Source organism: Spermophilus citellus (genome assembly GCF_964194105.1).
Source record: "Spermophilus citellus genome assembly, chromosome: X".
Taxonomy (NCBI): Eukaryota; Metazoa; Chordata; class Mammalia; order Rodentia; family Sciuridae; genus Spermophilus; species Spermophilus citellus.
In genome coordinates, this window is record NC_138190.1 from 18,152,948 (window position 1) to 18,297,126 (window position 144,179).

The following is a 144,179-nucleotide window of genomic DNA, read 5'->3' on the forward strand; positions in this document are numbered from 1 at the left end:
GTACAAGTTTGGTCTCTCTCAGTCCCAAGTGGACCCTTGTTTGGGGGTGATTTGAGGGGCCCTACATATACAAATCCCCATCGTATCTAAATAATATCAAAGAACTTCAAAATTAACACTAACAAATGGCCCCCTTTGGTGCTATATGTTCCATGGTAGCAGTGCAGGTACTCTACAGAAGCTTTTGTACAAAGATGTATGCAGAACAATACACTTGGGACTTAAAACCCAGGGGGAAAGATTTTATCAGCAATGCTTCTGCCTAAAGTCTTTTTGGCCCTTTGGCTGCGAGGGGCACCAGAACACTAGGTCCTCCTGGAAGAAGACATTAGAACTAATGGTAAAGGGGTCCTTCTTACCCTACCAACAGTTGTAAGTTGTTGACTTCTCAAATGAAGAGTTCTTTCAGGCCTGAGATTGGTGTTTCAATGCTATTTGAACAGACTACTTTTTTGAGACAACTTTCATCAGTATTTTCTTCTATAGGTTTGAACCCAGTATCTTTACCCTCTCCAAAAGTGAATTTCAGATATTTCACTTTTCCAGAATTGTTTTTCTAATCTTAGAGACATGAGCTTATTATAATAATCCAGTCACTGTGAAAGGACAAAATGTAACCTTTTGCTACCATCTAGTGGAACTACTAAACTTTACACGGAAACACTTTTTGCCCTAACAATCATCCTACTGTTTCAGCCATCACCAGAAAATCCCCCTAATGAAAACATAAAGAGATGTCCCTGATGTCCATCTTGACAAGAGCCCTATCCTTTTTTTTTTAAGAGAGAGTGAGAGAGGAGAGAGAGAGAGAGAGAGAGAGAGAGAGAATTTTTTTTAATATTTATTTTTTAGTTCTCGGCGGACACAACATCTTTGTTGGTATGTGGTGCTGAGGATCGAACCCGTGCCGCACGCATGCCAGGCGAGCGCGCTACCGCTTGAGCCACATCCCCAGCCCGAGCCCTATCCTTTTTTATGTCTTATGATGGACACCACCTACAGATGCTCTGAACTGAGTTTACAATAGCCACAAGTAACATAAAGTTTATGTGTCCATAAGAATAATTGCAATATTTAAAGTTATTAGTAGATGACAGAAAGAACAGAAGGAGCTAAAAGAAATTCAGAACTTCAATGTGATGACCTTTCAGACTTCTCTATTCTGAAGACATGAGGTCAGCCAATGGAGAGAAAGTAGCTCCAATAATTCTCTAATCCATTCAGAATCTGGCTAGAATTCTAAGCTGCTATGTGAGGAAGAGAAAGCTAGTTATTGATCAACATTCATACTCTCCTTCTTTGACATAATTGGAAAATTACCTGAACAAATGGCCAAGCCCCATGATATAGACCTTAGCATCCTGCCCTTGACCCTCCTCCTAAGAACTAAACATGGTGGTAAGCAATCCAAGAAACAAGCTAGCTGCCCAATATCAGCCCTAGCATTCCCACCCAGAATTTTATATGAGAAATTCTTTATTACATAGGACACTGGCATAATGAAAGAGGTTAAAAGAGGATATATGGATGGAGACATCATCTTCACGCTGGCAAAGGCAGGACCTAAGATGAGAAGAAGTTTTAAGACAGATCTTTGGAAAATACCAGAACTTAGAGAATACGAGGAATAAGACTAGTCATAGAGGGAAAAATAAAAATAACTGGATGCACAACAAAGGAACCTAAAAGTCATGGTGACAGAAGAACCATCAATCCTATTGGAAAGAAGGTGTCCTGGGAAAGGACATGTGGACCTGTACAACTTTGGAATGTCAGTATAACCAACTCCCTTTGGCTGTTTTTTTTTTTTTTGTTTTTTGTTTTTTTTTTTTTTTTACAATCCTCCCACTGTCTTATACCCACATTGTGCCCAGATCATCCTTATGGCTTATTAATTCCTTCCTCATATACCTTGTACCATTCTAGAATATTTCCCACCCTCAGGCATGTGGCCACACCAGGAAAAGTGTATTAATTATCATTTCACATTCACCATAATCATCACTATGATCCATACTTTCCCACAGCCAACAAACATGACTAAGTAGAATAAGAATTAATCAGGTTAGAGTCCACCACATGCCACTTTGTAATATGAAAATTCAGTGTTCCAGGGCTGAGGTTGTGGCTCAGCAGTAGAGCACTCACCTAGCATGTGTGAGGTCCTGGGTTTGATCCTCAGCACCACATAAAAATAAATAAATAAAATAAAGGTATTGTGTCCAAGTACAACTAAACAATAAATATTAAAAAAAAGAAAATTCATTGTCCAAAGGTGAGCATGGGGAGAAAAATGTAGGAGAAGAATTATATAGTATGGGTCTGTTACAGCTAGTCTGAACCTCCATTTCTGACTCTAAACTCATAATGAAATGCTGGATTTAAATGGGAGTAGACTTCTGGATAAATGCCATATTTAGAACTCAAATAACATTCTTATGTGTCTACACCACTGATACTTGAGCACTAGTTTGCTCTTTTTTATTTCAGTTTCTTTAAGACTCTATGCCACCCTTCAAAGGCATCTTCTAACTGTGGAGATATGGAGCATGAACAGTTCAGCAAACATCTCAGGTAACTTCTCCAATTCTGGATACACTTTGCACTAAGGGTGCCCCCATTATCTGATTCAATGTGATCAGTGAATCCAAATATACTACACAGTACAACTAAGAGTCCATAGAATTCAACCATCATAAGATAGTTTTGGCAGTGCCATAGTCAGAAAACAAATCTACTTTCCATCAATACCCCTGAGAGGATGACATGGTACCATCCACCTTCTATGCACAGGAGCAAGCAATATACTTCTAGCTATGCTATTTATATCCTCTATACTTGACTGTGCAGATGGCATATTGGACACAATTGTCAGGCTTCCTTAGACCCACATCCTAGAATCACTAGATAGTATTTGGGGACTAAGTCCCAAATTATAGATAGATACCATACCTTGTTGTATATAGTCTATCCAAATGGCCATAGTCTTAACCTGGGAAATGCAGGTATAATAAGCCTATTGATTCTACCCTTTTTCAGCACTTATAAAGTCTTTATCCATGTACATCCATACAGGACACAAACAAGAGTCGTTGATCTCATGTAACTGAATGATAATGTTTGCCCATAACACAATAAAGAAGTCATGTTTGCCACCACAGAGACTGACACTAGTCATTCAGTCATTTCGTTGCCAGGCACAAATCCACATTGTCAGCCTGTAGGTGCCTGCCCAGCAGTCAGTCAACATGTAACAAGGTGCATTAGGGGCTGTTTTCCATGGAAAACAATACATCTCAGAATCCACCTCAAATTCCTTCTTCCATGCACAGGAGCAAGCAGTGTCTTCTGGGATCCTTCAGCTTCCACTGCCCTTCACTTAGCTGATATTCAAGAAAATTATGCAGGTATCCTCAAAAACCTGGGCATGCTGAAGTCAAAAGAAGGTAGAAGTGCTGACACAGTCCCTGTATCCAAGACATCCTCGTCTAGAGTGGTACAGGACACTTTATCCTGTACCTCTGATATTGCATGGTTTATATTTTCAATTAAAACTGGATAACTCTAGAGCAATATACAGTTGTTAGACAAAGAGCAGTGTGAACAACACAGATCTTGGCATGGGTTCCAGTTCTCTCCATCTTCCTCCTATTACCAGCTAGGTAGTTTTAGCCAGACTGTCACTGAATGTGGGTCAGTCCTTGGGCAACTGTGTGATTTCCACACCTCCTTCTCCAGCAAAACTGCAAGGATCCCTAGCTGGAGATGCAAACCTCTATAATCTTGTACTTTTGCTCAAACATGTGTATATGATATACACGTGTCTTACTATGTTGTATTGTCTGACCTCTATCTCATGCTCCTCCTGCCTTAGCCTGCAGCTGGAGGAGGAACCTAAAAGTCATGGCAATAGAAGGACCATCAATCCTATTGAAAAGAAGGTGGCCTGGGAAAGGACATGTACCACAATGCCTGGTTTAAACCTACACTTCAATGTCACTTCCTTCCTGCTCCTTGTCAGAATGGTCCTCAATGCACAATTAACCAACTATGATCAGAAGGGATTATTTTATCTATGGACATGACCACTAATCAAAATAAGCAAACTCCACATCCCAGTGACACAGAAAGGAGGGAAAAAACAAATGAATGCTTTTCTTGGATGTATGGGTTTCTCTTCTTTGAAACACCTACACAAGTCAAAAGAGATCTCAAGGACAAAGGCCAAAAATATCTTCTTGTCAGCAAAGACTTTAGCAACATGGTCTGTGACTGTACATCAATATTTTAGATGCTACAGTGTTTTCTATTCAGCATCTCTATTCTGGGGACTGGGGAACAGCAAAATGCCCTGTGTTTCAAAAAAAAAGGCCATAGAGTGGAAAGGAAAGTGCTTCATGACAACCTTTCAAGGGAGAGTTGGACATGATCTTTGAGGAAATATTTCACAGACCTCACATCCTCTCTTGTTCCAGAATGTGATGTAGACCTTTTGCCATGCTCAGATGAGCTGTGCTATAAGATTGCCCCTATATGGTCTATATGGATATGTGCAAGGTCACCAAGACAAAATGTGTATGCAATGCTGTACACATGGATAATATCAGGACTTTCTCCACTGGGGACACCCATAAGTCAAAAGATCTTCCATTGTAGAGGAATCTGGTGCTGCCCATCAGCCACCATGTATTTCTCTGCAAAACTCTTACTTGTATGACTGGAGACTCACAATGGATTTGGGGATGAGGGATGAGATGCAAGACTAACAGCTTCAGTAAGTTTCAATCATGGCCCAAAGTTAGAAGAATATAAAGACTAATACATGAAAAGGATCAGAGACTAGACCTACCCCCATCGGAATATACAAAAGGAAGCTGACCAGGGAATGAACTGCCATTCTGCCTCCTACAGAAGGAGATTTTGTTTTCTCCATGTGGATCCTGAGAAAATGAGTTAATATCACAAAGCAATAAAACAGTGTGGTACTGGTATTAAAATAGACATAAAGACCAATGAACTAAAATAAAGATCCTAGAAATAAACCTACACATATGTGGTCAACTAATCTTCAACAAATGTGTCAAGAATACACAATGGGGCAAGGATAGTCTCTTCAATAAGCAATGTTGGGAAAACTGAATATATATACACACACACACAAAGAATGAAATAGACCCTTATCTTATATAATACACAAAAACTGACATAAAATAAATGTAAGACTCAAAAGCATAAAACTGCTAGAAGAAAAACATAGGGGAGAAACTATTTGACATTGGTTTTAGAAGTGATTTTTAGGATATAATGCCAAAAGCACAGGCAACAAAAGCAATAAAAAAGTGACACTGTGTCACACTAAAAAACATCCTGAAATAAAAAAGTGACTCCGTGTTAAACTAAGAAAACAAAGAAAACATTCAACAAAATGAAAGTGTAACCTTCAGAATGGGAGAAAATATTTGAAAACCATGTCTTATAAGGGGTAATATCCAAAGTATATAAGGAACTACTACAACTTAACAGAAAAAAAAAAAAAAAAACTCTTGTGGCTCAGCGGTACAGCGTTTACCTAGCATATGAGAGGCCCTGGGTTTGATCCTCAGCACCCATATTAAATATTAAATAAATAAATAAAATAAAGGCATTGTGTCCAACTACAACTAAAAAATTTTAATAAAAACTCTTGAATTAAAAAAATAAGAAAAGGACCTAAACAAGCATTTAAAAAAAAAGATATATGAAAGATATACGAAAAGGTGACAGCATCTCTAATCACCATGGAAATGCAAATTAATATCATAAAATCACAGTGAGATATCACTTCACACATATTATAATAGCTGTTAACAAAGTATCAAAAGTTAACAAATGTTGTCAATGATATGGAAAAAAATATTTTCCCCATTCTGAAGGTTACACTTTCATTTTGTACACTGTTGGTGAGAATGTAAACTGGTACAGCTATTATGGAAAATAGTATGGAAGTTCCTCAAAAAATCAAAAATAGGACTACCATCTAATTCAGCAATCCCACTTCTGGGTATATAACCAAAGAAATTTATAAAACAAAATAACAAAACAAAAAACATAAAAAAACAAAAATTAAAAAAAATAAAAAAACAAAGAAATTGAAATCAGTATCACACAAAGAGAGCTACATTCTCATGTCCACTGAAGCATTATTCATAATAGCCAAAATACAAAAATAAAATCTAAGTGTTCATTAATGGAAAAATAGATAAAGAAAATGTAATGCATATTACAATGGAAGATTCAGCCTTAAAAAAGAAATAAATCCTACCGTTTGCAATAACATGAATAACATTATGCTAAGTGAAAGAAGACAGATACAGAAAGACAAATACTGCATGATCTCACTTCTATGTGGAATCTAAAAAAAAAAATGAACTCACAGAAACAGAATAGAAGGATGGCTACCACAGGTTGCAGGCAGGGAGAAGAAGGTGATGTTGGTCAGAAGGTACAACTTTTCAGTCAGTCGAAATGAATAATTTCTGGAGATCTATTGTATAGCATGGTGACAAAAGGTAACAATATTGTACCATATACTTATTATTTGCTAAGAAGATAGATTTTAAATCTTCTCAATACATACACATAGGTAACTTTAAAGGTAGTGGTTATGTTATTTGGATCTATCATGATTAAAACATCAAGTTGTACCCCTTAAATATTAAAACATCAAGTTGTACCCCTTAAATATATTCAATTTTATATGTCAATGGTAACTCAACGAAGCTACTTTTAAAAGTTTGTCTTATATCCCATGGAATCAGCAAAAAACAGGGATTAACAAATGAATGGGGGCTAGAATGCCCATGCTAGAAAATATAATAAGAGAATGACTTGAGAGTGAACTGTACCTCTACCACATGCACAAGAAAGAACTGTTTTCCAATGTCCAAATGTGGAGTTATGAAGTTGAGTAACTGGATTAAAAGCACCCAAGAGGAACCCCTGCAAAGAAAAGAAGCATGACAAAGAGATGAGTCACAAAATGCTAGTGTGAAATAAATGGGAAGTCCTACACATGCTCTCTCAGGAAAAGAGATTTTTCAGAGGCTTTATCATGGGTTGAACTGTGTTCTCTGAAAATTTATATGTCCCAACACCCAATGTCCCAGAATGTTACCTTATTTGGAGATAGGAACTTCACGGAGATAATCAAGTTCAAATGAGGACATTAGAGTGGCCCTGTTCCAATATGACTAGTGTCCTTATAAGAGGAAATTTGGATACAAATACAAAGAAAGAATGCCATTTTAATGGGAAGATAGCCATCTATAAGCCAGAGAGGAACATGGAACAGATTCTTCTCTCACAGCCCTCAGAAGGAACCAACCAACTCTGCCAGTGCATTGATCTTTGACTTCTAGCCACCAAAACCATGAAAAAAAATTCTGTTGTTTAAACTACTGGGTTTGTGAAACTTTATTACAACAACCTTATAAGAGAAATATAGGCTTTGAAGGTCAAGAAATAAATATCAAATACTGCCATAATTTAAAATTAGGTACTAGGATAGCTTGCAAAGAAATGGAAACAATGATATGCTGGCATTATCATTTATGTGTGATAAATGAAAAGTGGAACTCTTTAAACAGAGATGTGTGGTTACTAGGGTGGAATTAATCAGAAGATATTGGTCAAAGGGGACAAACTTTCAGTTATAAGATGAATAAATGATGAATAAGTTATGGGGAGCTAAAGTACAGCATGGTGTCTAAAGTTAATAATAATGTATTATATGTTTGAAATTGCCAACAGAGTAGATTTTTTTTATTTTTATGTTTTAGTTGTAGATGGACACAATGCATTTATTTTGTTTACTTATTTTGATGTGGTGCTGAGGATCAAACTCAGTGCTTCACATATGCTAGGCAAGCACTCTACCACTTAGCTACAACCCCAGCCTCACAGGGTAAATCTTAAGTGTTCTTACTACAAAAAAAGTACTATGTGAGGTAATAGAGATGTGAATTAGCTTGTGTAATAATTTCACAATGTATACCAAATCATTACATTTTATGCCTTAAATATTTACATTTTTTACTCATCGATCATAATTCAATGATGATCAAATTTTTCAAAGAAATGGTTCTCTGACTTAGGTTAGGACCCTAATATAACAAAGAAGCTGTGATATTTAATATCAGAAGCTATGCTAAAGTTTCACATTTATCATTTCATTTCAATTTCATACATAATAAGGTTATGAAATATCTCTCATGGATATTTGAAAAAATGAGCCTCAGAGAGAATAAATACCCATCCCAATGACACAGGCATGATAAATGGCAGGCATCTACTGTAAGGAAGAATAATTTTTTCAGTATTTGTATTGAAATTATTTGGATTGTATTATTCTGGGTTTTTTTTTCTTTTTTAATATTTTTTAGTTGTAGTTGAACACACAATACCTTTATTTTATTTATTTATTTTTATTTGGTGCTGAGGATCAAACCCAGTGCCTTGCACATGCTAGGCGAGCACTCTACCACTGAGCCACAACCCCATCCCCTTTTCTTGTTTTCTTTATTTATTTATTTATTTATTTTTAGTTATACATAACATCAGGGCTTATTTTGACAAAATTATAAAGGGTTGGATTTCTACCTGCTTGAAAGTGACCACAGTACACTTCGTTGACAGTAACCAAATCACTATGGGAACTCCTAAGATTTCTTCCCATACCTGGGAAGAACAGATTCCTAAGCTAATTATTATACATAAAGAGAAGAAAGTTACTTTATCTTTATTCCTGTGAAAGCAGTTCAACAATAACACAATTACAAGCATGGTGAACAAATTTCCATTTGAATACACTACAAAAAAACTGGACAGCAAAGAGGTTATGAAGACTGCAAGACAGAAACCATGTTTGTATAACTATGTCAAAATATACCCTACTGTCATATATAACTAAAAAGAACAAATAAAAAACAAAGACATTTCACAAGAAATTAAAGATATTTCTGCTCCTACCCTTTTCACTATCAACTGTTTTATTTTATCCTATAGAACCAAATACATTCTTTTTCCAACTGCAGCCTCTTAAATTAAGAAGTTAAAAATTCCATCAAGTAAATTTTTCAAAAGCACTTGCGGTTAACTTTTGTGCATGGCGAGAGAAAGGGATTCAGTTTCATTTTGTTGCATATGGATTTCCAGTTTTCCCAGCACCATTTGTTGAAGATGCTATCCTTCCTCCATTGCATGCTTTTAGCCCCTTTATCAAATATAAGAAAGTTGTAATTTTGTGGATTGTTTTCTGTGTCCTCTATTCTGTACCATTGGTCCACCTGCCTGTTTTGGTACCAGTACCACGCTGTTTTTGTTACTATTGCTTTGTAGTACAGTTTGAACTCTGGTATCGCTATACCTCCAGATTCACACTTCCTGCTAGGAATTGCTTTTGCTATTCTGGGTCTTTTGTTTTTCCATATGAATTTCATGATTGCTTTATCTATTTCTACAAGATGGATCAAGGAGCTAGATATCAAATCAGAGACTCTGCGTCTGATAGAAGAAAAAGTTGGCTATGATCTACATATAGTGGGGTCAGGCTCCAAATTCCTTAATAGGACGCCCATAGCCCAAGAGTTAATAACAAGAATAAACAAATGGGACTTACTTAAACTAAAAAGTTTTTTCTCAGCAAGAGAAACAATAAAAGAGGTAAATAGAGAGCCTACATCATGGGAACAAATTTTTACCCCTCACACCTCAGATAGAGCCCTAATATCCAGAATGTACAAAGAACTCAAAAAATTAAACAATAAGATAACAAACAACCCAATCAACAAATGGGCCAAGGACCTGAACAGACACTTCTCAGAGGAGGACATACAATCAATCAACAAGTACATGAAAAAATGCTCACCATCTCTAGCAATCAGAGAAATGCAAATCAAAGCCACCCTAAGATACCATCTCACTCCAGTAAGATTGGCAGCCATTATGAAGTCAAACAATAAGTGTTGGCGGGGATGTGGGGGAAAGGGTACACTTGTACACTGCTGGTGGGACTGCAAAATGGTGAGGCCAATTTGGAAAGCAGTATGGAGATTCCTGGGTAAGCTGGGAATGGATCCACCATTTGGCCCAGCTATCGCCCTTCTCGGACTATTCCCTGAGGACCTTAAAAGAGCGCACTATAGGGATATAGCCACATCAATGATTATAGCGGCACAATTCACAATAGCTAGACTGTGGAACCAACCTAGATGCCCTTCAATAGATGAATGGATAAAAAAAATGTGGCATCTATACACAATGGAGTATTATGCAGCACTAAGAAATGACAAAATCATAGAATTTTCAGGGAAATGGATAGCATTAGAGCAGATTATGCTAAGTGAAGCTAGCCAAGCCCTAAAAAACAAATGCCAAATGTCTTCTTTGATATAAAGAGAGCAACTAAGAACAGAACAGAAAGGAAGAACATGAGGAAAAGACTAATAGTAAACAAAGACGAATGGGGGGAGAGAAAGGGAGAGAGAAGGGAAAGCATATGGAAATGGTAGGAGACCTTCAATGATACACAAAATTATATGAGGTTATGAGGGGCAAGGGGGAGGGGGGGAAAAAGGGGAGAGAATTGAACAACAGCAGAGGAGGTAGAAAGGGAAGATGGGAGGGGAGGGGAGGGGAGGGGGGATAGTAGGGGATAGGAAAGGTAGCAGAATACAACAGTCACTAATATGCCATTATGTAATATTGTGAGTATGTAACAGTTGTGATTCTGCAATCTGTATCTGGGGGTAAAAATGGGAGTTCAAAACCCAGTTGAGTCTAATGTATGAAAGACGATATATCATGAGCTCTGTAATGTTTTGAACAGTCAATAAAAAAAAGAGAATGAAAAAAAAGAAAAATGCATAATAGTGCAAATGTACTTAATGCCACTGATCTGAACATTTAAAAAATGGTTAAAGTGGCAAATTACCTATATCTATATCTATTATCTATATCTATATCCATATCCTTGATAAAAGGAATAAGTCCCAATACATGACACAATTTAGGCAAACATCGAAAGCATTATGCTTAAGTAAAAGAAACCAGACACAAAAGACCACATATTGTATGACTCTATATGAAATGTCCAGGTAAAGCAATTAGAAAGAGAGAGATAGGAGTTTAGTTGTTGTCAGGAGATGAGGGAAGGAGAATTGGGATTGAGTAATAAGCAAGTAGATTTTTCTTGGCAGGGGCGGGGGGCAAAAGATATGTTCTACAATCAGATTCTAGTGATGTACAAAGAACACTGTGATTATACTAATAACCACTTAATTATATACTCTAAAGAGGAAAAACCTGTTTTGTTAATTTTATCTCAATAAAAATTTGGACAAAAAGTTTTCCTCCAGAAAGAGTGACCTAAGCATAAGTTATGACCTAGTCTCAGAAGTCAAAAAACATTACTTCTGCCATATTCATTAGAAGTGAATCTCTAAATCTGGCCTGCATTCAAAGTTAGGCTTTTACATTTATCCTATCATTTCAGTTTCACAACATGGGGAGAAAGTATTAATGCCTTCCCTCTGCGGATGAAGAAACAGAGGCTCAGGGAGGTTAAATACATTTCACAAGGCCAACAAGTGATAGAACTCAGATTTGAACCTAGAAATGCTGACCTCACAACCTATGCTCATAACTGCCATCAGTGGTGATTCTTAACCAGATATGCCCATTTGTGAAACCAAAGATGCTTGAGGGCCCCCCAAGTATCTGTTAAATTACATTGCTGGGGCTATAAGTCCCAGCATTTGACTATTTTTAAACGCCTCAGGTGTGTCTGAGGTATACCCTGGGTTTACAGCCACCCCTGTGTCTAAAGGGTTTGTATTATTATTATTCTGGGTAACTGACTCCAGCTAGATGGTAAGTGCCTTGAAGGCAAGGCCCCTACCTCAAGCTTCCTATAGATGTTCCTGTGACAACACAATGCCTGCACAAATTTTATTGGATGAAAGGGTTCAGAGCAACTGCCACTCAGAATGTTGGCTTCCAAGGGGTTCCAATGGGACATGGAGTAGGTACCAGGGAGCTGGCCAACCTGGTCACTCTCCCCAGTGGGCAGAGGATTCACTGGGGCCCACTTGGTGGGTAATTCCTGCTACCAATTGGGGCATCTCAGCTGAGCCCAGGGCAAAGAGGTATAGGGAGATAACGTTCTCCCCAAGTGTTCCAAGGAATTCCCAGGTGCAAACTCAGGGCCTAGAATTCACTAAGGCTTGTGACTGTCCAACAGTCACCATGGATCACCGAGGCCGACCACGGAGCATAGGCCTGAACCGAATTGCTGGGACCCAGGTCCGAGCCCCCCGGGCACCACTTCCCTTGTATGTGGAACAGGAGGCCAGGGAAGGAGAAGAATGGGAATGTGAGCTACCTCGTCAGAGGGCTCCTATCTGTGCACCCCCAGAAAGCGAAGAACTGCCAGAAAATGTTATGAGTAAGTACATCCTCTCCCTCCCTCAGCACCAGGGGCCCTGCCTTCATCTTTTTCATCCTTTGCTGGCAGGAAACAGGGCCATGAAGCAGAAAGCAGAGCATATCAGGGGCAGGAACTGGGCAAGGGATGAATTTGGAAAGGGCAGATTTTCCATCTACCTCAAAGGACTGTCAATATATTTGAAAGCAAGTTGAAACTAATACAGACTGTTTGGAATATTAGAAGTTATTTGCAAAATAAGTGCTTACAATATCAAATGCTTACTCTGTACCAGTCCTTTGGGAAACAATGACCAAATCAATGTTGACTTTGGCCTCAAGGAGCTCATACTTTAATAGAAGACAAACTCTTTTGTGGGTTTCAGAAAGATGACAAGAACTCCCAGAAAGACAAATGGAGCCCTAAAGACATAAATGTTGCTGCTGGCTCCCCTCCTTATGGTATATGCTGTTTCTTTTCCCCCTGTCCTCACCTTCCATCCCAGCCAACTGTTGGCTGATGGATTAAATGCTAGAAAATGTAACCAAGGAGTCCTGGGAACTTTTCTGGAACTTTTCAAGTTTTACTTTTGTTTTGCTGCTGGACACTGAACCTACTTCTTGGTGGGAATGCTCTCTACCACTGAGCTACACCCCCCCCCAGCCTAAGTTTTAATGTTAAAAAAAAAATACACACCTGAGACAGCTTATGTCAGAAAACTGCCTGTTTGCCCTGTAGTTTCTTTGCTTCCAGAAGAGAAGAAATGGTCTAGAGATATTGCTTTTCAGGTTAGCCCTTTTTTCCCTCCAAATTTTCCCTGGATTGAAAAGGGCTATGACTAGAGAGGACAATCATGGCACTGCTTAGTCAGATCACTGCAAAGTAAAGAAGAAGAAATATCTATTAGAGGAATACAATGCAAGCCATTCAAGATCCATGATGCATGGAGTGGAACGGTGTTGCAATGGGGAGGCTTTGTGAAAGAATGAGAGGGTCTAACACAGTACTGAGGGCCTGACACTGGAGGTGGATCACCTTAAAGGTGGGAAGCCAGTCACCGGCCAAGTCTGGTAGGAAGAGAAAGGTGTAGAAGAGTAAATGTTGACTAACAGTGCGGATAGTGGGAGGCCAGTCACAACAATGACTCACCAGCAAATTTTTGTGGAAAAGAGGGGCCTAGAAAGTGCTGAGGGTGGGAGAATGGGAGAGCGAGATGGTGGGAGAGCGAGATGGTGGGAGAGCGAGATGGTGGGAGAGCTGTCACAAGGTGACGCAACAAATCTGCAGAGCCTATGCCTGCCCCCAAAGCACAGACGCAAACATTAGGTGGAGGGTGGAGTTTGCAGCGGGGAATCGTTGGTGGGTGAGGAGGGTGGGAGAGAGGCCAAGGGTGGGTAATGGGGTAATTGTCAGAAGCTGTGCTGGGAAAAGGGCTGTTCTGGGAAATTTTCCAGTCTTGATTTTAAAAAGAAAGGCATTTTTGAGACAAGATTAAGTCATCAAAAACTGCCTGTCCTTATCTGCTGAAGGAAAGTAAATGGTTAGATTTATCTCCTTCAAGTTTTCCCAGGATTTAAAAGAGCTGCAGGGGAGAGTTATGACACTGTTCACACAAATCACTTCAAGGAAAACAAGAAAATGTCTATTAGATCTCAAAACTTTTTTTTCCTATCTGAAACATTGTACTCTTTCACCTGTATGCCCTTACATCCTTCACCCACCCAAGTCTCTGGTAACCAGCATGATAAACACAAACAATGATAATGTGTACTTCAAAGCAGCAGAGTATGCGGGGCTCAGTGGTGCATTCCTATAATCCCAGCGGCTCGGGAGGCTGACAGGAGGATCGCGAGTTCTAAGCCAGCCTCAACAATTTAGCGAGGCCCTAAACAACTCAGGGAGACCTTGTCTCTAAAATATTAAAAAGGGCTGGGGATGTGGCTCAGTACTTAAGCACCCTTGTATTCCATCCCCAGTACCTCGGAGGGGGGGGACAGTAAATTTTAAATGTTTCACCACAAAAATAAAAGGTAAATGAGGGGATGAATATGTGTATAGTGTATTTGTTTAATTCAGTCATTCCAAATTATACCCAATTTCAATTTGTCAATTGAAATTATAAGTGACTTTTTAAAAAGTCCATTAGAAATATAAAATGCAAGCCGTTTACAGGCATGTAGCTTCGTTTCAACCTTTGAATGGACAGTGTGCAGCGGTGAGGACCTGTAGAACAGATGGGCATGGAAGTGTGTCTAAAATAGCTAACAGCTGGACCCTGGTAAGGCGAGTCAACCGCTGCCTAGAAGCAGCCTTAGCATAATTGACAACGCTCTCCCGGGCCCGCCCCAAAGCGCGTGCACAAAGGCTGGGGGGCGAGAGGCGGGGTCAGCGCCCACGTGGCGGGGGGGCGGAGTGGGGTGGAGTGGGGCGGAGCAAGTCTCGCGAGGCCGCGCCCTAACTCGCGCGGGTGCTGTGCACGCGGTTGTAACTGCCAGCGGCGGGAGAAGTGGCACTCGAGCTGAGAGACGTGATTTTTCGCTCGCTTGGTTATGGAGGTGCCGCCGCCGCGGCTTGTAGCCGCGAGGTCTCCGGCTCCTGGATGGAGCCGAAAGCTGCTTCTGCTGCCGGTGGTGCTGTTCCTGCTGCCGATCGGGGCTCTGAGGGTCTTGGAGACGGAGAGGCCCTGGACCCGCGAAAAAGAGTGCCACTTCTACGCTGATGGACAAGTGTATCCCGGGGAGGCGTCCCGGGTATCAGTCGCAGACCACTCCCTGCACCTAACCAAAGCCAAGAGTAGGTGGTGCTTTCGAGGGTAGAAGTGGGGATGGGGAGAGCCCAAAGACACGTGTACCCTGCCTACAGATGCTACCCCGTGGTTGGGGGGGCGGTCTAAAGTTGGGCGGCACTCCCTGGACAGTGTCGGGGCCCTGGATCCTGGATCTGCCTGTTCCTCTCCTTGGGCAGGAAGTTGGAGGGGTGTGCCAGTTGTGGAGAAAGGGATTTTTTCCACCGATGAGATTTTGGAAGAGATAGTGGTTACCCCAAAAGCCGCAGATGAGGGAAAGAGGGTGGCCCAAAGGGGGACTTGAGGATATTGTGCAAACTAAAACACTTCCTCAAACATCGTAAAGTGCCTGCAGCATGTCCAGTCTCTTTTCAAGTACTGTTTCAGGGGAAAAGTACATTGATAGGCTGAATAATGATTCACAGAAAGTTTAGTCAAACAGAAAAGTGGCTAAACAAAGTGTTCAGAAGGTCAAATATTTCATTTTTCTTCCTTTTATCTTTTGCTGTTGTATCTTACAAGGAAGATTATTAAAAATCATCTTCCCGGAAAGCCACGTAGTCAGTTCATGGGTATTGTTCGTGTTTCTCAGAAAAGAACTGTTATAGTTTGTACTTTGGAGGGAGAAGGAGGGAAAAGAAGGTTGGAAGTAACACATTTGAGTTCACTATAAATCTCGAGGCAAATTTGTGTCCTGCCAATTTGGCTTTTGATTATTTGCATTTCTGTCCTGTGTACAAAGCTAATGGACACTTTCAGAAAGGACACGTCAGACTAAGTAGATAACTCAGAAAGTTGGGGCCTGCTGCATCTGGACATTAAGATTAGCCAAAAAGAAGTATCCTGGGGATACTGATATCTTTTACTTGCTTTTCAAGTAACCTCCTTTTCCTACGGATCATTTGACATTCTGTAGGTGTGTATTTGGTTTTTGTGGTTGCTACAGTATGTTCTTTGGCAGCATTTAGTGAAAAAAAGTAATGCTTTGCAGTTGTGAATCCCAGAGATTAATGGGATGTTTTTAGGACTTAGGACGGAGTGGGAGTAATTGATAAATGAGAAAAACTGTTTTGCCTTCTTAAACATTTGTACTTCTTTCATACTGAAAGTTAAATACTTTGGGATTTTTGTTTCTAGAAAGCCAGTCTTGCACTTTTAAAATCATATTTTCAAGTCCCATTGGTGTCACTTGCCTGGGAAGACATTTTGAAATATGTCAGGCAATTAAGTGTTTACTTACAGTACATATGTTGTCCATAGAAAACAAATCCAAATCCACTCTAAAGCCGCTTATGGAAGCAAAAAAAAAAAAAAAAAAAAATTAGTAGTAATAGCTTTCCCTTTGCCAGCAAACATTTTCAAATTATATGTATTTTTATATTTCTGGGTCCTGTGTAAAATTATCTAGAATTAGAGATAAAGGACTTTTATTCATAAAAAGGGATATATTATGGATATTTTTTTAAAGAGAGAGAGAGAGAGAATTTTTTAATATTTATTATTTTTTAGTTCTCAGCGGACATAACATCTTTGTTGGTATGTGGTGCTGAGGATCGAACCCGGGCTGCACGCATGCCAGACGGGCGCGCTACTGCTTGAGCCACATCCCCAGCCCCTATTATGGATATTTTTAAGGTCATATTTTAATATTACTTTTAGTAACAAAAACTTCATAACTTAACTGTTTCCTTTCATGAATGGGGGGAAATAGGGGGTACAACACAACATGATCCAAATTTGTTTTTAAAAATACTGGAAGGTAAGACATCAAAATGTTAACAATAGTGGTTGATAGGGTTATGGAGAGAGGGGAATTTAAATATTTTTTGGTTTTGGTACCAGGGATTAAACCCAGGGGCACATAACAACTGAGCCATATCCCCAGCCCTTTTTATTTTTTTTATTTTGAGATGGGATCTCACTAGGTTATTTAAAACCTTGCTAAATTGCTGAGGCTGACTTTGAATTCATCGTCCTCCTGCCTTAGCCTCTCGAGTTTCTGGGATTACATGAATGCATCACCATGCCTGGTTATATATTCTTTATACTTCTCTGCATTTAACTAAAATACTTGTAAATTATATAATTTATATTCAGGATATGTTAATTGTTTTTAATAGATGCAAAGAGTTATTCTGGAAATTCCATTTGTAGATTTTAGTAAAAAAGCAAAATTTCCAAAATCAATTTTCAGACAAAAAAACATTTTCCCAATATGGTTTCCCAATATTCTAAAATCTTTAAGGAGTGTCACTGTGGTACATCATTAAAATTATCATAACCTCTCACTTGAGTGGTAATTTAAGTAATGTATATAAGCAAATATAGTTCTAGCTAATTCTCCCTTCTGGCCTTTACCTAATCAGATCAGGATTATTAAATAAGGTAGGCTGCTGGCTCAAGGTAAATAATTGAATGTTATATGTTAACTTCACAGAGACATTAATCTTCAGTTTGTCTCATTTCAGAGTAACCATAAATGCTCAGTGTTATACAAAAGTCTAAGTCTTATTTCTAGAAATTTTAGTCAAACTTGGAAAAATCAAATATTGACTTCATTTTATGTGATGGTTCTCAAAGTATGAGTGCTATCCATATGAAGGTACATTATTATCAAAGGGTGTTGGCTAGAGTTACAGTATGCTGTTACAAGAGAGTAGCACTAACCAGTTTCCATCAGGCCACTTGAAACCTGTTCAAGGAGGTCTTTTTTTCCAAAGTCCTCTAGGAAAATTATCCCATTGTCTGGGGTTGTCCACTTCTGGCCTGATATATTTGCATATTTCTCCTCCTTGAGTGTAGCCCTGCCTGCAGCAGATCCTCCCTGTGTGTCTGAGAAGCTGGACAAACTAAATTAGTACATCTGAAAGACTGCCATTAGAGGAAAGAAAATCTAATGATTTGAATTTAGGAAGTTGATAACGTTGTGGAGGGAAGTTATGGTGAAATATCCAGTAAGATATAGTGCAGGGATGAAATGTAGAAAAAAATGGTTTATTTTCATTAACCCCCCAACTAAAATTTAGCATTTCCTCCCATTATGGATGTCAGCAACAAACCACATTACCATCAGCAGTACTTGCTTGTAACCGCTGTCAATGTAATCAGATATTTTCATGCTATGTTATGGTTATTACAGGAATCCTAAAACATTTACATTTATTATTTTATCATTAGGTAGTCATTAGATCTCTTTCAGATCTTGCAGCTTAAGATAAAATAGCACATGTATTACTATATCACCAATTTTTAAATATTTTGATAGTTGCATTTCACTGTAATTGGTTTTCTTTACAATTCTATGTATTTTACATAGTCAGTAACTCTAAGTTGTAAGAAGTCTGTAAGCTTCACCAGACTGTCAATGAAGTCCAAAGGTTTAGAAGCTCTAATTTTTAAGGATTTTTCTAAAGACATCCATTTGCCATTCTGTCAGCTTTCTGTTTTATAAAATACCGTGTTTTTTTCTTTCTTTCTTTCTTAGTTTCCAAGCCAGCACCTTATTGGGAAGGAACAGCAGTGATAAATGGAGAATTTAAGGAGCTCAAATTAACATATTATCGTGGAAAATACTTGGTATTTTTCTTCTACCCACTTGATTTGTAAGTAATAACTTGTAAATAGTAACTAGTAAAAATAGTCAACCATTCATCATTCAAGAACATCAACTAAGAATTTTTTTAGCTGTTGGTTCTTTTAAAAATAAGCCAATTGAGGAATTTATTCAAAAAGATAACATCTACATTTCAGTCATAATCCATTTTCCTAAATAATTTTCTTTAAAGAGAGAGTGAGAGAGGAGAGAGAGAGAGAGAATTTTTAATATTTATTTATTTATTTATTTATTTTAGTTCTCGGCAGACACAACATCTTTGTTGGTATGTGGTGCTGAGGATCGAACCCGGGCCACACGCATGCCAGGCGAGCGCGCTACCGCTTGAGCCACATCCCCAGCCCCCTAAATAAATTTTTACTCACATATACCTATATAGTATTTTACAATGGAATAGAGAAAAGCTGCAATATATTCATTAAGCTACACATATTATGGCAAGAACGTGGACTGATAATATTTTAGAAGGCAGTTAGTAACAAGATTCATGCCATAATTCTGCTTAATGGTTTTACCATTTTTATTCGTTGCTGTATCTGTTCCTTTCCTGTGATTTGAACACTTGCCTGAAAATATTAATATAATAGCTATTAATATGTTATGGTTCTTATAGGATTTTTTTTCTTTAACTCTATGGTAATGTTTGTGAATGATCAGAAAATTGACTTCAAGTAAATACTCTTGTAGTTCTATCCTCATCAAGACCTTTAATTTGAAAACTACTAATCTTGAGTATTTTTCAAATCCCATGAAAGTCAAAAGAAACCAGAGAGTTATCCTAACCTCGATCATTTTTTTAATCTGAATTTATTTTTTGGTTACAAAAAGTAAAATACTCCTCTATCTTTGCCATTGTGCCTTTTTCCATTAGGACTAATGTGAATTATGTAAATGAAAATTAAACTTGGGTTGGGGGTGTAGCTTAGTGGTAGAGCACTTACCTCATAAGCACAGAGCCCCAGCACCACAAAAAAATAACTTTCAGAAAGAGTACACTTAAACTCATTTCTACAGATTTTTTTCTAGCCAAAGTCCAGCAAATTTTTCTTTAAATTTTAAATACTAAATATTTTAGCCTTTTGATAATCCCAGTGCTCAACTTTACCACTGTAGCTCACAAGCAACTATAAACAAAACATAAATGCAGAACTGTTGCTCTGCTGCATTAAGAAAAGCTGGATTTGGCCTGTGGACCAGTTTCCCAACCCCTACAGAAAGCCAAATAGGAAGAATTCTCATAAAAGTTAGTACATTATGACTAAAATGAGTTATCTTTCTAATCAATTTGTACAACTAGCTAAAAAGAATAAGGTAATTTTCCACAGAGACCAGAATTAGAAATATTAATTGTTGAGAGCCACAGCCAAAGGGGCCCCAGCAAACTTCCAGCTGCCAGCAAACTTCCAGCTGCCTGCTGATGATTGGCTCACAGCAGCCCCAGCAACATCTAGCTGATTGGCTCCTCTGCGGTGATGTTCATTGGGCTGTTTCCCTGCCCTTCAGACTGCCAGCTGATGATTGGCTCATAGCGGCCCCAGCAACATCTAGCTGATTGGCTCCTCTGCGGTGATGTTCATTGGGCTGTTTCCCTGCCCTTCAGACTGCCAGCTGATGATTGGCTCACAGCGGCCCCAGCGACATCTAGCTGATTGGCTCCTCCACGGAGCTGCTCATTGGGGGACTTCTTTGGCTCCGCCCACACAACCCAGCCAATCAGCCTCAAGAGCAGGAGGATTGTGGGAGGTGGTGAGGTTTGTGTGGGGGTGAGAGGCTTGTAGGAAACCGGTGGTGGCAGTTGGGCTCTGAGGGTTTTTTCCTGAGGAGCTGTTTTGTTTGGCGTTTGTAGTTCTAAAAATAAAGTTAGTTTCTTTTGACAAGTGGCTCCTGAATTGTGCCCAGCCAGACTGCAGCAATTAATAAATATAAAAAATGATAGACCTTCTAAATTTAAGTTGTTATAAAGCCAGAAAGCTAATATACATGTTAAATGTATAAAATATTAACCCTGAATTTTGAGATTAGTCTTATGTATGCTTTGTTTCCCTAGTGTTATTTAAAACTCCATAATAAATAAAGCATACCTCATTACAGCATAATATTCACAATGGTCTTCTGGGGTAAGGAGCTAAGATAGCTTCTTCCTGTTGTTTCTGTGTAATGCCAGTCTGGACCTAGTCAGAAAAGGAAGCTTTCTGGGGCATTTGCCATAGTCTATATGGCAGGAGGAAAGTCACATGTAACCCTTCAGTCTGTACCAGGGTGTTTTTTGTTTTTTTTGTTTTTTGTTTTTGTTTTTTTGTTTTTCTGTCTTCGCTAAGAACTAAGGAAAATGTGTTTCTAGGTAGTATTTCTTGGGATGATAGGAAGGAAGGCGAAGAGGGGTTACCTTTTAGATAATATTAAAAATACATAATACTGCCCAGGTTTCCAGGGACATAATCCTAGATTAGAACTAACTTCTTTCACATGGAAGCACTATGCCTAAACAACTGAAACATTTTAAAATCCCATACTGGGTTCAGTTAGGAACTTGTCCTGAGTCTGTGTTTTCCAAACTTTTGGCCATGACACACAGCAATATATTTTTCATTACCATCCAATACATACATATATAGAGTAACACTCAGTGTATATACACCAGCATAGCCATGCTTGTTGTTAAAACATTGAAAGACTTCCATACTAAATGGTAAATAGCCACTTGCCCAACCTCCTTCCCAAGTTGACCCTTCCACCTGATCTCATTCAGAAAATTTCAAAGCTAAAGCCAGCTCCAAGTTAAGGTTGTTAAATATTTTGAATGTCACTGCTGAACACAGACATATTTATGCATTTATATAAACATGTATATGTTTTCTAACTTACCCTTACTGTGAATGATGTATTCCCATATTTACTGATTTATTTCACTTTTTTTAATGTTTATTGGAACTCACTAAATTAGATTAAGGAGTCCCTACCACAGTTGGAAAAATACTACCTTAGGTAATATTCTCTAATCGTGCACTTCTCACCCATGACAGAATTAAGGTGTAAAATCCCTGGCTGTGCAGGACTGGGAGACAAGGTGGAAGAAGACCTGTCTCAAAGGGATCGGGGAAACTGGAGAACATTGCCTCATCTACAGAATACAGTAGATGCATCTGACTCATAGTTTGGTTTAGGAATGTAAAAAAACAATAATGAAATGATGTAAAATTTGTATAGATACCTTGGAAGCTATAATAAATACAAATTATTATTAAATAAAAAGTAATGAAATGGGGGTGCTGCTATAAGTGAGAATGGAATATTGATTGATCACTGAGCCATTGAGTTATAAGAAGAAAGTTTGAGATGTAATTATGAACCCTGTGATATATATTTATTAAATATTTGATGAAATGGAAAATCTTTTGGACTATTTCATCTTGAGAAGACCCATGTATGAAATTGTTCTTAAAGTGCATTTTTATTTAGTAAAGGTGTTTGTAGAAATTGTCATGTGAAAATTCAGGTATATGGTTATTTTGAGAATACTAAATTATATTTTTTTAACTTTCAGCACATTTGTGTGTCCAACTGAAATCATCGCCTTTGGTGATAGAATTGATGAATTTAGAGCTATAAATACTGAAGTGGTGGCATGTTCTGTTGATTCACAGTTTACCCATTTGGCCTGGTGAGTATTTTGCACTTATATTTGTAGGAAGAGAGAATGGATTTAAATCAAGGGCAGATAACTACTAACATGATATCATGCCATTTATCAGATATGGATAAATACTTATTAGGTATTATAGATATATGATAAATATTTATCAGATATTTTTCAGGAATAGATTTATCTGCATAATACAATGAGTTACTAGTTCCATGAAGTTCTTCTAAAAATGCTTAAGAATTGTATAGGACACTTCAAAATTGGAGAGAAGTTAAATGTAATAGTTATGATTTCCACAGCAAAAACTACTAGATTGTATAATTGCTTTGTCTTGATCAATTGGGTAACCTTAATCTAGAGAAATAAAATCTTTAAAATATGCCACTTTTCTGTTAACAGTCCTCTGTTATGGTAGGTCAAACTCCCAATAGCTTTTTATAATTTTTAAGAAGCAATAATTTGGGACTGTGGCTCAGTGTGAGGCACTGGGTTCAATCCTCAGCACTTCATAAAAATAAAATAAAGGTATGCGTCCACCTACAACTAAAAAATATATTTAAAAAAAGAAGCAATAATTTTTAAAAATTTTAAAAAATAATTTTTAAAATGCATTAATCATGAAAGGATGTTCTACCTAACTAACTGCAAAAAACTGCAAATTAAAATAACAAATGATGACATTTCTTTCGGTCTGACTGGCCAGTATTTAACAGATTGAAAAAAATTCATGCATTGTTGACAAAGGTGTGCAGAAATAGCACTCACACAGTCAATTCATTTCTAGAGAGCAGTCTGGCAACATGTCTCCAATTTGAAACATGATGTGGGTTTTTAAGGTCCACAATTTTGGGCTCAGAATTTTGTGTATAATAAAAATCATTCAGAATTTTTTTTAAGTTTTAAAACTTAAAGTTACAAATTCAAACAGAAGTTTTTCTCCACTTACAATTTTATTTATATACACGCATATTTATCACATATATGTGTATGAGTATATATGTATAACAAATTTTAATTGGTTGGAGAGCTACAATAACTCCCCTTGAGTTATTTTAAAATGCAGATACATATTTAATATATTTTCTCAAGTATCTGCTTTCAGACAAACTTCAAATAAGTAATGCTAATATGACAAATTCTTTTAAATATTATATAGAGCTTAATACTCAAATATATACTGATTATTTCTTTTTTTTAAATAGTGCTGGGGATTGATCCCAAGGTCTTGAACATGCTAGGCAAGCGCTCTACCACTGAGCCATATCCCCAGCCTGATTATTTTGTAATATCTACAGGCTTATTTGTTTCAACAGTTTAATGATTCTAAATCTTCTAGGATTAAAAGTCATGTCCACAATGAAAAAGTTATGTCATTCTATGTGTCTTCCTATTGGGACACCAGCACAGAAGTCCTGTGATTTCAGGTTACAGAATATTTAAATCTGGGTATTGATGTATCTGATATTATGACTAACTTCCTTGATTCTAAGGAATCAGTTCTATGGTTATGCTTATGACAGTGCATATCCTTTGGTCTATCTGTTCTACTTATCAGACAAGTGTACAGAAATGATAGACTACAAGGACGTTTCCAGCAATGTTTATTAAAAAAAATCCAGTCTAATGTCAATAGAGATGTATAAAATACAGCATGACCATACATTAAAAATGTGTTTTATATGTCTATATTTAGTGCTTAAAGGATATGAATATATTGAGGAAAAAGGCAAGAAAACAAAGTATATTAGCCTGTTTTAGAGAATATATGTATGTGTGCACATGCATATACAGAGAAAGAATGTTCACTGTTTTAGTTATGTCATTTGCTTAGCTCTAAGAGGTAAATGTTCTGTTTGTTGCAGGATTAATACCCCTCGAAAGCAAGGAGGACTTGGATCAATAAGATTTCCACTTCTTTCAGACTTGAACCATCAGATAGCAAAGGACTATGGTGTATATCTGGAGGACTCTGGCCACACTCTTAGGTAGCTTATATTAAGAAAAATCCAAGTACATTTATAATCCTCTGGAAATTGATGTTTTTTACAAGTTAGAAGATATAAACTTTGATCAAGTAATATTATTTTGTTCTATTTGTAGAAATGTTGTAGATACCCTTAACTATTATAGTGCATATGCTGGTAGAGATGGCAGTTTATTTAGAGATATTTGACCAACCCTTATTATTAATAAAAAAGACAGATTCATAGAGTTCCATGATCTTAACCAAAGTTATATAATTAGTTAATTGCAGAGCCCAGGCTTGAATCCATGTCCCCCAACTCCTTATCCATTTCTCTTTTCCTTTTTTACAAACTGACTCTAGTAATTTGTTTTCTAAGTACAACTATAGTTAATTAGCAAATCTGTGTCTTTAGAATGGGAAAAACTAAGGCAGTATCTTACCCAGTAGCTCTCAGTGGGTTACTTGAGCTAACAAATGCTAATAGAATTCTACAAAAAACATCAATTTTGGCCTAAAGAACAGATGTAGTTTTGTTGTAATTAACTTTCTTATTTGCTTTGTAGTGTCAATTGTTTTTTAATGTTTTATGTGGAAAGGTATTTTAAATCCTGGTTTTTTTTATTTTATTTTTTGTAGTTGTAGATAGAATGCCTTTATTTTTTTAAATATTTTGTAGTTGTAGATGGACACGATATATTTATTTATTTTTATGTGGTGCTGAGGATTGAACCCATTGCCTCACACATTCAAGGCAGACACTCTACCATTGAGCTACAATCCCAGCCCCAGAATGCCTTTGTTTTATTTATTTATTTTTATGTGATGCTAAGGATCAAACCCAGTGCCTCACACATGCAAGGCAAGTGCTCTGCCACTGAGCTACAGCCTCAGCCCTTAAGTCCTGTTTTTATAACAGCTTTAAAAAGTATACAATCAAGTAGGTTTTAGTATATTCAGAGTTGTGCAACCAACACCACAATTTTAGAACATTTTCTTTTTTTTTAAGAACATTTTCATTACTCTGAAAAGAAGCCCTATACCCATTAGCAGTCCCTCCCTATTTCCTCCAACCTCCTTCCCTGAGCCCTAGGCAAGCACTAATCTACTTTGTCTTTTACTTCTTATTCTGAATACTTCATATAAATGGAATCCTACAATATATGCCCTTTGACTACCCTCTTTCACTTGGCATACTGTTTTCAATGTTCATAGTATGTATTGCTACAGGTGGTTTCTCTCATTTTTGTACTTGCCAAATCCTTAATGTTTTCTGCTTTCATAAAATCTATTATTAAGTTGACTCCCAAAGAGTAACTATGCTGCTAAAGACTGAGAGTTTTAACATTTAGGATTATTTGAACATTGATCAAGTAAAATGATCTAATACTGTATTAGCTATTTTATTTGTATCATTTCTTTTTTATTATTTATTTCTAACTATTACATTTCAAAGTCAAAAGCAAATTTTTTAAAAACATTTTTTTAGTTGTAGTTGGACACAATAACTTTATTTTACTTATTTATTTTTATGTGGTGCTGAGGATTGAACCCAGGGTCTCACACATGCTAGGCAAGCACTCCACCACTGAGCCACAACCCCAGCCCTCAAAAGCAAATTTTTAAAACCATCATTTAACAGTGACAATCCCAAATTATATAGTAGATGAGGGAAAGTGTGTAGGGGTGAGCGAGAGTGTGTACCAGTAGAGTAGTGAATAGGTAGTGTATTTTGGGGTCTGTATAGCATCCTTCTATGTGGATGGTACAGGGATTCACATTAACTAATACTTAACTGAAAAGAAATGGTGTTACCCGTATCACTCTTCTCTTTCATAGAGGCCTCTTTATTATTGATGACAAAGGAATCCTGAGACAGATTACTCTGAATGACCTTCCTGTGGGTAGATCAGTGGATGAGACACTACGTTTGGTTCAAGCATTCCAGTATACTGACAAACATGGAGAAGGTACCCTTATTTTCTAAACTTTTGATTCTTTTAATGTAAGATAGCAACATAGTTAGTTTGGTTTCTTATCCTAAAAGTTATTTGGGTGGTTCCAAAGTATTCTGAGTGTTTTCAATTTATTAGGTTCTTTTAGCAAAACAAATTATTTACTGCTTTTAACAAAATATCACTAGTATATTTTGCTTAATTATACAGATGCAAAAATATTCATTATTTGGCTAGGCACAGTGACACACACCTGAAATCCCAGTGGTTTAGGAGGCTGAGGCAGGAGGATCACAAGTTCAAAGCCAACCTCAGCAACTTAGTGACACCTGTTTCAAAATTAAAAGGACTGAGGAATATATGTATATACACATGTATTTATGTATTTTTTAATAAACTCAGAAAAGGTTTCTGCTACTGCAATTTTTCAAATTATGTTTCTATAACCTTAAAATGTGTCAAGTGTCAACATGGCAATATTTTGTAATATAGGTCTTCTTTATATTATTGGATTTAGGGGTTTTTTGTTTGGTTGGTTTTTGTTTGTGTTTGTATTTGTATTTCAGTACTGGAGATTAAAACCAGGGGTTCTCTACCATTGAGCTACATACTCAACCTTTTGTTTTCTTGTTTTTTGAGGCAGGGTCTGGCTGAGTTGCTGAGGCTAACCTCCAAATTGCAGTCCTCCTTCCTCAGCCTCCCAAAGTAGCTGAGATTATAGTTGTGCACCACCACATGTGACTGGATTTAACATTTTTTGGATACTGGGCATTTAACCCAGGCATTTTACCACTAAACCATATATCCCCACCCCTTTTTATTTTTTATTTCAAGGCAAGGTCTCACTAAGTTGCTGAGGGCCTCGCTAAATTGCTGAGGCTAGTCCGAATTTGCATTCCTCCCATCTCAGCCTCCCAAGTAGCTGGGATTACATGCATGTACCACACACTGGCTGGGTTTATCTATAATATACTCCTCAGAATTATTTAGTATCATACTGGTAAGCTATCAGTTCATTCTTTTACTCCAAGTTTCACCAGTAGCAAAATGGAAGGGAAGCACTGTGCCAATGAGCTGCATCCCCAGCTCCCCAGCTCTTTTTCTTATTGCCCGGGCTGTCCTCAGATGTTTGATCCTCATGCCTAAGTCTCCCAAGAAGCTGGAATTACATGTGTGCACCACCATACCCAGCAGTCAGGGTGCATTCTAAAGTCTCTTGACATAGATTACAAAGGCAGACAAATTTAGTGGAAATTTATGAAGAGTCAGAGAAATTTTTGCTATGCCCAGGCTTTTCAGTTGATCAGATTTGCAAACTTTTCAACTTTATTAGATACCTTCAGTTTAGTTTCTTACATTACAAATGTAACTAAATTGATAATCTCCATGATTAAAATTCCTTAGTGTGTTCAGGCAAGCTAACAGAAGTCAAGTGTTTGGTGGTCTAGAAATGTTATTTATATATTCTGTAATTTCAGTTTCATATGAAAACAAATTCAGGAGTTGCTTTTAAAAACACTAAATTCTATTTTTAAACTGTCTTTTGCCCATTTTTGTTCCTTTTAGTCTGCCCTGCTGGCTGGAAACCTGGTAGTGAAACAGTAAGTCATGTTGATTTTTCTGTTAAAGGCATGGCTGGAGCCAAAAAATTGCCTTGTAGTAGAACTGTTTTGGCTTCATAAATGAAGCAAGCTAAGCACAAATCACAAAGTACAAACATTCTCTGGACTATAGGAAGAGTAATTGAAACTAAAGAAAGCAGAATATGGGGTTTAATACTGTGAATTTTAAAGCTAAGTATCCAAGAAATACACTATTCCAGGGGGAAAAACAGAGACTTAGTAGAATAAATTTAGAGGGTGTGTATGAAATTCTTCCTATATTATGAGCCGAGAAACAGTTACAGGCAAGACCTTTCTGTGTATAATAAAAAGCCTTTGAGAAAATCTGATCTAATAAACAGTGAAACTAATGATTATCTCCATGTCATTTGAAGAAGAAAAAGATTGAAACCAGTACATTCTTTCATCAGGGAGACTACATAATTTGTAGATACGTATTCAAAATACATTTAGAAACTTGCTTGAAACTTTGCTTAAGTAACAGCCAAAAATCTTTGAATTTTTATCTTCTAAAAATCAAGTGTTTTATACAAACTGTAGTTAGGAAATTTAAAAATACTAGCACATTGGAGGAAGAAATCATTATTTTAGAATAGGAAAATATAAATTTCTAAGACTTAATTCCTTGGCAATCCAAAAAGAAAGGTACCATTATCCATAAACATTCAGAAGGAGTAATTTACTCTTTAATCTCAGGTGTGCCCTTTTCTGTTCCTTGAACATGCTAAGCTAATTCCTGCCTCAGGGCCTTTGCCCTTGCTGTTCCTTCTTTATTGCTTTCTGTATTACTGGCTCCCTCTCTTCACTCACATTTCAGTTCAAATATCATCTTGAAATTCTTTCCTTACCACTGTCTCCACCCCATGTTTTTAAGCATTTGCCACAATCTAAAATTAGACTATAACTCCAAGGGTTCACTAATAAGTACTATCTAGTTATAGTAATAGTTTGAATAGTTATCATATAGCAGGTGTTCAGTATATGTGTGTTGAAAGAATGACCAAACCCATAAATATATACAATTATTATTTGTCAATTAAGAATAAAAACAAAGTATGTGATAATACATGTGTATTTTTCGGAAGGAATAATTCATAGTTTGATTCTCAAAGGGGCTTGTGACCTCTAATAGTTATCAAGTGGATAGTTAGTGTGTTTTCTGAAATGTATAATACTCATCCTGTAATGCCTTTCATAGTTAATTTGTACTTCTTGGCAGTTCTCACTGATCTCTCAGGAGTTGGATACTTAGCACATGCCTGTGCTTGGTAGTGATATCATTTATCATTCACAGTTGGTTTTGATATAACTTCAGAGGGAAATGTCCCCTACCTTGAATACTTATCCAACAAATGCTTTGTAAGCTAGTTTTTAAGACAGCAGTTTCTGATTCATATTTCTATCTGTAAGCTTCCATAATCTATAAATATAAACTAACTTGTGACTTAATTTATAAAGAACCTAGTACTCAATGTACCTTTAGTGCATAACTTCAAATCCCCTTTAAGATCCATCAGATCTATGTAGAGATGACTCAGTTGGTATTGTAATATTAACTTTGATCTCAAAGGCAAAACTGTTTTGCAAATCTATTAGAAACTGATTTAAAATCTGTTAATTAGGGCTGGGGATGTGGCTCAAGCGGTAGTGCGCTCGCCTGGCATGCGTGCGGCCCGGGTTCGATCCTCAGCACCACATACCAACAAAGATGTTGTGTCCGCCGAGAACTAAAAAATAAATAAATAAATATTTAAAAATTCTCTCTCTCTCTCTCTCTCTCCCCCCTCTCTCTCTTCTCTCTCACTCTCTCTTTTAAAAAAAATAAATAAATAAAATCTGTTAATTATAGTGATTACCATAGGTTATTTTTATATGCAAAGGTAGATGTACTTTAACCAACAAGTAACATAGTTAATGTGAGGTCAAATTATATTGGAAAAAATTAAGTATATAAGTTCTTATGGCTATCATGCTTTTGGAAGGAGCATTTTTCTTTCAGAGTACTCATTCACTAAAATAGTTATTGAAGGTAATGATTGATATTGTTTTGAATCTTTGTTTTTGTTTTTTTACTTTGTAGCTTGAGATTAAAAAGTTGCATTGTGGAGCTCCCAAAAATTCTCTTGATAAACCCATAATGAACACACTACCCCCTTTTCAAGTTATCGTAGCATATCATCATTTAATCAGCAAACAGTTTTAAAAATACATTAACATCTGTAGCCATGCTCTCAATGTGTTTGATTTAACTAGATCAAACCTGAAGATGCCATGAAAGCCTGGTGGCCAAGAGAAGAGCTGTAAGTAAATTTTGGGGTGCTTGAGTACAGATGTTAATTTATTTTAAAAAATAAATGTTTTACTTTTTGGGATAGCTGAGAGGTTAGTAGGTAGGACATATCTAGTTTTTCTTAAGAGTATATATGATACAATTTGGTATATTTTTTATCTTCAATCAAGAGATAGGAAACTAATGCCAGACTATGACTTTTAAAAGGAATAATTTGCTTTTTTTGTTTTGTCTTAACAGATAATCCCAGATCCAGCTGGAAAACTGAAGTATTTTGATAAACTAAATTGAAAAATACTTCATCAAGTTTTAATGCTTGAAAGTTCTCAATAAAGGTCACTGTTTTATTATCATTGTGTTATAGTAGTAATTTCTTGGAGAATATAAAAGTCCTAAGCAGTTATTTTCTATCTTTCCAAAGTAAGAATTGTGAGGATCTACAGTTGTGGCTCAGTGGTAGAGTACTTGCCTGGCATCTGTGAGGCCCTAGGTTCAATCCTCAGCACCACATATAAATAAATAAATTAAAGATCCAAAGTAAGAATTGTGAGATTGAATCAAATAGTAACAGCAATAATAACTAATATTTATGAAATATATTCCACATGCTGGGTATGATGTTAAGCAGGTTAGATGCATTTTCATTTAATCCCCACAATTCTTTGAGTAGTTGTACAGATGAGGGAACTGAAACTCAGATAAATTACCCAAAGTCACATAGCTGGCTATCAAAAACAGACATCAAACTCAGACAGGCTGATTCTAGTTTCTGAACTCTTAGTACCCCACTTTGGCTCACTTGTCCATACCTTTAAGGACAGCAGTAAAGAACAGGTTTCAAGTATGGTAACCTTCCCTAGCAATCTGATAGGGATGGCTGATGCCACAGCTCTCTGCACTGTAATAACATAAACCCCTCTGGCCCCATTTTTCCTAAAGTCACATTTTTAGCTTGTATCAAATTTATAAGCAGGTTATGTTTATATTTAGTTCAAAAAATGAAAGCTGAATCTCTAAATATATATAGCTAGCTCTGAACAAATAGCCACATACAAAGCAGAACTCCAGTGCTACTTCATCACCCTGTTTACCACCCTGATATGGAAGCTACTTTATTGTAATTATTTATAGATGTACTCTGTAGTTTTCCTGGGAGAATTAATCTCATCCTGTCTTCATGCTAATCCCCTCTCCCTGGGGAAAGCCATTACTAGAAGTGACCACTCATGGTGGTAAAGAAGCAAAAGTAAGAGGAAGGGGCCTGAGATAAGATTTAATCTTCAGGAAAACACTCCCAGTGACTTACTTAACTAGGTCCCACTCCTACTACTACCACCTCCCAATAGTGCCAGTAGCTGGAGAGCAACCTTCAGGAAACATTCCAGATCCAAACCATAACAGGCATCTAGAGGATAAGGGCTAGGAATTCTAAACATCCTACAATGCAAAGGACAGTCTCACAATAAGCCATATGGCCCAAGATATCAATAGTGATGAGTGAGAAACCCTGCTCTGGAGACAGTTGTCAACTAGCTGAAGAAAGTAGGAAACGTATCTGTTGCCTGTGCAGCTGCTCAAAATTATGCCATGACAAATACAGGAGCTTATTCCAAAATAATAAACAACCTGAAGTTTCTGTAGAACACATTGTCTTTTCACTGTACTAGTTATATAACATCTATACTTCCTTGCTTCTCCCTCAAATTCCTAGTCTTCTATTGAATGAAATATGCAGAGGGATACACTACTAGTGTTTCAAGCTTTCCAGAGATAATGGTGTACTGCTCTTTTAGGGATTTCTTAGTCTCCAAAATCTCACACAAGGGATCATTACTCATCCTGTCTCCCAACCATCATCACCATCACCCATCACCATCATCTCTGTCCAAGAGCACATCTAACACTATATTTTAAACCACCCATCTATCAACAGACTCCAGGTTGTATATTTTTGTTCTTGAACACATTAACTGGTATTTTATTAATGAAACTTTTGTGTCCTACCCCCCATCTGATACCTGAAAGGCATCCTAACATTATTTTGTTACCTGTAACCTTTGAAAATACTATGTCTAAAATATCTTTTTTTTTGCAGTGTTAGAGATCAAACCCATGGCCTCTCACATGCTAGGCAATTGTTTACTAAACTATACCCCCAACCCTCTGAAATATCTTTGAATACAGCCTTTTGATATATAAAATGTAATGAAATATATGTTTCAGGTAAATAGCTCTATAAATGTGTGTCTGTCAAGGGAAATATATATATATATATATATATATATAGAGAGAGAGAGAGAGAGAGAGAGAGAGAGAGAGAGAGAGATGTATGTACATTTGTAAATTTATACACACGTATATATACACTCAGACATTTATATAAACTCATATAAACTCATTATATTTTTACCTAGCTTTTGAAAAGGAAAGAAAATGTTTATCACAGTTACTATGCATTTAGTTTTAGATAGCAAAAACTACTTTTACCAATATAATGTATATTTTGGCATAATATAAGAACTGAAAACGTATATTTAAAAGATCCACCTTCCTGAAACGTAGGCTTAGAATTTTTTAAATTCTTTTTAGTTGTAGATGAACACAATATCTTTATTTTATTTAGTTTTATGTAGTGCTGAGGATCAAACCCAGTGCCTCACATGTGCGAGGCAAGCACTCTTTAACACTGAGCTACAACCCCAGCCTGGCTTAAAAATTTTTAAATCAAATTCAAGTGTCAATTCAGACACCAAAATTCACCTGAATCATGCAACTGTTCATACCAAAACTATCACCCGCACATATACAAGGTACTTTGCTAGGCAATAGAGATTTTTAAAATGATACAAACCCTTCCCTCAAGAATCCCACAGGCTCCTAAATGAAAGCAGCACATAAAAAAATAATTGAAGCCAGATGTGGTGGTACAGGCCTGTAATCCCAACAACTCAGGATGCTGGGGCAGGAGGATCTTGAGTTCAAAGCCAGCCTCAGCAACTTAGCGAGGCCCTTAGCAACTTAGGGAGACCCTGTCTCAAAATTTAAAAACAAAATTAAAAAGGGCTGGGGATGTGGCTCAATGGTCAAGTGCACCTAGGTTCAATCATCAGTACCCAAAAACAAACAAAAAAGGAATTGTAATACAGTGTAATAAGTACTAAATACACCAACACCTGTGGAGACTGCAAGATAAGCATGAGTGAGTACAAAGAAATACAGGGATGAGGGAAGGTGTCAGGTGCCCTATTTCTCTGAAGGCCATATTTTTGCTTTCCAAGGTTTCAGTTACCCAAGTTTCAGTTACTCTCAGTCAACCAGTCCAAAACCATTAAATAGAAAAACAATTCATAAGTTTAAAGTTTAGCACCATTTTGAGTAGTGACATGAAATCTTGTGCTTCCCACTCCATCCCACTCAGGATGTAAATCATCCCTTTGCCCAACATCCATATGTATAACTTAGTAGCCAATATGAGTTATCAGATTGACTATTGAGGTATCAGTATGTCAGTGCTTATATTTAAATAACCCTTATGAAGTAGCCTAACACTACATCACAATGCCTACCTCATTTACTTCCTTCATCTCATCACATAGGCATTGTAACGTGTCACATCACCACAGGACAAAGAAGGGTGAGTACATTATAAGATATTTTGAGAGACTATATTTACATAACTTTTATTACACTATATTGTTATAATTGCTGTACATTATTATTAATATCTTTTTAAAATATTTTAGTTGTAGATGTACACAATCCCTTTATTTTATTTATTTTTATGTGATGCTGAGGATTGAACACAGTGCCTCATGCACACTAGGCAAGCACTCTACCACTGAGACACAACCCCAGCCCTTGTTGTTAATATCTTACTGTGCCTAAATGATAAACTTTATCATAGGTGTGTACATATAAAAAAAACAGTATATGTAGTTTTCAGTACCACTGGCAGTTTCAGGCATCCACTGGAGGTCTTAGAATATATCCCCCTCAGATAAGGAGGGACTACAGTGCTTGTGACACAGCCTCAAGAGGCAAAGCACCAACATGGCACAGTGACACACACCTATAATCCCAGCTACTTGAGAGGCAGAGGCACGTAGATAGCCAGTTTGAGATCACTTAGTGAGACCTGTCTCAAAAAAAAAAAAAAGTAAACTAAAAGAAGTTCAACATCCTAGCCATCAGGGAAATGAAAATCAAAATTACACCAAGACTTCATCTCATTCTTGTTATAAAGTCAAAAATCTGGAAAGCAGTATGGAGATTCCTTAGAAAATCTGGAATGGCAGGGAGGAAGAGTAGGAAGAAAAGAGTAACATTAAACAGAGACATGAGATGGGAGGGAAAGGGAGAGAAAAGGGAAATTGCATGGAAATGAAGGGAGACCCTCATTGCTATAAAAATTACATATAAGAGGTTGTGAGGGGAATGGGAAAATAAACAAGGAGAGAAATGAATTACAGTAGATGAGGTAGAGAGAGAAGATGGGAGGGGAGGGAAGGGGGGATAGTAGGGGATAGGAAAGGTAGCAGAATACAACAATTACTAATAGGGCATTATGTAAAACTGTGGATGTGTAACCGACGTGATTCTGCAATCTGCATTTGGGGTAAAATTGGGGGTTCATAACCCACTTCAATCTAATGTATGAAATATGGTATGTCAAGAGCTTTGTAATGTTGTGAACAACCAATAAAAAAAATAATAATAAAAAAGATAAACAAAAAAAAAGAAAATCTGGAATGGAACCACCATTTGACCCAGCTATCCCACTCCTCAGTTTATACCCAAAGGACTTAAAATAAGCATACTACAGTGATGCAGCCACATCAATGTTTATAGCAGCACAATTCACAATAGCTAAATTGTGGAAGCAACCTAGATGGCCTTCAATAGATGAATGGATAAAGAAACTCTGTTATACATACACAATAGAATATTACACAGCATTAAAAGAGAACAAAATCACGGCATGTGCAGGTAAATGGATGGAGTTAGAGAATATCATGCTAAGTGAAGTAAGCCAATCATAAAAAACAAAGGCCGAATATTTTCTCTGATAAGTGGATGCTGATCCATAATGATCCATAATGGGGGGGGGAGCATGGGAGGAATGGAGGAACTTTAGATAGGGCAAAGAGGAGAAAGGGGAATGGAGGGGGCATGGGGGTAGGAAAGATGGTGGAAAGAGATGGACATCTTTATCCTAGATACTCGTATGAAGACACAAATGGTGTGACTCTACTTTGTGTACAACCAGAGAAATGAAAAATTGTGCTCCATATATGTACTATGAATTGAAATGCATTCTGCTTGTCATGTATAACAAATAAGAACAAATAAATTAAAAGGATGCAGGGGAAAAAAACTTTCATACACTGTTGGTGGGAATGTAAATTAATACAACCACTGTGGAAATCAGTATGGTGGTTCCTTAAAAGACAAGGAATGGGTTAAACTGCTTTTTGGTAGAATTAAGAATTAAGATCAGCATACTACAGAAATACATGCACACAATATCTATTGCAGCACAATTCACATCAGCCAAGGTATGGAATCAATCTAGGTATCCTTCAACAGATGAATGAATAAAGAAAATACACACACAACAGAATTTTATTCAGCCGTAAAGAATGAAACTTGTCATTTGCTGAAAAATGTATGGAACTTGAGAACATCATGCTAACTAAAATAATCCAGACTCAGAAAGTCAAGGATTGTAAGTTTTCTTTCATGTGCGGAAGCTAGAGAAGGAAAAAAAAGGGAGATCATGAAAATAAGAAGGGATACCAATGGGGTAGAGGAAGGGGATCTGGGGGAAGGAGAACAAGGGGTACTGGGGATTGAAACTGGTCAAATTATGTCATGTGCATATACAAATATGTCATGATGAAATCCACTATTATATATAATAATTATGCAACTATAAAAAAGGTATAGGGATGTAGCTCAGTGGTAGAGCACCACTGGGCTCAATCTCCAGTATTGAGAGAGGGAGAAGGAAGGAAGGAGGCATGCAAGAAAAAGAGAGAACCGGCTCGTCTTCCTCTTCTGCAATTATCCACTACAAAATGTCACATACTTTGAAGTTGATTGTCTAGGCTTAGGGTTACAGTGTGTGACCAAGGCTAAACAGAAGTTAAGAATCAACTTTGTAGGGCTGGGGTTGTAACTCAGTGACAGAGCACTTGCCTTGCACATATGAAGCACTGGGTTCAATCCTCAGCACCACATAAAAATAAATAAATAAAATAAAGGTATTGTATCAATCTACAACTAAAAATATTTTTTAAAAAGAATATACTCTGTGGTCTTGATTTCATTAACTTCAAGCTCTGGCCATTTGTACCATTCAGTGAGGACATTAGAAATGGGATTTGCAAGTTTTCTATTAAAGGAATTACATTGCACTGTAACCGCAAGGCCACAAGATGGCACCCAGTACAAGGAAATCAATAATTTGCAAAGTCCTGCAGCTTCTTCAGCCTAAACTAAAACAATTCTCAAATGCTTTTCTTTATAACTCTAATGAAAGGGAGGAAGAAAGGGTAGGAGGGAAAGAAGAAAATGGAAGAGAAGAGGAAAGAAAGAACTTAGAAATTCAGGACAGTTTAAAACTACAAAATTAAGTAGGAATCAATATACTCATTCCATCCTACCTTGAAGTGTGAATTTTTCATCATATTTCCATTACGGTTTTGTTCATTTGTTTTTGCTATATTCCTTCCATACTTTACAGAAAGTCAAACTTCTTGACCATGACACTGTTAAAAGTACACTTTACATCTTGTATCATGCACGTACACAACTCTTAACTATCATTAAGCACTATACATTTTTAATGTTCACAGCCCACTAAATTTTGATCTGTTAATTTCAAACCCATCACTTGAAAATATATAGAGGGAGAGCCTTCAATTTACATTATATTACATTTATATTAAACATGTAAAATCAGCAATGCCTGGCATGTCAATATCTTGGCATGAGTTATTTTTATTCTATTTCCATTATGCTTTTTTTTTAGAGAGAGTGAGAGAGAGGAGAGAGAGAGAGAGAGAGAGAGAGAGAGAGAGAGAGAGAGAGAGAGAGAGAGAATTTTTTAATATTTATTTTTTAGTTCTCGGCGGACACAACATCTTTGTTGGTATGTGGTGCTGAGGATCGAACCCGGGCCGCACGCATGCCAGGCGAGCGCGCTACCGCTTGAGCCACATCCCCAGCCCTCCATTATGCTTTTAGCCATACTATTCCCTCTGTCAACAGTTTACAATTTTGTTGGGCACAGTGGCAAATGCCTGTGATCACAGCAACTCAGGAAACTTAGGCAAGAGGATTATAAATTCAAGGTCAACCTCAACAATTTAGTGAGGCCCTAAGAAATTTAGAGACCCTGTCTGCAAATAAAAAATAAAATAAAAAGGACTGGGGAAGTAGCTTAATGGTAAAATGTTCCTAGGTTCAAAACCCACTAATATAAAAAAGGTACACAATTTCTGTAACATAAAAAAGAAACAAAATATACCCATCCTTTCTTTGGTTACTATAATCTTTTCTCTCAGTGTATTAATTCCTCAATGCCTCTAGTATACTAAGTGGTTTTCAGTAGGACTTGTTTTGTTCTAAGGATCTAACTTTTTAGCATCCAATTTTAAATGGGATTTATTAGATGATATGTAATATATTCATAAAAAATATTTCACCAACCAAACAACTGAATCAAGTGAAAAAAGTACATAGGCATAAAATCAGAGAACCCTGAAATAATAAAGGTGCCCTCCTTTATAGAGATGAAATAAGACCTGAAGAGATTAGTCTTCCACCCCACTCCCCAAACTAGTTAGTTGCAGAGACAGGTAAGACCTCACAGATTTAGACATTCAGGCCAGAACTACTACTCAAATATCACACTACCTGCCCAGAAACCAACATGCTGGACCAAAGGACCCCCAAACGTACCTCATATTGATCCCCTTAGATCAAATAATTTCAACATAATAGTTTCATCTAGAAGCAATGTGACTAGTCAAAGACCTTTAAACCCATTTTTGAACTTAGCAAATCCCTACCTGTAATTTCTTTCTTGTCACCTATTTTACAGTAAATTCATTAATGCCAAGGAAGAGGAAAGAAAATATTCACAAGTTAACTTAGACAATCTCTAGAGCCTATCACAGCTGTAGCAAAAGTTTTATTCTAAAAGAAGATTAAAACAGGGGCTAGGTTTGTGGCTCGGTGGTAGAGTGCTCACCTAGCATGTGTGAGGCACTGGGTTCAATCCTCAGCAACACATAAAAATAAAATAAAGGTACTGTGTCCATCTACAACAAAAAATATTTTTTTAAAGATTAAAACAAAAGTCAAAAATATGTCAGCCATCTTTCTCTCATATGGTTGAGACCCAACTGAATTATGATAGAGATATAGATGGTATTAAATAACCCTTTATCATAAAAGCTGAAAAATATATAAGAAATGTGGCAAAGGACCAAGATTCTACACCTATTCTGGGCCTATCCCACTTTTTATAAAGTTATAGGGTGGGATTTGGGAAGTTACTTTCCCTTTCTTGGCCTCAGTTTCCTTATTGGCAAAATATGGGTAATGATATTGACCTCAAAGAGTTACTATAAGGATTAAACAAGAGAATACACTCTAATGTCATTAATACATTTCCTGACACATAGTAAGAATCAAATATGTGTTAGCCATATATGAACATTGTTATTTTATGGTGATTATATCTTATAACTTTTTTTTTGCCAAGTTCCTGCAATACTTCATTAACATATGAGTTGCCACAATGCTCTATAAACTAAATTTAAAAACTTGAATTCTGGGGCTGGGGTTGTAGCTCAGCGGTAGAGCACTTGCCTAGCACATGCGAGGCCCTGGGTTCAATCCCCAGTGCCACATAAAAATAAATAAATAAATAAATAAATAAATAAATAAAGGTATTGTGTACACCTAAAAAATAAATATTAAAAAAAACTTGAATTTCTTACAGATGTTTTCATGCTAAAACACAAAGTATTATTAAATTTTAGTCTGAAGACCTTTCAAAGAAACAAATCAGTAACACAAACTTGTATTCTCTTTATCAAAATGGAGGCAAATAAATTTTAAACTAACATTTACCATCCTCCTAATGTAGTTCCATTCTTCTCATCTGTGAATTGGGTTATAATGCTAAAATATAATTATTCAGAATGTTATAAAGTTAAATGCATTGTTATAAGTTAACATTTTATAAAACATCAGCAATGACAGCAAGCAGTTATATTCCTATTTAAAAGCAACCACTGCTAACCCTTAAAAATTAGAAAGGTCAGTCAGATCTAAAGAGGCATCCTAAATTTGGTTTTAAGAAATAGAACACTGGGGATTCCAACATGGCGGCGGGCGCGGAGAGATCAAGTCTCTGACCTCTTCAGCTGTGCAGGCATAGGGAGTCGTAAACAACCTAAATCTGTTTGCTCAGGATCACTAGGCAATGCTGAGCTGACGTGGATCTGGGGCGAACAGTCTGGGCCTCTCAGAACACACATTGAGCCCGGATCGGCTGAATTCAAAATCCCGTTGGCCTGCTTCCCGCAGACAAACAGCTGTGACTCAGCACTAATCCATCCGGCTGAAACAACTGATCAGCCCTTCTGATCCTAGGGAGGTAAATGCCAAACGAGCCTTCATACGTAGTGGCCACAGGTTTGAAACGGGGCTTGGGAGAGACAGTAAGGACCCACCCGTTGCATTGGTCACCCGGCAAAGGGAAACGAACTGTCGCCATTTGCAAGAGATACCACCATGGCAGAGAACTGACGTCATCAGACTGCGGCGGAGGAGATAACTTCATTGAAACCTGCGGCTACAGCATCAAATAAATTTATAGGAGTAAACAGTAACTCAGCAGTCAAACAGAACAAGAAGTAACATGAGCAGCTTCAAAAAGCAAGGAAGAAAAGGAGTACAAACAATGCAGGAGAGCCTAAATATTCAGGAGGACCTAGAGTCATCAGAAAAATGGTCATATAAAGAACTCAAGGAACACCTTAGACAGATGGAATGGAACCTTAAAGAGGATACAAAACAGCAAATTCAAGCAGCGAAAGAACACATTGAGAATGAATTACATAAACAGATAAAAGAAGAAGTTAAGCATCTTTATCAGGAGATAGAGATTATAAAAAATAATCAAACAATAATTCTAGAAATGAAGGAAACGATAAACCAAATTAAAAACTCAATTGAGAGTATCAATAAAAAAATAAAATAAAAAAGAAATAGAACACTGGGGCTGGGGTTGTAGCTCACAGTGATAGAGCACTTGCCTAGTATGTGTGAGGTGCTAGGGTCAATTCTTAGCATTGCATATAAATAAGTAAATAAAATAAAATAAAGGTCAGTTAACAAAAAATATCTTAAAAAGAAACATAACACTAGTGAGAATATAAATTAGTACAGTCATTCTGGGAAAGAGTATGGAGGGTCATCAAAAAAAAAAAACAGAAATAGAATGTCCATATGATCCAGCAATTCCACTATTAAGGTATATATCCAAAGGAATGCAATAAGTACATCAAAGAGACATCTGCACATGCACGTTTACTATAACATTATTTACAATAGCAATGTTATTTAGCCATAAAAAGAATGAAATTCTGTCATTTGAATATGTATGCAAATGGAGGGCATTGTGTTAAGCAAAATAAGTTAGTTATAGACAAATACCACAGTTCTTACATGTGGAAATTAAATAGTTGATATTGGCTGGGAATGTAGCTCAATAGTTAAGTGCCCCTGGATTTGATCCCCAGCACCCAAAAAATAAAAATGTTGTTATCATTAAAGAGACAATAGAATAGGGGTTACCAGAGTCAAAGAAGGGAGGGAAGATAGAGAAAGGATGGTTAATGTATACAAGAGTGCAATTGGGTAGGAAGAATAATTTTTAATGTTCTATAGCACAGCAGGACAACTGTTGATGACAGCAATTTTAATCACATATTTCAAAATAACTAGTAGAGGGTTGGCAGTGAAGTTTGGTGGAGAAGTATTTGGCTACCATGCATGAAGGTCTGGGTTCCATCCCAGCACTACAGAAAGAAGAGGAGGAAGAAGAAAGGAAAAGAGAAGGAGAGAAGGGGAGAAACAAGTTAGAGAGAATTAGTAGCAGAAAAAGATAAAATTTTATAGTGGTACATTTGGCAATTGCCTTCATCTGATCATTACATAGTGTGTGTGTGTGTGTGTGTGTGTGTGTGTGTGTGTGTGTGTGTATGTATATACATACGCTAAAATGCCACATTATACCCATAAATATGTACTATATTTATACGTACCATAAAATAAGATAATCTATTTATTAAAACACACTAATATGGGCTGGGGTTGTAGCTCAGTGGTAGAGCACTTTCCTTGCATGTGTGTGGCCCTGGGTTCAATCCTCAGCACCAGATAAAAATAAATAATAAAAATAAAGATATTGGGGGCTGGGGATGTGGCTCAAGCAGTAGCGCACTCGCCTGGCATGCGTGCGGCCAGGGTTCAACCCTCAGCACCACATACAAACAAAGATGTTGTGTCCGCCGAAAACTAAAAAAATAAATAAATATTTTCATAAAAAAGATATTGTCCATCTACAACTAAAAATATTTTAAATAAGAAACACTAATATTTGTTTCTTCAGAAAAAAAGTGTATAATTTATTCCTTTTTAAACATTTTTTAGATGTTGATGGACCTTTATTTTATTTACTTATTTATATGTGGTGCTGAGACTCAAACCCAGTGCCTCACACATGCTAGGCAAGTGCTCTACCACTGAGCCACAACCCCAGCCCCAATTTACTCTTTGGACAACATACAAGATTGCCTTTTCATGCTACAAAATACAATATAGAGTATGATCCCAGCTTTGTAAAAGTTATAAAAGTCCCTAGTGTGATCAGTTCGTTCGTAAGTATTAAAATATAGGTCTGTGGTCAAACAGATTTCATAATAAGGTGATGTTTTAAAATGAAGGTCTCCTATCTCCCCTGTCTCCACTCTCTCCCACTCTCCTCCTAACTCCATTCCCTTCTCCCCCTCCCCTACCCCACCTTTTTGTGGTAATGGGATTGGACCCAGAAATGGTCTCCCACTGAGCTACATCTCTAGCTCTTTTTAAAATCAATTTGTCTTTATTGCTGCTGCTGCTATTGTTTTATATCACCATTTGTCCTAGCTGGTGACCTATGCTGTGTTCACAAATCTGACTATTCCAATAACTTAAGAAAACGGTGAAGAATGCACACAAACACACAGAAGTGCCTTTTTAAATTCTGGGTCAGCTCTCCAACCTTAGGGGTCCATGGAAAAAGAGAGAGCCACTGGAATTCTTTATTCTTATATAGAGGACACAAAGGGGAGGTTCCATAGAACATTCTATCCCAAAAAGGGCAAAGGGGGAGGATTACAAAGGGACAGGTGAGTATAACTCAACCCCACCAGGTAACGCCTACTCCTGGAGCCATGCCTCATTATCTGAGCCAAAGTAAAGCCCATGTTATTGTGGGGCACAATAATTGTTCAGTATCTCTTGCTCAGGACTTAAGGGAATGTATTTCCAAAGCAGCTCCTGACACATTCTCCCTTTCTTAATATAAAAAAAGCAACTGGGGAATTATATCTTCCTGTCACTGGATTCTTGGTCCGAGGTTGTAATGACCTACTATTGAGACACAAAAGGAATTAGTAGAAAACATATTATTCCAATAACATATCATATAGAATGTTTTAACATATTTTTAGGATTAAAGTCATTTAATTAACTTTGAAAAATCCAGGTTATTATTATTACTCTGCTAAAAACTCATCAGAAGATTCTTAATATGTTCCCAATTTTATTGGGAAGCATTGTGTTTGGCCATAGTAACAGACATATTTAATTTGCATGGCATTTAAGCCTTTCCTCAAACCATAAAGCAGAGGGCTTATTTGCATTATTCATTATAGTGGCTTCTAAAGCATTTAACTTAGTCTCAATCCTTCCATCAGCACTTATCTGACTATGAAGGATCTTGGAAGTAATTTAAGTCAAATTATTAAGAAAATTCACATGTTGTAAGCTTTAAGACATAGCCATAAAGGCTGTAATTGTAGAAACAATGAATAATATTTAAAGTAGTCACTTCAAAGATCATGAGATCAAGAGCTTGCATGGGTCTGGTTAATGGCATGCACCTGTTTCAAATCCTGAACGTTAATTTCAGCATGCTAGCCGGCAATAGGACAAAGGAACATTGATGAAGGATCAGTGTCTTTTCCTTTATTATAACTAGAGATAAAGTTAGGAAAATTGCATTTTTATAGGTTACAGGATATTTAATCATTCTTTCTCTCAATTCTCACATATAAGGAGTCTTTTAGGTCTGTCAGTAATGTAAAAATTCTGGAGGCAGAAGTCAAACATCAAACATCCTTTTGGATGCCATCTTGCAGAGCACTAAAGTTTCTAGGAGTTATGGCATCCTCATGTAATTCTAGGAGACCAGCCTAAAATATATCCACTATTTCTAGACACCTTATGTTATACTGGCAAGACATTTGCACAATCTATCCACTTAGGAAAGGTGCCAATTTCTACTGGAGAATGATTAGAGCAATAATACATTGGTGGATATTTTCTGTAAATAACTGGCATTTATAGGAAAAATCTATTTCAACAATCTTTCTATTTTGACAATTGTCCAGATATACAGTCTTAATTTCTAAGAACCAGCATGATTGACTGGTTTAGGTTTCTCATATGCTATCTTTTTCTCAAAAGATACTCCCAGACAGCCTGTTTACCATAGGATCAACATGTAGGTATAACTGACCATTACAGTCAGTACAATTAATCCAGTTTCATGGGTGGATTTTCCAGTCCACACTGCAAGGCACATTAAAGGTGGACCTGAGAGGTGTCTCAAGAGTCTCTTCATAATTTTTACTTATCTGATAAGCTCATGAAACTTATAATAATATAATAATATTTAAAGTATTCACTGTTTACATGGCTATAAATTCTGCAGCTAGAAATTTAACTTCCTGTGCCAAGTTTTTCAGTAATTTTCATGATGACAGGTTTAAACTCTCCTTTTACATTCAGCAACAGTAAGACTCTCAATATTACAATTTAAGAAAAAAATTTTAAGTATTTTGTAAGATCTAGTGTGTGCTATGAGGTACTGTTTCCCCCCTTTTAAATATACTTATTAAAATTGAATAAAAGGCTGGCATAAGCCATAATATCATTAGTTTAAGTTATAGACAATAGTACAAATATTTAAATAATAAGAAAAAATTTAACATCTTTAATTGGTCTTGAATCTTGACAAAGGTTATTTAAAAGGACTATGGCAAATAGAAACTTCATTTTTACTAATGTATGACTTAATTTTTTACTTTAATGGAATTACTAAAAATGAAGAATATAATAAAAATTTATATTTTGAAATTAGCTCTAGATTAACTTCAAATGACTATCTTAATTTGTAATGAGGCTAGAGACAGAGTGGTGGTCTTTACTAGGGGCATGAGAAAAATATAGACATCTATCCAAAATAGGAAGTACACATGTTAAATAAGCCTAGAGAAGTTATTTTTTAACCAATAAAAAATGAATTAAAAAATAATAGCCTTTTATTTACCAATCTATGAAAAACTGTCATTATTGTTATCAAACCCAATGTTGACCTAAGTATGAGGAGTTAGTATCTCAAATATTAACGGGTAAAAACAAGTCAACAGTATTGTTTAAGACAGTGATCTAATTTAGAATTTTATATGATATTGAGCTAGCAATAACATTTTAGGGATATTTTGTCAAAACAATCTTTGTGTATAAAGAAATAGTTGTATGAGCATACTTAATAACTTTATTTAATGTAGTAAAAATAACTAATAATTATATATAATTTTTGGCTTTACCAATTTTAAAAATACTAATGTATGGAGGGCATTACCTCATATTATTAAAGTTGAGAAAAGATCTAGGTGCCTCATTAGCACAGTAGGTAGCGCGTCAGTCTCATAATCTGAGAAAAGATCTATCATGTTAAATTTCTTATTGAAATAAGCTATGAGCTGTTGAGCTGATTTATTTATGGCTCTGTGTGTCTAATATTTTAGGGTAAGTATTTTTAGGGTTATTTTCCTCAGTGAAAAAATATTGACAGGGGCTCGAAGTATTGCCCTGTTTTAATTTTTAGAGGCCTTCAAAGTCTGTTTTTTTTTTAAAGAGAGAGTGAGAGAGGAGAGAGAGAGAGAGAGAATTTTTAATATTTATTTTTAGTTCTCGGCGGACACAACATCTTTGTTGGTATGTGGTGCTGAGGATCGAACCCGGGCCGCACACATGCCAGGCGAGCGCGCTACTGCTTGAGCCACATCCCCAGCCCCTCAAAGTCTGTTTTTAACTTAGAAGAGGAGTAAAATTTTTACCCAGGAAATGTATTTCTCCTGGGGCCAAGACTAGCATTTTACTTCTTTTTCTGTCTCTATGTTTTTCTATCTCCCATTTGATCTTCATTTAAACTGTGGTGTAATATCCAAACTTGGCTAAGACTATGTTAACTTCTGTAAATCCCTTGGAATGTCTAGGCTAACTGGATGATACATTCATCTTTTGAAAATGGGTGGTCCCCTATAAGTTTAAGGTGTTGTATTGTATCTTTAAGTATCTCTATGAAAATAATAGGATTTTTCTAAAGTCTTACTAAAATTATTTTTGGCATTCTGTTTATCTGTTGGATATTAATCAATTTGGGGGAGTTATCTGTGCTCCAGACAATTAGGTTTGTTCCTATTCTGTGTTATTGGGACATGGTTAAGATAAATTTCCTTTAAAACTGTTTTTAAGATAGCCCTCTATTTTAAAGTTTACCTGAGTAACAGCATAATATCTCTCTAGATAAGGTTAGACATCTGGCATAATTTTGAAATATTACAATACATGAATTTGGATCTCTCGAAAATCTCCCTGAATTTGTTCTGGTCTATATTAAGTTTGAGAGGTCTCCTTTGATCTTTCTTTCTAGTAGATAATTTTAAGGTCTTCTCTGTTAATAGTAATTGGGGCTAGATGTGAACATGAGATACTTTTTATTGATCATTGTAATTTTCCACTATATACACTAGCTGATCCATTTTGATGTTACATGCAAATGGACAATTTAAAAAGAACCCTCAACCTCTTCCTGAAAGAAGGTCTCAAAAATCTCTCTATCTCAGAATATTATCCTTTAAATAGGTGTCTGTAATTGCCTTTTAGAAAATATGATTTAGGTTTCTTCCCAAGTGTAGGGAGTATATACAAGTCTTACAATATTTCATGGATTATAGTTCCAGTCAGAGAATTTATATAATGCAAATGAATTACCCACAAAGTTTGTAAATTTTATTGCTCAAAACTAACGTATGACTTTAATTTGGAGAGCTTGAGTTGTAATAAAATGTTCTCCCAAATCCCAAATATTCAACAAACGGAAGAAATATGCAAGAAGCAGCAGTAATCATTACTGATGTCTTTGAATCAATCAAATTTAGTCTCCAAGGAGAAGTGTCAAAATTGGAATTTAAGTAAGCATTTTAAAATATTTATGTTTTGATAAATGATGTATGAATTTGATTCATTAAAAACTGGTCCTTGTTCAAACAGCAATAATTATTAGGTATAAGCTTAATATTTTAATAAGCTCTGTCATGTCAGAACGTGGACAGAAAGCTTACATCAGCATAATAAAATCAGGGAAATAGCCTGAAATATCCTAGAACTGATCACTCCAAATATTTATAGTCAGTCCAGTTATACATAAATCTATTTTTCAATTGTTTGAACTTTTTATGTCATCTGTCTAGATAAATATATAAAGATTTCCCTATTTACAAAAATCCTTTCATCATTATAATTTAGAATATAAAGACCTTTTCTTTTACCCAAAGATGATTTCTTTCTTCTCCTTAGGACCTCCAATGTATATTTCCTCTCTGAAGAAGTATCTTCTTTTCCTTTTTTAGAATTATTTCTTTGATTATACTTTGGAACAATTTCTGTAAATCTGAGAATCTAAACAAATTATTGTACCTTGATAAGAAGAAATATCTCAATGAAAATGTAGTTAAAACCTTTAGACATTTGTTGACAGAATCATATCTGTTTATCATCTTATAAAAGTTTGTACAATAATTTGAGAATTAGAGATTACTTGATGGTTGTATTATCTCTTGAAAGAAAATTTTTATAGTAAAATACATTTATCTTAAATATTTTTATATTTTTTTTATTTTTTACCTATATGTTGACACATATCTTTATTTTATTTTTTATGTGGTGCTGAAAATTGAACCCAGGGCCTTGCACGTGTTAGTTGAGCGCTCTACTTCTGAGCCACAATCCCAGCCCCTATCTTAAATATTTTTAACTATAAAAATCAGAGCACCAGATAAATACATGTATAAAGGTATAAATTACATGCTTCCTGTTGCGGGAAGGCAGTTAGAAGCAAATAGATATATATTAATTAAACAAATAGACACATGTGTTAATTTTTCTATAAATTAAGGACTATAGATTATCCAACTACCTGGAAAAATATGCATTAAGAATAAAGGTATAGCTTATAATTATGTAAAGCTTATGAAACCATATGTTTCTTAAAATATTTGGATCCATTGCAATGTACTTTACATCTGAGTTTGCCCCGCAGGGGCAGGGCTTGTTGCCCAAGGCAGGGTCCCGCCAGCCCCGGGAGCTTCCCCAGTGGGTTTGACTCAGTTCAATTTGACTGCCTTCCCCTGCCTGCAGTCCCTCTGCGACTGCATCACATGGGCTTTCGCCATTCCCCTGGCGTCACAGAGGTTTGAGTAATGGCCCTGTGATCCCCTGGCTGATGGGCCAGCTGGCGTAAGTTGGGATGGGGAAGCCAGGTTGCCACTGGGCGCTGGGTCCCTCCCGCTGGGATGGGGCCTGTGCCCGTGAAAAAGGGCCTGAATGGCAGGCCCTGAAAATAAGCCTCCAGAGACACTCTGTGCCCGCAGGTCACCATCCAGTACCCCGTTGCTCCCCCCACTCTGCTACTTCCGGGACCATGAGGACTCAGGAAGCCGCAGCTGCGCTTCAGTCCCTTTGGGCGGGCGCCATGGGGGGGTTAGCGTCCCCAAGAGTTTTAACCTCCCCTGGAGTCACTGTATTGCCCAACCTGAGTAGGACCCCATGGATGGGACCCTGCCTTATCTATGTGACCTGTCCTCAGAGGTTAGCCCGCTTGCAGAGCAGTTGTGCTTCCGTCTTTTGCACTCTCCCTTCGCAGCATGTGGGCACCCCAAAATTCCCCCAACTCAACAGCGGGCTAAGTGGCAGATGCAGGTGCTAGCGGGCAGGCGTTTGGCACCCAGGCCAGGTTATCTAAAGGTTAAAAGTATTGCCAGTGGCAGGTTGGAGCCCTGCATCTGTGTGACAGCAGATGAGTTATAGCTCACTCGATTTTAAATTTTGGTAGGGATGCAGTGAGAGGCTCAGCAGATTTATTTGCCCAATTCAAGTTGTCTGAATAATTCTAGAAAGTAAGAATCAAATAAAAATTTGAAAAATACTTTACTTTTTTAGAAGCAGAAAACTTCTGGAATTTTACATCCCACAAATAAAACAATCTCTCCTCTCTTCCTTCATTCTCTAAACATTAATTTACAGCACATAAATTCAAAAATTCTTATCTAAAACATTTCAAAACACAAAAACCCACATTAGTTTCACAATAAGTCATAAAAAATCATGCTTATGAGAGAGGGCTACACTTTAGCCATATACATTTTATCAGCTACCTTAAAACATCCCAGCGGCGACTCCATTTATCGCCATCTTTCCTAGCTGTCGACCTATGCTGAGTTCACAAATCTGACTATTCCATTAACTTAAGAAAAAACACCAACACACAGAAGTGCCTTTTCAAAATCTGAGACCGCTTTCCAACCTTAGGGGCCCATATAAAAAGAGGGAAAGCCACTGGAATTCTTTATTCTTATATAGGGGACACACAAGGGCAGGTTCCATGGTACATTCTATCCCAAAAAGGGCAAAGGGGGAGGATTACAAAGGGACAGGTGAGTGTAACTCAACTGCATCAAGTAATGTCTACTCCTGGAGCCATGCCTCATTATCCAAGCAGAGATAAATTTGCAGGGTGCAATAATTGTTCTCTTGCTTAAGGGCATGTATTTCCAGAGCAGCTCCAGACAGTTTTGTTTAGTTGTGTGTGTGTGTTTTGGTTTTTTGGTACTGGGGATTGAACCACAGGTGCTTTGCCACTGAGCTACATCCCAGTCCTTTTTTTTTTTTTTTTTTTGGTGTGTGTGTGTGTGTGTGTGTGTGTGTGTGTGTGTGTGTAGCTGAGGATTGAACCCAGAGCCTTGTACATGGAAGGTAAGGACTCTACCAACTGAGCTATATCCCCAGCCCCCATCCTAGTCCTTTTTATTATTTTGAGAGTAGGTTTTGCTAAGTTGCTGAGGATCTTTTAAGATGCTGAGGTTGGCCTCAAACTTGTGATCCTCCTGCTTTCAGCCCCCCAACTTGCTGGGATTATAGGAGTGCACCACTATTCCAGACTTGATTTACTTTGAGCTAGTCTCACTAAAATTGCCCAGGCTGGGCTGGAACTTGTCATCCTCCTGCCTCAGCCTTATGAGTAACTGGGATTAAAGATATGTGCCACAGGTCAGCTGAAGCAGGTTTTCTTATGGCCCTATTTTCAATCTTTTGTAAACTGATACGCATTATAAAATACTCATGAAGTATTAAAGTCATGCAGTATTTCCTAATGTTACCTGACAATAAAGCTTTTGTAAAAGAATATCTGTCTAACACCAGTGAGGAATTCACTGAAGAAAGACCAACAAAGCTTGAAATGACTTGGCCCTTCACTGTGTAACCCAAGATACTACCACTTTTTCAAAGTTTTTTCCACCAGCAATTTCTCAGTCGTCCAATCAATGCCATTTTCCCCTACCCACCTTTGTCAATTTCAGCGATACCATTGATCATTCCCTCCATGAAAAGCAGAGCAATGATGTGGTTAAGACCTGAAAATCTTTGGCTGCTTCTAGTCCTCTCCAGCTGCCATTGAATATATCCAACCAGTCTGCTAGAGAGCATCACCCATTCAATACACCCCAGCTGAGGAGCCAGATGGTCCAGTCCCAGATGAGCTCCCAGCTGAACATAGTTGACTACCAAGGACTACCACATAAAGCAGAATAATCTCCTAGGTAAGCCCAGCCATCCCACAAAATCAAATATGGCTTTTGAGTTTACTGGCTTGCAGTACTAGGCATTGAATCCTGGGGCAAAAACACCACTATCTACATCCTCAGTATTTTTTATAATCATTTATTTGTTGTGGGGGGGGGTACTGGGAATTGACCCCTGGGACATTTTGCCACTGATATCCCCAGCCCTTTTTAATTTTTTTCAGGGCCTTGTGCATGCTAGGCAAGTGCTCTGCCACTGAGCTAGATCCCCAACCTCCCTTTTTTTTTTAAAGAGAGAGAGAGAATTTTAATATATATATGTATATTTTTTTTTAGTTCTCCGCGGACACAACATCTTTGTTTGTATGTGGTGTTGAGGATCGAACCTGGGCCGCACGCACGCCAGGCGAGCGGGCTACCACTTGAGCCACATCCCCAGCCCCCAACCTCCCTTTTTTTCCTAAGAGAGAGAGAGAGAGAGAGAGAGAGAGAATTTTTAATATTTATTTTTAGTTCTCGGCGGACACAACATCTTTGTTTGTATGTGGTGTTGAGGATCGAACCTGGGCCGCAGGCATGCCAGGCGAGCGGGCTACCACTTGAGCCACATCCCCAGTCCCCCAACCTCCCTTTTTTTTCTGAGAGAGAGAGAGAGAGAGAGAGAGAGAGAGAGAGAGACAGACAGACAGACAGACAGAATTTTTAATATTTATTTTTAGTTCTCGGCGGACACATCTTTGTTGGTATGTGGTGTTGAGGATCGAACCTGGGCCGCACGCACGCCAGGCGAGCGGGCTACCACTTGAGCCACATCCCCAGCCCCCAACCTCCCTTTTTTTCCTAAGAGAGAGAGAAAGAGAGAGAGAGAGAGAGAGAGAGAGAGAGAGAGACAGACAGACAGACAGACAGACAGAGAGAATTTTTAATATTTATTTTTAGTTCTCGGCGGACACAACATCTTTGTTGGTATGTGGTGTTGAGGATCGAACCTGGGCCGCACGCATGCCAGGCGAGCGCGCTACCGCTTGAGCCTCATCCCCAGCCCCCAACCTCCCTTTTTTTCCTAAGAGAGAGAGAAAGAGAGAGAGAGAGAGAGAGAGAGAGAGACAGACAGACAGACAGACAGACAGAGAGAATTTTTAATATTTATTTTTAGTTCTTGGCAGACACAACATCTTTGTTGGTATGTGGTGTTGAGGATCGAACCTGGGCCGCACGCACGCCAGGCGAGCGCGCTACCGCTTGAGCCTCATCCCCAGCCCCCAACCTCCCTTTTTTTTCTAAGAGAGAGAGAGACAGACAGACAGACAGACAGAGAGAATTTTTAATATTTATTTTTTAGTTCTTGACGGACACAACATCTTTGTTGGTATGTGGTGCTGAGGATCGAACCAGGGCCGCACGCATGCCAGGCGAGCGCGCTACCGCTTGAGCCACATCCCCAGTCCCCCAACCTCCCTTTTTTTTCTGAGAGAGAGAGAGAGAGAGAGAGAGAGAGAGAGAGACAGACAGACAGACAGAGAGAATTTTTAATATTTATTTTTAGTTCTCGGGGGACACAACATCTTTGTTGGTATGTGGTGCTGAGGATCCAACAGGGCCGCACGCACGCCAGGCGAGCGCGCTACCGCTTGAGCCTCATCCCCAGCCCCCAACCTCCCTTTTTAACTTTTTATTTTGAGACAGGTTCTCATCAAGTTGCTGAAAGACCTTGAACTTGCAATTCTCCTGTCACCGCCTAAGATGCTGGAAAAACGTGTGTGCCACAGCATGCAAATATCTTTAGATACATAAACAACATACCAGCTGTGGTGACACGCATCTATAATTCAAGCCCAGCTTTGGCAACTTGGCAAAACCCTATCTAAAAAAAAAAAAGGGCTCAAGGGCTGGGAATGTAGCCCAATGGTACCCCTGTGTCGAATCCTCAATGCTGCAAAGTAAACAACAGTAGCAACCTACTATCCTCAAAGACCATACATTGAAGAAATATGTCAGCCCAAACTAGGAATTATTATTATTAGGTAATAAATTATTATTATTAGGTAATAAATTATTATTATTTGGTAATAAATGCCTGAAGAGAAATTGTGATTTCTGCACATCAATACAGAACAATTTCCAACCCTCAACAGGTGGAACCATGCTAGACACCAAGCGGTACACTCACTGGTTTGTAAGTTCTCAAATGTGGCTGACACAAAGGAAGCCGGCATGCTGAGGATTGACAGACCGGGGCGGGGCTCGGTGGGATGGGGCACAAAAAACTCCAGCACACCCAACAATAGGTGTCAAACGGAAGTTCCGGAAGTTCCGGCTTCTCAGCGGAAACAGCGTTTTTTCTGAGCCGCCGCCTTGTGGCGAAGCAATTATTTGACGAGAGCTTCTCGGTCTTCGGCTACTGATAAGAAGACCTTGTCAACAGATTGAAATGGCACTATCCAAACACACCATTCCTTCATTGTCCGAATACCAGTGCCAGATATGTCTGGAAATTCTAATAGAACCTGTGACTCTGCCTTGTAACCACACGCTGTGTAAGTCATGCTTCCTGTCGACCATGGAAAAGGCGAATTTATGCTGTCCTTTCTGTCGCCTCTGGGTATCTTCATGGACTCGGTACCATACTCGAAGAAATTCTCTTGTCAATATGGAACTGTGGGAGATGATTCAAAAACACTACCCAAAGGAATGTCAGCTCAGAATTTCTGGGCAAGAATCAGAGAAAGAAGTTGAAGACTACCAAACAGTTCGCGTGTTAAGTACTCCCGGGGAACTGAGAAAAGAATATGAAGAGGAAATGAGCAAGATGGAGGCAGAGCGCTGGGCCCGGGAAGAAGAGCAATGCAAAGCTAGTGAAGAATACATACAGAAATTGTTGGCAGAGGAGGAGGAGCTAGAAAAAAAGATAAGACGGAGGCAAAGTGACCTGGACTTGGAAAAGGAGGAACAGGCAAGAAACCTAAGTGCCAACAGTTCCTCTGACGGAAGTATCTTGGCTTCTCCTCTGAATTCTGCAGAATCTGAACCAGTTGCAACAAAGTCACAAAAGAAAAGAAAGAACAAACAAAAACATATTGAAGACAGGTATTTGTCACCTCTGCATCAATTTGAGCCAGCATCACAGTCTGAGGTTGTAGGAGAAGTCAGAAAAAACTACGTATCCAAGAACATGGACAGTGATGGTAAAAGCCCAATGCAGCAAGAAATTGAAGAAAACATGCCAACAGTTTCTTCACGAATAGGCCTTGAAATTAAAAAACAAGGTGCAAAGTCTTCCATGGAGACACCTGTGCCACAGTTGTATGTCTCTGGTATGGAAAAGCACCTTGAAGGTAAAGCCCAAACCAGCCCAAGCTGTTGTCATAAAGAGTTGTTTGTCATGCTTGAAAGACTTAAACCTGGAGCTCACCACTCTATACAAGCTGCAGTCAAGCCTTATGGCAAAGCTCAGAGTAAGAGCACTACACCGAAAACTGGAAACAACACCTTTGAGAAACAAAAAGGGTCTCACCTACTGATCAGCAAAAATATTGCCAAAAGAAAAAATGAGGAATCTTCATCTGAAGCAGTCAACAATCCACGCTGTTCTGCAAAAAGAGAACTGTTCCAGAAATCTCCCTCGGATCAAGAGGAATCAGAAGTAAGCTTCACCCAAAAAATGATGACTTTGGAGCACCAACTTTTTGAGAGACATAAACAAGAAGAAGAGGATAGGTTGTTGGCGATACAACTTCAGAAGTCTGTGGATAAACAAGAAATGTATCCAAATCGGCAAAAAGGATCCCCAGATGGGTATCCTTTCCGAGCTGCATCCTCATCTGCATCCAACTTGGTAAGAGAAGGGAAGTCCAAAAAAAAAAGTCCAGAAGATAAAACTGACATAAGGTATTCAACAGATTAAAATGAGCACCCTTCTTTTAAGATCCAGGTGAAGTGGATCAAAAAAAGATACGACAATGACAAATTCTACTAGTGGTAATTATAATCTATCTAAAAGTGCTCATTTCTTACAGAAAAATGTTTTTCAAAAGTGTGAGAAATATACAAAGTAATACATGGGTAAAGGGAGTATTTTCTGATGTACTGAAGCTGTATTATGAAGCTGTCTGTTCTGTCAGAATCCTTAAAAATTTATGGTTTAAAGCTTTATAAAATTGTCATCTGTTCTGTAAGCAAACGCAGTCTTTAAAGGACCGTGTGATTACAGAGAATGTACAAATATGTTTCTGTAAAAGGGAGTAATAAGGATCCATATCATTTCTGTTATTAATAGCTGTTTTAGGTGTAACTTAGTGGCAAGGTGCTTGTCCAGTATCTGTGAGGTCTTAGGTTCAATCCAGGGCAAAAACATAGCAACAGAGTAAATGCCAGAGCTATGTTGCTGTCTTTTAAAAAAGCCACTCTGGGGCTGGAGAGATGGCTCAGTTGGCCCTGGGTTCAAGCCCCAGCAAAACACACACACACACACACACACACACACACACCTATTCTATTGTATTGCTAACAGCTGTGATTAACTAAGTTTGATTCTTATGGATATAAAAATATCTTTCACTTTTGTTCTCTATTCCCAATTCATTCACTAATTGTTACTTGTTAAAAAAAAAAATTTTTAAAGAGCTTGTGAGTGTAATAGTGCTGGAGCACTTGCCTAGCTCTTATGAGGTGCCCTGGGTTTCTTCCCCAGCACAACCACCAATACGAACAAACAAAAAATAACACAATATAAAAATGAAAATTTACTGTGAGAGCATTATATCACAGTATTTTTTATGTTGTGAAACTTGAAACACAACTATGTGTTTATTTCCTTATAGTATTATTTATGTTGATATTGGACTTTTGTTTATAGACAGAAATAGAAAGCAAGATACTTGCATTTTTCCCTGTCTTATCCTGAAAATTAAATCAGAAGGCAGTGTTTTTGTTTTGTGAAGTTTAACTTGGAGACTTTTTGATCTTTTGTTTAATTAATTTTAATTTATAGCAAACAGCTTTAACAGCATTTCTGCTGTTGTCCAAGCATACATCCTTTTGATGTAGAAATATGATAAAGTGTCCTCAAAGTAGATCTAGCTTACATTTGTGTTTTTATGTTATTAAAGTTTTTTCTTTGACTTGGGTAAATGAAATTGACAGATCTACATTTTTTGGTGCATAATTATATGTACTGTAGGTTTTATTATATGAGTTATATTTGATAGATTGGATGAATATGTGAAGAATTCTGTATTAATTTAAATTTTAGTTTTGCTTTTTCTCAGGAAAAAAATGCATTGTATTGGTTGTGGTGATGTGATATAATCAGAAAGTAGGCAAGTTTGTCTAAAACTAAAGTCTGCTCATCAATTTTTTTCTAAGAGCTATTTTACTATATGTTTTAGAATAGACATTGTTGGAACTCCTCAAATTAAAAGGGTTATAAATCTTAGAATAGCCCATTGTGTTATGTATTTTTTATTTAACTAGGATATGTACTAGGATATGTACATTAACTCTTCATTTGTCCAAAAGAAGCCTTCCTGACTGAAGTTGATTCTAAGATAAACTTTAATTTCCCAATTAGTATGTATGACTTTTTTTTAAATAATGAAATTTTGTTTTGATTATTAGAAGGTACTGCTATGTTTTCTTATTTTGTTGGAAGGGCATGAAAATGTTTTCTCATAGTTATGCAAATGTTGTGAATCTGAAAATTAAAAGAATTATTAAAAATTAAAAACTTCTTATGTGTTCCTTGAGAGTGAAAAAACACTAATAATCCAGAACCAATTGTTATATCCTTTATAATTTGCTGCATCTCATTACTTAAAGTCCTGTATTAAAAATTAAAACCCATAGTTCTTACTCCTGTATTGGTAGATGGTAACAATTTTGGGTTAAGATTCTGACCTCCAGAATGGCTTGAACAAATTAATTAAAAAGACAATAAGCAATTTCATTTCAATCTCAGGAGAATTCAAAGAAAGGAAATTAACAAATGTCATTTTTCACCTCTCAAAACAGCAAAGATGAATAAAAAAACAGCAAAGGTGTTTTTACAAGGAAAGACAAAATAGCAAAGTTCAGAAAAATTGCTGATAGGTGAGTTTGTGTAACTGTTCTAGAGGCTTATGTAAAATACATATAGAGCCAGACGTAGTGGTACTTGCTTGTATTCCCAGCCATTAGGGAGGCTGAGGCAAGAGAATCACAAGTTATAAGCCAGCCTTAGCAACTTAGAGAGTCCCTAAGTAATTTAGTGAGACCCTGTCTCAAAATAAAAAATAAAAAGGGCTGATGTGGTTTAGTGGTTCAGTGCCCCTGTATTCAATCCCAGTACCACAGAAAAAGCAAATAAGTAAATAAAAATAAAATACATATTCAAAGCCTTCATACTATTGTATACATATTATTTAACCTAAATAGTTCACTTCTTTACACTTTGCCTAAGGAAATAATTTAGGAGTCAAATGTTTTAGATATTTAGGATAGTTCCTGCAACACTGTTTATAATAGCAAAAAAAAAAAAGGTTCTAGAAAAAGCTTCATTGCACAGCAACAAATGGCTAATTATATAATGCATAATATATACAATAGTATGTATTAGATCTCTTAACTGAGCTCCACTTAACATACCCACAAAAGTTCCCAGGGCCCCCATTAGCCACCTAGACTCACCAGTTCCCACCATATTATAGGTAGTTATGAAAAATATACTGAAGGACCAGGTATATCTTTGGATGATACTACAATGTGCAGAAACAGGCTACTATAGTATAGCATTGGCTTGATCCCATTGAGTTAAATTGCATGCCTCTGAGAGAAAGCTGTTTGTTCCCAGGACTTTTTATGCCAGAGGTGAATGATATTGTGATTTTAATACAATTACATAAATTAATATAAAAAATTTTAAAACACTCTAGCTAATTCCAAGTCAGAGGCACATTTGTGACCTGGAACCCATACCAAAGGAGACTATTTTCATCTCGGGAACAGCATTTTCAAAGATTTCTTTTTCCTTCTATATAGTGTTTTGTTGTTGTTGTTTTGATTTGTTTTTTTTTTTTTGGTCTCTTCCAAATTTGATCATGTTTTCCTCCCTTCGGGTAATAAACTGTCTTGTCTTGGCTGCAGATTAATAGGAATGCTGGCTGGGGTTGTAACTCAACGTAGAGCACATGCAAGGCCCTGGTTTTGATCCCTAGCACACACACACAAAAAGTTTGGAATGCCTTCCTTTCCATTCCTAGGTGATATTGTGATATTGGGTTTGAGCAAGTTACTTAACCTATATGTGCTTCAGTTTTCTGAGTGTACTAATCCTACAAAAGTTACAGAACCTGCCTCACAATGCTGATTGGATGAAATAAATAAGCTAATACATGTCAAGTACCGAGGGTGGTGCCTGCTCATTCAGCTATTATTTTAAAATCAGATGTATCCTGCCCAACCCCTAGCACAGTGTGCTGAATAACTGTCTAATGAATGAAAGAATGAACAGATGCCCCTGTGTTTCTTCATCTATGCCATCTCTAAATACCTCCTGATGGAATTTTAAAACTAAATCTTCCCACAAGTCTTTGCAGATGCCATATCCTTTGTTGGATCCTTTCACTCTAATTTTTCATACACCCTCTGCTAAAAAAAGCTGAGAAGTAAAGGGAAGCAAATACAGTCATGTAAGGTTGATGGGGTTTTAGATGACACAGGGGAATTGGTCAGGTTTAGAGAATGTCATCCAATTACCCTGGCAGGAAACTATATATTGATTGCTGCAGTATGAGTAAGAAAAGAATGTGTCCAACTGTATATAAAGGCATTCTGCCCTAATTCCTTTAGTAGATAGGGATGGAGGGCCAACATGTAGGTTCACAATTAATACAGTTTTTAAAGTATTTATTGTTTAATAACTTTATTGTCTCAGCCTCACCCAGCTGCTCTTGTTCTGCTTTTCTGAATATCCTAAAAGCTGAATACATTCTCCTTGTATATGAAGGATAAGAAGCAATACTAAAACCAAATACACTTGATTGGCTTTCATTAGGCACTATGTCACTGCAGGTGGAGTGCTGGTTTGCAACAAGTGAGGTTTTCCTAGGGCTCCACACGGTAGTCTTTTCTCAAGCTCACAGGGATACTCATGGAGCTGAAATGCCGCTGCCCATCTAAATACAACATGGACTCTGAAACACAAGAAAGATAACCCTGGAGAAATTTGAAACATACTATAAAAGCATACAAACAAGACACTATTTGGGAACACTCAGGCAGCAGTAAGCATGCAAAACCAGCAATAGGGATGCACTACTGGGATGGACGTGTGCAGCATTCCTAAGAAAACAGGTCATAACTCCCGTCCCTTTCCTTTGGCAGGACTAGGCTTTCACTACCAGTGGTTGCTTGTCCGCAGATAACAAACAGGTGGGAAGAGCAGCAACAGCCACCTGAGGACTATGGAGGCGTCTTTGGCCTTCATGGCTATAGAACCTCAAAAGCAAAATTTCTTAAGGACATGCTCTTGGACTGACAAGCATTGTTGCACTTCCTATTACAATTTAAAAGAAGGCTGGGGATGTAGCTCAGCAGTAGAGCTCTTGCCTAGCATGTGTGAGGCCCTGGGTTCAATCCCAAGAATTGAATTTTTTTTTTCTTTAAAATTTCTTCCTTTCATTAGGGAAAAGCAATAATCACTGCTTACCTCCATATGTTTTAGGGTAAACCAAGGGCACTTCTTTTTCTGACATGAATGTAAAATGAAAGACATTGGTGGTCATATGCTCTTTATTCTGAAGAGAGGCCACTTCACTGTGTACTCTGACTTGAATGTAATTGTTCTGAGTAAAGCATACCTAACAGATTAGAAATGCTATAGTTAGTCAACTGCATTAAGAAGGGGAAGAAAGGCAATCATAAAAGAAACAATGGCTTCAGAATATAGAAACCTCTCTTAAGCCCAACTGACATTAAAAAAGCTTTTCACCTCTAACCTACCTGTGAAGAAAGAAAGAGCAATGAGCCAATTTCAACAGGCTTTTGAAACATGATATCATCCACTGCTACCACAAATGATCGGGAACCACTATTGGAGAAAAGTAGAATTTGGGTGAATTACAAAATTCAGATGATCTTGAATTTTCCCAACTAACAGAAGCAAAACAAAAATGAACAAAGAGGAGCTACAGTTCTGGCTCAGTGATACAGCACTTGCCTAGCATGTATGAGGCACTGGGTTCATTTCTCAGCACCGTATATAAATAAATGAATAAAATAAAGGTCTGTCAACATCTAAAAAATATTTTTAAAAAACGAACATAGAATAAATGTAGGGAAGGGGAAATCATCACACCAGTGATGAATGGTAAGAGATGCCAATTCAACCACATAGAGCCAAAATCACTATCTTTACCCTTTTATATTTTCTCAGGTCTTTAATGCACTAATTTATTAATTCAGGGCAACAGCCTTCTTAAAATGAAGGTCATGGGCTGGGGTTGTGGCTCAGTGGTAGAGCACTTATCTAGCATGTGTGAGGCACTGGGTTTGATCCTCAGCACCACATAAAAATAAATAAAGGTATTGTGTCCCTTTACAACTAAAAAATATTTTTAAAAAATGAAGGTCACACTCAGCTGGTATCAGTGTGGTATTCATTTGAAAACAACAAAATAGATTCTACTGCCATGTATAACTAAAAAGAACAAATTTAAAAAGTTTTAATGTTAAAAGAAACATATTTCTGGGCTGGAAATGTAGCTTAATGGTTGAGTGCTTGCCTAACACGTGCAAATCCTTGGGTTCAATGCCTAGCACCATAAATAAGTAAATGAAAAGATATAATATATTCCTAAATATATCCAGACTGGTTCAAAATGTTTCTTTTCAGTGGGATGGTGTTATGGTTTGGATCTGAAATGTTACCCTGCTATGAAATGTTACCTGCTATGGTTTAGATATGAGTTGTCCCCCAAAATCTCATGAGAGAAAAAGCAATAATGTTCAGAGGTGAAATGATTAGATCTTGAGAATTGTAACCTAATCAATGGATTTATCCACTGATATGGATTAGCTGGGTGGTAACTGTAGACAGGTAGCTGAATGGGCTATCAGGAAATAACTATAGGCAGGGGAGGTGTGGCTGGAGGAGGTAGGTCACAGGGGCATGCCTTTAGGGTTTATATTTTATCCCTGGTGAGCAAAGTTTTCTCTCACTGCTTCCTGCTTGCTATGTCCTAAAGTGCTTTCCTTTCTCATACCCTTCTGCCATATAATGTTCTGCCTCACCTCGAACCCAGAGCTATGAAGTCAGCCAACCATGGAATAAATTTCTGAAAATGAGCTAAAATAAACTGTTCCTCCTGTAAGTTGTTCTTTTTGTTGGCGGGTGGTGGTACCAGAGACTGAACTCAGGGCATTCAACCACTGAGCCATGTCCCCAGCCCTATTTTGTATTTTATTTAGAGACAGGGTCTCATTGAGTTGTTTAGTGCCTCACTTTTGCTGAGGCTGTCTTTGAACTCACGAACCTCCTGTCTCAGCCTCCCAAGTTGCTGGGATCACAGGCATGCACCACTGCATGTTGTTCTTGTCAGGTATTTTGGTCACAGTGACACAAAGCTGACTAACAAAAGTAGTATAAATTGCTTCTCAGAATTAAGACCATTTATACACAATGGAATATTACTCAGCACTAAAAAAGAACAAAATCATGGCATTTGCAGGTAAATGGATGGCATTGGAGAAGATAATGCTAAGTGAAGTTGGACAATCCAAAAAAAAAAAAAACAAATGCTGGATGTTTTCTCTGATACAAGGGGCGTGACTCATAGTGGGGTAGGGAGGAAAAGCATGGGAAGATTACATTAATTCTAGATAGGGAAGAGGGGTGGAGGGGAAAGGGAGGAGGAAGGGGATTAGCAAGGATGGTGGAATGTGATGGACATCATTATACAAAATACATGTATGAAGATTTGAATTTGGGGCCAACATACTTATATACAAACAGAGATATGAAAAATTGTGGCATAAGGGTTATTAAGAATTGCAATGCAAAAAAGAGTACATGTATAATGGCATACGTTGGCATGAACATACTTTATATACAGAGGTATGAAAAATTGTGCTCTATATGTGTAATAAGGATTGTAATGCATTCCACTGTTGTCGTGTATTTAAAAAATAAATAAAAATAAATAAATATTTTAAAAAATTAAGACTATTTAAATTTAACTCACCCCAAGTTGCAAGCAGTAGCCCATGCAAGTTCATATGCCTTCCTCATAAGGAAACCACCAAAGATACGATTGAAAATGTTCCGTTCCTATAGGACATAAGTAAAGATTGATAAAAGAAGTTTATGTTCACCTTCATATACAGAACAAAGGAATTAACTACACCACAAAATATAGTCAGTTTAAAAGGTCCATCAAATCTCAGACAAATATCATGACTGCAAAGCTAACCTATTCAGAAGATTTCTCACAAATTTTTAAATACCTGAGGGTGGCAAACTTCCAAGCTCTTCAGTTTTGTACTCTCCATCCACACTGCATTAGGAGGCAAAACTCGACTCTGAAAACTTATAGTCCTATACAAACAGAGATTGATTAAACCCTGTTAACAATATGTTTTCACTGTTGAGAAGGAAAACATTCACAAATAACTCCCAATATACTCAAGGAGGTTTGGCTCTGGAAAAGGCCAAAGCTTAAGTGCTTTCTTGGATTCTCGTCATCCTAACTTACTTTGGATCCAGTGTGCTAAGAAACATCTCATGTATGGTATTCCTCTCCTCGGCACTGGGAGCCATTTTGAGTAATGAAGTAGAACTGAAAGCAATTCTTTTCCCCTTATTCACTAGAACATAGGAGAATAAGGAGCTATGATTAGGAGGGTCACACTAAGGCACGTGGGGTCCTGACCTGGGTGCCTTGGGGCCTACAAAGGCAGTATTTTGAGGTTTCAAGATGCATTCTACTGTCATGTATAACTAATTAGAACAAATTAAAAAATAAAAATTAAAAAAAAATTCTACCAGAATACTTATATCCAAGAGAAGGCTACAGAGGCCACATAAAATTTCTAGTGAGGGGCTCAAGATGTAGTTCAATGGCAGAGTGTTTGCATTGCATGCACAATGCCATGGTTCAGTCCCCAACATGTCTCCTCCCCAAATTTCTTCAGTGAGTCTTTGCTTTCAGATGGAAATTATACCAGTTATCAGTTCAATGAGAGAAAACTTGTTATTATCCTGGTCTAGAGCCCTGACCAGCATTAAAAATGAGAAAACAAATGGCTTCACTTAACTTCATCTGGTCAAAAAAATTGCTCAAATCATGGAGTCCAAAGAACAAAAAAAAAAAAGGTATTTTCAATAAAAATTCTTGGTATGAGTAACACATTTGATTGGTATGAGGAGTCCAAAAATGATCTTAAATAATTTCTTCTGCAGTATAATTAATGTACTTCTTAAACTTATTTTATTATAAACAAGTTTATGTACATTCTCCTTGTCTAAAGAGCTCTTCTTCCTCCACATTTCCAGGGATGAGTGGATTTACAAATGCTGGCCTAAAGAGAAGAAAAGAAAAGAATCCAATTTAAGATGCGCCTTTATCTACTAAAAATTGAAGGTGAACAATTACTAGTTTTAAAGACTTCTGCCATTCATTTTGAATATTGCTTACACAAGAATATTGGAAAAATTAAGGAAGACTTCTGATTACATACTCATCAGTACAATGGAAAGTTCACATAAAATGAATACTGATGCTTTTGAAAAAGTGTAATTCTGATCACAAGAAAAAAGTCAAATACAGATGGTATAACATTCTATAAGACAATTAATTTAGACTCTTCAAAAATGTCAGTGTCTTAGAAAACAGAAAATTGGTAGGGGCACTCTTCTAAAGAACCATAACCAACTACAGCACAAAATCCTTGATCAGATCTTGAATGGGGGGGGGAGCTATAAAGATATTTTAGGGACAACTGGTGAAATGTGAATGAGAATCATATTAAGTTTCTTGGCTATAACAAAGGCATTGAGGTTGTGTAGCAGAATTTTTTTGTTTCTGTTAGATACATGCTTAACTACTAATGGGTGAAGCAGTCTCAAACTTACTTTCAAATAATTAAGGAAAAATGTGTGTATATGTGTATTTATAGAGAGCAAGGAAGTAAGGCAAATGAGGTACAATGTTAACTGGTGAATTCAGGTGACAAGCACAATGGGGGTTCATTGCATTATTCTCCCTACTTTTCTGTAAGCATCAAATCTTTCAAAATAAAAAAGGGAAAAGAGCCCTGTTCTGTAGTAGAATCCAAAGGTTTTATGAAACAATAGTGGAAATAAAAGAATTGAAATAGCAGCTTTGAAAACTGTAATGCATCAGTTGGAAGAGAAATTTGGACCAATGCCCAGGCTGTTTGAAAAGGAGTCAGGCCTGGGGCTGGGGATGTGGCTCAAGTGGTAGCACTACTCGCCTAGTATGCGTGAGGTACTGGGTTCAATTCTCAGCACCACATAAAAATAAAATAGTACCACATAAAAATAGTGTCCAGCTATAACTAAAAAAATAAATATTAAAAAAAAAGAAAAGGAGTCAGGCCAGCCACTGTCCACAGTAGGTCAGCTAAGGGATAGAGGGAGGGATAGGTGTAGATGGGAGCTATCCTTAGCTATATTTCATTAGTATATATTGGTATATATTCTTGGTATATTCCATTCTTGACTTGGTTTTCCAAGCAAGCTTGCTATACAGTAGGAAAGAGTTCTCATTTCTTGCTGCTTAATCAAGTTTCTAGTACAAATGAGATCTCTCATAGGCTGCTGGATTCTGTCCTGCACAAAGAGAAATCTAATAACATTCCCTCTCAGCCCACAATTAGACAGTTTTTTCTGTTTGGATTCCTTGGATAAAACTGTTGTTGGGAGCCAAAAATTCAATTTAAGATAAAAAAGATAAGTAAATGTCTGTACAGTTAAATTTGACTTGAAAATGATTGAATCTGCTCATGAGATTTTGTAGGGACTTTTTGCTGTTGTTGTTTGATGTATATATCCTAGCTCTGTATCCTGAAAAGCCCTAGAAACAGTGACAAAATCATAGCAATATACAGTTCCAGTGCCCAGATTTTGATCTCTGAATATTAGCTCCTTCTAAAAAGTACTTCAGGATTCCTTGGAAAAATGGCTGACTCCAGGCCTGGGCAGGAAGTGTAAAATTTGCCCAAGACTTCTTGTCACACCAGAGAGCAAGAAGGTATCAAAGACTTAGTGGAAAAAGGTTGAAAGAACATGGGAGCCCCTACTGACAAAAGATAGCACACAGTGAGTGTTATGGATTAGATATGATGTCCCCCAAATCTCACCTGTGAGACAATGCAAGAAGGTTTGGAGGAGAATGCTTGGGTTATAGCCTTAGCCTAATATCTGAAGTGGTAGGGTGTGGCTGGAAGAGGTAGGAATTAGGGTGTGGCTTTGGTGTATATGTTTGTATCTGGAGAGTGGAGTCTCTTTCTGCTTCTTGATCACCATGATATGAGCTACTTCCCTCTGCCACACACTCCACCATGATGTTCAGTCTCATCTCGAGCCCCTCATGAAATGGAGCCAACCTTCTATGAACTATGACCTCTGAAACTGTGAGCCCTCAAATAAAATTTTCCTCCCCTATAGTTGTTCAGTCAGATCCTTTAGTCACAGCAGTGAAAAAGCTGACTAAAACACTTGAGCATCAAGAACAAGGATTTTTTAAAAACATCCCAAAACATCCCAAAGAACAGGAAACAAAAGCAAAAATAAACAAATAGGAGTATACCAAACTAAAAAGTTTCTGCACAGCAAAGGAAATTATCAACAGTATGTACATAACATAAAGAATGGGAGAGGGCTGGGGTTGTGGCTCAGTGGTAGAGTGCTCGCCTAGCATGCACGAGGCACTGGGTTCGATCCTCAGCACCACATAAATGTAAGATAAAGATATTGTGTCCACCTAAAAATAAACTTTAAAAAAATAAATATATTACAAAAAAGAATGGGAGAAAATACTTGCAAACTGTACATCTGACAAGAACTGTACATCTGACAAGTGGTTGATATTCACAAAATACAAGGAACTCAAACAATTAAAAGAAATAAGTAATCCAACTAAAAATACACAAAAATTCTGAATAAACACTTCTCAAAAGAAGAGATACAAATGGCTAACAAATATATGAAAAAACACTTAATATCATTAGTCACCAGAAAAATGCAAATCAAAACTATGGTCATCCCAATTAGAATGGCTATTATCAAAAAGTAGGGCTATGGGTGTGGTTCAGTGGTAGAGTGCTTCCCTAGTATGTGTGAGACCCTAGGTTCAATTCCCAGCATTGCAAAACAAAAAATGCTGGTGATGATATGGAGGAGAGTGAATGAACTCTTCTTGGCAATTTTAATTAGAATAGCCATTATGCAGAACATAATACATAACATATTTTTAGAAATAGATTTATCAAGCTGGACACAGTGATGCATGCCTGCAATACCAGGTATTTGGGAGGCTGAGGCAGGAGAATCACAGGTTTGAGGCCAACTTGGGCAACTTAGCAAGACACTGTCTCAAAAAAGGGGAAATTAGGTATGTAGCTCAGTGACAGAGCTTCCCTAGGTTCAATCTACAGTACAAAAAAAAGGGGGTGGGGTGAAGAAAGAAGGAAAGAAGAAAGGGAAAGAAGGAATCTACTATATCTCTCTCCCACTTCTGTGTATATATTCAAAAAGGAAATAAAATCAGCATACAAAGGAGATATCTGAATACCCATGTTTATTATAGCACTATTCACAATAGCTAAAATACAGAATCAGACAAGATACACAGAAAATGATCAATGGATAAAGAATATGTCATATTATTCAGTATATGGAGTATTATTCAGCCACATAGTCATTTGTAGTGAAATGGGTGAAAGCTAAACGAGGTTACCTGAAAGTAGATTAGTGATTACTAGAGATTGTTGGCAAAAGGATGGTTAGATTTGATCAGTGCATGTTGTATGCATATATGAAAATATCACACTGAACCCCATTAAGATGTATAATCAATACATGAATACATGTTAATAAATAAAATATCCCCATTTTTATAAAGATGCCTACACTGAAGTATTTGGAGGTGAAATGTCATTATGTCTGAGATTTGCTTTAAAACATTATAAATTTTCTTTAAAGAAAAAAATAAATGGAGTAAATTTGGCAAAAAATGTTACAATTACAGCTGCTAAGTCCAGATGATGAATGTATGGAAGTTCATTATAGTTTATTTCCAGTTTTATGTATCTTTCAAATTGTTCAAAATAAAGAATTATGGAGGGCTGGGGATGTGGCTCAAGTGGTAGCGTGCTCGCCTGGCATGTGTGCGGCCCGGGTTCGAACCTCAGCACCACATACCAACAAAGATGTTGTGTCCACCGTGAACTAAAAAATAAATATTAAAAAAATTCTCTCTCTCTCTCTCCCCCTATCTCTCTCTCTCTTTAAAAAAAAAAGAATTATGGAAAAATAGCAGTTACCCTTTATTTTCAGCATCACGAGCCACCATTACGAATGTTGCATCCAAAACAGGACAAAATTCATTACCATGCAACTAAAAAACAAAGGAAAAAATGCAGATGTAAAAAAATGCATTAATTAGGAAAACCTGCCACAACTCTGAAAGCATACATGTTTTGACAAAGTTTGAAAGTAAATAAAAGAGGAAAAAATGCACTCATTAACCACCATCTGCTAAGGGGCTATCCAAGGAGCCAATGGTCTAGCAGAGGAGAAAGATAGTTCAAAGCCTAAACAGTACACTGTGAGAGAAGTTCTGGGATGGGCTTTGGGGTTGTGTAGGACTAGGATTCAATGGCAAAGGTCATGGAGGGACCTTTTGCATCATCAGCACTAAACTTGACTGCAACACACAGAATCTGGGCTTCTTTCTGGGCTTCCCCTTCCTCCTGATGGCATCTATCCACGTGGACCTGTGACCACATTCACAGACACTAGCATTGTCAGGGAATGTAGTGTGCCAATTGCCAGCATGGTGATGCTTCCTTAGCCAAGCACAGAACCTCTCAAGAAGGGGTAAACAGCCAGGTGTGGTGGTGAAGACTTATAATCCCAGTGGCTTGGGAGGCTGGGATCACAAATTCAAAAGCCAGCCTTAGCAATTTAGCGAGGCCCTAAGCAACTTGGCGAGACCCTATTTCTAAATACAAATACAAAAAAGGGCTGGGTATGTGGCTCAGTGGTTAAGCACCCCTGGGTTCAATCCCTGGTACCAGAAAAAAAAAAAAAAAGGCGGGGAGGGAAATAGCAGTGATGATTCTGTAGATTAAATCTTTACAATGTACAGGCCTTTGAGTTTTTCAGGTGTTTCTTTATCCCCTAGAAGTTTGTATTTCCGGGAAAGTCCTATAATAAAGTAGTGACAGAAGCTATTTATAACCTGAGGGTATATTTACTTTCTTCCTCAACAGATGATAGAGGACTCATCACTACTGCCAGTTCAAGTTCTTACCACCTTCCCCTCAACTGTGGAAACAGTCTCACTGATCTCATTATGCCTCTGCCCTGTTCAAACCTTCCAATTATTTCTCCTTTTCTTCCAGCACTAATGCTAATCCTGTTAGCACAACATAAAAAGCCCAGGGCAACACAGCCTGGGATTCCTCTCTACTTGTTCACTAACACTGCCCTTATACCTGTACCTTTTACCCCAGTCACAGCTCACAAGTGAGAGGTGCTGGGATGCAGATGGCTGTGGATCATCTCCAAGTCATGCCTGCCTTTACCTAATGCCTTCTTCATATCATAAGTCTAATGCTTCAAAACACTCTGTTCCTCCCTGCCCCACGCCTATTTCCCAGGCTGAGTTCATAAAGTCCTCCCTTGATGGGACTTCTCAATGTAAGAGAAGTAGATGCCATCTCTATGGGAGGCATTCTGAAATGTGTAGAGGCATTCTGAAATGTGTAGAGGCATTCTGAGGGGGAATCTACAGGGATGGTAATCAGGGAGATAAAAACTTCACAATGCAGGGGATAGGCCCTCAGCACAAACAACTTTCCTGTTCAAAATGCTAATGGTGTTTCTGCTAAGAAATATTGTATAATAATATATCATATTCATTTATTTGTGTGGCTATCTCCCTACTGTATAGCAAACTCCTCATAGACAAAGACTATTTTTCTTCACATATGCATCTGTAGCACTCAGAACTAAAACTGCCAGAGAGCAAAAACCTAATCAATGTTTGCCAATCAATGATTGAAGCATGTCAATAATGGGCACTACTAGAATGTAAACTCCAAGGGAAAGGAACTTTGTTTATTTTGCTCACTGCTGTACGCTCAGCACAGAACATGTGCTCAATAAGTAAATGCTAAATGAAAGTTGAATGAGTGGATATCAGGAAGTAGGCTGGGAGATTCAAACCCAAGTCCTGCTGTTGAGGAACATATAGTCTAGAGGAAGAGAAATGACATGTTTGAGTACAGCTCTGTAGAACAGAGAGTACCAGATGTTAGGAAAGAGGGTCAGAAAGCAGGTCCTGAGGAAGAGTCCTAGTGAAGGAACAAATGCTCTAAGCTGGGAGGATCAGGGAAAGGGTTGAACATGAAGTGACCCAGCAGCACAAAGGGAATGTGAATACACAGAGGTGCCAGAGCACAAGGAATTTCAGGCAAAGGAAAAAACATAAGCAATGAGACTCACTATTTACATTATAGTTCATTATAGTGAACTTATTAATGCCAAGCACTGGGAATGCAAAGATGTGTAACTCCCTATTCTTAGGCTGCTTAGTGTCCACCATGAGAACTAAGAAGGTAAATAAATGGTGAGTCAGAGGGAATATACTTGGAAAGGCAGGTTGAGGCTAGTTTAGGAAGCATCTTGGGACCTACCTAGTCAAAGGAGTTTAGATTTTAATCCACATATAACAGTCATTGAAGTTTTTTATTAGTTTTTTTTAGTTATGCATGACAACAGAATCCATTTTGAGAAGGGGAGTGATGTGATTCAGGATCAGCGTTGGAAGATTTATCTAATAAAAATAGGTAAAATTCACGGACTGGGGATGTAGCTCAGTGGTAGAGCACTTGCTTAGCGTGTGTCAGGCACTGGGTTTGATCCTCAGCACAACATACGAATAAATAAATAAAATAAAGGTATTGTGTCTGTCTACAACTAAAAATATTTTTAAATGGATAAAATTCAGAAAGAGGACAGACTAGAAGGAGTCACTCGCACAAGAGGCCATAAGGATTTAATTCAAACACAGGCGCCAAGAAGATAGGAAAGAAAGGATTCTGGTGACTGTCTGTAGGAGACGAATTGGCAAGACTTGGCAAAAGACTGCATAGGCAAGGGAAAAATTAAAGCCACAGCAAATGTTTGGAGCTTGGGGAAGTAGGAGGCTGGCAAAGGGGAGACTGGAGGAGGATCAGGATCTGATGATGCCTTTAGTCTGAAAGGCACTGAACTTGAGGTAGCAATAGCACATCAAGGTGGAGAGACAGAATGGACACTCAGAAAGGTGGTTGTGAAGGTCAAGCCTAGAATAAAGATTTGGGAATACCTCAATAATACTACTAATAAATTAACATTACTGCCAACAGTGGTTACTGTGTGACAGGCATAGCATTAAGCACTTCGTATAAATGGGGGGTTTTCCTTCATTTCACCCATACTACAACATATAACATGGTATTGTGACTACACTTGAGAAAATAGAGGCTTAGAGAAGATAAGTTGTTAACCCCAAAATAAGCAGCAGAGTTGGGATTATATCTCAGGTCTATCCAACCAGAGGCAAAATGCTTATCACCCCTGCCACCTCTCAGGAATAAAAAAGATCACTCAAGTAATGAATTATTAGTCAAATGGCCAATGATAAATGCAAGTTTAAAACAAAGGCCTTTACTTGTCTAGCTCTGATTTTCATTGATGTGCTCTAAACAATTCCTGTATATCTTTTTCCAAACTATTTGTCCAAGAGTGAAATTGTCAAGATTCCCTAGAAGGTAGGTCTTATGCCAAGATTGTGCTGTCCATGACAGGGAACAGGCTAGCAATTAAAAGTGTGGACAAATTATAGACACATCCCTAGCAATTTTATTATGTTTTGTCTCAAAAATAGTATTACTAAAAGAAAGGACAATTTTTTAATAAAAACAGTATTACTAGGACTGAGGATATATAACTCAGTGGTAGAACACTTGCCTAGCAAGTATGACATCCTGGGTTCAATCCCCAGTACTCATACACACACATAATATTACTGTTAATTACATCATGGAAGTTTAAGGATTCCATATCAAATAAAAAAATTACTTACCTATTTTGACAAATAACTACTAAATAGCAAGTTTCAGCTTTTCCTGAAAGCTGAAGTTTTTAACCACTAAAACATGAAATTCTTCATAATTTCATAGCAGAAAAAATGCATCTGGATAATACATCTATTGAATATCCTGGCATAACTGAATAAGTCACTCTTAAATTTTTCACAATGAAATCTTGGACATACTCTGAATTCTTTGATTTCTGTGCTATTATTCTCTTTGAGATACTTTTTTTCTTGTCAATTTTCTTCATTTGTTTATAAAAGCTATTCTGGGGGCTGAGGTTGTGGCTCAGCAGTAAAGCACTTGCGTAGCACATGCAAGGCCCTGGGTTCGATCCTCAGCACCACATAAAAATGAATAAATAAAATAAAGGTATTGTGTCCAACTACAACTAAAAAATAAATATTAAGAAAAAGCTCTTCTGAGTTTTGCTCATCAGAGAATCTCTCACTGCTATCCAAATGACTATTAAGGGTTGAATTGTGTCCCTGAAAAAGGTATGTGGAAGTCCTAAATCCCATATCCATGAATGTGATTTTATTTGAAAATAGGATCATTGCAGACACAATCAGTTAAGATGAGGTCTGGAATAGGGTGGTCCCTTAATCCAATGATCGATGTCCTAACAAGAAAAAAAAAAAGACACAGAGACACAGACATGAGAACTAAGCCATGTGATGATGGAGGCATCATCATGAATAAAGTACTACAGCTGCAAGCCAAGAATCACCAAGGATTGCAAGCAAAGCACAAGAAAAAAAGAATAGACAAGGAAGGATACTCTCCCGCAAGTTTCAGAGGGGACATGGCCCTGCTGACATCTTGATTTTGGACTTACAGCATCCAAACTGTGAGATAATAAATTTCCATTGTTTTTAAGCCACAGTTTGTGGTACTTTACAGTACAGCAGCCCTAGGAAATTAATACAGTAATCAATCCCATTCATGGATTGATGAAGCCCTAACATAATTCAGACTTTCATGAAGCTTCCTGAGTAAAATGAGAAACAAGCATCTTAACATGGAGTTGAATATTATTGTTAAAATACCATGATGTTTCATTCTTTTTTTTTTTTTTTTTTGGTGGTGGTGGTGCTGGTAATTAAACCCAGGGCCTCACACATGCTAAGCAAGTGCTCTATCACTGAACTATATACCCAGCCCAACATGAACTTTCAATTGTTTATCTAGAAGTAGTGAGCTACATACCTGTCTATGGAACTGAACCTCTGAAACCATGAGCCAAAATAAACTATTCTTTCTCTAAGTCATTCTTGTCAGGTCTTTCTGTCACAGTGATGCAAAGCTGACTAATACAGATAGGTAAACAAGCTTTCCTTATGCTGAGACAGAGGGTTATATTTGAACAGTGGACAATCTTCACGTACATATGTACCTGGAACATTTGCATCTTCACTTCCATGGATGACTTTCCAACCCAGCTAACATGGCCACTGAATTTAATGTCCTGTTCTGGGCTTAAGCTTTTCTTACACATATCTGCAAAACAGAAATCAATCCATGTCCAAACCATATCCAAGAAATTTCTGTACTGTAAATGGACAATATCATTTGAAGATTTGGTAAACTTTACTACATTTCTTCTCATCTTAAAAACTAAAATAACTTTTTTGACATACAAAAGAAATTTTTATGTCATTTTGAGAAATGTAGACAATGCAAAGAATATAAAAATTAAAACTGGAATCATACAAAATCCTACCTAATTATAATAAATATCTTTGTATATTGCATTCTAGATATTTTAATATGCATACATACATTAAAACTACACATAAGGGAGATTGTTTCATCTAATATCAATAATGTAATTACTAAAAATTCTAAGTATTTATAGATATTGATATTGCTTACCAATCTTGTCCACCAAGGCTGTAACTATAGATAAAGGAGACATCTTCAATGAATCATTTTTGGTGTGCATGTAGCAAACAAGAACTGTAGGAAACCAGGAAAACATCAAATAAAGGAAGAGCAAAATTATTTCTCATCATTTACAATTTTCTCCTGAAATTCATTTAAAAAATCTTATCTTGTTTTGAAGACCAAATTCAATATTCCACTACTGATATTAACCTAGGTCCAAAGAATTTAATAAACTGAAGATACTTGGAGGTCCTATAATCTGACTGCACCCTCAGTTTTAGATTTAATGAAGAAACCAAAGTTCAAAGCCCAGGCCCACCAAGTGTCCTGTACCACTCCATAGAGAAACAGTACCTAAATTAGAATAAGAACCCAACAGGAGTCTGAGTATCAAGCAAACATCTTCAAAAGAGAGAAGCAAATCACAAGCACTCAGCTACCAATTTTCCTCTTGACTTTTCTAATCATGAAGCAATTATTTCACTTAGTTATCCCCCCTTCCCAATACCCTTGGCTCACACACTGTCCTATGATTCTTTATTATGTTAATAAGCATTTATATAGGCCAATCATGATTATATGCACCTTACAAATGTTAACTCATTTAAAGTTGTATTGTAATTACTTGTTAATTGGCTTACTTGGTCGCCCCCCCCATGATCCATTCAAATGTCTATCACCTACCCTCAGAAGAGGGTATAGGCTCAATAAATATTTCTTGAGTAATATTAAATCCTTCCATCCATGCATCTGCTAAAGGTCACACTGGAAGCAAGAGAGACTAAAAGCAAGAAACTCCATTTGAGAGCCTTTCTGGTTCCCAGAAATCACGTGGGTCTGACCTATGACAATGTCCTACTATGACAATAGTGGTAGAAATGAGAAAAGATTCAAGAGCTAATAAGGTAAACTTGACAAGACATGAATAAACCCAGGTTTCTCACTTGGATAAGTGAAAAAAAAAAAAAGAATACAAACAAGCAGAATGGGCTATTTCCAAAGTGTGGATTAGCTTGAAGGAATTAAAGACTGGAATGATTTGAGCATCAAAATAAATGATAGTGAAATAAATCCCTCAATAAAATAGGAATCTGAGTCCTCAGTGATTTAAAAATAATAAATTGAAAGTTTGATGAAGAATGGGATATTTACAAGGTCTTAAAGTGCCTCTCTATAAGGTACTTATCTACTACAAAGGCAAAAGTAGTAACAGTACGGAAGTCTGGCAAACATCACCTTCATCAAGTAATCAAAGCTTACATTATCGGTAATGGAATAAATCAAAATCATGTACCACTTGATGGGAATGCAATAAGAGCATACCTTCTGTAACATTCCTGTAAAGATGCATATCCTGAAGCTAATCATGAAAAAGCATCAGACAAACACAAATAGGGGGACAATCTACAAAAGAACTTGCCTATACCTTTAAAATGTCAAGGATATTAAGGTCAAGGAAATAATAATTCCTCATTATTCCTGACACAACAATTAAATATAACATGTGATTCAGAATTGGATCTTTTCTGCCATAAAGAATTACTGGCCAAAGTTGAATGGGTTCTGAGGGTTAGACAGTATAGCATATCAGTAATAATTTCTTGATTTTGATGGTTGTATTGTGTTTATATAGGAGAATTTCCTTCTTTGTAGGAACTATACATTAAAATATTTCAGGATGATGTGGTATCATGTCAGAAACCTACTAAATATGACTAAGGGAAAAACAATTCTTTATACTGTATTCGAAACTTTTCTTCAAGTTCAAGACTTTTTTAAAAAATTATCAGAGAGCTGGGGTTACAGCTCAGTGGTGGGGCACATGCTTAGCCCTGAGTTCAATCCCCAGTGTTCTACACACATAGCTAGATAGAAAGATAGATAGATGAAAGAAAGAAAAATTATTAGAAATGGTTATTCAGATTACAATTCCATTAACTAGGAATCTATTAACAGGGGGAAATTATGACAATTCAAAGGCATTAGATGCTCTTCTTTTTCTGTTCTTTTAGAATGTCCTAATCTGTGCAGATTAGAGAATAAAATAGTGTGCTCCCACTCAACAGCTGAAAAGCTGCCTGCGTTCTGAAGGCCTTGTCCCCCTAGCAGGGGAGTTCCCTGCCCACGTGGCTGGAGTCTCTGCTTCTCAGTGTTTGGTGGCTGCAAGATGCCCCAGAGAGAAGAGGCTGCGTAGAAGGTGGCAGCAGCAGTGGGGTGGGGATAAGGTGTGGCGGCAGCATGAGGGGCCAGACCCGAAAGCTGCAGAGGCAGTGGCGGAGACCTGAGCGCAAATCTGAGGCTGAGGCAGGGTTGCGTGCCTCTGGTGGAAGTCTGGGCTGAGCAAAGTGGGTGGGTGCCAGCAAGATGCTCTATATTACATATGGAAAATGACAAACCCCCAAAATAGTGAGACCTGGGAAAAGGTGAGAAAGAAAGCCATACACTGACAGCATTGATCCTTTCCCAATACATTCTTTCCCAGTGATAGAAACAAACCTTGGGGAGGAGTGTCCATCAAACTTAGGAAGGTAATCCTTCCCTAAACAAATCCTTTCCACATACCAACCCCTGACCCCAGGCCCTCCATCTGGTCCAGGAAGATAAATCCAGAGACTGACCAGTGACCCCACGCTCTCTCCCATTTTGCCCAGTAAAACAGACCTCAAATTTCTGAGTGCCCAAGCTGACATGCTCATTAATTAAGTCACTTCTCAGTATAACCTATATAAGCCAGTCCCCTCCTTTGTTTAGGGGCTCATTTTCCAGAGTGGGCCTATTCCTGTTCCTGAATAAAAGGCTGAGATGAACTGTGGAGTTTGTGTCTAACCAGTTCCTTTTGTGCTAATATTTGGTTCCTGGACCAGAACAGGAGTAAAGTAAAGTTAACCCTTCCCCATCCTCCCTCACCCTTCCCCTTCCCTTGCAGTTAAATAACCATTGAAGCATCCGGCACACCCAAGGATCTCTAAGGTTGGGGGAACCCCCGGCCATGGCTCATGCAGCTATAGCTGCATCCTCAGACTGCTCCCCCACCGCCCTCCCCACCCTACAAAAAAAGACCCTCCACATCCTCTGAGTCCACTTTGACTGAAAGGCTCCTGCTCGTAAGCAACCCTGGGCTACGTTTCAGCGGCCTATTCTATGTGGTCAGAGCAAGGATTTGTACTGAATCCTTTACTGATGCTGAGGGAATCCACTTTCTGACCCCCTTCCCACACCCTTCTTTGCCTCCCCAATCTTTCCTTCCCTTACACACCCAGCAAATCTCACGGATCAGGGACCTCCTTTCCATTTTGTTCCTACATTCAACACCAGCCTTTACATTCTTCAGAGAGGTAAGACTCCATCCTGTCTCTAGCAGATAAGTATCCTGCTCTGAGACTCCACCTTTTGGCTAGCCTTTTAGCTAACGGGAACCCTGAGGTTCTCCCACCACTGAGATTGGGATAAAAACGTTTCCCCAATCCCCAGTGGGAAAAGTCCAGTCCAGGACTGGCACATTAGTGACAAAATAGTGCAGAAGATGCTCTGCCCTAAACTGTCACCTATGTCAAATCTCCCCAAATATGGGAACTACCCAGTCTGTCTTTCTACCGATTTTAAGACCCTCTACTCCCAAACTGACCTCAAAATTAAATGCCTTACTAAGGACAACACTCAAATTTGGCCACAATACAAATTAGATAATCAGCAATAACAGCTCAAGTATGAAACCTTTGATCAAGAAATTTGATCTCCAAAATTTAAAAATTACCTATTATCAACTGGCAAAATTGTCTAAAATTTACAGAATGGCAAGGTTGTCAGTTACCAAATGTACCAAGCCCTGTCTCAACTATGGGTAGCAGGGACAATGGAAAGTAGATTGTTCCCAGGGAAAACCCCTCCCAGTAGCCACCAACTTTTGAGACACAGTAGGAGCCCCAAGGTGGGTACAGAATCTGGGGGAGTCAAGATCTGTGGGCCCTTCCCCTACTCCCCACAGGCCCTCTGCCTGATGAGCAACACCCATGAAGGTCTTTAAACCTCTGTGCAGGAATGCATTACGTACCTGGAGAGAGTGCAGTCAGCTTCCCAAGTCTCCTAACACATCCTAGGAGCCCCGTGTTACAGGGATGGTGAATGCCCAAGCAGCAGGCAAATATTCCCCTTCTGAAGAGATTTTAAGGGCATAACTAGCTGGTAAATGTCCTCCTTTAACCCTGACCAGCCCAAAAGCTTGTGGCATGTCTCAGTAAGGAGCAAGACATAATAGCTTCACTCCTCAAAAGTAATGGGAGATAATGTTTCATAATTTTCTGCATCCAAACTTGGCCTGATTATCAACCAGGGAAATAAAGGGTTAAAAAGCCCTAAGCAGTCATCTCCCAGGCCAGACTGAACTGAAGTTTGCAATGGAATGCACAAGGAGAGCTCAATATGAGGCCTGAAACTAAAGAAAAAAAGTGTCCATTTAACTTTTCCCTGGATGTGACACAGAAAAATTATTTCAGCCCTCCCCACTCCTCTCTCTCGTTCTTGCTCTCATATTACTTTACTGAAATAAATTAATGGCCATATTATTTTTTCTAGGACTATATAAATTCTATATTTTTGGAGCTCATAATTTGGATTCTGCATGCCTAAGTTAAAATTTCTAATAAGATGTATTTTATGCAGAGTAATACTCCATTGTGTATAAATGCCACATTTTTTTTTATCCATTCGTCTATTGAAGGGCATCTAGGTTGCTTCCACAGTCTTGCTATTGTGAATTGTACTGCTATGAACATCGATGTAGCAGTGTCCCTGTAGCATGCTGTTTTTAGGTCTTTAGGGAATAGACCCAGAAGGGGAATAGCTGGATCAAATGGTGGTTCCATTCCCAGCTTTCCAAGAAATCTCCATACTGCTTTCCAAATTGGTTGCACCAATTTGCAGTCCCACCAACAATGTACAAGTGTACCCTTTTCCCCACATCCTCACCAGCACTTGTTGTTGTTTGACTTCATAATGGCTGCCAATCTTACTGGAGTGAGATGATATCTTAGGGTGGTTTTGATTTGCATTTCTCTGACTGCTAGCGATGGTGAGCATTTTTTCATGTACTTGTTGATTGATTGTATTAAAAAATGACAAAATTATAGAATTTGGAGGGAAATGGATGGCATTAGAGCAGATTATGCTAAGTGAAGCTAGCCAATCCCTAAAAAACAAATGCCAAATGTCTTCTCTGATATAAGGAGAGTAACTAAGAACAGAGTAGGGAAGAAGAGCATGAGAAGATGACTAACATTAAACAGGGATGAGAGGTGGGAGGGACAGGGAGAGAGAAGGGAAATTGCTTGGAAATGGAAGGAGACCCTTAGGGTTATACAAAATTACATACAAGAGAAAGTGAGGGGAAAGGGAAAAATAATACAAGGGGGAGAAATGAATTACAGTAGAGGGGGTAGAGAGAGAAGAGGGGAGGGGAGGGGAGGGGGGAGGGGGGATAGTAGAGGATAGGAAAGGCAGCAGAATACAACAGACATGAGTATGTCAATATGTAAATCAGTGGAAGTGTAACTGATGTGACTCTGCAATCTGTATACGGGGTAAAAATGGGAGTTCATAACCCACTTGAATCAAAGTGTGAAATATGATATATCAAGAACTATGTAATGTTTTGAACAACCAATAAAAAAAATTTAAAAAATTAAAAAAGATGTATTTTATGCAACTATAAAGGTTTTTTACATTCTGTTTTGTTCAGAAGCCAATATGCAAGGGTTGACTCTTAATCTAACAGGTTTTAAAAAGCTATAAGGCCTTTGCTGGCTTGTTCAGTGTATTGTCTTGTCTACATATGTTTGTGTATCAAAACCAACATATAGAGCACTCATAAAATAAAATTCAAAAATATGGATCCAAATACCTTTGACTCGCATGATTTAAAAGGTTCAATTTGAACTGGGTAAACAAATGAGAGCAAAGGGTGTCTTTAAAGTTACTAAGTGAATACTGTTCAATATACTCATCTGACATCTTGATTCTTATAGTCAGAAAGTAAATTAGACTTCAGATATATGGGATTAATCTTCATAAATGTATATAAATGTATTTGTTAGACACATCTGATTAATTTGCACAGTCAAAATGCTAACTGTAAAATATAATATCAATCACACTTAATTTCTTGAATTCCATGGAATGATATACTAAAACGTTGTTTGTGTTTTCAGGAACTGGTAAACAAACTGATGTAATTTTATGTATAAAGGGTTCAAAAGTTTCAACTGTGTTTTCAATTACAGTACTGTAAATAACAAAGTATTTCATCTTATTAAAAGTAATTTATCTGGGGCTGGGGTTGTGGCTCAGTGGTAGAGTGCTCGACTAGCATGTGCAAGGCCCTGGGTTCGATCCTCAGCACCACATAAAAATAAATAAATAAGATAAAGGTATAAAAAAGGTAATTTATTTAAATTCAGAAATTTACAAGGGTTGTTTCAGAGTGTGAATTTAAAAAGGGGGGTCAACAGCTAAAGAAAATTAAAAGATTCTAGATATGAAAGAAAATATATATATAGTAGAAGGAAGAAAATGTTTCTGAGTAACAAAGTCTTTGTGTGATGAAATAAACAACATGAGGATCTAAATAAATGATAAGAAAGTTTGTGTAAGTAAAGGGCAATTTCAACAAGTTTATGTGTAACTAAGTTGGTTATTACGTATGTGGAACAATCAGTTAAAGCTATTTAAGGTTTTTCCCTAAGGTCAAATACTAATGGACTAATATAAAACCAAGGTTTAATCTATATGTTAACCTGACAAGAATTTCTTAAAACATTAATTTACTATAAACATTACATCTATCAAGTTTTATTCTCTAGAGCAACTGGTCTTAAAGAAATTAGAGTTTATCCAACTCTGGTTAAACAACTGTTTTTTTAGGTATTATACTACATTACAGAGTCTAAATTTTTCTTTAAAAGCTAAACTTGGTTAATATAAAAAACATCAGTATAGCATACTAAATATGTTCATGTTTTCCAGGTATACCAATCTTTAAAGCAGGAAGTCTAGAATAAAAAACATTTTATAAACTGAGGTTCTCCAAACTAAAGTTGTCTGTAATGGTAATTTTAGACTTATAAGAATAAGAAATTTGGCTGGACACAGTCACACATACCTGTAATCCCAGTAGCTTGGGAGGCTGAGGCAGGAGGATCACAAGTTCAAAGCCAGCCTCAGCAATTTAGCGAGGCACTAAGCAATTCAGTGAGACCCTGTCTCTAAATAAAATACAAAATAGGGCTGAGGATGTGGCTCAGTGGTTGAGTGTCCCCTGAATTCAACCCTGGTACCCACCTCCCCAAAAAAACAAATTTAATTGGGGATTTATGTATATCATTTCATGTTGTGTAACTGAACCTAAATCTTATATTACTTTTTATACTGGGGTAACATGTAATATATTTCTAAAAGATAATGAGAGCCTAATCTGTTTAAAGATTAAATATCATGAAAGCATTTTGCAACTTTTCCTCACAAAATGAAAGTTAAAAGCTCTCTCAGCCTTTCTTTGATTCATGTTTTAAATGTGATGTTATATTGTGTTAGCTAATGTACATATAGACTCAGGAAATAATATTGTAAACTTTGTAAAATGACATTTAAGAAAGAAGCAAAGATCAACTTCAGAACTAGAACACTTTACCTAAGATTTGTGAAAAACCCTACCTTACTTGAGATAAGGCTTTGCCTCCCACCTTACTGCATGTTAGAATGGCTCCAAAATAGGCCAGACTTGAGCTCATTTAAAGTTGTGTTCAGAAGATAGATGTTTGTTGTAAAGATCACTGTGATCTCAAACAGGGGATATAATTTATACCTCAGCCAAAATTCAAGATAGCTATTACACAAACTGAATATATTTTCACTCTTGTTAATTCATTATGTATTTTCCTTGTAAACTCTATAACTGTTGCTTGTTAATGTTTTGCAGAGATACTGCTTAAAGAACAAACAGTCTGGGTTAATTTGAGATAATAAGAAATCACCTACAGGACAGATAGGATATAAAGCTAATTTCCAATGCTAACATTGGATCCCAATTAAATAATAGGAGTAAATGACTGTAAAGTTATAGACACTGAAGTTAAAATCCATTACTGTTACTTTAAGACTGGTGAAAACGGGATGCGGGGAAAAGGGTACACTTGTACACTGCTGGTGGGGCTGCAAAATGGTGAGGCCAATTTGGAAAGCAGTATGGAGATTCCTGGGAAAGCTGGGAATGGATCTACCATTTGACCCAGCTATCGCACTTCTCGGACTATTCCCTGAGGACCTTAAAAAAGCGCTCTATAGGGATACGGCTGCATCAATGATTATAGCGGCACAATTCACAATAGCTAGACTGTGGAACCAATCTAGATGCCCCTCAATAGATGAATGGATAAAAAAAATGTGGCATCTATACACAATGGAGTATTATGCAGCACTAAGAAATGACAAAATCATAGAATTTGCAGGGAAATGGATGGCATTAGAGCAGATTATACTAAGCGAAGCTAGCCAAGCCCTAAAAAACAAATGCCAAATGTCTGCTTTGATATAAAGAGAGCAACTAAGAACAGAACAGGAAGGAAGAGCATGAGGAAAAGACTACAGTAAACAAAGACGAATGGGGGGAGAGAAACGGAGAGAGAAGGGAAAGCATATGGAAATGGTAGGAGACCTTCAATGATACATAAAATTATAAGAGGCTATGAGGGGCAAGGGGGAGGGAAAAAAAGGGAGAGAATTGAACAACAGCAGGGGAGGTAGAGAGGGAAGATGGGAGGGGAGGGGAGGGGAGGGGGGATAGTAGGGGATAGGAAAGGTAGCAGAATACAAGAGTCACTAATATGGCATTATGTAATAATGTGAGTATGTAACAGATGTGATTCTGCAATCTGTATTTGGGGTGAAAATGGGAGTTCAAAACACAATTTGAGTCAAATGTATGAAAGATGATATATCATGAGCTATGTAATGCTTTAAATAATCAATAAAAAAAAAAAGACTGGTGAAACTGCCTTGCTAGATGTTTAACACCAAGGCTCAAAGATTAAGGTTAGGAAAAAAAGGCCAAGAAAAACAATATTTGGCTCCTGCCCTCTGAGTTAGCCTGAACCCAGAGAATGAGAGAACTTCCCTAAGGAGCTTTGCAAGTCTGGGCCACATGACCTCCTGATCAAGGAGATTAATGAGACCACTAGAGAATGGAAAGCCAATCAGTGCACCTGCTGAAAAGAGGAGGGTCATTGGAGAAGGGAGATATCCATGATGCTTCCAAGGGAAGCCACCTCATCAAGGAGATGGCACTAAAAGAGCTAAGAAGCTCTCTTAAATTCCCTGAGACTGACCCCTGTGGAAACTCAGCTGACTCTTAACAGCAGATAGGAACAAGGTGAATTTGAGCAGCTTGGTCTTGAACACCTAGCAAAAACAGTTATAACAAAAATACAGCCATACCTGGGCACTTTAAAAGAAAAACAATAATTATTTTAAATAGAACTTAAATTGTACACTTGTGTCAGTCTCACAGCCCTGATGCCCCCAAACTTCTGAGATTTATGCTTTGCAAGGCTCATATTTGCCCCTGCCTACCAAAATTAAACTGACCTCTGTACCTTAATTTTTTTTTACTCCTCAAACTGACATTTAACCCCACAACCAAAGCCTACCCATTCCAATAATGGCACACACTAGAATAGGAGAGTTCCCAAATTATTCCCATACTCATAGGGCTAGAAACATCCACCAGGATTAACACAGTAACAGTGGGATTAGGAACCTCTATTCACTATAAAAGTAGTGAATAAAATTCACAGGTTATTGCAGATATTCAACAGATCACTGATTGGGTACCAATTTACAAAATCAATTGGACTCCCTGGCATCTGTCGTCCTATAAAACCACTCAGGAAAGAATGCTATTTCTATATAAACCAATTGGAAGTGAATGGTGAGTCTCAATATGGGAAATCAAAAATCGTCATCCATCTTAACTCTTCCCTTCATAAAAAATTCCACCCCACTGCATGTGTATTAAATCCCTATGTTGTATTATCTTGGCCCATTCAAATACAGTATAATGCTTCCCAAAATATATATTATGTTAAATGTGAAGACCATATGTTGCAGCACTGTATTAATCAAACCATATGGAAGAACCCAGAACAAACTGCTATTCTTAAAATGCCAATAGCTATCTATCTCCCTGTAAAATTAAAAGAACCGTGGCAGGAAACACCTTCAGTAGTATTCATGCAAGAGTTGCTAAGACATGTAAAGCACCAGGCTAAATGATTTATTGGGTTGTTAACAGCTGGTATTATTGGTCTGACTAGCATCATTGCCTCTACCTTCATGGCAGCAGTGGCCTTACCCAAGAGGCCCAAACAACACATTACCTTCAGAAATTCCATAAAAATTATACTGAAACCTGGCAAACTCAAGTACATATTGATCAGGAAATTCTGAGTAAAGTCCAGAAAATAAAAGATTCTGTTATATGACTGGGGGAACGAATACAAAATTTATGATAGACCTAGGGACTTCAATGCCATTATAATATTACTCACTTTTGTGTTACTAGAGTTCCATACAATGAAACTGAGGTTCGATGGCAAAGTGTACACAATCGTATAATGGGACTTAAATCATTTCACAATGTTTATTTAGATGTATTAAAATCACAATCTCAGGTCCAGGACATGGTTAATGACAAAACATCTAATTTTGATAATGAAGAAATTTGGTGCAGGTGCAGTTTAGCTGAAATTTCTTCCCTTTACCCTTTCAGGTACTTTTCTACACATATAGCTGGATTATTAGCCCTAACTATACTGTTAATTGTATCCCTGTTCTTGTTTTGCATAATTTGTCGAGCAGGATGGAAATAACTAAACCACCAGGAAAATATGGTTCCGAGATAAATCATGCTTGCTATGCTCCAAAGGAACTGGATCCCTGAAGTCATGAGAATAACATCTCAAATCAGATTGGGCCTTAATTAAGAATAACAGAGTCCTCAGATATATTACATGCCAAAACCATTTTCCTAGCACTAACAAATTAGTTAATCTTCACCTTTCATGCTAGAATTATTCTCCTACCACTAGTAAGCTAGTCTTCATTTTAGATGCTAAAATTGTTTCCCCTAAGCTAACATACCAGTTCATCTTCACACATTGTTATAATGTTTTTCTTTTCCCCATTTTTAGTTTTACAATTTCTTAATAAAGTGATCAGCTCAGCCACAACAGCTGGGAAATATCTCAGGGCATCTCTCCTCCCACCACTCACTGCCTGATCTTCTGGAGCAACATAGAGAGAACTGACATCGCTCACAATGGCTTCAGAACTTCCCCCACACATCCCCCTCTGCATGACCCTCATATTCACTTCCAGGACTCTGATAGGAAGCCCCTCTTCCCTACATCACCCCCTCCCAGCATGAAGCAGTTAGAGACCTTGACACCCAATTTCCTCCTTCCTTTCAGAGTCTGGAATATTAGATATGGAAAATGACAAACCCCAAATAGTGAGACCTGGGTAAATGAGAGTGAGAAAGAAAGCCATACATTGAGAGCATTCCCAATACATTCTTTCCCGCTGATAAAACAAACCCTGGGGAGGAGGTGTCCATAAAACCTAGAAAGGTAGTCTCTGGGAAGAGGCCAAAGCATTAATCCTTCCCTAAACAAATCCTTTCCACATACCAACCACTGACCCCAGGCCCTCAATCTGGTCCAGTAAGATAAATCCCAGAGACTGACCAGTGATCCCACATTCCCTCCCATTTCACTCAGTAAAACAGACCCCAAATTCTTGAGTGCCCAAACTGACATGCTTATTAATTAAGTCACTTCTCAGTATAACCTACATAAGCCCAGTCCCCTCCTTTGTTTGGGGGCTCATTTTCCACCAGGAGAGTGGGTCCATTCCCATGGGTTTAATCCCATTCCTGAATAAAAGGCTGAGATGATCCATGGACTTTGCACTGGGCCTAGTCTGGTCCTTTTGTGCTAACACCCTAAACCTTGCCTCCCTCACCTCAGGGTCTCACTGAATTGCTCAGGCCGTCTTCAAACTTGGGATTCTTTTGCCTCAGCCTCCCAAGTAGCTGATTTCATTACTAAACATGGTGCATTTTGGGATAAACCCCAAACTGAAAAACACAATGCTCATGGTACTGGGAATGGTTAACATTATGACCAGAGCAGCATGCAAGGATAGAGAGTGGAAATGGAAGATGCACACACAGCTGTCATAGGGAAGTCCAGATAATATGAATATTGTATTAGTTTGCTTTTCAAATCCCCCTAAGGTCTCAGACAAAGAGTCGGAAAAGGATTCAGAGTTGGATAAGCACTTGGAATCAAAGGTTGAAGAAATTATGGAGAAGTCTGATGAGGAAGGAATGCCTGATCTTGCCTATGTCATGTACATTTTGTCTGCAGAAAATACCTCAAATTTACCTCCTGAAGGAGGTCTTGCTGGCAAGTGCAATATTATCGAAGCTGTTTATAGTAGACTGAATCCACATAGAGAAAGTGATGGGGCCTCTGATGAAGCAGAGGAAAGTGGATCACAGGGAAAATTGGTGGAAGCTCTCAGGCAAATGAGACTTAATCATAGTTGGAAACTACCAACAACTTCTGGAGGAGATGCTGACTAGTTACAGGCTAGCTAAAGTAGAGGGAAAAGAAAGCCCTGCTGAACCAGTTGCTGCAGCTACTTCCTCAAACAGTGATGCAGGAAACCCAGTGACAATGCAGGAAAGCGATACTGAATCAGAAAGTGGTCTTGCTGAATTAGACAGCTGTAATGAAGACACAGAACAAAGATGAGTGGTGGAAAATATTACTTTTTTGGTAATATTTCTGTGATCTTTGATTTGGTGATTTTTACTTAGGAAGTATAATGTGTACATTTATATAACCATTTTGTTATTTGAATCTTGGAAAATTAGTTTTATTATATTCAAATAGCCTTGTTTTTTAAAAAGGCCTTTGCATATATCTTTATAAGATAGTTTAAAATTGACTTTTACAGTATTTTGAATTTAATTAAATTATATGTCATTTCACCTTGTATGTAGGCTACCATTTATTAAAGCCAGCAGTAAAATTCATATTTGAAAGGATTAGAAATGACTGATTAGAGAGATTACTGTATGTTGTGGAAAAACTTGTTAATGTAGAATTATACTGCTTATTTTGCATATTAGTACATTCACAGCTTTGTAATAAACTTGTGTTTTCTTTAATAATTTTAGTTCTTAAAAAAATGGCTGATGCTGGCCTGGAATTTTTCTTTCAAGGTTGATGATTTGTGTTTTGTTTGATTTGTTTATATTTAACATCTCTGTAGTTTTAGTTTTAGAAGTTGTGAGATACGGGGTATGTGGTTATTTTTTCTTTCTCTTTATTTTTTTGAAACATAAATTTTGAAACCTATGTATTATTCAAACAGCTTTGGTTTGTATAGTCTGTATTGCCTAACTACACACACCAAAATGTATGTCAACCAAGTGTTTAGAATAAAATTATAAGTGTTTAAGCCCAAATAAAGCATGTGATGTGGAATAATCTAAAAGAAAGAATAAAATAGCTGGGTAGAGTGGCACATATATATAATCCCAGCAACTCAGGAGGCTGAGGCAGGAAGATTTCCAGTTCGAGGCCAGCCTGGGCAATTTAGTGAAACCCTGTTTCAAATTTAAAAAACAATTTTTTAAAGGTCTAGGGATGTAACTCAGTGGTAAAATATCTAAGTTCAATCTCTAGAACCAAAAATACACACACATAAAAATAAAATAAAAATTTAAAAGGCCCTTTGTAGTCACAGGATCCAATGTATAAGTATGTATTAGAAATACTAAATAAACAAGAGTGGTAACACACACCTATAATACCAGCTATTCAGGAGGCTGAGGCAGGAGTACCACAAGTTCAAGGTCAGCCACTTAACTAAACTCTGTCTCAAAAATTTTTTAAGAACTTGGGATATAGCTCAGTGGAAGAATGCTTGTTTAGCATGCATGAGGCCCTGGGTTCAATCCCACAGTACTGCAAAAAAAAAGAAAAAAGAAGAGAGAGAGAGAGAGAAAAGAAATAGAAAACAGGAAAAAATAGAGAAAGAAATACTAAAATAGTACCAGTACCTCCTAAGCTGTCAAGATCCTCAAGAATCCTGCCAAATCTGTGAAATAAAGCAAACTATGAATTAAATGAAAATCATGAGGCACTTTAAGGCAATAAAAATCAATTCTAAAATCATTTGTGGTCATAGTTACACAACTCTCTCAATATACCAAAAACCACATAATTACATAGTTTATATAGGTGAATTGTATGCTTGTGAATTTTCTTAAAACTATTATACAGAAAGGAAATAAAAATAAAAATAAATAAAAAATACATCATGTTACCTTACAGTGTTTTGAACAGTTAAATATTTCTCTCGTAATTCAGGCTCACTACCCAAAGGCAAGAGAACTTCAATATAACTGTCCTTCATTCTCCTAGGTGGCAGTTCCTTCTGTGACTTAGCCAAAAAACTGTGAAGTAACTTCCTTTCCTCCATTGCTTTCACATGGTCTCTAAGAAGAAAAGATGAAACTTTTTACAAACAAGAGCAGCAGTATCCCACAATTCCAGTGATATCCAGGCCAGTCAGATACCATCAAAGGAGGAAAGAAGGAGTCTGGACCTACTTCATATCTTCCTTCCCTTCTTTCCCTCCCACTACTTGGTGAAACTGAAATTTTCTGGTAACTTTTCTTAGGTTTATAGATAAGAAAAACATACTTAGAAGTCATTCAGATATATCCAAATGGATCATATATTCACCTTGATCAAAGGGTTTATTAAAAGAGTATAATATTTAAATCAAACTAAAAATACACAGAGATGGACAGAATAGTCTATATGTGAGATAAAGAATAGCCTGTTCCCTGAACTCCAGGTTGCCATTTCTCACTTTGAAAATTCTCAGATTCTCTGTGCCCAGGCTGGCTGGCTGGCTGGCTGGCTTACTCTCTTTCTCTCTCCCCCTCTCTTCTTCTCTCTCCCCTTCAATTTTATGAATGAGAGACTAAGGAGGGAAAATGGACTATATCCAAATGAAGTATGAAAGTCAGAACAAAAGGTAAAGAGGAAAATAACATGAAAAAGAGACAAAGGAGAGGAAAAAGAAGAAAATATTTAGGAGGAAAAGAAAGGAGAAACATAGGAATAAAGAACTGAAATATTCACAATATTATTAACTAATATGTCTAATTATTAACTAATTACTATTAGTTATTAATAATTAGTTATATTACTAATTATTAACTAAGATGTCTTTCTAAGCTTAACTTATGAAGTATTATTGCCAGAATGTTTAACCTGCAAAAAATATATATATAGAAACAAGTTAAATGATACCAAGGAAACCCAGAATAGGGAACATTCTCAAAACAAATGGCTTGGTCTCTTTAAAGTCAAACAAATAGGGGAAAAAGGGAAGGATAACTGTCATTTGTTCAAGATTAGGAGAGAATAAAGTTGAGGAAATCTGAATGTGGATGACTATTACACTACTGGAGAATTACTGTCTATTTCATTACATAAGAGAATGTCTTATTTGTTGGAGATACATAAAGGCTGATCTTGTCAGCCAATACATGTATATTGGTAAATTTGTATTGAATCCAGATAGTGAGTATTCATTCCTTCTACTTTTCAGTAAATTGAAATTTTTCATATTGAAATTTTTTAAATGTGTCATTCAGCCAACTGCAGTGTGTTACCTATAACCCCAGCAACTGGGGAGGCTGAGGCAGGAGGATCACTAGTTTAAGGCCAGCCTCAGCAACTTATTGAGGCCCTAAGCAACTTAGTGAGACCTTGTCTCAAAATAAAAAAAATAAAAAGGGCTGGGGATGTAGCTCAGTGGTACATATTCCATAAGCATGTCAAAAATGTTGTTATGAGTATCAGTGAGGTAATGTACCTGAATGCACTTTGAAAAATGAACACATGCAAATAATATTATTTTATGACAATGTTGCATCAACTTATCATTGTACTAAAATGTTAATCTTTTCCCCAATTAAAAAGCCTCTCAACCTATCTCCAAATGCAGAGTTTCCCATCCCTACAATAGGACTATCAACTGAGTCCAAATATAGTGTAACCTTTGGATGAAAGAATGAATGAACACAAGAGTACATACTTCCAGTTTGTAGATGCTCCTACTATCTCCCGCAACTTATCTCGAACTAAAACAAAAATGAAGAGGTTAGTCTATGAAACCAAGAAATATGAGAAGTAGATTATGACAATGAGCTTAAGAACTATGAAAAGCAATTCATGCACTCAAGACTTTAAGACTCAAATTCCCATTTAATACCTTAACAGCTCAGAGAAGGAATCAGGCCTCTGCTCCCTGAAAATGTGAAACAACTATACTAACTTCTTATTTCAAATAAAAATATCTTTGTGCTAATCATTGGCATTTATATAAACAAACAAAAAATGTTAATTATTCATCCAATGGGGTTTTATCACTATCAGGAGTCAAGTCCCTTTAAGATGGAAATATTTTGAACAGAATTCCCACTCATCCTCATATAGGCAGTATTATACCAAATTATTTGGTTCAGGAGCCAATAGTAATATTCATATCTGATATATATAGCTATACATAGCATATATGCACATATATGCTAACTGTTATTATATATAAGTATATATACATGTATACTAATATACATTTATTACTATGTATATACATACTAATTGTTAGAACAGTTAAGCCAGAAAAATTAAGCAAAGATGTAAATCAAGGTAAAGTTAAAAATGCAATTTAATTTTAGTTAATGCCCACTGTGCAAGAGTGAATTAGCTTAAAACAAAATGTAAGATCATAACAGAAAAATTGACACTAATTACCACACACACCATGATTCACATGTACTGATGAACATGCTATATGGATAAAGGGAAAATCAATTAGATAATCAGCAGTAACTCAAAACTAAAAAATAAGTCTATCATATTTCATATATTAAATTCAGGAGTTTTTTCTAGCATTTCAAAAATATATATTCCAGTTATGGGAAATTAACTTAAAATTATCCTTGGTCCTTCAATAACTAAATGATCAAAACCAAATATGGTTAGATTAACACGGACTTTAACTTTCATGAAAAAAATTCACTGTTTTCTATGAAACAATTGTATAAACACCACAAATTTGGTACACACTTGAATCACAGTTAAATCATAAAGAACTGCAAAAAATGATCATCAGTAAATAAGTCATTTCTATTTTTTTTCCTCTTGAGTTCCTAAATAAAATAATGGAGATATAATATCCCAATGTACAGAAAAATTATGCTCACTGACATGAAATGATTCTTACTAGTTTAGTCAGTAAGAAGAGAGGCAGGTACTGAGGGGTCAAGAAGAAAAGTAGAATTTTAAAATTTTATTAACATATTTACTTAGACCCTTTAATGAAGCCACAATTTTAACTATAATGAATACTCTAAAGGTAACCCATAGTTGGCATATCAGTAAGTGAAGTTAACTCTATTAAGCATAGATTAATAGGGTTCCTCTAAGAAAACTATGGACTACAAATCATTAGTTGGTACAACTAATGAATCCACCTCTTATTCAAGCATTAGATCTCTCCCATGTCTCTTCCATGACTTCAGGACTTACACACAGTAAATAGAAATCATTTAAGTAAAATAATTCATTCCTCAAGGCTCCCAGAAACAACAACTCAAATTCTAAATGTGATTTCTACCCAAAGTTATTTTGCAGCTATTGTAGTCATTTTATAAACGAGATGTTTATGAAACATCTACCTTTAATATGTGTGTCTCATTAGCCCTAAACTAGCATCCTTTACCCCATTCAAATAAAAGTAAAACAGGGTTTTCTACTGCGTAAGCATAAAAGGTCAACACCCATGCTTGCCTTCTTGAATGTGGAAGATTCCCTGTTTCCCAGGATCCTGGGATCCTTGAGTCAGTCCTCTGCCAGGAATAAGCAGCTCTTTCCTCAAGGCACAAAGCCTGTAAAACAAGATAAAACATAGTTAAAGTTAGTTCCAGGGCTTCTCCCCTGGCAATCACAAAGACCTACACCTCCTCCAGAGTATCTGGCTATACCACATCCTTAGTATATACTATCTTAGAGGAATCTGTAGTTGTTTCACAAGTATATACATATTTTCATTTAAGGGTAGTCTATAACTCATCTCTCCAACTAGAATAAATATTTCTTTTTTAATTCATTTTAGTTGTCCATGGACCTTTATTTATTCATTCATATGTGTTGCTGGGAATAAAACTCAGTGCCTCACACATGATAGGCAAGCACTCTACCACTAAGCTATACCCTCAGCCCACTAGAACAAATGTTTCTTAAGAGCAGAGAAAATGATCTAATTATATACAAAAAATAAATAACAGATATGAACCAGTTTTAAGGATATAATCTTGCTCTTTCAATTTTATTGGCTTCAGAAGCCCAGAATTGATTTGGCAAAAAACTGAGTAAATTAATTTTGAGGAGTGTTAAGCGGCTGCTTTGGCTGCACTGGAGGAGCAGAGAGAGCAGTGGAGCCACAGCAGGACATGGGGAGGCCAGCGTGGAAGGATATGTGGTGCCCATCATAAGTTCCTAAGAGTTGCGTTCCACGTAGCCCAGCAGCACCATGAAATTCAATCCTGCCAACCAAGCTGCGCGTGACCTCAAGGCAGGGGCTGCAGTGATCTGAAGAATGCAGCTGCTAGGGTCCTTCACCTCTCCCTTCACTGCACTGGTGCTCTGCCCCACTGAGCTCATCAAGTGCCGGCTACAGACCATGTATGAAATGGTGACGTCAGGGAGGATAGCCAAGAACCAGAATACAGTTTGATCTGTTGTGAAGACTACACTTAGGAAGGATGGCCCTTTGGGCTTCTACCATGGATTCTTGTCGGAAGCCGCTCTGAAAATACATGCCCTTATATCCTAAGGAAGAGATACTGAACAATTATTGTGCCCCACAATAACTTGGGCTTTACCTCCACTAGGATAATGAGGCATGGCTCCAGGTGTAGGCGTCACCCAGTGGAGTTGAGTTACACTCATCTGTTCCTTTGTATTCCTCCCCCTTTGCACTTTTTGGGATAGAATGTTCCATGAACCTCTCCTTGTGTGTCTCCTATATAATAAAGAATTCCAGTGGCTCTCTCTTTTTCCATGGACCTCTAAGGTTGGAGAGCCTTCCCAGATTTTGAAAAGGTACTTCTGGGTGTTTGTATGTTCTGTTTGCCATTTTCTTAAGTTATTGGAAAAGTCAGATTTATGAACCTAGCATAGGTCACCAGCTAGGATAGATGGCAATAGACCCTCAAGCACTTTACTTGGAGAAGTACTGGGATATTTCTTCATCTTTGGTGGGTATTAATTGAGCCGGTTGTTTTTTGCATCAGTGATGGAGAGCAAAAGATGAACTAGGCCCTGTGTCTTTGGTGTTAAGTGGTGGAATTGGTGGAATTTGCCTGTGGCTTGCTGTGTACCCAGTGAATGTATCAATCCAGAATTCAAGTTCTTTCCATGTCTGGAAAACAGGAGGGATTTATCAAAACCTTTCTAGGTGTTATGAAAAATGAAGGAATAACGGCCTTATATTCTGGACTGAAACCTACTATGATTCGTGTGTTCCCTGCCAATGGGTCACTATTCTTGGCCTATGAATACAGCAAGAAGTTGATGATGATCCAGCTGGAAGCATACTGAAGTGTCCTGGTGGGCCTGGATCCAGGCACAGGCATTTGAGGACTACTGTTCATCTCAGGGTTTCACAGAGTATAAGAAGAATATGGACTTATTTTGAATTCTTGGGAATTTTGTCTTTGTCTTCCCTTCTCCTACCCTAAGTCTTAAACTTTATGGAAGGACCTCTATTTTACATCATATAATTTCTGCCCACATTGTATTGCTCTTACCGTTGATAGTATATGCAGGGTGGCTGATGGCCCTGTGCATCTAACTTGAAAGGCTGAATATTGTTTCATCAGGGCATTATTTCTGCATAAATTTGTATGTATACATGCTTCTTGGATAGTTATATGTTGGGGGAAACATAATTTGGTTTCATGTTTAATCTCAAATATCAAAAAACCCAGAGGTGACCATTTTTCACTAAATGGTTAAAAATGATTGCTTAAACCATTCTAGATGTGTCTCCAAAGTCCACTAAACCTGAGAGGTTAAAGTTTACACATGGGACCTGAAAACTAAAATATCCATCTAGATTTTAGTAGAATATACCTGCATACTGGTGTGGCTTCAACATTCTTGATCAAGCTTTAGAGTAGGCATCTGGGATTTTCCCAAGAAGCTTTACTCTTAAAATAGTGCCATTCATTTTCTAGGTGGGCTCACATTCCACACTTGACTATGTTTGGTATAGCCTAAAAGATGAGGCCTTTGGGAAGCAGTGGTGGCCTTCACCAACTTCCCTTTTTCTCCTTTCCCAAACAGTTTCCCCTGTTCTGGGCGGTAGATTGAGGAAAGGGCCAGGAAATGGGCTATGCTGTGCTATTTGATGATATCTGACAGCAGCTCTTAACCTAATTCCATCTCTGGGTTGAATTATGGGATGTTCTTTTGGCCCATATCCAGGGCTGCTGATCGACTTTGGACCACCCATTGTCCTCTCTGCCTCACCTGTCAGAAGTCCTTCCAGGAACAGAGAGTGCCAAAGTCAAAAGAGGCCTTTGTTCCCTGTTCGGTGATAAAGTAATGATATTTATGGGTGAAGCCCTATTCTCTCAGAACTAGAAAGAGTTTTGTGCTTATATTTCACAGTGAATGATGGCAGGACTGATCCATCCTAAAGTTTACCTTATAATCCACAACTACTTGCTTTTTCAGTGTTGGAGCCATCTGCATTTGGGGCTGGCAGTTTATGAATTCTAATGAGCATACATGGAGTGTGAATTTACAAAGCAGTGTAACTTAAGAAAAGCAATTTTATTAAAGTAGGTGGTATGTAATACATGTTCCAACCAGAACAAAAACCACAGTTCATCTGATCCCCATAGATTTGAGATGGGCAGCTGTGGTATAAGAGGGTCATTCTTGTCACCTCTAAAGTCAGCCTTATCATTCTATGCTACTCCAAGACCAGCAGAGCACTCTCAGTAAAAAGTGTTCTTAAACAGCCTGTAGAGCCAAAATCAGGAAGGCTGACAATTTTAATGAGTCTTACCTTGTATGTCTGTCCCTGTGGGCAGAATGTAAATGCTGGGCAACACCTCCAGTTTCCTTCAGCTTTCTGCTATCAGCCAAGCCTCTGTCAACTCTTAGCCATGATATCAGGAGAATAGGGTCAGGGAAGCAAGGTACTACCAAATTGGCAGGGTGGAGAACCAGGGACATTTAGGGTAGGGATTCTTGTCATGCCTGATGTGTTCCAGAGCTAGAGCTGGTCATTCATTTACCTTTTCTTTATGAGTAAACCATTTTTTCTACTTTTCTCTCCATACAAAATTTCTCAGTAGCTACTGAATGGTGCTTCATCTGAACAGGCATGAATTGCAGCAGAATAGAACATGGGATGGGCTTCTAAGCAGAGAACTGCTTTAGAATCCACAGCCTCCTGCCTGGTGCCCAGGAGCTAGTCCATGTTAGCTTTTTAGGCAGTAGATCTTCTCACAGGCTGTCCCCTCCTCCAGCCACACCTCCCCTGCATATAGTTATCTCCTGATAGCCCACCCATTCAGCTACCTGCCTACAATTACCACCCAGCTAATCCACATCAGTGGCCACAGAGTAAAGAAGCTAACAGCCTGACCATGCTGCTTATTAGCTTAGTGACTTTGGGTAAGTTATCTAACCTCCTAAAGCCTCAGTTTCCTCCTTTGTAAAATGAGGATAATAATAGTATCTATCCCCTAGAACTGTCATAGGGAAAAAGAAGGTAACCACATGTTAAACCTTTAGGGACATTCTTAGTATACTGAGAAGTCCTCAGAAACTTTAGATATTATTATTCCAGGAAGCCAGGTTTCTCCAAAGTCTCCCCTATAGATCAAAGAGAAAGACCCAGAAATTTAGAAAGTAAGCCAGACACTATCATTCACCATCTCTGAGTGCAGAATCAATGGTGACAGTAAAGAAGAGTTGATGACAAAAGCACAATAAGTACATTGGAGAAAAGATAGCTTCTTCAACAAATGGTGTGAGGAAAACTGGAAATCCATATGTAGCAGAATGAGATTAGACCCCTATCTCTCACCCCGCACCAAACTGAACTCAAAGTGTATCAAAGACCTAGGAATTAGACCAGAGACTCTACATCTACTAGAAAATGTATGCCCAGCACTCCATCATGTCAGCCTAGGAATTGACTTCCTCAACAACACTCCTACAGTGCAAGAAGTAAAATCAAGAATCAATAAATGGGATAGTATCAAAATAAAAAGCTTCTTCACAACAAAGGAAACAATCAAAAGCATAAAGAAAGAGCCTACAGAGTGGGAGAAAATCTGTGCCACCTGCACCTCAGATAGAGCATTAATCTCCATGATATATAAAAAATTCAAAACACTTTTAACACCAAAAAAAAACCCAGTTAGTAAATGGGCAAAGGAACTGAACAGACACTTCACAGAAGAAGAAATATGAATGGTCAAAAAATATATGAAGCCAGGTGCAGTGGTGCACGCTTATAATCCCAACAGCTCAGGAAGCTGAAACAGGAGGATCACGAGTTCAAAGTCAGCCTCAGCAACAGCAAGGTGCTAAGCAACTCAGTGAGACCCTGTCTCTAAATAAAATACAAAATAGGACTGGGGATGTGGCTCAGGGGTCAAGTGCCCCTGCGTTCAATCCCCTGTACCCTCCCCCAAAATGAAAAAATGTTTGACATCTCTAGTAATTAGAGAAATGCAAATTAAAACTAAACTGGGATTCCATCTCACTCCAATCAGAATGGCAATTATCAAGAATGCAAGTATTTCAAGAGCTTTGTAATGTTTTGAACAACTAATAATAAAAAAGAGGAAAAAAAAGAATGCAAGTACCAATAAATGTTGGTGAAAAATATGGAGAAAAAGGTACATTCATACATTGCTAGTGGACTGCAAATTGGTGCAACCACTCTGGAAAGAAGGATGAAAATTCTCAGAAAACTTGGAATGGAACCACCATTTGACCCAGCTATCGCACTCCTTGGTCTATATCCAAAGGACTTAAAATCAGCATACTATAATGACACAGCCACATCAATGTTTATAGCAGCTCAATTCACAATAGGTAAACTATGAACCAATGTAGGTGCCCTTTAACAGATCAATGGATAAAGAAACTGTGGTATATATACACAACGGAATATTACTCAACAATAAAGAAGAATGAAATTATGGTATCTGCCAGTAAATGGATGGAACTAGAGACTATCATGCTAAGTGACATAAGCCAATCCCCAAAAAAACCAAAGGCCAAATGTTCTCTCCAATATGTGGATGTGAAAAACAATAAGGGGGATGGGGGGACAGAAGTATTTCGGATTAGGCAAAGGGAATGAAGGGAAGGGAGGGAGACTCTGACATCTGTAACTTCACATCATGTACAACCACAAGAATGGGAAGTTATACTCCATGTATGTATATCAAAGTACATTGTACTGTCATGTATAAGTAAAAAGAACAAATAAAAAAATTTAAATAGAGCTTGGGTGTAGCTCAGTGGTGGAGCACTTGCCTAGCACATGTGAGGCTGCGGGTTCAATCTTCAGCACCACATAAAAAAATAAATAAAGGTATTTTGATCATCTATAACTAAAAAAATATTTTAAAAATAAAGAAATAAAAAGAAAAGGAAAGAAATAAAGGAAGGAATTGATGAATGGAGAAACACTTGGGTCAATTTATTTGGAAAAAGATGGTCCTATAACCCTATTCTTTGCATGCAGCCTTAAGAAACTGAAAAATATATTCCTGCAGCACAACAAAGGCATTTTTAAAAATTGAACCCTTTGGGCTGGGGATGTGGCTCAAGCGGTAGTGCGCTCGCCTGGCATGCGTGCGGCCTGGGTTCGATCCTCAGCACCACATACAAACAAAGATGTTGTGTCCGCCGAAAACTAAAAAAGTAAATATTAAAATTTTTTAAAAAAAATTGAACCCTTTTTAAAAATTGCTGCTTATGGGCTGGAGTTGTGGCTCAGTAGTAGAGTACTTGCCTAGCATGTGTGAGGCACTGGGTTCAAGTCTCAGCACCACATATAAATAAATGAATAAAATAAAGGTTCATCAACATCTAAATTTTTTTTAAAAATGCTGCTTATATCAACTATAAATCAATATAACAAATTATCATACTATAAACATAGCATTCAAGTAATGGTAATTTGCACTACAATTTGGTAATCTATCTGCTGATAATCTGATTAAAAATGGGGACCTCTATGCCAGGGGTTGTAGGAATACATTTTTGCCCTACACAAAATGGTATACACTACTTCAAGAAATCCATACACCACTTCCTTTTAATATCCCATGGGCCTCTATATTAAAAAGTCTAATTAAAACCAACATGAGGAAACTGAGGCTTAATTTTCAGATGATATTCCCCAGTGACGGTCAATTAGCACACTGGCAGAGTGCATATAGAACTCACTTCTTAATCCCCCCACCCAACACATACACAGTGCACTTTTCACAATTTCAGGTTATTTCCCTTATATATAGTCATGCACCACGTGAGGCAAACAATGGGCCACATATTTTATTTTTTTTAAAGTTTACAGAATAAGGATACAAAAAAATGAAAGTATTTTTTCACAGCTGTACAACATGTTTGTGTTTTAAGCTGACTGACTCATCCAAAGCAACTTCCAGTCCTACAAGCTCCATTCGTGGTAAGTGCCCTATGCAAATGTACCGTTTTTTAATCTTTTCTATCATATTTTTACTGTGTCCTTTCTACATTTAGACACATAATATTTACATTTCATTAAATTGCCTATAGTATTTAGTACTGTACCATATTGTACAGGTTTGTATATCATACAGTCTAAATATGTAGTAGGCTATACTATCTAGGTTTATATAAATAAACTCTATCATGTTTGCATAATGACGGAATCACCTAACACAATTCCCAGAACATATCCCCACTGTTAAGCAATGCATGATTGTATAAGCTAGCACTGAGGTAGAGGTGGGAGAATGGTTTAATACCCCACATCTCAATTCCTCAGGATCACTGGCTTATCCCCTGAAAACCCCACAGGAGTCTCACAACAAAACTCCTAAGCTTTTAGAAGAAAAGGTCATGAGACCTTTGAAACACTTGGGCACCAGAAACCCATGATGGAAACTTTCCAAAGAAAGAAGACCAAGAATCTCAACCTCTCCTTGACTTGCCTAAGAAGTCACAGCTTAGCTCCATCTTGGGTCCCAAGTTCAGAGTGGCTGGCAAGGAAGAATTTTCAGTGCAATATAAGCAATGCCATTAAAAGGCCCTCTACTCTAAGGAAATACATCAATTTAGAGACTAAACAAAGTCAAGTGACTCTTCTATGAATCTAAAAAAAAAATAGAAACTACACAGGTTGCACACAACCTAACCATTTCAGTTTTTATTCATTTATGAGCTCTTTCTCTCACTAGACTCTGACAAAGTACCTGCTTACATTTCAACAGAACTCACAAGAAAGTAATTCAGGGTTATGGAAGTTCAGTGCACAGAAAGACTTCCAAACTGGAGGAGAGGAATTCAAGGGAAGACACATGGACAAGATTGTAAAGTTTGCAGAAGTCTTTCATATCTTATCTAATGTAAACATTAAGTCAGCTGTGGCCCTTGTTGTAATAATTTTCAACCTGTCTTCAAATGGTATAGAAAAGGCTTTCATTTTTTCTAAGTGTTATGAGAGAAAGAGAGAAGTAGAAAGATATACCATCCATCCCTTTAAACTAACAGCAAGGTTCCCAAGAACAGTGAGAGAGATCCAGGACCCCCCCCCCCACACACACACACACACACACACAAGAACTGATGAGATCATTGTCAGTCAGAACTACTGTGGATCATTATCCCAGAATGACTTCAGAAACTAGAGCAGGTGTAAGTCCCCTGGAACTCAGTCAAGCAGAAAGAACCCGGAAGGGTGGGTTGATTGGAGAGAGCCAGAAATGCCCCCAGAGTCTAAAGCCCTCAGTCCTTAATTGTGCCAGCTGGGAAAATGACATATACTAAAAGGCATTCATTTTCCTTGCCCAAGTGGTCCAGTCAAAGCACCACCCTTATGAGGGCCCTTCTGCTGATTAAAGGTGTAGTTCCAACCCGCATTGGGGCTCTAGTCACACAGTCTAATGTCCTGAGAGCCAAAATATATCCTGCAATCTTGGCTTACGTTACGATACACTCGGATTCTAAGTGTGCCAAGCGCTTAAGCCTAAAAACAAAGATGAGTAAAGGGCTGGCAAGGTAAGGTGGAACTCCAGATACTGGTTTTCTGACAAGGGGCTACCCCAAAACAGTTTCCAACCACACCCCTGATGAGCAATCAGAAAGGAATTTCAGGGAACTCCCAACTTCCTCCCTTAAAAGTATGGCTTGGCTTTTAATATCAAAATTCCGCACCAGATATCACTAAAGTTGGGCGGGTGTGCCCCAACCCCAGGCCAACAGGTCTGTTTCTGGGCGGAGTCGCGGTGAACAGGCACCCTTTCCCTCCAGGCCCAAATGCCATAACATAGATTCCACCCGCCTCGGCCCGCTTCTTCCGCCCAGGTCCTCTCAGAGCTCCAAGAAAGGGCGTGGGCACTCTCAGCCAGCGCCCTGACAGCTCTCCCACGTCCTGCTACCTACCGCAATGCTGCCCGCCTCATCATGCTTGGCTGCTTGGCACTCAGTTGGAGAATCAAGCCCCGCGTACTGATCGGCAGAGGACTGACTACTGAAGTAACAGAAGTGCGAGAGTCCGGGCGCGAGCACGAGTGAAAACCGCAGTTGGAATCTCTGTACTCTAGGCTGCTCCGGGCAGCGTTGACAGGCCGGGGGCGGGGCCGCGCGGCGTGGGGGCGGGACCACCACGCTGTGCCTGGCAGCCCCTCTGTCCATTCATTGGTGGAAAGCTGGAGCCCGCCTCTACAGAGCTTCCACGCAATCAGCTGCGCCGGGCGTTTTGCTAACCCAAGGACAGGCCTCTTCCCGCCCTTGTTGAGTGAATGAACCATGAAGTACTGCCGAAGCGTGACACGGAGGCAAGGCGGGGCGAGGCCTGACCTGCAGAATTCTCCCTATCCCTGGCCCTGGTGCCTCCGCTCCTAGTCTGAGGTTCTTGCCCTTGGCTGCACGTTGGAATCTCCTGAGCAGCTTTCCAACGATGTACTGATGGCTGAGACCCACCCTCTGGAGATTCTGATTTGGTCATGGATGCAGCCTGGGCTTTGAGATGTCTGAAAGTGCCTCAGTTGATGCTAACATAACCAAAAGTGATCTAATGAGGGAGATTTTTTTCTTCTCGGTCTGCCCCTTAGTGTATGAATGTTGGATATCTTGGCTAATCCAGAATTACAAGGCCAGTGAGTTCAGATGATTTTACCCTAGGACCTGAATTTACATTTCATTCAATGAATTTTTATTTAGCTGTTTGCCTAGTGCCAGACACTGTTGTACATATTAGGGATGCAAAAAAAAAAAATGAAAATAATCACTGCCATTAGGGGGCTTATGTTTCAGGAAAGAAAAATTAGCAAACAAGTCAGCAATAACAATATCAAACGTGGTAAAGCATCTAAAAAGGAAATATAACAAGGTAATGAGAATATATGTTAAGTATTGCTTTGCTTTTAAAGATACTAATTTCCTAGGAGGTAGGGGTCATATATGATTCTTCAGAATATCCCATATTAATAAAAATATTATTTGAATTAAGCTAGCTGTTTTTGATTATTTTATGACTTATAAATGGACTATAGTCTTTGGCGTTCACTTTCCTCTTTTCCTAAGCTTCCCTGCTTTTTTATCAGTGTCATCCAGAACATTCACCTTTGGACCTTCAGAAATCTCCCCTCATTTCTGTTCATATTCTCTATACCGTTTCAGTGATTGCTTTGTTTTGCTTTGTGTCAGCTATATTTCTTTTTTAATTTATTTTTTATGGGGCTGGGGATGTGGCTCAAGCGGTAGCGCGCTCGCCTGGCATGCGTGCGGCCCGGGTTCGATCCTCAGCACCACATACCAACAAAGATGTTGTGTCCGCCGAGAACTAAAAAAATAAAATAAATATTTAAAAAAATTCTCTCTCTCTCTCTCCTCTCTCACTCTCTCTTTAAAAAAATTAATTTATTTTTTATTAGTTCTAATCAGTTATGCATGACAGCTGAAAGCTTTTTCCATTCATTGTACACAAATGGAGCACAACTTTTCATTTCTCTGGTCGTACACAATGTAGAGTCGAACCACATGTGTAGGCACACATGTACCTAGGGTAATGACATTTGTCTCATTCTACCATCTTTCCTAACCCCATTTTCCCTCCCCTTCCCTCCCTCCCCTTGACCCAATCCAAGTTCCTCCATTCTCCCCAGCCCCTCCATTATGGATCACCATGCACTTATCAGAGAGAATATTTGGCCTTTGCTTTTTGGGATCGGCTTACTTTATTCTCCAACTCCATCCATTTACCTGCAAATGCCATAATTTTATTTTCTTTTAATGCTGAGTAATATTCCATTGTGTATACATACCACAGTTTCTTTATCGATTCATCTATTGGAGGGCATCTTGGTTGGTTTCACATTTAATCTGCCACATTTAGCACACAGGGCAATAATACTATATTGAATCATACTCTTTTGTTCTTTTTTAACTTGAATTTTGGGTTGAATGAATAGAAAGCTCAGGGGGAAAATTAAATTTAAGAGATTTTTTTAGGTTACATATATGGCATAATAGGTAAGGACAGCTCATGATTTTTTGAGAAATTAAGTCACCTTCCATCAACTTCCAATATATAGCCAGACACATTCTCATCAGTATATAAACAGCATTGATTTCATCTGGGACCATTGGAACCAGGACTTGATGCCATGAAAATGCCTTCTCTCCTTTGTTTATCTTTGCTTTCCTTTACATACTGGCTTCATTCCTTTTTCTCCCTGTATAATGGCTTTCTCCACATGGCAGAAGAGGCTTCCGAATTTAACATCTCAAAACACAGCCACATGCATAGAAATTGACCCAAATTTCTGCATCCCAAGTACAAAAACTCCTGAGAAGATATTTATTGGGATCAGGCACCCACTCCTAGATTGTCAATTGTGGCAGCAGGGCAAGGTCTTGTTGATTTACCAGGAACCCTCTCTCCCAGTCCCATGGCAAGTACTGGATCACAATCTACTAATGTGGCTATTTCCATAAGTAACCATAAAGATGGAGATATTGAGCACTTTCTTAGAAAAGGAGTTCTGAGCAACCAACCCCATAGTAGTCAGATGTTATTTGGAGGGGGAAAATTATCTTATCACTTATCCCACCATAGTTTTAACCTCACAGATGCCCCACTAAACCCAGTCAGCTCAGCATTCATCCATGCATCTGTATCTCAATTTGCAGCATGCATAAAATTCTTTAAATGGGGGCTTTGATTGAGGCTCAGTGGTAGAGCACTCACCTAGCATGTGTGAGGCCCTGGGTTCGATCCTCAGCACCATGTACAAATAAATAAAATAAAGGTATTGTTGCCACCTACAACTAAAAATATTTTTTTTAAATTCTCTATATGGCTTAGCAAACCTAATTTTTGTGTGTTATTGTTGTTAAGCATATATGCCGCATCACATTTTGGATAGCAAGGATGGAAAGCAAAATGGACACAAAATCAGACCAGAAAACATGTAATCATGTAATGGTAAGACTAGTCACCGTCCTTATGTAACAGATTCTCCAACCCACCTTTTTTGTTTTCCTGTTATGTCCCATTAGTTCTATTTTTTGTGGTCTCAGGGAAATAGATGGTATCAACTGCATACTGCATAATTAAAATTAAAAGCACCTAATCATACACTGACAGATATATAAGATATTATTAATGTCAATATTACAAGTAGAACAAAACCTAATAATACATTATCAGTTCACTGATGTATTGTCATTACTGAACCCAGGTCCAGAAGTTCATCCCACAGAAGAAAAAAAAAAATGAGAGACAAGTGTGGGGGAGAAAGGAAGGCTTTATTCAGTGGCCAAATAATGGAGAAGTGGTAACTTAGCTCAAAAATCAGCTTCTCTACTCCAGGGAGTCGGGGGTTACAGATATAGGATAGGAATAGTGGGGGAGAGAGGCTAACAGAAGGGAGGAATATCCATGGTTTGAGGGAGGAGAATAAGCAGCGATCTTTCAGGAACTCAGGTGCCACCTCCTTTCACTCCCTTCATGGTTTGGTGTTTCTTACCATAGTGGGTAGGGTCTTTAGATTTGAAATAGAATCTGACCCAAAGGAAAAAAGGAGACAGGCATAATATGGGGGGAAAGAGAGAGAGAGAGAGAGAGAGAGAGAGAGAGAGAGAGAGAGAGACCCCAAGTGATTTCATCTCATTCCAATCACCCATCAGACATCTATAGGCCCAAGTGATGAGTCAATGTTTTCAGCAAAAGCAGCCTTCAGTTCTCTGAAGGGTAACCTAGGCAACTTTTAGCATCATAACCCACACATCAGAGCATTGCCCAACTGTGTGATTTCCAAAATTAGTAATTTTTAAGTCAGCTAAGAGCAAGTAAAGGAAGAGGGTTTATTTAGGTTCTTACCAAGTAATATTATGAGTGAAAAATATCAATAACCATCTCTCTTTGGGCTGATGAACCATATGTAATTCTGAGTATCTGATTTTAGGTAGAGAATGTTCTTGAAAAACTATGTCACCAATTTTCAGGCAAACTGATTTATACTATAATTTCATAAGATAGGGAAACTACTTTTTAAATATTAGCTTATTTCCTGAATTACATAGTGTAAGCACGATGCACAAATGACCGAGGCAGGAAGCAGACTCAGATCAGCAAGCTTTTCTTTATTCTGCAGTGAAGTCAACCAATTAAGCACAGGAGGACTCATTTTCTGGGTATGGAAATGGCCTGCAGGTTATATAAAGAGTCTGGGTTTTATAGTTTACAATGAAGATGAATTAATCATTGTAGACTGTGGACATGCCATTCGGACACTCAGTGACCTAGTTGTACAGGTTAAAATTTTAACTCAGGAAGGCAGTTGTAAAAAAGTTTGAAACTCACTGTCACTGGGAAAAGTTCACAACTCAGTGTTCACTGCTTATCTTCCATCCTCTGAGACCCATTGTTACCTAGAGCTTCACCATTTGCTTTTCTCCTTCCAGGACTCATTGGCAATGGGAAAGGGTAGAAGTCCAGGGCCCAATGTTTCAGTATTTGCCTCCTCCCTTCAGGACCCAATGTGCTTGGGAAGGGGTGAATGTTTGCTTTCAGTAGAGATACTGGTGATGAACCCAGGAAGGGATAAACCCGGGAAGGGATGAAAGTTGCTTTAAAGTTGGCTTTTTCCCTCGGGGCCCATTGTTACTGGGAAATGATGTACTGGGAGATGTTTAATGTTTGGTTAATTTCCCCTCCCGCCTCCTGAGTCATACTGTCCCTCTGTTTTTCCCAGGGAGCTGTCTTGTAGGAATATTATTTTCCATAACCCTTCATATAGATCCAGAAAGAGTTCCAGAATAAAGTAGGAGGGAAAGGAGGAAACAGTTGAAAAGTTAAAGAAAAAATGGAAAGACCAAAAGACACGTGAAAGTGCTTAGTCTTATATACCCTCTCACTCTAACAGAAGCAAAATCCAGCTCAGATGTGTCAGTCAGCTTTCTGCTGCTGTTGACAAAATAGCTAAGATAAACAACTTAAAAGGAGGAAAGATGTATTTTGGCTCACAGTTTCAGAGGCTGAAGCCTTTGGCCCTATTACTTTGGGCCTGTGGTGAGGTTGAATATTATGACAGTGAGTGCATGGTGGAGCTAACCTGCTCACCTCATGGCAGCAGGGAAGTGAGAGAGGGGAAGGTCTAGGGTCCCAAAATATTCTTCACATCTCATCCCCAATGACCTACTTCCTCCAACTAGGCCCCACCTCTAAATTTTCCACCACCTTCCAATAGTGCCATCAATTGAGGACCAAACCTTCAATGCAGGAGTTTTGGAGGGTTTTTTAAGACCCAAATCATAGGGACTGGGGTTGTGACTCAGTGGTAGAGCACTTGTCTAGCACCTGTGAAGCACTGGGTTTGATCCTCAGCACCACATGAAATAAAGGTATTGTGTTCATGTATAACTAAAAATATATTAAATAAATTTTAAAAAAGACATTGTGTCCATCCACAACTAAAAAAAATTTGTAACACTAGGAAATTCATAAACATGGGTGATTTTCATTTATACCTTTCCCGAGTCCCATTTTTATGATTGCTCATCAAATCCAAGCATAGAAAGGTTCTTGCCTTTAGAAATGCTCTCTTTTTCCTCTAACAATTTTCTCATGCTTAAAAATGGCAAACATTTGGGCTGGGGTTGTAGCTCAGTGGTAGAGCACTTGCCTTGCGTGTGTGAGGCTCTGGGTTCAATCCTCAGCACCACATAAAAATAAATAAATATAGTAAAGGTATTGTGTCCATCTACAACTAAAAATGTTTTTTTTAAAATGGCAAACATTTAAAATGTAATATTATGAGTGACATGGAGATCAAAGATCTCTTTAGAATAGGACACCTTCACTTCAGGGTATCAACTGCAATAAAGATGTTTCAATAATATAGGGTTTAAACAGTAAAATTTCATGCTTCTCTACTCATGCTTAACCTTCCAATCAGTCTTTTCCTAATCATGCCCAATCTCCCTCTTACTTAATCCAATTTCTCTAAAAGATTATAGCCAGGGGGCTGGAGCTGGGGCTCAGCAGTAGCGCACTTGCCTGGCATATGTGAGGCACTGGGTTTGATTCTCAGCACCACATACAAATAAATAAAATAAAGGTCTATCAACAACTAAAAAAAAAAGCATGGTGGTTCACACTTGTAATCCCAGTAGCTTGGGAGGCCAAGGCAGGAGGATCCAAGTTCAAAGCCAGCCTCAGCAACTTAGCAAGGCTCTAAGCAACTTAGTGAAACCCTGTCTCAAAATAAAAAAAATAAAAAGGGCTGGGATTGTGGCTTAGTGGTTAAGAGCTCCCTGAGTTCAATTCCCAATACCAAAAAAAAAAAAAAAAAAGATAAGATTATGCAGTATTTGTCTTGCTTTGCCTGACTTATTTCATTTAACATAATGTCCTCCAGCTTCTTCATTTTATTGCAAATGTTTGGAGTTTTTTTTTTTTTTAATGGAATGGCATTTTCTTTTTCCATTCATCCACTGATGGCCAGTTAAGTTTATTCCACATCTTTGTTATTGTAAATGATGCTACAATAAACATAGGAGTACAGATGTCTCTTCAACACACTAATTTCATTGCCTCTGAATATATACCAAAGAGTGGGATTTCTGGGTCATATGGAAGTTCTATTTTTAATTTTTTTGAGAAAACTCCATACTGTTTTCCACAATGATTGTACTAATTTCCATTCTCATCAGCAGTGTATAACACTTGTTACCCTTTGTCTTCTTTTAAGTTGAAAAGCAAATCTTTATAATCTAGAAATATACTCTTTAAAAATCCCCCATAAAAGATGTTTTTCTCTTATTTCCTCAACTTCTTCAACACTTCTGATATCAAGAGCATCATTACATGTTATTAAAATTTACTCAGATAACCAAACAACATCCCATCTACGTATTCTGTATTTGCAAGCTGCATATACACATACGTTTACGTAGCCATCTACAGATATAGGTATCATCATCACTGGTTTTCCTGTTAATCCAATGAGAAAAGATTTGGGATTGAAGACAGTAAACTCATAGTGACTATGGGAGAATGCCATAGGCTGCTTGCTGCTGTCCCAGCTGCCACTTGTCTCTTGGGACTGGAACATGTCTTTTTTCACAATAGCCATTTTAACAGGTGTGAGATGATATCTCATTGTGGTTTTATTTTGCATTATATGATATTACTGATCTTGAGGGGTTTTTGGTTTTGTTTTGTTTTTGATTTTGCAGTACTGGGAATTAAACCCAAGGGCCTCATACATACTAGGTAAACACTGTACCACTAAGCTACATGACTGGTTATTTCTTATTTTTTATTTTATTTCAAGAAGGGTGTAAGTTTCCAGGGCTGGCTTCAAACTTGTAATCTTTCTGCCTCATTCTACTGAGTAGCTGGGGTTACAGGTGTGTGCCACCACACTCAGCCAACATTGAGAATTTTTTTCATGAACGTGTTGGCTATTTGTATGTCTTCTTTTGAGAAATGTCAACACAGGTACTTTTCCCATTTTTAAATCAGGTTACTTGTCTTCTTGCTATTGTGTTGTTTGAGGTCCTAATATATTTTGGATATTATACCCTTATCAGATATGTAGTTTACAAATACTTTTTTTCCCACTCTGTAGGTTGACTCTTCATTCTGTTGTTTCCTTTGTTGTGAAGAAGCTTTTTAGCCTCACATAATTTTATTTATCTATTTTTGCTTTTTTTAGTCATATCTGAAAAGTCAGTAGACAAATTATTGTTATAGAGCTTTTCCCTTGTGTTTTCTTCTAATAGCTTCACAGTTTTGGATCTTAAGTTTTTAATCATTTTGAGTTGAGATAAGGGTATAATTTTATTCTTATTTTTTAAATATTCTTTAGTTGTAGATGGACACAATATCTTTATTTTATTTATTTATTTTGATATGGTGCTGAGGACCGAACCCAGTGCCTCATATGTGAGAGGCAAGTGCTCTACCACTGAGCCACAACCGCAGCCCCAATTTTATTCTTATGTAGATATGTAGTCTTCCCAACACCATTATTGAAGAGATTATACTTGCCCCATTGTGTTTTTTTGCTTCTTTGTGGAATATCAGTTGCTATAGCTGTGTGGATTTATTTCCAGAGAACTTTGAAAGTTACTTTACAGTGAAGACTTGTATACTTTACAGATGCTAAAATAATGCTGACAGTTTGAATTTAACATGCTCTTTGGAGTAAATATGAATTTTATGCTATTTGGAAATGGGGCTGCATGAAATCAGGGTGGTAACTTTGACCTCAGTCTATCTGGATAATCTTTATATTTAATATTCATGGGATTGTTAGGCTGCTTTGTTCTGTTTATATAGGTAATTTACTAATACCTTGTATAAGGCACTGCACCACTTCTGCTTGGCCTTATCTGGGAGATACAGAAAGCAAGCCTGGAGGGAGAAAAGATCCTTATTTTACAATTCAAAAGTCTCTTCAATGTGACATTTCTTCCTTGACTCTTGTTCTTGCAATTATCCACAATTCCTGACTCCCTGTGTATTGTTTGGTTCCTCTTTCTCCCTCATATGTCCCTGGAAGTTCTTGCAAGACTTCTCTGAGAAGGTAGATACAGATTAGGCATAGATAACAGGCATAGAGATAGAAATTAGTTTCTATCACTGCTACAAAAAATTATCACAAGGGATATATACTGAGCTGGGCATGGCAGCACATGCAGGTAATCCCAGCAACTTGGGAGGTTGAAACAGAAGGATCATAAATTTGAGGACAGTGTTGGCAACATAGTGAGTTTCTGTCTCAAAATAAAAAGTGCTAAGGGTATATAGTTCAGTGGTAAAGCACCCCTGGGTTTAATCCCAGTACTGAGGAGGGTAAGGAGAACTCAATCTTTTGTATTGTACTAGAATAAACGTCTCAGACAAAGCCTGCCAGAGCTTGAGTCTGCTATTAAATGGGCATATGGTATCTAGTGTTGGGAAACTAGACAGTGTCATTCATGGATAGCCCAAATTGAATGTGTTATAGTTGGAGCTCCTCCACTTCTAACAGATATACATGGATTCCGTTCTGGTACTGTAAGTGCTAAGAAATACTAAGGGTGATAAGTGAGGGAGTGGATAGGAGGGAATTAGAAGGAGGTTCACTGTCGATGGAGCTTATCTGTGAGGCTAAGAATTCTCTTGAATCATTCCTGCACCAAAAGCCCCACCAAGACCAAGGTACTTGTGGTATTACCTCTCCATGCCCAAAGGTGATCTGCTGATTCTCTGTATTCCAAATCCAGTTCACCTAGCTCATGTCACAGAGAACTAAATTCAGCCAGATTCATTCTCTACTAGTTCCTTGAGCTTTCTTTCCTGAATGCTGATGCCAATACCATTGTGTGTCCTACCCATATGCATCCCACTGACACCTTCACTACAAAAACCACACAAAGATTCAGTGACATTTGACATACTAAGAATACAAGAATGGATAAGGCAGAGTGCTAGACCAGGAAAATCATAAAGCCTAAATGAGGGAGGAACATAGAAACAAATCAATATAATGTAATGACATTAACTTTATGTTTTAGTCAGATTTTTCATAGCTATAACCAAAAGACAAAAAAATAATAATGTAAAGGAGGAAAAGTTTATTTTGGCAGGGCTGGAGTTGTGGCTCAGGGGTAGGACACTTGCCTAGCATGTGTGAGGCACTGGGTTCAATCCCTGGCACCACATTAAAAATAAAGACAAATTGTGTCCATCTACAACAACAACAACAAAAAATATTTTTTAAAAAAGTTTATTTTGGCTCAAGGTTTCAAAGGTCTCAGTCCATAGACAGCCAACTCCATAGCTCTGGGCCTGAGATAAGGCAGAACATCATGGCAGAAGGGTGTGATGGAGGAAAGCAGCCCAGTACATGGCAACCAGGAAGCAGAGAGAGAAGTCCACTCACCAGGGACAAAATATAAAACCCAAAGGCATGTACCAGTGGCCTATATCCTCCAGCCACACCCTACATTTACTACCCAGTTCATCTATATTAGGGAATTAGTCCACTGATTAGATTACAGCTATCATTATCTAATCGTTTCACCTCTGAATGATCATGGATTTTCTTACACATGAGCTTTTAGAGGACACTTCATATCTAAACCATAACACTCTAATAGAGAAATATGCAAAGCACTTGTGATACAGCAAGAGCTGACTCTAAACAGCATGATATGGACAATGTTTTTCTCATGCATAATAAGTGCTAGTTTTCTATTATTGCTGTAACAAATGATCACAAATATAGTGGCTTAAAACAACACAAACTGATTATCTTACTGTTCTATAGTTCAGGAGCCTAACACAAGTCTTACCAGGCTAAAATCAAGATGTCAATAGGCTGTTCCTTCCAGGAGGCTCTAGGAAATAATCCATTTCTTTGTCTGCCGCAGTCTGGCTGGGCACAAAATCACGAGCCACTCAAGCAGGAACAAACTTTATTTTTGAAACTGCCGCCAATACCCCGTACACGTCCGGGAAGAAACCAGTCCACACACGAGGCGGCGTTCTCCCGGAACCCCAGAACAAGTTCCTCCCCCGGAATTCCCTCCTACTGTACTTCCCCAACCAATGGGAACTCTCCAGGAGTCCCGTAGCAGGCCGAGGTGAACAGCAGGAGTCCAATATCCATGTGAACAGCAGGAGTCCAATATCCATATGAATGCAAATCTTAACATAATCATATCATCTCAATGGCTAGCTGGGTCACCTTTCAACCAAAAGTGTCATGCATCATATTACTTGGCTGTGGCTCTTAGCATTTGTCCTTTGTCATCTCTGGAGGTTGCATGCACTCCTTGGTTCATGAACTCTTTCACCATCTTCAAAGTCACTTCCTCTAAATTTTCTGACTTCTCTCTTCAACTTTTAAGAAGTCTTGTGATTACATTGGACCCACTAGGATAATCTCCTTAGCTTAAGGTCAACTGATTGGCAATATTTATACCATTTGTAACCTTAATTCCCCCTGTGTCATGTAACCTAAGATATTGATGAGTTCTGGGATTAGGATGGGGACGTCTTTAAGGATCCATTATCCTGCCTAACATACCCACAGAAAAAAAATCTATAAATATATAAAAACACATATATATTCACTGGGCTGGGGTCGTGGCTGAATGGTAGAGCACTTGCCTAGCATGTGTGAGGCTCTGGGTTTGATTCTCAGCACTACATATAAACAAATAAATAAATAAATGTCCATCAATAACTAATAAAAATATTTTTAAAAAACACATATATATTCACATCCCCAGTAACAGCTGGCATTTCAAAAATAAAACTCAAACATTAGCAGTTTTTCCAATCTCCACTGATGCAGTTGATCCCTCCATCATGGCTCCAGTCCCTCGGACTTCTGGTAAAATTTCCACAGCTTCCTCCTCTTTCCCCTTCAACCTTTGGGGTAGTGGATTCCAGCTGTTAAAGTCTTCGGGTGCCTTGTCATCCCTTGTTTGTTCCCTTAACCCTAATCATACCTTTGTAAATAGTGCTATTTTTAAAACCTCCTCACTTGAACCATCTGGGGTGAATTGTTTTCTGCCAAGACATTGACCAGATTTTTCCCACTTCCCAATGTTCCATACTTACTCCCAACTTCAAGGATGGGTTCTCCAGGAAGACAGAGTAAGGAATGTGAGAGGTTTACTGGGGTGACACCTGTGAAACATAAAGAAGAGAGGGAGAAGGAGCAGCAATGTAATCCTTTAATTCATGTACAAGACTGAAACCTGAGAAAGAAGATATTCTAGGAAAGATATGTGGGTGGGGAAAGCCTCTGACTGCAGAGCAGCTCTGAGAAAGTCTCAGCCCATCAAATAGGGAGCTTGGTACATAGGTGGCCCTGTAATTGTAACAGGGTGGAATGGGCTACCTCTGTAGCCTCTGAAGGTTCAGAGTTCTGGAAAATTCCAAAATGGGTTTTCTAAGATGCAGAAGAATCCTGCAAAGCCTAGAAATGGTGAACACTTACACCACTGCCATGCCCATTCTTTGTTTAGGAGATGTCTGAGAAACAAGTGCCCTCAGCTCAAATGCTGAGGCAGATCCTGAAGGCCATCAACTAACTCTACCCCTTGTGGCAGGTTCTCTTCTGTAGGGATGTCCAAATGGGACACCTCCATGGCTGCTGCAGATCACCCCTTGCACTGGGCAGATCTCATTCTGCATACATGTTCAGAGAACAACTCTATGATTCTTATGATTCTCTCTTCCTGAAGAGAAACTCAGAAGAAGGAAGTTAGTAGGACCTACTACAGTCCCCATCACTGAAGTCAGTCTTGGGGTTGCAACTGATTCTCATCTACTACTGTTCCTCTCACCAGCACATTCCTATGGTTTTAATGAATTATATGTCCTTTGGGTTCTCCTATGAGATATAATCCTCTAGTAGAACTTTTGGCCTCACAAAATGTACCCATTATAGCATGTTGATTTCCTCAGCCTTTTAATCCCTTCTTCTACCATCCACTGTAGCAACTCAGGAATTTCCACTTTGCTTGGCATGAGCCAACATTATCTCTAAGCCATGTGTGTATGTATGTGTATGTATGTGTGTGTGTGTATGTGTGTGTGTGTGTGTGTTGTTGGGGATCAAACCCAGAACCTTGCACATGCTAGATAAGTGCTCTACCTCTGAACTATGCTTCCACCTGCCTCACAAGGCTTTTAAGGGCCCTATAGCAGTATTTGTTCTATCCCATGGGGTCCCTGCCAGAGTATTAAATGCTATAATCCAAAAGAATACTCCCAAGTCGGAGAAGTCTTGTTTATGCAGTCTTATGCTCCAGTCACCAAGCATCTTCAATATCCAACCCCACAGGTACACTCTAGCTTATGCTAGTGCATACTAGTTAATTCTTATAGCTTCTTTGTGAAATCTGTTTTTCCCTTTATCAAGTCTTTCGCATCTCCAAATGGGTTACACTGGAATTTAACTCTAGTGTTAAGTCTAGCAGCCAGGAAGAAATGTAGGGGCAGCTATGAAAGGGGGAGAAGCTGCTGCCTGGGGGAGAAGAGGTCCTGACAGTGTTCCCACAAGCAGCAAGGACTAGATCTTAATGGGGTAGGGTAGCCCACCTTTATGGGCTCTAAGCATTCAGAGGGTTTGCAGAATTAAGTCCTCATGGGCACCCACCCTAATATTATCATCTCATGTTTTAGGGTCTCAGGTTTTCCTAACTAGAGACCTGACCTCAGCATTACAGACAAGTTTCTGTTGAGCATTCAATCATTGTTAAAGCTTGATGATGCAACTATCAGATCTGCCGTTTGTTCCTGGTTTCCTGGGTTTGCTGCTCAGCTGGGTTTCCTCTCCTACTGCAAGAGAGAAAGAATGTCTGTAAGCTACCAAAGAACCCCTCTGATTTGCACACTTACTATTCAGATGTCTGTTAACTACCCTCCATTTCTCATTGTAATGGATTTTATATATGTTCACAATTTCTTTGACACTCCTTTCAAAAGGTGGAGCTTAATTTCCCTCTCCCTGAATATCAGCTGGACCTAATGACTCACTTCTAGCAAATAGAATATGGTACAAGTGAAGGCTTGTGGATTCCACTACTAAATCATAAAATATATTGCAGTTTCCTCCTTGCTCTCTTGGATTGCTCACTAGGAGGCAAGCCAGTTGCCATTCCATTTGTATATTCAAGTAGCTCTATGGAGAGGCCCATGTGACAAGCGATTGAGGCCTCCTGCCAACAGCTATGTGAATGAAACATCTTGGAAGTTGGTCTGAAATGTATTGTCACCATTTCTGCTCTTTTAAAAGCAGCTAAACTAACATGATTTCCCCCATTTAGTATCATGAACCATGATTAAAAGAAAAAAATCATATATACAGATATCTTATTGATTATGTTTCACTGGAGAATCCTGACTAATACAGTAGGCCATAAGTTGCCCCAAAATATCCCCTATCCACTAAACTTAGCCTAAAGGAAAGCCATGCAGTCAATTCAGGTTGACTCATATTTAAGTCAGCATTCTCAATCATATATAAATAAGTCTTATGATGCAGCCACATCAATGTTTATAGCAGCTCAATTCACAATAGCTAGACTATGGAACCAACGTAGGTGTCCCTCAATAGATGAATGGATAAAGAAAATGTGGTATATATAATCAATGGAATATTACTCACCTTTAAGAAGAGTAAAATTATGGCATTTGCCAGTAAATGGTTGGAATTGGAGAATATCATGCTAAGCGAAATAAGCCAATCCCACAAAACCAAAGGCTGAATGTTTTCTCTAATATGCAGATGCTAATTCACAATAAGGCAGGGGGCACTAGGGAAGAATACTGTTACCTTAGATTAGGTAGAGGGAAGTGATGGGAGAGAAGGGGACGGGATGTGGGGATAGGAAATATAGTAGAATGAAACAGACAGTATTACTGTATGTATATATGTGACTGCATGACCAATATGATTCTGTAACATGTACACTCAGAAAAATGAGAAATTATATCCCATCTATGTATGATACATCAAAGTGCATAAATGCATTCTACTATCATGTATAAATAATTAAAAACAAATAAACAATTTTTTTAAAGTTTATTGTCAAAGTTTGGAGCTATGAGCATCCCTATACTCTAACTGCAATTGTAACATGTGTAATACATTGAAGCCCTATGCTTCGGGGCCAGTCTCTGAGACAACATGCAAATTGCCAGTTGAAAAAAAGGACAGAGAGTAAGCAGTTTATGTATATACAACCATGACTGAAATATTGTCCCATAAGCAGTTTTATCCAACAATGAAGGAGACTATGGTTCAGTTCATTTAAATGTGGTTTGCTGAGGCTCCATGCTGTGCTTCCTGCTCATCTGACCCACACTGTCCATCATTATTTGTTTGGGGGTGGAAGTGGGAGAGAAGAGGGATCGAGACATGAAAACTCAGCCAAGCGTGGTGGCACATGCCTGTAATCCCAGCAGCTTTGGAGACTGAGGCAGGAGGATTGCAAGTTCAAAGTCACCCTCAGCAACAGTGAGGCGCTAAGCAACTCAGTGAGACCCTGTCTCAAAATATAAAATAGGGCTTGGGATGTGGCTCAGTAGCTGAATACCCCTGAGTTCAATCCCTGGTACCAAAAAAAAAAAAAAAAAGACATGAAATGAAACCTCACTGCTTGACTCAGCTCAACAATGATATAAACAGTAAATTTCAGAGCAGTAAGGGATTTAGAAAACTATCTTATTCCTTTCTCTCCTCTTCTTATATGTACAATGTAATTGTTTGCTTTGGTTTTGGTTTGGTTTGGGTTTTTTGGAGTTTTTTGTTTTGTTTTGGTGGTGGTGTTGGGGACTGAACCCAGGGCCTCATGTCATATATATTTTTTAACAAAATTTTTACAAAGAAACTCTGACTTAAGGAAGTTAAAAGACTTGCCTAGGGCTATAGTGGCAGAGCCAGAAATAAAATCCAAGGCACCGAAAACCCAGCCAAGACATTTTTTCAGCCCCATTTGCTGTCTCAAAAAGACTGTGAATGTACAAAACAGCAATTTGTATGACTGAGCACACGTTATGAGACAACAGAATCTGTTTTGTGATTAGTAAATCAAGCTGTGGTCTTTCAGAAAAGAAAGACATAGTACAAGAAGATATACAAGGTAATCAAACTTCTTACATTAAACAGTTAGGTAAATTTTGTTTGTGATTTAGGGCACAGATAGGACAATTTCATCCTGGTCTCCCTTCTGACTCAAGAGTGCTAATTTTTATGGAAGTAACGTAAATACTTGTGGTAAGATAGTAAGAGTCAAATGCTTCCTGGCAGCCATTCTAGGAATAAAAAAATAGAATCTTGGAATTGGCAAGGACTCTTAAAAATTGGTTTCCTCAAGCCTGTCCCATGAAGTAGAAGTATCCTTTTGCAACCTTTCCCCAGATAGTCCCCTTTCTTTAAGGGCATTCTCTTAATATAGAGTTAATATTTTTTCCTGGGCTAGGCATAGTGACACATGCCTATAATCCCAGCAACTTGGGAGGCTGAGACAGGAGGATCATGAGTTCAAAGCCAGCCTCAGCAATAATGAGACCCTATCTTAAATTTTTAAAAAAGGGCTGGGGATGTGGCTCAGTGGTTAAGCACCCCAGGGTTCAATCCCTAGTATCAAAAAAATATTTTTTATATTTGCTTCCTGGTAGCTGCCCTTGACATGACACAGAACAAGTCTAATTCCACTCTATTGTACAGCTCTTTATGGTTTGTTTGTTTGTTTGTTTTTTAATCCTTGCCTTGTTACTTTTCCTTCTTTTTTTTTTTTTTTTTTTTTTTTTTTTGGTGTCCTGGAGATTGAACCCAGGGGTACTTTACCACTAAACTAAATTTCCTGTCCTTTTTTTAATTTTTCATTTTGAGAAAAGATCTCACTAAATTGCTGAGGTTGGCCTTGAATTTGCAATCCTCTGGCCTCAGCCTCTCGAGTCCTGGGATTACGTCATGTGCCACAGTACTGGGCTTCCCCTCCATCTTCTTGACTTCAGGCTAAATATTGCTAATTTCTTCAATTACAGTGTGGTTTTCAGCCCTAAACCCAGGTAACAGTCCACAAAGGCTGTTATCGACATTTATTCCATACACACAAGTATAAGATACTGGCTGACTCTATTCCATGTGTCTTGGGGGAAGATATGCCTGCCGTTGTAATGAGAACAATAACAAACATTGGGTAAATGTTTCAACACAAGTACAGAACAGGGCAGATTGTTCTATACCCTCCCATGCCAATCCTCTATTTCATGCTTAACTCCTCACCTTCCTTGTCACTTGAGAGACCCAACCCTGATTGTTCTGATATCTGAAGCCCAGGCTACAGCTGACCTCACAAAGAGGCAGTTGGTCAAATAGGGCTGGAAATAGGGTAAGGTGAGCAACATATATGCCTTGAATACAAAATTTGATTTAAAAAAATTTGCACTGAAATATTATTTATCTTACCATTTTATTGTGTGCATACCCCCCTTACATTTTGTAACTGAAGTGAATGACTCACTTGACCCACTCTAAGCTTGGCCCTGATTCACATGTTGGACTGACCAGTGAGGCCAGGAGCCAAGAGATGGAGTTAGTCAAGAGACAAGAGTTGATAGCCTTCCAATTCGGTTAAAAGATTTATCTGACTCCCCCACCCCTATCCCTGCACACACTAGAATTTATTGGATTTCATCAGGGAAGGGACTGCAACTCCATGTGTCACCTCCTGCCAGAGTCTTAGCCTTAGCCCTTCATATCCATTTCTGTCTTAATCCAGGGCTTAGATATATAAGCACTGGGCAAGAAGAAGTCAGGAAACAAGGTAAATACTAACAGTTGAAAGCACCAAAGCTGGAACCCTCCATTGCCAAGGAGTGTATTGGTCCCAAAGCACAAGGGGTAAGGCCTTTTAGTTAAAAGCAATGCATTTTCCAAGGTGGTAGGAGTAGTTACATTTGGCTTCAGCAAACTCATAAAAGAACACCACTAGTGGCTAGGGTTGTAGCCCAGTGGTAGAGTGCTTTCCAAGCATGTGTGAGACACTGGGTTCAATTCTCAGCACTGCATATAAATAAATAAAATAAAGGTCCATTGAAAACTTAAAAAAATTTTACAAATACCACCAAAAGAGACTCTTAATAGTTTTTATTTTTAAAAGGGGGGTTCTTGTTGAATTTTTATATTTCAATGGATGGCTAATGTAGTTAAGCCCCCAAAATAAATATTATAGGATTAGCTGTGTGGTGGCAAATTATACAATATGTGTGAACTTTCATGGTTGTTCTTTCAGATAATGTTTGCAAGGGTCTTCCATATTTAGCATGTGTTGTTACTTCATTTTTTTTTTTTTTTGGTGGTGCTGGGGATTGAACCCAGGGCCTCATGCATGCAAGGCAAGCACTCTACCAACTGAGCTGTATCCCTAGCCCCTCATTTTTTTTATAGTTGAACAATATTCCATAGTATGGATATATTGCATTTTTTATCCATTCATTAGTCAATAGACACTTAAGTTGTTTCCACTTTTGAGCTATTATCAACACTGCTATGAATATTCATGTACATGATTTTGAGTCATTCTTCTAATCTATAACTTGAATATGTTGCCATGCCTGGTTTCCAAGTCCTAACCAATATGTCATATTAGAAAGAAGTCATTTTATATTTTTACCTCAACACCATAATTGCAAACTGTATTTAAAACTTGAATCTGTGATACAATTTATATATCCATATAAGAGTATTCAACTAGATAATCACTAGTGTATTTTCTAGCACCAGGAAAATCTTCCCAGTGACTCCTAGAACTTTGCTTCAGAAATACTACTTCTCAACATTTTAGGTTTGCATAACTTGAGTTTGTTTTCCTCAGGGTTATGATTCTATGCCTGATAGTCAGGGGCCACCCTGAGCAAGAGCTGGGCATGAACCCTTAGCCTTGATAATGAGGGTGTGGAACTGGCATCGAATGCAGTACTAGGCAGGTGGGCCTCACCTTCCCTCGGCAAGGAAGTACAGCTCTGGAGTTGGATATCACCCAATGGGACTGGGCTACACCCGCTGTGTTTGCTGTAACACAATCCCTTGCCTTATTTGGGTGGAATTTCCTATCTAAAGTCTTTCCCCTAAATAAAAACAGGGATTTCGGGTGTGCTCGCTCTCTTGCCTCTTGCCTTCCTTGCTCCCCTTGCCCTCCAGCGTGAGAGCTGAGGTCTCCAAGCCCTGTCCCTGACCCCTGAAAAAGGTATTTCTGCATTTGTGTGGTTTCTTAGTTGCCAGCCGGGCCAGCTGGCAACACCTGGTCTTATTGAAATTCAGTCAAATCTGTCTTTTTTGTGTGTTGTGGGGCTGGGAATCAAACTCAGGACTTTGTGCATGCTAGGCAAACACTCTACCACTAAGCTACACCTCGAGCTCCAGATGTTTTTAGTTCTCCATTTTTTTTTTCAAATTATTATCCTCTCCCACAAGGAGTTACCTTCCTTCCTCATCCTTCTTTTCTTAGCTTCTTTTCAGAATCATCTGCAAACCAGTTTTATGGATGGTTTTTATTTGACCAAGAGGCTCTTATAATCTGAGTTACAGAAAGCAAAGTTAATGAATTTAAGAATTTTTCTAATGAACTCTATCTTCACTTCTTTAAAAATAATCAAGAAAACCAATGTATTATTCAATTCCATTGAATTCATTTATTGAGCACCTATGTGCTAGGTACTATGCTGGGTGCTGAGCCTACACATATCAAACAGGTACAGTTCATTAAACAGGTCCCTGGGCATGTTAGCCAAAGAGAGAGGGGATGTTGGACCAACTCTAGGGCATCATTTTGAGCACTTCTCAGGCAGTAGGTGTGTGGATGAGGGTAAGGGGAGGATGGAGGTGGGGATAACACAGACGAGGAAAGTGAGCTAAGCTTTAGGCCATGTGGATAGCAGGTAGCAGGTGTTGGTTCTCAGCTGTGTTGGAAGTTGTGCCCAGTGAGTTAGAACTGCCAATGTTTCAAGAGAAGCCAGAAATCTAGTTTTTATATGAAAAACCTTACTTCTTAAGTGTCTTCTCAATTTAGAATACATTGATAAGGGCTGGGGATGTGGCTCAAGCGGTAGTGCGCTCACCTTGCATGCGTGCGGCCCGGGTTCGATCCTCAGCACCACATACCAACAAAGATGTTGTGTCCGCCGAGAACTAAAAAATAAATATTAAAAATTCTCTCTCTCTCTCTCTCTCTCTCTCTCTCTCTCTCCTTTCACTCTCTCTTAAAAAAAAGTCTATGAAGAAACAATTTAAAAAAAAAAGAATACATTGATAAGTTCCTTATTTATACTTAGTGCATTTCTGTCTTTCTTATGCTTGACAATTAGAAAAGATTAAGAAGACCAGTAGACAGGTGAACATAAAAAAAAAAAAACAGGGAGAGTTCCTAACTTCTAGGAATTCATCATCTGGAGAGAAAAAAAAAAAAAAACAGAAGTGGAACTGAATGCATTGTAATAACTGTTCCAGTGACATGTGCAATACAATCTCGGAAGCAGCAGCAAACAATTCTTTCTACCGGTAAAGTATGGGAGGAGTCTTGGTGAGGAGGCAGGATAGTGGCCTGGAAAGACAGAGAGAAGATGATGATATTTGCTAAATTTCTTCCCTTAGGGAAAATGAAACCAAATTATCTAAATTGAATTTTCCAGTTTCATAACTAAACCCTTTATAAATAAGCCAGGAAAGTTTTCAAAAAAATTATTTGTCTCTATATCACATTATACCAGCCTAATTAAAATCTGTCACTTTCATGAAAGGTACACATGGTTCAGTTGTCTATCTCCTATGCAATGTCACTATCACTGCCAACACAGATGAATCTTGTGTTGGAGGCAACTAGAGCTTTGTGTTCTCAGTGGAAGTGAGCTCCATAAGCAAGAGAAGTCTGCTTCACTCAGAAAACTTAGTTCCACAGTCTAGAACTTAGCATGCCTTACTCAGGATAGTTCTGAGATGAATCCCAATTTACAAAGGGAGATATATTGCTTTCTGACATAAACTTTGTTTCCGGGTAACATAGTTCTCAAACTATCTCTTCCATATACCATGTTTGTACAAGCCAAAACACACATATCAAGTGCCTATTTTGGGTGAGAAATTCTGCTAGACACTGGAGTTCTAAGAGTAAAAGCAGATGAGGCATGCAGCTCAGTAGTAAAGTATTTGCCTAATATGCACAAGGCCCTGGGTTCCATCCCCAACACATACATGCATACATAAAAGAAAGAGTGAAAACAGCCAGGTATAGTGGTACATACCCGTAACCCCAGTGATTTGGGAGGCTGAGGCAGGAGGATTGCAAGTTTGAGGCCACTATGGGCAACTTAGCAAGACTCTATCTCAAAATAAAGAATAAAAAGGGCTAAGGATATAGCTCAGCGGTAGAGCCCCCCTTATTTCAATCCCCAACACCACAAAAAGTAAATAAATAAATACAGAACAACACTCCTTGCCAGAGAAGGGCTCATATCTGGCTTCCTGAATCATTTCACAGATGAGGAAACCAAGGCTCTGAACATCCTGTTTTTTTTTTTCTCTAATCTGGTCATGCTGTGCTCCCTTTATTGATTACCTTCCTCACTTCATGGATTTTCAGGGCCCAACTAAAACTCTACCTCTAAGAGGATTTCCTGATTCCTATAATCATTATTAGCTTATAATTAGCTTATATTTTCTCTAAATTTCTATTTCACAAAGTCTGTACCTGAAAATTCATTTAATTATTCTTTGCTTTGTGTTATTTCTTCAGTAATTTTTAAAAATTCTTTATAGTTGTAAATGGACAGCATGCCTTCATTTTATTTTTTTTTTTATGTAGTGCTAAGAATCGAACCCAGTGCCTCACACATGCTAGGCAAGAACTCTGCCACTGAGCTACAGCCCCAGCCCTCTTCAATAATTGTGTCTATTTTAGTACTCCATTGATATTATACGCTTCTTGAAGATAGGAATTATTTTCTAAACTTTACTTCTGGGCACATAGTTAGTTCTCAATATTTATTTATTTTGTTGGGTGATAGAAACAAGATTTTGAGCAGACTAATAATGGAGAGAGAAGAATGGTAAGCAATGCTTCCATCTTCAAGGGCTAGTTTGGTTTAAATATAGCATTCAAATTCCAGCTGACCTGGGTTTAAAGAACATTCCATAAGAGAATGATATGAAAACAAAAGGATCCATGTTATAAATCATATCCATGGTCCATCCAATTGAAAATTGGCTCCATCACAGTGACACAAGGATGATTTATTATATGGGAAAACATCATCTGTTATGTCAACCTCAAAAGCCACCTTCCAGAGAATTCTAAATTTAATGTATTGATCTATTATCTGGGCATTAATCTAAACTCTTCAAGATGTTTCAAAATTAAAAGTAACTTCACAGGCTGGGGTTATGCCTAGCATGTTTGAAGCACTGGGTTTGATTCTCTGCACATATAAATAAATAAAATAAAGTTCTATCAACAACTAAAAACAAATTTTTAAAGTAACTTATTTTTATTACTGCTATAAAGCGTTGTTTTCATCCAGGCACAGGAGTACACACTCATAATTGCAGGTACTCTGGAGACTGAGGCAAGAGGGAGGATCACAAGTTTCTGGCCCACCTGGGCAACTTAGAGAGACCCTGCCTCAAAATAAAAAAATAAAAAGGGTTAGAGTTGTAGCTCAGGGTAGCTAAGTGGTAAAACACCTCTGGTTTCAATCCCCAGTACCAAAACAAACAAACAAATAAACAAACCCGGAGGATGTTTTCTGCTGCCTCCTACTGTTCAGTTGTTAACAGAAGAGGGCATTTAGTAGAGAAAGAGACAGTAACTCTGTAGCATTATAATGCATGAGACAGCATGAGTACTGGTAGTGGGAAAGACCTGAGTTTTTGAAGCTTACCCTCTCTGAAGGAAGACCATAAAAAGCCTCTTTATTTCCTTCTCTCTTCAACTTACTTGCAGGATTAAAGCCCAAGGAAATCCTCACCCTTTTCCTACTTCCTAGACGCTCATCAAGAAAGAACTGGATGACTGATGCCTTGTTGAAGGCCAAGGATAGAAGAAGCCCAAGATCTGGGTTTACCCCTATGCACTGGAAAAAGACAAGTCCCCTAGCCTTTTCTCCTTTCTGATGGTAAGTTGGCAGTGGACCATTTGATCTATATTGCATCTATATTTTTCCATACAGCAAAATTTTCCCCTAGTACTTCTACAAAACTTTCTTTCATATTAGAAAAGTTTTTTTTGAAAGGAAGAAAAATTAATAAGCCCCCATCATGAGCAGCTTATCTTACCTATGTGGGGCAAAGTATTCTCAAATTTTGAAAACCTCCCTTCCAGCTTTTAGTCATCCAGAATTTGGCATGGTGTAGGAAGGCATCCAACAGTGATCTCTTTCATTGAAGACGATTTTGTTGTTGTTGTTGTCGGGTTTTGGGGTTTTGTTGGTTGGTTGGTTGGTTGGTGCTAGGGATTGAACCCATGACATACTAGGCAAGCACTTTATTACTGAGTTATACCCCCAGCCCAAAGAGAAGGCTTCACTGAAGAGGTTAGAAGAACTCAGGAGGGAGAAGAGAATCCTGCTGGTAGAACCAAAGAGTTTACCCAGTTTCTAAAGGTCTACCATGATTCCTGGCACAGTATCTAATACACCATAATTACACAATATGAATTGACCAAATAACTAAATAGCAACAGTGATAACTACCATATGTTCAGTGCTTAGCTCATTGCTTAATGTGTTGCAAATACATAATAAAGATATGTTGAACAAATGAGGAAATAGTAGTAGAGAAAGTATTGTTTACTGAGCACTTATTGATGAATTAATTTATTTAATCCTTACAAAAACCATAGGAGATCAGTATTCCTATTATTTCCATTTTGTAGATAAGGAAATCATGATTTAGAGACATTGAGTAACTTTCCCAAGTCAATATGGCTAGCAAGTGATGGCTAGCAAGTATTTCCCAAACAGCTATTATCAGACTGCAGTTAGTTGTGTCCTTCCCCACCATCAGGTACAGTTTTGTACCCCAGACTTGCTGTGAAGAAAAGTATGATAAGGGTAGATCTGGGGAAGTTGGCTCATGACCCTAACAATGTATAATAACAATAACCTCCAGGCTAGCCTCAGCACTTAGAAAGACCTTGTCACAAAATAAAAACTGGCAGAGATATGAAAAATTGTGGTATATATGTGTATTAAGAATTGTAATGCAAAAAAGAAGTACATGTATAAAGGCATAAATTGGCATGAACATACTTTATATACAGAGATATGAAAAACTGTGCTCATATGAATAATAAAAATTATAATGCATTGCACTGTGAAAAAAATAAAAATAATAATAACAATAACTGCTGGAACGAGAGGATTCTGTAAAGTAGGGGTACCAAACTGAGAAATGAGACATCATCTAGAAACCTAAATGATCATGGGACCTCAAACTTAAATCCTTAAGTTCCCCTCTCATGTATATATTTAGCACTTTGCAAGCCTTCAGTCAATATATCTCCCTTTTGACTTGTCTCTATATATGAACATAAATAAATGCATTCTACATTTATTTTACTTTGGTGAATTATAAAGTAATGAATAACCTATGGTGCTCATTTAACTGATGGGTTGTCATCAAATGGCTCCCCAACATATTACAAACAAAATATCTTGAAAACTGTCATCTTAAAACCCTATGTCTGAGGCTGGGGTTGTAGCTCAGTGGTAGAGCCCTTGCCTAGCTCATAGGAGACCCTGGGTTAGATTTCACAGCACTGAAAACAAACAAAAAACTGTGTCTGCATTTTAATTTTCCTAATATAGGTCTCTTTTCTATCTCAAATTAGTAAATAAAGAACTATTCTGTTTTTTTGCAAGAAAGTTCATACGGTGTTCTCTGAAATAGCAAAAAAAAAAAAAAAAAAGCCAATCTGATCATCCATCAATAGGAATCTTTTTAACCCTTAATTCTCTGAAAAATTATTTTATTTTTATGTATTGTTATTATTATTGTTGTTGCTATTTTGTAGTGCTGAGGACAAACCCAGGGCCTCCTCACACATTCTAAGCAAGTGCTTTACCACTAAGCAACATGCTCAGCCCTGGGAACATTTTTTTTTAATATTTATTTTTTAGTTGTAGTTGGACACAATATCTTTATTTTATTTATTTATTTTTATGTGATGCTGAGGATTGAACCCAGCAGCTTGCATGTGCTAGGCAAGCGCTCTACCGCTGAACCACAACCCCAGCACCCCCCTCCGCAATGATTTTTTAATCAACTTAGTTCATAATGCAATGCACAAATCAATTTCAAAGTCAGTACTCCTTTCTTGGATAGATTTCAAATATTATCATTTAATATCTCCATCTGTAGCCTTTTCACAACTATGAATAAGTACAAACACTCCAAATAGGGGAAAGACTCATTCACACAATTGGTTTGTTAATTTCAGAAAGCTGTGTGACTTTTTGTCTCCCACAATGGCTTCGCTGAATTGTGAAATGCCTTATTTAGTTTACTATGGTTCAGCAATAGCTTTCAGAAATGCCAGTATGTATGATTTGTCTCTTCACTCAAGGAGAATCTGTATCCCTAGGAGGGTTCACATCAGCCAAAAGACTGATATGTGATATCAGAATATCAATTTATTTTCCTTTTTTGTATGTGGACATGCATGCACAACACAAGTGCATATGCGTGTGGTGATGGGGATTGAACCCAGGAGTACTTTACCACTGGACCAAATACCAACCCTATTTATTTCTTATTTTGAAACAAGGGGGGACTATGAGGAACACAATTATAACCCAGAAATTTACTGTTGAGCATGGAATTCATTACATTTAGCTAAGATATATTCACAAGAATTTAAGGACCACAATGGCAAGGATGTTTGTCTGATTTTTCTACTGCTGTAATTTCAGAGACTATAACACCTGACACAATAATAATCTGTTAAATGAATGAATGAATAAAAGACAATGACGTTCATCTCCATAATATACATATACTCGTTTTAAGGTTGAACTACTGGAGGGTTGGGAATATAACTCAGAGTTAGAATACTTACTTAGCATGCATGAAGCCATGGGTTCAATTCCCAGCACAAAAAGAGGAGGAGGAGGAGGAAGAGGAAAAAATTCAACTACTGGAGTTCTTGCATCAGAGAACTTCTCCAAGACAGTGCTGGTTGAGTGGTGCCAATTTTGGTCACTGGGGTTCTTTTATTCTATGTTTCCAGGTCGGACCTAGGAGACATCTTCAGTTGCCTGCCCTAGAACCACTCCCTTCTAATTCCTTCCTAACAGAAACCCAATTGTATTCTGGGTAGTAATGTGCCCAACTTAAAAGTATCATAATCACTCTTGACCAAACATAGCATCTCCCTTCACCATTATTGGATAGTCATTTTCCAAATCTTCTTTGCAGCCATGCATAGTCATACTACCTACAACTATCCAGTGAGATGAGAGAAGACTTCCAAGGCATTCCAGGAAATTTCTTCCCAAATAAAGACAGAGCACTGAATTGGGGACGTAGTTCAGTGCTCAAGCACTTGCCTAGCAAGCATGAGGCCCTGATTTTGATCTGCAACACTGTGGAGGGTGGTGTGGGGACACAGCCTCATTAGGAGAAAGATTTTTGCTCTTGATCATACCTTCCTGTAATGTGCTGGTGTGAGGACCTGATACTTGGAGTTATCCCAGCTCTCCTATGATTATGAGATGAGTTGAGGATGGCTAGCAGAGTTGAAGGGTTTAAAAAGCCCAAATCCTTAAGAACACAATTAATGTACTTGTTGATTGATTGTATGTCCTCCTCTGAGAAGTGTCTGTTCAGGTCCTTGGCCCATTTGTTGATTGGGTTATTTGTTATCTTATTATCTAATTTTTTGAGTTCTTTGTATACTCTGGATATTAGGGCTCTATCTGAAGTGTGTGGGGTAAAGATTTGTTCCCAGGATGTAGGCTCCCTGTTTATCTCTCTTATTGTTTCTTTTGTTGAGAGAAAACTTCTTAGTTTGAGTAAGTCCCATTTGTTGATTCTGGTTGTTAACTCTTGTGCTATGGGTGTCCTATTGAGGAATTTGGGGCCTGACCCCACAGTATGTAGATCATAGCCGACTTTTTCTTCTATCAGACGCCGTGTCTCTGATTTAATATCGAGCTCCTTGATCCATTTTGAGTTAACTTTTGTGCATGGCGAGAGAAAGGGATTCAGTTTCATTTTGATGCAAATGGATTTCCAGTTTTCCCAGCACCATTTGTTGGAGATGCTATCCTTCCTCCATTGCATGCTTTTAGCCCCTTTATCAAATATAAGATAGTTGTAGTTTTGCTCACCATCTCTAGCAGTCAGAGAAATGCAAATCAAAACCACCCTAAGATACCATCTCACTCCAGTAAGATTGGCAGCCATTAAGAAATCCAACAACAACAAGTGCTGGCGAGGATGCGGGGAAATGGGTACACTTGTTCATTGTTGGTGGGACTGCAAAATGGTGCAGCCAATTTGGAAAGCAGTATGGAGATTTCTTGGAAAGTTGGGAATGGAGCCACCATTTGACCCAGCTATTCCCCTCCTCGGTCTATTCCCTAAAGACCTAACAAGAGCATGCTACAGGGACACTGCTATATCGATGTTCATAGCAGCACAATTCACGATAGCAAGATTGTGGAACCAACCTAGAAGCCCTTCAATAGATGAATGGATTAAAAAATGTGGCATTTATACACAATGGAGTATTACTCTGCAATAAGAAATGACAAAATCATAGAATTTGGAGGGAAATGGATGGCATTAGAGCAGATTATGCTAAGTGAAGCTAGCCAATCCTTAAAAAACAAATGTCAAATGTCTTCTTTGATATAAGGGGAGTAACCAAGGACAGGGTAGAGACGAAGAGCTGGAGAAGAAGAATAACATTAAACAGGGATGATAGGCGGGAGGGAAAGTGAGAGTTAAGGGAAATTGCATGGAACTGGAAGGTGAGCCTCAGGGTTATACACAATTACATATAAGAGGAAAGGAGGAGTAGGAGAAAAATTATATAAGTGGAAGAAACGATTTATAGTAGAGGGGATGGAGAGAGAGTAGGGGAGGGGAGGGGAGGGGAGGGGTGAGGGGACAGTGGAGAATGGGATAGACAGCAGAATACATCAGTCACTAGAAAGGCAATTTGTAAATCAATGGAAATGTAACTGATGTGACACAGCAATCTGTATACGGGGTAAAAATGGGAGTTCATAACCCACTTGAATCAATCTGTGAAATATGGTATAATAAGAACTATGTAATGTTTTGAACAACCAACAATAAAATAATTAAAAAAAAAAAGAACACAATTAATCACTAAACAAGCCCTGGAACTGGCTACCTCCGGGCTTCTCATTGTAAGTAGGGTATTCTGTTAGCTGTAATCAAAAGCATTCCTGCTAAGTGAAATAAACCAATCCCCAAAAAACAAAGGCCAAATGGTTTCTCTGATATGCAGATGCTGACTCACAATGAATGGGGGAAGACAATAGAATGAATCAGACAACATAACTTTCATATATGAATACACCAGTGTAACTCCATTTCATGTACAACCACAAAAGTGGAAAGTTAAACTCAATGTATGTATACATCAAAATACATTCTACTATACATAACTAAAAAGAACAAATTTAAAAAAATTTAATTTTTAAAAAAGACAAAAGCTGGGCTGAGGTTGTGGCTCAGTGATAGAGTGCTTGCCTAGCATGTGTGAGGCACTGGGTTTGATTTTCAGCACCACATAAAAATAAATAAATAAAATAAAGTCATTGTTGCCATCTACAACTTAAAAAAATATTTTTTTAAAAAACAAACAAAAGCCTTTCTAACTTGACAAGTTCACTGTAAGAGAGTATACCTTCTCTCCCCCCCACAATGTCTCTCTCTCTCTCTCTCTCTCTCTCTCTCTCTCTCTCTCTCTCTCTCTCTCCTGAGGATTGAACCCAGGGATACTTTACAACTGAACGATAACCTCAGTGCTTTTTATTTTTTATTTTGAGACAGGTCTTGCTAAATTGCTTATGGCCTCATTAAGTTGCTGAGGCTGGCCTCCAAATTGCCATCTTCCTGCCTCAGCCTCCCAAATCACTGGGATTACAGACATGAGCAACCATACCCAGTTTATACCTTCTCTTTTTAGGTACATTAATACTGTTTAAAGTCAAACATTAACTGGCTTGGAATACATTTTGAATATCCTTGTTTGATACATTATCTGTTGATTTTAAGTTTCATTTTCAGAGAGTGTCCTAATTATACTCATTTCTAGTTTCTCTTCCCAAATCATGCAACTGCCCCAACTGTGATAGCACAGTACTTCAGGTCCTTCCCAGTGCTCCTCCTTTGCTTGATCTGTTACCTCTTTCAGATCTTTCCACATTTCATCTGTTATCATGATAAAAAGAACTGATTTCATTTGCTGGATTAGTTAGAAGTGGCTGATTTTATCATCAACAAAAGCTAGAGAATTTCATTTGTGGGAGTCTGATTATCATGTTTTAGTTTATCTCATTTCAATTAACTGGTAATTACATGATATTTTAGATTTTTCCTTTGGTGATTTTTAACCTGATAGGTTGTAAGATAGCAGTAATAAGAGTAGTGGTTTTTTTGCCCCACCTGTTGTATTGTTTGTTTTGTGGTTTAACCCAGTGGCATTCAACCACTGAGTTATACCCCCAGCCTTTTAAAAAAATTTTTACCATGTAACAAGGTCTTGCTAAGCTGCTGAGGCTGGCCTGGAATTTACAATGCTCCTGCATCAGTGTCCGAAATCACTGAGATTACAGGCATGCACCATCATGCCCAGCTTTGGTGTGGTGTTCTTTGTGTTTTCTTATGCTGCTTTGGGTTCATTGAGCTTCTTGGTCATTATTGGTTTACATTTTTCACTGAATGTGGAACATTTTGAGGGTTGTATTTCATTAATATATATTACTGAAGGTAAATGAAGCATGCTTATCCAATAGCACAGCTCTTAAACTACTTTTTGTTTTTAACCATGACTAGATAAGGAATGAAAATTTAAGAAATTGTGCTATCTACTGTGCTGCACCATAATAACTGCACAATTTCTCCCTATCTGGTACAACAAAAAAAAAATCTGTAAAAAGGATAAAAGTTATGTTAACTAATAAGTTCAACACCATAGTCTTTTTGACATTTTCTCCTACTTCATCTTTCCTTAAACCTTTTTCTTTAAAAAAAATCTGCAACACATGCCTGTAATCCCAGTAGCTCCAGAGGCTGAAGCAGGAGGATCGCAAGTCCAAGGCAGCCTTGGCAACTTAGTGAGGCACTAAGCAACTTAGTGAAACTTGTCTCAAAAATTTTAAAAGGGCTGGGGACATGGATCTGTGGTTAAGCACCCCTGCGTTCAATCCCTGGTACCAAAAAAAAAATCTGCAACTGTGGTTTGTGGTGGATGTTAATCAGATTATGGATGAAGCCCACTTTTCAAGTGAGACATGGCTGTAAACAATTTGCCCTAGGTCATGTGTTCTGAGACTTTTTTTTTTTTTTTTTTTTTTTGCAGCACTGGGGATTAAACTCAGGGCTTACAGGATATAAAGCGAGCACTCTATCTCTAGGCTACAACCCCAGCCCAAGTAAATATGGTCTGGATTGGATCTTGTTCACATGATGCCTGGTCAGACAGAAGACAAAAAATAAATAAATAAATAAACAACTAAAAGTAAATAGCAGAAAGATCAGTAGAGTGAGTAGAGGGAAGGGAACAGGGGCAAGGGAGGAGGAGAGGGAAAGGGGAAGTACTGGGAACTGAATTCGAGCAGATTATATTCCATACTTTTATAATTATATAAAAATGAACCCTAATCCTAATGTTATGTATTTAACTAAAAAAGACAAATAAGCCACATGTCGTGGCACATGCCTGTAATCCCAGTTACTTGGGAGACTAAAGCAGGAGGTTGGCAAGTTCAAGGCCAGCTGGAGCAATTTAGCAAGACCCTATCTCAAAATAAAAAATAAAAAGAGCTAGGGGTGTAGCTCAGTGGTATAGCACCCCCAAGTTCAATCCCTATTGCTGGAAAAAAAAAATCCTTGCTTTTTCTGCCACATAAATATACTCAGCTCACCTTCTAAAAGTACTTACTGAGTCCACTACTCTTTTGCTTCATGACAGAAAATTGGCATGTTTTGAGTCAATTCCTTTGATCGAAAAATCCATACTCCCAATGAGATGATGAGTGTGTATTCTATCTATGAGGAAAGAACATAAATGAAGAACTGTGGACTGTTTTCAAAGTATGGAGATGGCTCTCATCTCAAAAAGAATAATAGTATTGTGGTAACCAGATTCATCAACTAGATGTTCAGAGAATAATTTCCCTTAAGCAGAAAGCCCTAGGGGCTCTATTCTCCTTCTGTGAAAGAGTGTGGACACACGCAGCTTCCTGCAGCCTCACTGGGTGGCAGGCATCTCCTAGTAAGCTGATTGTCTGCTTATCTTGATCTGTAGGCATTTCTGATCAATGTTGCCTACTTATCAGTTTAATTCTTGGGTTGCAGTTGGGGACATAAGACAGAGGAAGAAGCTGGAAAGACTGCAACTGTCAAAAGTATTCCCTATTGTAATTAAAACAAGGCATGTGTGAGGCAAGGGGCGTAGCTCAATGGTACATACAAGACCCTAGGTTCAATCCTCAGCATCATGAATAATAACAATAACAGTAAATAAGGCATGTACTCATAAAATTTAATTTGTGAAAAGTAGACCAAATGTTTTGATTATTTACAATTTTTTGCATGAGCTCCAGTCTTAGGATGGTATTTAATACAATGTCTATTTTTACATTTATCATTTTTTTGCCAGAAGATCTATGCAGGCTGTAATTGCACAGTGATATAGTAAAAGATGTCTTGACTAAGTTAGGAGACCTCAGTCATATTTGTGATTCTGCCCCTGTCAGCTGAGTAATCTTGGACTAGTACTTTATCCACTCTAGGTTTCAGTTTTAAGTAGTCAATAAGGACTGTGGATTAGAGAATCACCAACTTTCTATGCTAGGATGATAGAAATCTCAACAGTAGAGGTTGAGCACATTGGAAGGAAAAAATCCCTTATGCTTCCAGATTATATTCATCCAGATCAGCTTTATTTAAAAGGCTGATTTTACTCCTAATTTTTTCTGACTGTAGTATTAAATGTACAATTAATTTTTTTGGAATAGAGCAACACATATTTTAGTTTAATAGAATCCAGATGAGAAAGTTGGATATATATTTAAAAGTAAGTAATAATATATGGAAATTAAAACTAAATGAAATTTAATCTGTAAAGTGCCAAGCAAAGCATACCACTGTGTTAGCTTTTCATCACTGTAATCAAAATACCTGACAAGAACAACTTAGAGAAGCAAAGATTTATTTTGGCTCATGGTTCCAGGGGATTCAGTCCATGATTAACTGGCTCCAAGGCAGAAACATCAGGGTGGAAGGGTATGGTAGGGTAAGTTCTCAGCTCATGGCAGCCAGGAAAGACAGAAAGAGAGAGAAAGGACCAGGGACAGATATAGTCTCTAAGGCCATGCCCCCAATTACCTACTTCCTCCAACCATGTCCCATCTGCCTATAGTTTTCACCACCTCCCAGTAAGTCCATTAAAATTATTAATTCATCAATAGATTAATCCACTGATGAGGTCAGAACCCTCATGATCCAATCTTTTCGCCTTTGAACACTGCTGCATTGCCCAGCACATGAGCTTTGGGGGGATATTCCAAATACAAAGTATAATATGATTCATGATAAGAAATGCTAGTTGCTAGGGTCTGGGGGTTGTGGCTCAGTGGTAGAGTATTTATCTAGCAGGCACGAGATCCTGAATTTGATCCCTAGCACCCACCACAAAAACTAAAAAATAAAAGAAATGCTAGTTGTACATCTTTCTTCCTCTGTTACAGCACTCATCTATAATTAATCTTTGAGAGATCTTAAAATGTATTACAAATCTCTCAATCGTAGGGTTCTGTGTCCCTTTTTGATCTTCCTGCACTCTTTTGCTACTTCTATCATCTTTCCAAGCAGAGTGACTCACCTGCACATTCTCCACCTCCAGGAGGAATTCTCAGGCAATAGCCTCCGGGGTAGTCAGCGACTCTGCCAAACATCACTCACATCAGAGCCAGAACAAGGGGCTGGGTGGAGTTTACTCTCTAGCATTTCCTTCTTTGAAGTATCCTCTATTTTCCTGTATTCTCTGTTAGTACTTAATTGCCAGTTTGCAAATGGTACAAAGATTGGTAAGCTGGATTTTGAACTTTAAAATCTATTGCATGTACCCAGAGGCCATAGGGAAAAGTGGGGGTGTCTTATATTCAGAGATTCACAGGCAATTATTTTCTATGATCTTCTTACTGAATAGCCTCCATAACTAGATTCAAAGAACTGGTCCTTTTAGGAGGCCTAAGGATGGTTGACTGCATTCTTAAGCACTTATGAGGAGTTAGAGCCTTAATTCCTGAACTGATTGATGAGCAGTAGTCTTCCCTTAGGACACTGCACAGAGAGAGAGAGGGGAAGGACAGCTTAGAGGAGGTAGGTCACATTGAATGGGTTAAAAACTGTATCGCAGTTCTGACTGTACCTGTTCTTTTGCTCCAGGAGGCTGAATACCTTCTAGCCATAACTAGAAACTTATGGGCTTGTAATATTAAACTGTACGTCCCAAGACAACTGGTATAATGTTGTATGAGTCTATTTTTTTAGTTGTAGATGGACACAATACCTTTATTTTGTTTATTTATTTTTGTATGTGGTACTGAGGATCAAACCCAGTGCCTCACACATGTTATGCAAGTGCTCTACCCCTGAGCCACAACCCCAGCCCCTGTATGAGTCCATTTTTAATCACTATAATGAAATACCTAAGAAAGGTTACTTTATTTATAAAAAAGACTTATTTAGCTCACAGTTGTAGAGACTGAAAGTCCAAACACCAGGTTCTGGCAAGGATCCCCCTTGGCTACATTACACTGTGGCAGGAATGCATATGTATCTATGAGTTTGTGCAATTTCTCTCCCTCTTCTTATGCAGTTCACCAGAATTCAATCATGGAGGCTCCACTCTAATGACCTAATCTAATCTGATAATTTTCTAAAGGCCCCAGTTGTAAACACCATCATCAGATTAAGTTTCCATCTTCTTAATGGCATTAACATAAGATTTTGGCAATTCAACTCCTGCATGAGTTTGGGGGACAAAGCATATTCAAGCCATAGCATATGCCATATTTATTTCAGTATTCTTCAGCCAATTTCTGATAGACTTTAATAAGTATTTGTTAAATGCTGAATTATAAGTTGGCTTTTATTACCCTTTAAAAGTATGGCAGACAGACTCCATGGTGGCCTCCATGGTAGCCTCCATGGTGCTGCCTCCTGGTGCTCATATTCTTTGTGGGGTCCTCTCACGTTCAGTGTGGGTGAGATGTGTGACTTGCTTCTAATAGAATATGGTGTTAGGTGATAGGATGTCATCCTCAGAATTATGGTACATTATGTAAGACTCTATTTGGCAGATAAAAGCAATAAAAGTAGACAAACTGGACTACATCAAACTTAAAGACTTCTGCATATCAAAAGAAACAATCAACAGAGTGAAAAGGCAACTTGTGGAATAGAAGAAAATATTTGCATACCATATAGCTGTAGGCAAAAAGAAAATAAAAACAAAAATGACAAGTGCTGGTTGAGAATGGGGAGAAATTGGAATCTTTGTATACTCTTGATGGGAATATAAAATGGTGTAGCCATTATGGAAAACAGTATGGAAAATCTGCAAAAAAAATAAAATAAAAATTGAACTATCATGTGATCCCGCAATTACATTTCTAGGTAAACATCAAAGAGAACTGACTCAGTGGTAGAGTGCTTGCCTAGCATGCATGAGGCCCTGAGTTGAATCTCTTGTACCACAAAAACAAAACAACAACAATTGAGCAAGGCAGGGTAGTACACCCAGCAACTCAACCCAAGAGGCTAAAGCAGAAGGATTTTAAGTTTGAGGACATCCTCAGAAACTTAGCAAGATCCTTCTCAAAATAAAAAATAAAAAGGGCTGCTGGTATGGCCCACTGTTCAAGTGCCTTGGGTTCAATCTCCAGTAACACCACCACCACCCACCCCACCCAACCCCCGCAAAAAAAAAAAAAATTGAAAACAGGAACTTGAGTATAATTGTATTCCCATGTTCACAGCAACATTACATAGTCAAATGTCCATTGATGGTCCAGTGGATAAAGAAAATGTGGCACATATACACAATAGAATATTATTAAACCTTAAAAAGGAAGGAAATTTTGTCCCATGCTACAACATGCACAAACCTTAAAGAAGGACATGAAATAAATCAATTTCCAAAAGAAATTCTGCATGATTCCACTTACATGAGGAAAGTAGTTCAAACTCCTAGAAACAGAAAGTAGAATGTAGCTACCAGAAGTTGGAAGAAGGGAAAATGGGGAGCCATTGTTCCTAGATACAGAGGTTCAGTTTTAATAGAAAGTAGAATGTAGCTACCAAAAGCTGGAGGGAGAAAAAATAGGTGCCATTGTTCCTGGATATAGTTTCAGTTCTGCAAGATAAGAATGTTCCGGAGAGCTGTTATACAACAATGTATATATAGTTGTTATGGTTTAGATATGAGGTATTCTCCAAAAGTTCATGTGTGAGACAATGCAAGAAAGTTTAGAGGTGAAATGTTTAGATTAGGAGAGTTATAGCCTAATCAGTGGATTAATCCACTGGTATGGATTAACTGGAGGGTAACAGTAGGCAGATAGGGTATGGCTGGAGGAGGTAAGTCACTGGGGGCATGCCTTTGGGGTTTATATTTGTTCCTATGAATGGAATTATTTCTCTGCTTCCTGTTGCCATTGTCTGAGCTGCTTTCCTCCTTCTTGTCCTTCCAACATGAAGTTCTACCTCACCTTAGGCCCAGAGTTATGGAGTTGGTTGACCATTGACTGAATATCTGAAACCTTGGAGCCAAAATAAACTCTATTCCTCCTCTACATTGTTCTTGTCAGGTCTTTTGGTCACAGCAATAAAAAATATGATTAAAACAATAGTTAACACTACATACTTTAAAATGGTTAAAATGAGCTGGACACAGTGGCTCATGCCTGTAATCACAGCAATCTGTGAACTGAGGCAGGAGTATTTCAAGTTCAAGTCCTGCCTGGGCAACTTAATGAGACCCTCTATCAAAATTTTTGAAGAGTTGGGGATGTAGCTCAGAAGTAGAATATTCCAGGGTTCAATCCCCACTACTGGGGAAAATAGGTTAAGATGATAACTTTGTTATGTATTTTCTACCACAATAAAAAAAGTTAGATTATATCTTGCTAGCTTATAAATGGCATTTCTGGGTAAGGCTATGTGGCAAGGAAATATAGGCAGCCTCTATAAACTACAGTGGTCTCAACAAAGAAGCCAAGGTCCTCAGTCAAGAAATGAATTCTGTCACCTGGTGTGGTGGCTCATGTTTGTAACCCCAGTGAGTAGGGAGGCTGAGGCAGAAGGATAGCAGGTTTGAGGCTAGCCTGGGTAACTTAGCAAGACCCTTTTTCAAAATAAAAAATATAAAGTGCTGGGCATGTATCTCAGTGATAGAGTTCTTGCCTAGCATGTACCAAACTCTGGATTAAATCCCCAGTACTGAAAAAAAAAGTGAATTCTGTCAATATCAACAACTTGAGTGAATTTGGAAGTAAGAGTTCTCCTCATAATAACATAGAAGAGCTGACACCTTGAGTAGAAGACCCACTCAGTCATGACTGGACTCCTGACCCACAAAGACTAAGATGTGTGTTATTTTAAGCCACTGAATTCATGATAATATGTAATGTGGCAGTAAATAATCAATATAAAAGAGATTGTATAAACCAATCTGTTTTCAAATAACTGACTTCTAATGGCATGGTCTTAGTGAGAAGAACCTTTTGGGCCTTGACCTTTGTGGAACCTTGAAATAAAAAGTGTTCATAATTGAGAGCAATGGCTCTCTGAGCATTGGCCAATAAAACCAGCCTTAAGTCATCAATATTTATCATTCTATCACTTCCTAGCTTTGACAATTTTGTAACCCCTGTGGGTCTCAGTTTTTCCCAACTGTAAAGGCAGAACTACCATTACCCACAAGAAGATATTTGTAAGGATCAAATGAGACAATTAATGCAAAACACATAGGCCACACTGCCTCAGCAATTTTTCTTACTCCTATTCTCCCCCTATTCTGTTCTCTTTCTCACAAAGATTAAATTCTGTTGTAGTAAACTATAAACACATCTCTAAAAGTAAACTTTATACCTTGAGGGCTGGTGGCAAAGCTTGGTGATCCTTTATAACCCCCAAGTACCTCACACAAGACTCAACAAATACTTGTTGATCTGTTGACCCTTTAATCAAATAAAAGTTTTTCAAATGCTAGCTATAATCACTATTCTAAAAAATTAAGCAACTCAAATTAAAAATGCTTTTGTTTTTGCTTCAACTAGGCAGCTATCATTAGTTAGTGCTTATTCATGGAGGTCTGATTTACTGCTATCAGTAAATACAACAAACTCTCTTAAGTGCTCTGGCATTTTAGACAGAAGCAGAGGAGGAAAGGGCTTATAGTCACACACAAGGTATAGTCTGAGGTGTATGTAGCCCATGGTGTCAGGAGTAACACAGGTAGATGAGAACCAATGCTATTTTTAAAGATATTTGAAAAAGATATTTCATAAACTTCCATACTGACCCACTGTGCATGGAATCCCAGGAGGGTAGGGAGGGTAACAGAATATACTTCTACTTTCTTTTCTACATGCAAGATATTGCGAGCAAAGGCAGAGTCACTCATTCAATATTAGGGGTGGTCATTTGGTGATAGTTCAACCCTTCCTTCTACAGAATGCAGATGCTCCAGGCCCCTGTTATGTTTTCTCTCACAGCAAAAATCATCATTTGATCTATCAAGGAACCCAGGTAGGACATCAAAGCAGGCCCTCAGCAGGATCTGTATGGAAAATTGGGTGTAAAATAAATGTCATTCCTCATAGGCTTGAACACTTGTTCCAGCATGTATAATCCAGACTATACTCTAATCCAACTGTTGTCAAATATTTCTATCTCAGGGCATTTAAAAAATATTGAGGAATTCAAAGAGCTTACCTTCAAAAATCCTAGGAAATATAATACACAAGCATGTATTCTTTTAGTCATCAGAGTGATAACATCATCACACATCCTATAAATATATCATTATTTCAAAAGCAGAAGGTTAAAGGAAATAAGAGAAACACAGAGGATGGGACTATAACTGGCAATGGAAGCCAGGAGATGGTCACATATTATGAAGAAAAAAAAAACTTCCAAACCCCAAAGACCTATAAGCAATAAAATAAATCCTTCAAAAAATTTTAAGATGAATTAAAAACTCACTTAGATAAGCAAACTGAAACAGTTTAACAAAAGCAAACCTTTGGACCTGGCACAGTGGTACACTCCCAGCAGCTTGGGAGGCTGAAACAGGAGGATGGAAAGTTCAAGGCCAGCCTTAGCAATTTAGCAAGGCCCTAAGCAACTTATCAAGATCCTGTCTCAAAATAATAATTTAAAAAGGGCTGAGATGTAGCTCAGTAGTTGAGTGCCTCTGGGTTCAGTCCCTAGAAGAAAAACAAAACAAAACAAAACAAAAAAAAGCAGACCATCTCTAAAGAAAATTATGGAGAATGTACCTGAGCCAGAGGGCAGTGTTGCCACAGGAGGATGAGAAATTTAAGAAGGAAATAAGAAGGAAAAAAGATAAAGAAAATATTTTTTAAAGATTTCTTTTCGTTGTAGATGGACACAATACCTTTATTTTGTTTATTTTTTTAATTTATTTTAGTTGTAGATGGACCCAATACCTTTATTTATTTATTTTTATGTGATGCTGAGGATCGAACCCAGTGCCTCACACATGCTAAGCGAGCACTCTACCACCGAGCTACAGCCCCAGCCCCAAAGAAAACATTTCAACTTTAAAACTTACAAGTATAAGGGACAGAAATTATTGAGAAAGCCAAAGAGATTACCTTATGTAATTTTAGAAAACACCATATACAAGCACACATTCCTTTAGTCACCAGCGAGATGACATCATCACACTTTAGGTTACCTCTGGAAAATTCCAGAAAAAGTGGAAAAGACAATTGACTTCAGAACTCACAGCTGCTCGGATTCTTCTCCCACCAACAAAGAAGCCAGGGCAAGCCACAAAGGGAATTCTCCTTTACATTTTACAATGGTCACTCGGGGTCTCCCGAACAACCAGGTTGGGTTTCCGGGAAGGCTCCGAGAAGCGCCACTAGAGGGCGCTACTAGAGAATCCCAGCGCGGACCTCACCACCCCCACCCGTGCTCGCGCTTCCGATTCTCACGGGCGCCGGAAAAGGGCGGTGTCCGGATATGAGGGCGGTGCGCCGAGGGGTCGCGACTTCATTGGATGAGCTGCCTCTGTCTCACAGACCGGGGCGGGGCTTCTTCGCTCTAAAAAGTAGGGTCTCGCCACTGCTCCGTTGCGCTGCTCGCAGTTGCAACTGTGCTGAAGGATTTTTATCACTTGTCGAGGTTCGTCGGGTCATGGTGCCAGCCTGACTGAAAAGAGGACGCTCCCGGGAGACGAATGAGGAACCACCTCCTCCTGCTGTTCAAGTACAGGGGCCTAGTCCGCAAAGGGAAGAAAAGCAAAAGACGAAAATGGCTAAATTCGTGATCCGCCCTGCCACCGCTGCCGACTGTAGTGACATCCTGCGGCTGATCAAGGTAGTGGGAGGCCTGAGTTCGACCTGGGGTAGTGGGTTGGAACAGCTCCGTTTCTGGGGAAGTCACAGCTCCGTTTCTGGGGAAGTCGGCGCCGGTTCCCCTTTCCCCTTCGGCCTCTTGAGCCGGGCAGGATTCCCGCAACCACTTAGCTGTGCCTGCCCGTTCCTTCCCTCTGAGCTGGTGGTACTGGGGCCTTATTTTCCTTTCTGTTTCTCTTTCTTCTATGTACATCACCCCAGGAACTGGCTAAATATGAATACATGGAAGACCAAGTAATATTAACTGAAAAAGGTAATGCAACAGTGGCGGGGGATGGGACAAGCGTTCGGTACCTGTCACCTCCAGAGGCCCACACTGTCTCTGCTGACCCTTCTTGCAGATCTGCTAGAGGATGGTTTCGGAGAGCACCCCTTCTACCACTGCCTGGTTGCAGAAGTGCCCAAGGAACACTGGACTCCGGAAGGTAACCCCTCACCCAATTCAGAAGCCAGAGAGACCAAGTGTTGCATAAAATGTAGTGTCTGATGTGTAGAACCCTTGACTACACAGGCTGAAGTTACTGAGAAGTTGACCCGAAATAATAGCCAGCCAGTATTCAAATTACTGAGGAAAGAAAATTGATGTACTGCACTTTATAATAGGGAGGGTTAAAGGAGCTGTTTAAGTAAGTATCAAAGTGCTGTGGAGACCCGGAAGAGTTAGGTATAATGTCATTTGTTGTAATTCAGTTTCATAAAATGGTTCTTGTTTGACCCTAATATAACCTTTTTTATAATTGTGTTAAATCACATTTTTTTCTTTAATTTGTCCCAATCTTCAGGTTACAGTCTCTAGCTTCGCCATGTACATGGCCCTTCCGTGTACATGGATGGGCGGGGAGGTAACTAAAAGATCCTTTACACAATAAACTAGATGATCATGATAAATGAGGTAAGGTCCTATTATCACACACTTAAAACACGGTAGATCAGAAGCTCTTTACTCGCTTCCTGTCTGTTTGCAAAGAAATATAAAATGGCTAGAAAGTTTAATTTGAAACCTTTGCCTCCATTTGGAATTATAGACACCCCTTATGAGGGAGTCACAAGCTTTTTTTTTTTTTTTTTTTTGCTAGCCCCTGTTGACTGGTCAGAAGAGGCTGAAAGGGGAAGTTGGGTGGGTGGGTGCTTTCTCAAGTTTTTTTTTTTTTTTTTTTTTTTTCTGGCATCCGTTCCCCAAGCCAGAGAAAGGAGCAGAAAACATAAGGGACAAGGTGTTTTTTGGTTTTGTTTTTGTTTTTTCTAAGAGGCATAGGAATATTACATAATTCCTGTTTCTGGGCACTGCTGCTTCTTCTGGCTTAAAAACTGGGGAGAGCAAATTGAAACTATATAAATTGGAAGGCAAGTTCTGAAATTAAACATCATACTTTTGGCCTGATGTTCTGACAAGGAAGCAAGAGTTGGTAAACTACAAATATTTACTATTCTGAACTGCCGTGTAAACCCAACTTATTCCCAAGTCACATACCAGTATATCATTAGGATGTGAATAATGTGTGTGTTTAGTTTAAGACCATAGCACTTTTGCTCTGGCAAGTAATGAAAGCATTCTCACTTCCTGAGTGAGGTCCAGCAGACTGCAGAGTAGCCAATCTGGTTGTAGACTGGCTTCAACTAGCTTTCATAATGTGTGCTTTTTTGCAAATACATGTCTCAGAACAGTGAGATCATCCAACAATGGCCTGGACTGCACTAGCATAAAAGTCAGGAGACAGTCCAGTTCAGTGGCTACTTGTTTCCATTGTACATGCATGTATATTTCTTTGAAACCTATGATAGGTTTCTGATTCTGCCACTACAGCTTTAATGGATTATTTTTCTTCTCCACATCTCATGTGATATTCTTATTACAGGACACAGCATCGTTGGTTTTGCCATGTACTATTTTACCTATGACCCATGGATTGGAAAATTACTATATCTTGAAGACTTCTTCGTGATGAGTGATTATAGAGGTAAGGTTAAATTTAGGGGAAATTGTCTAAGGAGAAATTAGGGAAGTAAGTCCTTACAATGACTTTTAAAATTATTCTTCTCTTTCTTTTAGGCTTTGGTATAGGATCAGAAATTTTGAAGAATCTAAGCCAGGTATGTCCTAGTTTTGGGTTTCCAATTTGTAAGGGTTACAAAATTGTTGTAGTGACTGAATCAAAATCAAGTTTTGGATAGCAGGTGAGATGTCATGGAGTTTGTGTTTTCTCTCCCTTATAATAGGTTGCCATGAAGCGTCGCTGCAGCAGCATGCACTTCTTGGTAGCAGAATGGAATGAACCATCTATCAACTTCTACAAAAGAAGAGGTGCTTCTGATCTGTCCAGTGAAGAGGGATGGAGACTCTTTAAGATTGACAAGGAGTACTTGATAAAAATGGCAGCAGAGGAGTGAGGAGTGCTGGTGTAGATGATGACAACCTCCATTCTATTTTAGAATAAATTCTCAACTTATCTTGCTTTCTATCCTATTTGTAGTAAAATAATAGAATGAGCACCATTCCAAAGCTTTATTACCAGTGGCGTTGTTGCATGTTTGAAATGTGGTCTGTTTAAAATGGCAATCATATGCAGTTCGGAGTCAGATTTCTCCTTGAACATCTTGTGATAAACAGTGAGGTGGTGTGATCTTAATATATATGAAAAAAACTTCATTCTTGTGAGTCATTTAAATGTGTACAATGTACACACTGGTACTTAGAGTTTCTGTTTTGATTCTTTTTTAATAAACTACTCTTTGATTTAATTGCTTGGTGTAAGCACTTTTACTAATCCTTATACATTTTTTGTTGCTATAAAGTGTGAAATAAAAATGGCCGGGACTGGGGTTGTGGCTCAGTGGAAGAACACTAGCCTAGCATGTAGGGGGCACTGGGTTCAATCCTTAGCACCACATAAAAATAAACAAACATAAGCATTCTGTCCATCTACAACTATAATTTTTTTTAGATGACCAACATCAAAGTCTGGAATGAAGCTAGTTGAATTCCAAAGCATGTAACAATATTTTACTATGTTGATGACACCATATACTTCATCTGACAAAATTTTCAAGAGCTGAGAAACCAGGTTAAAAACTGAAGCCCATAATCAAGTCAGGACACTGTTACACAAGGAAAACATGGATTTGATATTATGAAACACTGAAAATAAGAAAAAATATCAACACCATTCCCTACCCACCAATAAGACGCTGGGATTAAACCCAGGGTTCTGTGTGCTAGGGAAGGACTCTACCACCTAGCTATAGCCCCAACTCCTAACAAAACACTTTGTGGGCTGGGGTTGTGGCTTAGTGGTAGAGTGCTTGCCTTGCATGCATGGGGCACTGGGTTTGATCCTCAGCACCATATAAATAAATAAAATAAAGGTATTAATTTTTTTTTAAAAAAAGATAACTTGTGAAGGTAAAGCAACTAGGTCACTTTGTTAGGAGCAAAAATTTTAACATTTCTACAGGAAGTTTGCAAATGAAAATTTGCAAAGCTGGAGTTGGACAAATCAGATAAATTAGCATCTTATTTGGAGGGTAAGTTTGTGGTACTGTGTTAACATAATGGGCTTCTATACTAGAGAAACAATAGGAGCCTTTCAAGTTACCAGGAAAATGAAGTAAACAAATGCTTTCTCAAGAACTGAAAATGAAATAAAAGGCAAAAAGTTTTCTCCTTAGACATGTGGACTCCTTTTATTAGTCATTACATTGACATACATTCCCAAACCCACTATAATGAAACCCCACAATAATGAAAATGATAGTTGATAAGAACCACTGTAGAATAATACTCAAGATTATAGTTTTCCAAAAGAAGTTGTAGGAAACCTGAAAAACAATACTCTATTTCTGTGTTCTCTTTGAAATAAATCCTGGGCTCTCCAGTGGAAAGGGATTTTGTCTTGTATTCCTTTGTATCAGTATCTCTTATGGCTTCCTAAATTAGAAGGCAGCCATATGTAAAAGGGTAACCCTGGGTGGCATTTAATACAGCTTTGGGATTTGTTGGTGGCTCAAAAACCATGCCATGAAAATAGGGTTACAAAGTCAATTCTCTACCAGTAGCCTGCTAAGATAGCAAGTAACTATGAGGGAAATGCTGGCAAAAATAAAAAGGTAACTAACATAAAGAGCCTTTAAGATATTTTGAAGATTTTGTTTTGGAAACTGGGACTCTCAGAGGAAAACAACTACATGCTGACTTTGGTTAACTATATGAATAAGTTAACCAAGCTATTTTACAATATAACTCTTTGTTTTCTCATCCATCTTAGAGCTTAACCTTTAATGCCCAGTGTTATCAGGAGGAAAGCTTTTATGAGGCTTTTGTATCCATTTTAGAGAAATCCCCTAAGTGTAAAATTTAGATGCTGAAACCCCACATCAGTCCAAAGAAGGTTCAACTCACTTACAAAGACGCCTCTTTAAAAACTGAACTATAAAGCAAAATTGTACAAGTTGAAATCACCAGACAAGTAAGAAAACATGGGGAAATTATTGAAAATAAAATAACAAACAACAATAGACCTGGAAAATTTTTTTAAAAAGTCCATGTAAGCAACGCCCCTGTAAAAGTAACTTAAAAATTAGTAATTTACTAAAACATTATACCTGACCATCATTTGGGAGGAATAGTATTTCACACCTAAAGACTTGCCAATTATTAACATCAGGTTATTTCTGGGTTTGTTTTTTAAAACAACTGTTATTTGCTAAGTTTATGATGCCCCTAAAAGACTTAAAAAGTCAATTTCTGATGCTATAAAAGCAAGAAATAGCTGAGTTTGTCCACACAGACTTAAGACATCTGCTACTTATCTGATTACAGGGTTGAAAGTACAGCCATGGCCTGTCATTGTCCAACTAGAGTCCAGGATCATCAATTGCATAGATTCCATGAGGTAATCTTTTCTAGGGAAAGAAAGTAGAGA

At 38.1% G+C, this 144,179-nt stretch overlaps 4 protein-coding genes and 2 pseudogenes across 9 annotated transcripts; 5 read left to right on the forward strand and 1 right to left on the reverse strand.

The window, feature by feature from the left end:
• Positions 1-14,911: 14,911 nt before the first annotated feature.
• On the forward strand, positions 14,912-30,684 carry PRDX4 (peroxiredoxin 4). 2 transcript variants are annotated; one of them, XM_081278113.1, is made up of 8 exons: positions 14,912-15,253; positions 18,730-18,847; positions 22,403-22,519; positions 24,364-24,486; positions 26,304-26,434; positions 27,986-28,020; positions 30,295-30,341; positions 30,572-30,684. In XM_081278113.1, the coding sequence occupies exons 1-8, from the start codon at positions 15,010-15,012 to the stop codon at positions 30,573-30,575; spliced, it is 819 nt and encodes a 272-aa protein (XP_081134239.1). In that variant the 5' UTR covers positions 14,912-15,009; the 3' UTR covers positions 30,576-30,684. The 2 variants fall into 2 exon arrangements, with proteins under 2 accessions (XP_081134239.1, XP_081134238.1); XM_081278112.1 differs by lacking the exon at positions 30,295-30,341.
• Positions 30,685-52,915: 22,231 nt separating this feature from the next.
• On the forward strand, positions 52,916-55,318 carry LOC308639303 (E3 ubiquitin-protein ligase RNF168-like). The gene has a single exon (XM_081277503.1). The coding sequence runs from the start codon at positions 53,036-53,038 to the stop codon at positions 54,506-54,508; it is 1,473 nt and encodes a 490-aa protein (XP_081133629.1). The 5' UTR covers positions 52,916-53,035; the 3' UTR covers positions 54,509-55,318.
• A 3,150-nt stretch (positions 55,319-58,468) lies between these two features.
• On the reverse strand, positions 58,469-99,965 carry ACOT9 (acyl-CoA thioesterase 9). 3 transcript variants are annotated; one of them, XM_081277501.1, is made up of 16 exons: positions 99,747-99,965; positions 90,846-90,943; positions 89,817-89,843; positions 89,089-89,134; positions 87,302-87,472; positions 87,035-87,072; positions 72,841-72,924; positions 72,362-72,465; positions 67,144-67,217; positions 63,089-63,156; positions 62,331-62,442; positions 62,083-62,173; positions 61,821-61,906; positions 59,581-59,668; positions 59,288-59,438; positions 58,469-58,772 (listed from the first exon to the last, which is right to left on the reverse strand). In XM_081277501.1, exons 1-16 carry the CDS (start codon positions 99,767-99,769, stop codon positions 58,684-58,686), a joined length of 1,350 nt encoding a protein of 449 aa, XP_081133627.1. In that variant the 5' UTR covers positions 99,770-99,965; the 3' UTR covers positions 58,469-58,683. The 3 variants fall into 3 exon arrangements, with proteins under 3 accessions (XP_081133627.1, XP_081133626.1, XP_081133628.1); XM_081277500.1 differs by having other exon boundaries at positions 89,808-89,843; XM_081277502.1 differs by lacking the exon at positions 89,817-89,843.
• Positions 85,071-85,783, forward strand: LOC308638923 (protein phosphatase 1B-like; annotated as a pseudogene). The gene has a single exon. The product of its transcript is annotated as a protein phosphatase 1B-like (transcript).
• On the forward strand, positions 91,508-92,657 carry LOC308638924 (mitochondrial ornithine transporter 1-like; annotated as a pseudogene). The gene is made up of 3 exons: positions 91,508-91,536; positions 91,634-91,850; positions 92,265-92,657. The product of its transcript is annotated as a mitochondrial ornithine transporter 1-like (transcript).
• A 38,986-nt stretch (positions 99,966-138,951) lies between the features above and the next one.
• SAT1 (spermidine/spermine N1-acetyltransferase 1) lies at positions 138,952-141,999 on the forward strand. Its single transcript, XM_081276823.1, has 6 exons — positions 138,952-139,222; positions 139,462-139,513; positions 139,602-139,685; positions 141,117-141,218; positions 141,311-141,351; positions 141,478-141,999. The coding sequence occupies exons 1-6, from the start codon at positions 139,157-139,159 to the stop codon at positions 141,646-141,648; spliced, it is 516 nt and encodes a 171-aa protein (XP_081132949.1). The 5' UTR covers positions 138,952-139,156; the 3' UTR covers positions 141,649-141,999.
• Positions 142,000-144,179: the final 2,180 nt, after the last annotated feature.

Excerpts from the sequence above, each read along its gene's own strand:
- PRDX4 (XM_081278113.1), top strand. The coding sequence starts at position 15,010 with ATGGAGGTGCCGCCGCCGCGGCTTGTAGCCGCGAGGTCTCCGGCTCCT. Across the intron at positions 22,520-24,363 it reads CAGTTTACCCATTTGGCCTG|GATTAATACCCCTCGAAAGC; the intron begins GTGAGTATTTTG and ends TGTTTGTTGCAG. Across the intron at positions 26,435-27,985 it reads TACTGACAAACATGGAGAAG|TCTGCCCTGCTGGCTGGAAA; the intron begins GTACCCTTATTT and ends TGTTCCTTTTAG.
- LOC308639303 (XM_081277503.1), top strand. The coding sequence starts at position 53,036 with ATGGCACTATCCAAACACACCATTCCTTCATTGTCCGAATACCAGTGC.
- ACOT9 (XM_081277500.1), bottom strand. The coding sequence starts at position 99,769 with ATGATGAGGCGGGCAGCATTGCG. Across the intron at positions 90,944-99,746 it reads ATGAGGCGGGCAGCATTGCG|GCTTTGTGCCTTGAGGAAAG; the intron begins GTAGGTAGCAGG and ends CTTGTTTTACAG. Across the intron at positions 58,773-59,287 it reads TTACCCTAAAACATATGGAG|AGTCCATGTTGTATTTAGAT; the intron begins GTAAGCAGTGAT and ends CTTGTGTTTCAG.
- SAT1 (XM_081276823.1), top strand. The coding sequence starts at position 139,157 with ATGGCTAAATTCGTGATCCGCCCTGCCACCGCTGCCGACTGTAGTGAC. Across the intron at positions 139,223-139,461 it reads ACATCCTGCGGCTGATCAAG|GAACTGGCTAAATATGAATA; the intron begins GTAGTGGGAGGC and ends ACATCACCCCAG. Across the intron at positions 141,219-141,310 it reads CGTGATGAGTGATTATAGAG|GCTTTGGTATAGGATCAGAA; the intron begins GTAAGGTTAAAT and ends TCTTTCTTTTAG.